The sequence below is a fragment of the Anabrus simplex genome, chromosome 6 (assembly GCF_040414725.1).
Source record: "Anabrus simplex isolate iqAnaSimp1 chromosome 6, ASM4041472v1, whole genome shotgun sequence".
Classification (NCBI taxonomy): domain Eukaryota; kingdom Metazoa; phylum Arthropoda; class Insecta; order Orthoptera; family Tettigoniidae; genus Anabrus; species Anabrus simplex.
This window is the reverse complement of record NC_090270.1, coordinates 194389275-194533453: the sequence shown is the minus strand read 5'-3', so window position 1 is coordinate 194533453 and position 144179 is coordinate 194389275. Positions and strand designations below refer to the sequence as shown.

The window sequence follows — 144179 nt, the reverse complement described above, 5'->3', positions numbered from 1 at the left end:
GCTAAATTACTGCGTCATATTAATTCTATCATTCCAGTGTATGTGTGCGCAGAAGTCCTTAAAATTAGCTAAATTACTGCATCATATTGGTTCTATCGTTCCAGTGTATATCGAGGAAGAGCTGCTTGTTTGTTGGCTTCCGCTTGATCTTCTGCGAATGTAATTTATTTTAAGGAATATCTGTGTATTATAATCAAGGAAATTTTAAAATATGTCGGACAATGTCCGATTGGAGCACAAACGCTAAGTCATCAGTTTCCCTATATTTGATTGATTGCCAGATGATCCACTCATCATTTATGAAATGCACAGATTTCCACACAACATAGCTGAAACAGATACGCACTTATAGCACGTCATGATGATGCTTAAATATGGAAACATCAGGCTCCCTGAACACTCCCTGAGGATAAACTGATTACAAGCTGATCTACCCATCATTGATGGGAAGGCACAGATATCCACACAACGTAGCTGAAACAGATACGCACTTAGAGCATACCATGATGATGCTGAAGTGCAGAAACATCAGGCTACCTGAAGACTCCCTGAGTATGGACTTCTAACGCCGGTCGGAATACTATCCATCATCCCCTGAGTGGTTAGTTGATGAATCCTCATGAATGCCGTTTTGAACATTGTTCGTCTTTCATGAGCCGGGCTCTCATGGGCCTAGATTTACAAAGGTGTCCTCTCTGCGAGCTATACCTGGCCTAGTATCAGCATCTTACTAAAACTGATGACATTGAAACTGGCCTCACGTTCAGAAGCCTTCTCAGACACCCTAGACCTGGACTGGTGTTGCTAAGCTTTGAACGATGATTTTCTAAGTGTGGCTCGTTTTCTAGTGGTCATAGTGAAAGGCACAAACTCTCAAAAGTGACACAACCTAACCATTGACTCTGAATAAGTTCCAATTAACGGTACGTTATGTGACTTAATCAGTGAAATCACAGACTGTGAAAGAAAAAATGCACGAAAGAAATAGTGCATATCACTCAAAAAACAAGAGTCCAGGTTTCCGGACTAACACTCCCATACGTATGGACAAAATAAGACGAGCAACTGGAAAGATGAAAATAATTGAAGATAGGATATTTCAGGACAGCCGGAAAGGACAAATATGTAAATACCATGTGCATGTATTGGCAAGATGAAATGTTCATCACTAAATTCTGATCATGTGAGTTACGGATTTTTGAAAGTGGTCACAGAGGAGGGGTTTAAGCGCAGGGTTTGTTAAGAATTCGGATAAGAAGGTGACTAATAGTGTTATTATTTAAGCCTGAAAAGGTTAGGCAGAGGCAAGAAATGAAAGCAGAAAACGGGAGTAGAGGAAAAATATAGTAACAATTGTAACAAATTCCATAAAACATCTTACTGGGTGAAATAATGGGCTACAACCACGCTTAGCACAATTCGAAGACGACTGTGACCTTCAGTGGTATTCAGCAAATATCCCACAAAATGACAGCTTGATTCCTCTCTCGCCTTCTACCCAACAAACAACCACGAGTTTACAGGAATTGTGACGAAAATGACACTACTCGTACGTTACCTCACTGCTGACAAGCAAAATGAGACTCGGTAGACTTGCTCTCGGTCTGAGAGTGTATCCGTCACTCGTGGCAGAAGATAGAACCCGAGGTAACAGTAATTTTCTCATTCATTTGAAGAGTAAGCGAAATTATGTACAGAGAAACAATTATTTAAAATGAAGGAACGTTTCACATATAGCCTACAGATCGTACAGAAAATCAGTAGTGTATGACAAAACATTAAGTAACTATTTCGGTCTTCCAATAAATCCCCAGTCTATTTCATGATTTTTAAATCATATGCACATTATAACCTGCTCCCGAACAAGTGTACTCTAAATATGAAGTTTGATCCAGATCTATCTAACAGTTCCCCCACGATGATGAAACAAATGAACAGACACGAAAGCTAAAAACCAATAATGCGTTCTAGAGTAGATAAATCAAAAAGTGGACCATCCGAGAACTTTATTTATATATATAAAATTTGCACTGTGGTCACAGATTACATGCATTGTATATTTTAAAAAGCTGGGCTGAGTGACTCAGACTGTCGAAGCGCTAGCCTTCTGACCCCAATCTGGCAGGTCCGATCCTGGTTCAGTCAGGTAGTAATTGAAGGTGCTTAAATACGTCAGCCTCGTGACAGTAGATTTACTGGTACGTAAAAGAACTCCTGCGGAGCTAAACTCCGGCATCTCGGCTTCTCCGTAAACCGAAAAAGTAGTCAGTGTGACGTAAAGCAAATTATATTATTATCTATTTTAAATCTAGTTTAACCTATTTTTAACCGGGAGAGTTGGCCGTGCGTTTAGGGACGCGCAGCTGTGACCTTGCATCCGGGAGATAGTGGGATCGAACCCCACTGTCGGCAGCCGTGCAGATGGATTTCCGTAGTTTCTCATTTTTCATAGCAGGCAGATGCTGGGGCCACGGCCGCTTCTTTCTCACTCCTAGGCCTTTTCTATCCCATTGTCGCCATAAGACCTATATGTGTCGGTGCGACGTAAAACAAATTGTAATAAAAAATCTATTTTAGGTAAGATTGTAAAATGTAAATGGCATACCACAAATAAAATTAATTATATATTCAAGGCTTGATTTATTGTCCTAGTGTCTTAACTACTCTTATTTCTAACAACGCAACCTATTTCACCTAACTGAAGCTGGGAATAAAGTTATGTCCTTACAAAATATTGAGTTTATGCCTAGCTGATTTCTCTCATATCACTACATTTTATGTTTTGTATTATATTCAAAAACTCGCACCCATTAAAAGAAAGAATTGTTTTCTTCAATCATTTAATCATTCTGTAAAAGATCTATTACAATACATTACTTTTAAATCTTATAATTAGCTTTGTAATGACTACACGTCAATATTTCTAATATCAAGGTATTCATGTTAAGTCTAGCGTAGAAGTTCAGTCCTCTGTGCGTTTTTCTGTGCAGAGTGGTCACTTGGTAAATCTGATGTTCGGTGCCAACGCTCCTCGACTTACCAGACTCATCAGTGAGGAACTGGCCAAAGAGACCGCCGCCCTAAAAGGAGAGCGGGAAAGAGATTCCGTAAGTTATATTACAAGTGTAAAAGCCTGTCAACTATCTCATCATTATCATGTAGTACATGTCTGTCAAAAACACAAAGTATAACACTTAGAACACTGTAACATACCTACTTTTTTACAGGTAGAGTATCTAGAGTAGATAAATCAAAAAGTGAACCATCCGAGAACTTTATTTATATATATAAAATTTGCACTGTGGTCACAAATTACATGCATTGTATATTTTAAAAAGCTGGGCTGAGTGACTCAGACTGTCGAAGCGCTAGCCTTCTGACCCCAATCTGGCAGGTGTGGTGTAGAGGTAGCGTGCCAGCCTCTTACCCGGAGGCCCCGGGTTCAGTTCCCGGCCAGGTCAGGTGCTTTTACCTGGACCTGAGGGCTGGTTCGAAGTCCATTCAGCCTACGTGATTAGAATGGAGGAGCTATCTGACGGTGAGATAGCGACCCCGGTCTCGAAAGCCAAGAATAACGGCCGAGAGGATTTGTCGTGCTGACCACACGACACTCGCAATCTTCAGGTCTTCGGGCTGAGCAGCGGTCGCTTGGTAGGTCAAGGCCCTTCAAGGGCTGTAGTGCTATGGTTTTTTTTTTGCTAGTTGTTTTACGTCGCACCGACACAGATAGGTCTTACGGCGATGATGGGACAGGAAAGGGCTAGGAGTGGGAAAGAAGCGGCCGTGGCCTTAATTAAGGTACAGCCCCAGCATTTGCCTGGTGTGAAAATGGGAAACCACGGAAAACCATTTCCAGAGCTGCCGACAGTGGGGTTCGAACCTACTATCTCCCGAATACTGGATACTGGCCGCACTTAAGCGACTGCAGCTATCGAGCTCGGTGCTATGGGGTTTGGTTTGGTTAGAGTATATTGTAGTGTTCTAAGTTGGAACACTTATAAATTATGTTAACTGATTCGATATTGAAAAAGATTGGTTTCCTGACAAAGAAACTCTTATCATAGAATTTTATATAAAATTATTATTATTATTATTATTATTATTATTATTATTATTATTATTATTATTATTATTATTATTATTGTGGTGGTGGTGGTGGTGGTGGTGGTGGTGGTTTCTCCACACCCTGATAAGGTCTTGATTAGAGTTTCACCCTTGATTTCTACCAGTTGGGTAGTTTTAGTAAAATAAAGAAGTGGGTTAGTACTGGTGGTAGCATTGGTAGTAATGGGTAGGAAAACGAACTTAAATGCATGTAGTGTAGGACACGAAGTAAGAACTAACTACATATTTTTCACATTTACACCTGCCCTTCGGTTCAGAATCAGTCTTATGTTACTGTAGATACTCTATTCCAACGATGTATATGTTGCTGGTGTTATATACTGGAGTTAACAAAATGTTGTCAACAGGACTTCACTTTCTACAAAGTATTTGCTGGTGAATGAAGTTCATTTAACATGCACACAAGGAAATTATTAATTTTTATATTTGTATAACTCAGTAATAATAAAATACTCCCATCCCCGAGTTAAGGATCGCCAGGAACTGCTGAGAGATTAATCATTTATTGCAATCCAAGTTATTTTGATACATGCATGATTTTGTTACAATGAATTTATCTATTAATATCTCAAATATTACAATCACGCCTACTCACTAATTGCACCCGATCTCTAAATTGTAGTTTCAAAGATTTTAATTTTTATCTTTGTCCTAGACGTATTATTATTATTATTATTATTATTATTATTATTATTAATGGTAAACATTAATATTTTCAACACAACTTTCGATTGTCACTGATCGAAATCAATCTCAGTTCATTTAATTGTTTGATTTTTATGTTACGAAACAACATTATTCACTGCTCGATTCTTTTACAAAAATCAAAGCACAATAACAGAAATGAATGGTAATGTTAAGACAGCATCCACTAGAAGGGGAGTGAGACAAAGTTTGCGCTATCCCCATTCTCGTTCAACATGTTCATTGACGAGGCCATAGCAAAACTTAAGCAAACAACCAAAGGAATTGAAATTAACGCACAAGAAATCCACTGTATAAGGTTTGCCGATGACATTGTATTAATTGCAGATTCAGAGGGAAATAAGTAAATTGCTACGAGTTTTAACATCAACACTACAAGAATCCAAATTGGAACTGAACACCTCGAAAAAAAAAAGTATTAGTTGTCAAGAAATCAACTGAGGAGATACCAAAAAACATTAAAATAGGTGATGAAACTGTACAACAAATAATTCAGTTTAGCTACTTGGGAAGCATTATCACTCAGGAAAACAGGTGCACCACAGAAATCAGGAGGAGGATTGCTCTAGCTAAACAAGCCTTCAGTAACAAGAAACATCTTCTGACAAGAAGGAACATTAACATTAAAATTAGGAAAGAATTTGCCAAAATGTTTGTGTGGAGCCTTTTGTTGTATAGTCTTAGCAAGACAGGATAAAAAAAAGCCTGGAAACAATTTAAATGTGGATATGGAAGAGCCTAAGAATAAATTGGACAGTGAAAAGTCAAACAATAGAGTCCTTAAGGAAATAGATGAAGTAAGGGAATTGATCAACAGTGTAGAAAAGAGGAAAACTAAATTCCTTGGTCACACGCTTCGACATAACACATTGCTCACAACTATGCTGGAAGGAAAAGAAGGGAAGAGGATGGTCGAGAAAGAAGTATCTGGATTCCGTGATGGACAGACAGAGTTATATTGACCTGAAACGCTCAGTACAGGAGAGACAAGTGTGGTTGCAACGACAAGGCCTTGCCTTTAGGATATGAATGATGAAAGAATGAATGAACAATTCTTTTTTGTGACTAGTCGTGTGGTAGACTCAATCGAGATTCACTGTGTTTATAAAGGCTTATCCTTCCTTCTGCGATTTTTGTTGTGTATTGTATTATGGAGAATATGGTTGTATGACAATATGCTTACAGTTTAAACTTTCAACGACGGAACAAATGGCATACGAGATGCGTTTCATGTTATAAAAATACGGCGTCGCAATTTTCGACACCCATCAAAATTTGACGCTTTATGTCTCGGCCTGTATCTTCCATACCCAAAAACGCCTCTCCTGCCCATATAATGTAAGTCCCAACGTATTGAAACTAAATTTTCTGGTGTTACAGCAGGAAGTTTGTTCCTGAGATCACTAGGGATCTTCTCACTTAAAGCTGTAGTGTTGATACATTCAGAGGCTTATAGACCACGGACGCTTCCATCCCAATTGTATCCCTATCACATCCTTATGTCCCAGAAAACCTCTCATCTCTTAGCGAGACGTTAAACCATTAGCAATAGCGGCCAAAAGTAAAATTTACATAGAGTTGAGATGTACATTTCAACTATATGAATCCATGAGAATTTAAGGTAGCTAAGTGCAACAGACAAGATTCTGACAAAAATGCAAAAGACAGTAAATACCTTTAACACAGCAATGTTTTTTTCTAAAGTGTTGGCATTATGTTTTGTTCAGGGAGAAATAAATCTCTAGCATTTAGATCATTTCAATTCTATATAGAAGTAATGAAGACACGTGTACCTATTGGTGTATTATATCACCATACAAGCAAAAGATCTAATACAACTCGTTTATAAATAAGTGTAGTTTCAAGAGTCGTTCCTCCAATAATCTCCATCTTGAGAGCCATTTGTTGTAGGCCACCTGAAGATTGCTTCACAAAATGGCACTGTATGATCATCGTCTGGGATGTATGTTCGCTATTTCTGTATCTTTGAGTTATTAATGGAAACATTTCTAGTTTTATAATACATTCCGATATTATGAAACAGATGTTCAGAAATCCATGGGGGCTTCGCGGTGAAGGTCATAATACCTGTTTCGGGCCTAATAGTGAATCAAATCATCAACGATATGCATTTAGGACTGTCGCCCAAGTGGCAGATTCCCTAGCAGTTGTTTACCTACCTTTTTCTTTATTTTCAAACAACTTGGCAATTTATCAAACATTTCCCTTGATAATTTATACCAACCCCTTACTCCTCGTCATATAAATGAATATTTGTCTCAATCTGTCCTCTTGAATTCCAGCTTTACCTTGGTATTATGATCTTTCCTACTTTTAAATGCTCCACTCAAGCGTATACTTCTACTTATGTCTTTCCAAGCCAACTACCCACCGACAGCTCGAAACATACCGTATAGTCGAGCATTTCTTCTCTTTACTCTAAAGTCTTCCCAGTTCAAAGTTTGCAACATTTTCGTAACACTACTCCTTTGTCGGAAATCACCCAGAACAAATCGTACTGCTTTACTTTGAATTTTTCCAGTTCTCGTATCAAGTAGTTCTGGACAGGGTCCCGTACACTGGAGCCATACCCTGCAGTCTTACCGGCGACTTATACGCCCTCTTCTGTACATCCTTGCTACAACCTCTAAATACTCTCATAACCACGTGAAGAGGTCTGTAACATTTCTTAACAACCTCGTTAATATGAAACGCTTGTTACGAGGCGCCGATATTGTTGATAACAATTATTGCTAGCTGGACAGGCATAAAACTGTTCTCCAGATAGAAAATGCAGATAAAGGGGAGTCATTCTCTTAGTGTCCGCTCACATCGTCGGCAGCTGTAAGCTACGTACTTAATCGGGTAGCTGAAATGATGTCTTGATTCCATCAAAGGCAGTGTTACAGTAGATTGAAGGGCTGGGCATCCTGATATGAAATTGTTTTCTTGTTATTGTAATATATCCAATTGTATATATGTAGATTTTATGTCATGCGCTAAATAAATAAATGTAATGGAAAATAAATTGTCTGGGAGATGAGTATTTCACTTGTTAAGGGATAAATTCTGTAACTGAAAAGTAACGCTTTCTCACGTAGTGAGTGAAGCCTAACAGTGGATGTACCAAGGGCTTCAGATACATACTCCGCAGTAGCATGGGTGGTCTACCTGGTCCGCTGAGGAAGCTTTCCCCGTGAAACACGTAACAACGTCAAGTCCGAGAAGTTGCCGGGTGTTGTACGGGCTGCAGACTAACTGGGAGTTCAATTTGCTAAAACAATACATGATGGCTCTGCTCACAGTACCAACAGCCCTAGCATATAGACATTCAGTCTAGTCACATGCATAGCACTCCAACGGCCATGTTATACCAATGAAAAACTTGTGAATGTGTTGCTTACATTTGGAGAGTCGCGATGAAAGATATGCAGTTGCACTTTGTGCACAGCATTATCCAGACAGAGGCTTCCAGACCGTAATGTGTTCCGGAATGTACGCCAGCTTATTACGCATGGCAACTCGTTCACTGACGACACGACAAACACACCTTGAGGAAGTGATGAGTGAAGCTGCTGCTGCAGAACATCGTACATGTACTAGAGCTATGGTGCAAACATTGGGAATACGTCATGTTGAAGAGCATAGAATTAAACGTAATTTGAACGGGAACCCATTCAACCGGCACACAGCTCAGAGTCGGCAGTCGGATGAACGTGGCCGTCAGGAAGCTTCTGCTAACTGACCTCTGAACGAGTGAGTGACGCACACCTGAGCATTAATTATACTGTTACTTGAATATCGTACATTTACGTATTTAGCGTCTCCTGTTATTTTGATTTACCTGGATACGCCTCACAGATCACCTGATTTAATCCCCATAGACCATCTATGGGGCTATTTGAGGTATGAAATTGTGCGTAACATTCCCTGTAAACAAGGATGACCACGTGCGTAACAGCAATGTGAGCATAATGAAAATTGTAACATTGTGTTTAGCACTGGAAAGGAACATTTGTTGTTGTAAATCATGCAACAATATTCATACATATTGTGATTCTTTCACTTTCATTTCCATATGAATGTGTTTGCCATTTGCAGCAACGCAATATACTGCGTAGCATGCTCTTGCCAGGTGCGGCAGCTCATCGTACTGCAGAGTATGAATCTGAAGCACTCAGTACAATTTATATTTGAAGTTATTTTTTCCTATGAGTCTTCTTGTTCATCCATTCCCTTTTCCAGATTCTCTCTGGGTAGGCTATTAGTATACTCCATTACCGGGCGAGTTGGCCGTGCGCGTAGAGGCGCGCGGCTGTGAGCTTGCATCCGGGAGATAGTAGGTTCGAATCCCACTGTCGGCAGCCCTGAAGATGGTTTTCCGTGGTTTCCCATTTTCACACCAGGCAAATGCTGGGGCTGTACCTTAATTAAGGCCACGGCCGCTTCCTTCCAACTCCTAGGCCTTTCCAATCCCATCGTCACCATAAGACTTATCTGTGTCGGTGCGACGTAAAGCCCATAGCAAAAAAGTATACTCCATTAATATTAAAAGTAAAGTCGTTCATTTTACATAACAGCGTCCTTTCTTTTCTACCCGAATGTAATACAGTATTTAGAACATAATGTCTTGCCATTTCCAACTTCCAACTTATTCCGCCTATTACTACTGTACGTTACATGTAACTGGGATGTGGTGGTGCTGGTGATTATTGCTTTAATAAGAAGTAACTGGGCAACCATCCTCCATTAACAGTAATCAGATGGAAGAATGCAAGGGATCCGATACTTCGAAAAATGAAGGTATCGGCTGAAGTAAGACAGGGGCCACCAAGGCCATGAAAATTAAAGACTCCCTAAGCCTCGAAAGCTCTAATATCATCGGGGTCGGAAAAGAACAAGAGTTGACCAAGGGAGGTCGGATAGTATAGATGGAAGTGTGGAATCTGGCACAAGTAAGTGCAAGTAACGCCAGGATTAAGGTAAGGGCCCCCATTGGTCGCCATCCCACGCTCCCAAGATAAGAGCCTCTGGAGCCCCTTTTAGTCGCATCATAAGACAGGCAAGGGATACCGTGCGTGTTATTCTACCACCCTCACCCACAGAGGCTCTATAACTGGGATATCAGAGTCCAGAGTACACTGCGTCTTCTGGTATGGGCTAGGAAAGTGTGTTAATATCATGTGTCTGTCTCCTCCATCTCATACTTCATTTGACAATAGGAAAGTGGCTGAAGTGTGAGCACCACATAACGCCATTCCCAACGCAGCCAGTCCTTGTGATGAATGGTGTGAAAGTGTTGCTAAGAGGGATGGGTGGTGTATGCATTTCGGTCGTCTTAGCAGACTGACTCGGTGAGGAAAGCAATGAGGAAACTATCTCACTCATTACTATCCTAGTACGCCACCTCAGTGACACATAAGCTATATATGCCACCTGATGGTGGACCTGTTGAGGATCAAACCAACCTTCAAACTGAATCTTCAACATACACAGTTGTGCTATTGTTTGATAGTAAATGATTTTTTATTCCGTTAGACCTTCATTTTCTCATAATCGTTCCTGATTCATATGTCTGTTTTTCTCATTTGTTTCGACAGCTACCATTCGATCAGCTGACGCCAGAGGAGCAAGTTCGTTTTGAAGCTGCCGAGAAGATACGCTTGGCCGAACTGGCAGAAAAGGAAGCAGCGATAGGTTAGTCTCAACACTGCAGCTATGTAATATTCACACACAAAATCAATAGAAAATCTCATTAGCTAACTTCATATTTAATAACAATTCTTAGATATGTTTTCACTATTCTTGGGTGTTCTCGACACAAGCATGAAAATGTTTGCATTGCCGAACACTTACCCAGTAAATTACCTCACACACAATGGGAATGCTCTACCATGCTAGTGTAGCCCGTGCATCAGATACATACAGCTCAGCAAATTGTTTGGCAGGTGCTTCAGTCCAAACTACCAATGTGTTTGCAACCTCTCAGCTTTACCCGTACAGCGGAACAGTCTACTCTTACTAAAGGTGAATGCTGTAAGCGAGTCCTCCTACGACTCACCGGACAGGAGTTAAGTGAAGTTATGACTTCACCCCTAGTAGCACCGGTTGCATAATGTGTGTTATTGAATGGAACAGGGGCAATATAGTATCGTATCGTAATCTGTTTACCCTCCAGGGTCGGTTTTTCCCTCGGACTCAGCGAGGGACTCTACCTCTACCGCCTCAAGGGCAGTGTCCTGGAACTTCAGACTCTGGGTCGGGGGATACAACTGGGGAGGGTGACCAGTACCTCGCCCAGGCGGCCTCACCTGCTATACTAAACAGGGGCCTTGTGGGGGGAAGGGAAGAGTGGAAGGGATAGACAAGGAAGTGGGAAGGAAGCGGCCGTGGCCTTAAGTTAGGTACCATCCCGGCATTTGCCTGGAGGAGAAGTGGGAAACCACGGAAAACCACTTCCAGGATGGCTGAGGTGGGAATCGAACCCACCTCTACTCAGTGACCTCCCGAGGCTGAGTGGACCCCGTTCCAGCCCTCGTACCACTTTTCAAATTTTCTTGGTAGAGCCGGGAATCGAACCCGGACCTCCGGGGGTGGCAGCTAATCACACTAACCACTACACCACAGAGGCTGCATGGCAATATAGTAACGGCGAGTTAAACTGTTAGTTTTTTTCATAGGGGGAGGGGTGCTACTTGCGTGACATAATTTACGCAACATTAGCTGATAACAGGAATTATCTTGTGGGAAGGATTAGGGCATCAAGAGGAAGTGTCACATGCTGGATACTTTGAACATATTTTATAAATAAATACTGCACACTGTTTGTTTGTTTGTTTGTTTGTTTGTTTGTTTGTTTGTTTGTTTGTTTGTTTGTTTGTTTGTTTGTTTGTTTGTTTGTTTGTTTGTTTGTTTGTTTGTTTGTTTGTCTCTTCTTTCCATTACTCGAGGATTTCTCCTTTAGAGTATATCGTCCCGCTGCACACACAAAGCACAGAGGTTATCGACAGATCGAGAATTTTGGTTCTGAAAATCTGCTTATCCGAAACATCTGTTACTTTAAGCAACTCAAATTTACTGAGTTCTATGTTGATGCAATCATAAAATGGAGGAATATCAGTTAATTTCCTTAAATAGAAATGGAATACAGCGTGAAATACGAAACGAAAATCAATGAAAATCAACGAAAATGGACATACTGACCGAAGAGGTGAAAGAGAAAGAACCCTGGACTATGTTATACGTAGTTTATCGTGCTGTGTTCTAAATCAAGGGAATCAATTGCAAACAAGCTGGAATGGAGAAGAAGGTCGTGAAGTTGAGCCGAAGCAAAATCGAGTAATTTGAAGTGGGTTCTTTTTTTTTTTTCTTTACGTCGCACTGACACAGATGGGTCTTACGGCGACGATGGGACAGGAAAAGGCTAGAGGTGGGAATGAAGCGGCCGTGGCCGTAATTAAGGTACAGCCCCAGCATTTGCCTGGTGTGAAAATGAAGAAACCACGGAAAACCATCCTCAGGGCTGCCGACAGTGGGGTTCGATCCTACTGTCTCCCGAATACTGGATACTGGCCGCACTTAAGCGACTGCAGCTATCGAGCTCGGTAATTTGAAGATTTCAAGACATGACAGGTTTCTGATAGAGCCAACCCTGACTGACATAAGTACGAATAACCTGGTTAATATTAATACAACAAGTATAATATGTTCATGTGTATCTGCGTTATGTCATCAAATATATGCCGTGAATAATCTGGGTGTTGATCTGCGAGATTCTTGGGACATGTTTTTAGCCGAGTGGTATTCTGTAGTCACAGGTTTCTTACCAATGCGGCCATTATTCGAACGCGTTGGCTGGGATTCGTACCGCAGCCGCTTTCTTGAGAAGCAGCTAACTCACACGTTATGTATGTATGTATGTATGTATGTATGTATGTATGTATGTATGTATGTATGTATGTATGTATGTATGTATGTATGTATTTATGTATGTATGTATGTATGTATGTATGCATGTATGTATGTATGTATGTATGTATGTATGTATGTATGTATGTATGTATGTATGTATGTATGTATGTATGTATGTATGTATGTATGTATGTATGTATGTATGTATGTATGTATGTATGCCAACGGTGTAGTCATGAAGAAACAGCAGATACCGTAAGATCATCCAAGTAATATTGGACGTCGTCATCTCTTGGATGGATAGCTACCTGTAATTGGCTATAGGAGTAGCGGAAAGGACCTGGCGACTCTACAACAAGTAAACTTCAGCTCAGTAGGTCTGATCAGAGGCCATTGGCCTAGCTGGGGGTGTTTACTACTGCGTGGATACATGAGATCAAACGTCAACCTTAATACTAGTTACATGCATTATAGCTTCATTCTTTCCTCGTTTAGAAGAGTCGAAAACGTCTTTCGTAAATATTCACGGCTTTCTTAACGATGTTAAGCACAATTTCGTCAGACTTTGCAGTGCTGAGAAGCCCATTCCACATTAAAAAGATAACATAACGCTAATTAATCAGGATAATAGTCTTTAATTGTGAAAAATTGTTTTAAAAAATTAGGGCTATAAAATATTACAATTGCTATGACTGAATAGGGTGTTGCTACTTTACGGCGTTTTAAATTCGAGGTTTGTTCATAGACGAGGAAGAAATAGGTTAATTTCCATCATTAAAATAGCTAAAGCAACGAAAATACCCAAGAATAGTATATTCTTTTCCCAAACGCAGATAATGTAGAAATATTTTGGTTTAGTTAGATTTATGTTCGTCCACTCATCCTTTTCTTTAACTAATATTTTAAACGTCCGGCCCCGCGGTATAGCGGGCAACACGTCCGTCTGTTACCCGGCGGGACCGGGTTCGATTCCCGGTCGGGTCAGGGGTTTTTGATAGTAAATGATTAATATCCCTGGCCTGGGGACTGGGTGTTTGTGTCGTCCTTAACGTTCCTTTCCTCACATTCAAAACTTGACACTTCCGCAATTTCCAAGTACACACAGGTTCATAACATATGGTGTTAGTAGGGGTAAAAGATCTTTCTAGGTCGACGCCCCGAACAAATAGCATTCTTATATTTTTAAAAAGGTTTTTAAACTCCAGTATCCATAACTTTTGAATGCGACTAGATACCAGCAGACATGGAAAAAGCACTTGGAAATTTTTCGATGTATATACAATAATACGTACGCATGCACTGTATGTATTTGTGTTTGTACTTATATTTCTATAGTACCTAATTGCAATTTCATAAGTGAAATGGTAAAATTGCTCTGGTAATTTATTTTCTGAGCAAACTTGTATTATTTACCGCAGCTGCGGCGAATGCCATCGCCCATCAGAAGTTGGTAGACAAACTGATACAGGAAGTTGGGGAGTTTACAGTGGTCGTCTACCTCCCGTTCACCTATAATGCACAGGAGAAAATGTGGATGTCCCATCTTAATGTAATGCAGGCGCTCATCCCGTTGGGAATTAACATCAAAGAGGAGACACTCCGAGAGATGGATTACCTCGCAGCTTGGAAGGTAAGTGTTCAGGTTTCAAAACCGTACGCAAAAATACTCATCATTCATCCACCTTTTTTTTTTTTTTTTTTTTTTTGCTTTACGTCGCACCGACACAGATATGTCTTATGGCGACGATGGGATAGGAAAGGCCTAGGAATTGGAAGGAAGCGGCCATGGCCTTAATTAAGGTACAGCCGCGGCATTTGCCTGGTGTGAAAATGGGAAACCACGGAAAACCATCTTCAGGGCTGCCGACAGTGGGGCTCGAACTCACTATCTCCCGAATACTGGATACTGGCCGCACTTAAGCGACTGCAGCTATCGAGCTCGGTCCACTTTTGTTTCGCATGACGATTAGCTTGCTTTCGATTTCCAGTTCTTCTAGCTGAGGAGCTTTCATGGAATGTGGTCAGCCTCTGATAATAGAATTTAGTAAAGAGGGTGAATTAAAATCTAGGTTTGAACACCTCAGTAATTGTTATTTATAGTTTCCCAAACCCCTCACTAATTCCAGGAAAATTTTCAGATAGTATAAAATGAATTAATTATTTAATTAATAATTAATTAATTGATTTTCTTTTTCTGTCGCTTTTCTCTCCGGTAGAGGCGTCGCGGGTATAAACTGTGTCACCTACATGGACCTGGCCCTGTTGTACGGCTGGATATACATGTAGATAAATGTTGAATGTAGATAACGAGAATTGTATTAAGAGGAACACAAGCACCCGGTCCCCTAGCCACAGGGATGAAATATACAAAGAAAATATCCCTGGTTCGGTTGGGAGTCGAACCCTGGGTCCTCTGAACCGAAGGCAATACGCTGAATATGCATCATTCTTGAGCCTGGCTTCAGTTAATTACAAAATGCACTGGCCGAATTGGCCGTACGATTAGGGCCACGCAGTTGTGAGCTTGCATCCGGGAGATAGTGGGTTCGAACCCCACTGTCTGCAGCCCTGCAGATGGTTTTCCGTGGTTTCTCATTTTCACACCAGGCAAATGCTGGGGCTGTGTCTTCATTAAAGCCACGGCCACTTCCTTTCCACTCCTAGACATTTCCTGTCCCATCACCGCCATAAGACCTCTCTGTGTCAGTGCTACGTAAAGCAAATTCTAAAAACATACAAAATACAGACACGCGGTACAGACACAACCTCAACACAGGTTACCGAACAAAGTTCCGTACCCAAGGCAAGTGGCGCTAATGGTGGAGATTTGAAGTAATAACGAAATGTATACGATAAATGTAGCTGTTCGAACTCATGGAAAGACTCTGTTTAATTAATGTTTCAGATTATGCACGGTGATAAACGAGAGGTTACTGACGAATGGAAGCAAACGTTAGAGAAAAGAACCTACAACTTGAAGCTGGTGGAACGCACCCCTCGTGATCCTGTAGGAGAGCCGGATCCTGAAGATGAAGGTGAGAGTGAGAAGCCTAGTGTGATCCATCAGACCGTGGTTGAACTGTACGGTTGTCCACCGGCAGAAGATGGTGCTCTTCAGGAGATTCTTCCCGATAGGTGAGCCTGTTCAGCAAACAGTATTTCCCAGAAGTCAGTATCTCTTTTCCCACCTTTCCTCTCTGACGCCAAGAGTATTTCTAATTCCAAACTTTAACACTCCTAACCCATGAATCTAACCCTACACATGGTGATCGTAACGTAACGTGCATCATTTTAAGAACAAATTCCTTCTTGAATTCTACATCGATGTAATTTAACATAGCTGAATACAAATTCCGGAGGGGGCACATAGCGCACAATTTTAAGGTATTACCCTCTCAAGTGGTCGAAGAGTGCACACGATTATTTTAAACATCGTGGTAGCATACGTTATATGGCGCACAAAGTCAATTTCAATCTCGTGTTTCATTTCCACCAGACCAATCACACTGCAATGTACTCTATACTCTGGTGGTATGACCATGTCTCACAGTCGTTAATCAGCAGCAGTAGTGAGTGGTGTCATTCGTCCTTCTGAAAATTGCTATGTTCTCACCGTCAGGTAAGAGAATTGGTTAAGATGGCCCAACTGAATCAAACATCCCTTTTTAGCTTCTGCCAATGCCATAAATGTTGTCTGACTTATTGGTTTGCGACGTTTTTAAATTTTGATACTAGATTTACTGGGAAACGAAAACAGTGCAAGTGTGTGACAAATATTAATAAACTCGTGTCCCCGTCCCAAGGTGGCGCAGCTCTTTGCAAGCACACCCCCGATAGAGGTGAGCTGCATGTACTGTTTTAATCACATAATAGGAAATCAAACCCGGGCCCCATAGGACGGCAGCTAATAGTACTAATCGTTACACTACAGAAGCGGGCATGGTGAAAAACTGTAGTGGACGCATTTTCACTCAAGAGCATGAGGAGATTTAGTATCTGTACCTACCATCTTCAGGGCTGCCGACAGTGGGGTTCGAACCCACTATCTCCCGGATGCGAGCTCACAGCTCCGCGCTCCTAACCGCACGGCCAACTCGCCCGGTATCTGTAGGAGTGTTGGCTACTGAATGCATGATTCGAAGCAGTGTATCGATTCATTCAAATGTCCGAGTGAATCGATTCACAGGAACGGCGAGCTCACGGCACACGATTCAGCTTACTCCCAGCGGATAGTGCTGAGTGGCGCACTCACTGGACGTTGACGGGGAGCCGAGCTTCCGCTGCAGCGAGACAGTGAATCATGGCACATCGAAAGAATCGTGAACGAGCGCGGCTCAGTGAGACACAAGATACACACGGCTCCTTATCGGCTCACTGGACACTGGCGGAGAGCCGAGCTTCCGCTGCAACGAGACATACAGTGAGCCATGGCACACCGAAAGAATCGTGAACGAATACGGCTCAGTGAGACACAAGATACACACGGCTCCTTATCGGCACACTGGACACTGGCGAAGAGCAGAGCTCCCGCTGCAGCGAGACATACAGTGAGCCATGGTACACTGAAAGAATCGTATGCTATAATGGGCTCTCGAGCTCAGCTCATTTGAAAATAATGCCCATTTGCATTCACTGTCTTCTTCTTACAGGGAGGTTTAAATAATAGATGGATTTATTTGAAGTGTTAAAAAGGTAGTCAAAACATAATTCTGAAGTAGCTAGTAAGTAGGTAGGCTATTAGGTTATACTATTTATTAGTTTAATGAATCTTACTATTATAACTTAGTTGACATTTAACAATTAAACTCGACTCTAGCCTGCCCTATGACTGAGTCATGCTCATGACCACTCAAAAGTACCTGTTTTATATTGGGAAGAACGGCTCAGTATTCTCTCAGTTCATATGTCACATCGTTGCACAATACTTCAATCATATGTGGACAGTAAGTGTGCAATAACTTAACCAACAGTATGTTGAATCAGAAAACCAGCGGGCTACTGTACATCTCAGGTAGCCTATACAAAATATGACGATTTAAAAAATTCTCAGCTGATATAAAAATACGTATGTAGCAATTATAGAGGGATCACACTGCTGTGTACAGTATATAAGCTGTTCACCTCCATTCTGAAGAAGAGATTAGAACCCCTGGTGGAAGAAATTCTAGGAGAATACCAGGCAGGGTTCCGGCAGGGAAGATCCACTATTGATCAGATAGTTACTGTGAAACAAGTGTTGAAGAAGTGTTGGGAACGGGGCATAGATGTGGTACAGATGTTTATCGACTTTCAACAAGCATACGACTCTATTGACAGGGATAAATTAATGGAGATATTAAGAGAGTTCAAGATACCAGAAAAGCTGGTGCGACTGGTGGAATTGACTATGAGAAATACGATGGTGGGAGTGAAAATTCAGACTGAAGTAGGCAGCTTCTTCGAAGTGAATCAGGGATTGAAGCAAGGAGATGGCTTAGCACCAATTCTATTTAACCTGGCACTTGAGTCAGTGATTAGAAAGTTAAGGGTGGACACCAGTGGAACACTTCTGTACAAAACAGCTCAACTAGTTGGATATGCTGATGACATAAATTTGAAGGGAAGAACAACAAGGACAGTTAAAGAAGCATTTGAAGACTTGAGTAGAGAAGGCAAAGAGATTGGACTTAAGATCAATGAACAAAAGACGAATGTAATTGTGCAGGCTCGGAGAAGGAAGTATACAGATGACCAACTTGTCCCTGAAGGATCCAAAGTGGAGGTGGTGGATGAATTTAAATATCTTGGTGTACATCTGAGCAACAAGAATGAGGAAATGGTGGAAATAAGGCAAGAATTCAAGCTGCCAACAGAGCATACTTTGCAGTACTACCACTTTTCAGAAGTAGAGATATAAACCAGAGCTTAAAAGTTATGCTATACAAAACCCTCATTCGCAGTATAGTGATGTATGGAAGTGATACGTGGACCCTCCCAAAGAAAGCCGTGGAGAAGATAGATTCCTTCGAAAGGAAAATCCTGAGGAGAATTTATGGACCCATATGCTACAAGGGGAATGGAGAATTAGATATAACAATGAACTATATTCCCTGTATGGGGAGGTACCCCTGTCGCATGCCATTCGAATGAAGAGACTTAAATGGGCAGGTCATCTAATTAGGATGGAAGAACACCGAATCCCAAAGAAGGTATTCTTAGGAGACTTTGGAGGAGGAAGGCTTGTGGGAAGGCCACGTAACAGATGGGAAGATGGTGTACATCAGGATGCAGCACATATCCTCAAGATCCGGAATTGGAGAGTAGCTGCACGAGATCGACAAGTTTGGCAGAGAGCAACTGGGGAGGCCATGACCCGAAAACGGGCCGTCGCGCCATAGATGAGGCGAGGTGAGGTGATATAAAAATACATATTTTCAAAAATGACTGAGCGAGTTGTCGTGCGGTTAGTATCGCGTAGCTATGCGCTTGCATTCGGGGGATGGTGGGTTATAATCCCACGGTCGGCAGCCGTTAAGATGGTTTTCCGTAATTCCCCATTTTCACACCAGGAAATGCTGGGACTGTACCTTAATTAAGGCCATGGCTGCTACCTTCCCATCCTGCGTCGCCGGAAACCTTCGATGTATTAGAGTAACTAGCATTTTTTGTAAGAAAGGAGTTCATAATATGAAGACCAGATGGCAGCTGCGAACACTGAATGCTGTTGCTGCTGTCTTACCAGCACATACTACACAGATGCAGTAGGAGCGATAACTAATGTGCCATGAATCGGATTACTATATCGATTCAGTAACGTGAACGGAATCAAATGAATCGATTCAGTAAAATGAATCGAATGTCCCATCACTAATCTGTAGCTGTAGCAATAATGATAATGTTATTGGCTTTACGTCCTGCTAACTATGTTTTACGGTTTTGGGAGACGCCGAGGTGTCAGTTTAGTCCCGCAGTAGTTCTTTTACGTGCCAGTAAATCTACCGACCGGAGGCTGACGTATTTGAGCATCCTTAAATACCACCGGACTGAGCCAGGTTCGAATCTGCCCAGTTGGGTTCAGAAGGCCAGCGCCTCAACCATCTGAGCCACTCAGCCGGGCCTATGTGGATAGCGTAATCATAAAAAATGAGAAATCTTGCCTAGACATCTTATATAAAATAGTGTTAAACACAGAGCCGTGGATGATACACCTGCAAGACAATCCAGAAATCATGACCACCTCAATATGACTCTCACCTTTTAACGATATTTTACCTTATCTTGACCTTGTGTGCAATATGGGCGTATCCACATATTCCAGAAGTTATCGAAGTTACCTAGCTCTACCAACTGAGACAAATAACGCGCTGTAATTCCTCTAAGTGGGGCTGCTTACCACTACAGTATACATTGATAATAATAAAACATATCATTGACGTAAAATTATGTATAATTCAAGTACTTTCAAGCAATGGTTTGAAGCCGCCGCGGAAGTAATGACGAAAAATATTAACAGTATAACTATTATGACACTACTTTGTTAGTCCCAAGCCTAGAAATCTGAAAGTGTGAAATAAATTTTGCATTTCGATATTGCATTGAACACGGGTATTAAAGTTATATATATGCGCAATTTTGACAGTGGACCTGTGTGCAATATGACTGACCTTGTAACGATCTTTTACCTTATCATGACCTTGTGATCCCCAATTTCTATTAATTTACGAGATAGAGAAGCCAAACGTTGGGAAATTCACACGACGATTTCTTTTATAGAAAATATTAGACTAAGTCATTGAAATTCAGACAACACATAACAACAACCCGTACTCTATTAGTGTTCACAGTGCACTATGTCTTTTAGTATGGGCTAGAGCAATTTTCTTACTTTCATTGATCTGTCTCTGTCTTATCCTTGGCTTTGACGATATGAAAGTGACTGTGGTTTGAGCGATGCTAGTAATGCCATTCCTTACGCAGCCAGTCCCTGCTATGAATGATGTGAAAATGTTGCTCATATGGTCGGTTAGTGTATGCATTTCAGTGGGCTTGACAGACTGATATGTAACAGCAAATTCTGGCTCAGTGAGGAAAGCAACAGGAAACTACCTCACTACTCATTTCCTTAGTACGCCTTTTCAGTGATGCCTAGACCATCTACGACAGCTAACGGTCGAGCTGCATACGCGTTCCTCCTCTCCTCTTCTACTTTTCGTTAACTTATTATTATTCCTCTTCTTAATGAAGATTGCAGAACAAGAAGAGAAAAGTACAAGAGGATCCTAAAATACTATTCCTGATAACTTTTCTGTGGAACTCTGTTACCTTATGTTGTCAATTCGGAACTCTATGGCATGTTGTTAAACTGGGCAAGTTTCTAAAAATCGTAATATTTAGCAAATCTAACATGACAAGAGAAACGGAAGACTAATATTTAAAATCTACGATAGCAAATGAATAGAAAACAAATGTAGCCGTCGGGCTGAGGACTGAAGACACATACACACGTGGATACGTAAAGTTAAGAAACGCAATGATATTGTATCACGGAAAATAACACTTGTAACGACAAGAAAATAATACCAAAAAATAAATATAATAAATATAATCTCTATATATAAAAGGCTAAGTCCAAAACACTATAATCAACGCCCAGTTAAAACTACTCGACATAAAGAAATGAAATTTTGTGGATACATCTATATTACAACGTAGGTGCTTACTAAGGGAGGATTTTTTATATTTTGTTGTTAGGAGGGTGAATTGTTTAAATGAGTTAAATGAGTTCATCTACAGGATGCACCAAACTCGACGACAAAAATCTAGGAATGGATTCCTCACATAGAGAGAAGAAAAAAAGTGTATGACAACATGGGTCCGGAGACGTATACTTACAGATTTATTCAAACTTGTGTACATTTACACCGTACGTCTGTAACGGCAGCTGAAACACTTTGAGCATATATCAGAGGAAATGTTCAATGTGACGACCTTCAGCTTGAATACAAGCCTCTGCTCGTCGTCGCATGGAGTTACGCACACGATCAAAAATGCCTGGTGTAGTGAGTACTTCTGCTTGAGATGTTGTCACAGTCCCATATAAAGTTGCTTCACCAGGAACAGGAGTCGCATACACGAGAGACTTAACGTATCCCTACAAGTAAAAGTCCAGGGGGTTCAAGTCAGGAGAGCGTGGTGGTGGCCAAGCAATCGGTCCTCCTCTACCTATCCAGCGTTCAGGAAAATGGGTGTTCAGGTACCTGCAGGCAGCAGACTGAAATGTGCACGAAAAATATTTGTCGACGGGATGCAAGTGGCATGTCTTCCAAGTAATCAGGCAATATGGTACGCAAGAAATTCGTGTAGTTCTCTCCAGTAAGCCTATTCGGAAGGACGTAGGGTCCCAAAAAAGGAATCATCAACAATGCCTGCCCAGATGTTAACGGCGAACCTCTGTTGATGAGACGAGTGGATGATTGCATGAGGACATGTAAATTATAACTAAAATTAATTTGTGTCACCAAGTTCGAATAAATCTGTAAGTATACGTTTCCGGACATGTTGCCATAATCTTTTCTTCTTCCGTCTATGTCAGGAATCCATTCCTAAATTTTTGCCGTCGAGTTTTGGTACATCCTGTATATCTAAAAAAAAACTTAACAGTTTACAGACGTAAAAATTTATATTTGGAATCTACTTTAAAAATAAAGAAACACGTTCTTTCTTGTTTTCAGAAAATTCACTTAACGGGAAATGAACAGGAAAAACAAAGAGGTCAATTTTTAAAATGAGTATATCAAGAGTATATTTTTAAAATGTAACATGTTACAGACGTGAAAACTGGTATTTTGAATCTCTTGTATAAGTAAAGAAACAAGCATAATTTGTTTTTGGAAAATCCATTTAAGGAGAAGTGAAAAAGGAGGTGAATTTTTAAAATGAATACATCTACTGTACATACAAAAACTGAACATTGGTATAATTAATCTCTTTCAAAAATAAAGAAACGCGATTTTTTGTTTCCAGAATAACCACTTACGGGGCGTGGGGTAAAAAGGACTGGAAAGGGGGTTGAATTATTTTTATCAGGATACTGGTATCTGAAAAATTGAAATATTTTACCAAACGTGAAAATTGGTATTTGGAATCTTCATTAAAAATAAATAAACACGTACTTCTTTGTTCTCGTAAAATCCACCTAAGGGGGTTGTAAAACGAGATGAAAAAGTGTTAGAATTCCTTTTATGAGGATACTTATATCTTAAAAACTGAAGATGTTGCAGACATGAAAATTTGTATTTAGAATCTTCTTTAAAAATAAATAAACGCGTACCTTTGTTTCCGGAAAATCTACTTAAGGGGAATGTAAAGAATTGATGAAAGAGTTGGGACTCTTTGTATGAGTATACTTATATCTCAAAAACTAAAGATGTTACAGACGTCAAAATTGATATCTGGAACTTCCTTTAAAAATAAAGAAACTTGGCGGGGAGAGGGCGCAAAAGAAGGAGATGAATTATTTTTATGAGGGTACTTTTGGCTGAAAGACTTAAGATGTACAGTCGTGAAAATTGGTATTTGAAAACTCCTTTACAAATAAAGAAACACGTATGTTTTCGTTTTCGGCAAAACCACTTAAGGGGGTAAAAAGTACTGAAAAAGGGGTTGAATTATTTTATTAGGATACTCATATCTCAAAAACTGAAGGTTACAGGCGTAAAAATTAGTATTTTGAATCTCCTTTAAAAATAAGGAAACACGTACTCTTTTGTTTTCTGAATATCCACTTCAAGAGGTGCGAGAAAAAAACTGAAAAATGATTTGAATTTCTTATGAGGATACTTATATCTCAAAAACTGAATATGTTACAGACGTGAAAAGTGGTATATGGAATCTCCTTTCAAAATAAAGAAACACTACTTTTCGTTTTCGCAAAACCCACCTAAGAGGGGCGGGAGGGGGGTTGGAAAGGACTGAAAAAGGTTGAATACCTTTTGTGAGGATACTTATATTTCAAAAACTGAAGATGTTACAGACATCAAAACTGGTATTTAGAATCTTCTTTTAAAATAAGAAACATGTATGCCGTAGGACTCTATAATAGATTAACAGTTCAATATTTAATACATGGAAACCTTCCCCGCGAGATCTTCTAAACAACAGAGAAAACGGGTTTTTCAAAATCTCCAGCGGTTCTCGAGTTATAGAATGCTCTCCTTGCACCTAGCACAGGATTTCTACCGTTAAGAAGCATAGCATCTGTAATTATTGTTTAAGCTTTAAATATAGTATGTGTTGCCTGAGACTCTTTTGTAAAACATTTTATGCTCTGCAGTCTTTATCTGTATAGTTTGTGGATAGATTAATGGCTTGGGCCGTGTAAGCTGATTAAAATTTTCGCCTGGCGTCATTTCCTGTACTAATGTGTAAAGGAAAATGAACCTTAAATACATTATACTGTAGGAGTGCGTAAATACGTCATGCAAACATACATCCCTACAGTGCGGTACAGTAAGGTTCATTGTTCTTTTGACATAATCATAGGAAAATGAACACAACGAAAATTGTTCTGATGGAGTGGATTGTGAGATAGGAGGCTTTGCTCGCGTAGCGACGACATTTATTCACGTTAGATGTCATTCTCTACAAAATATTTAAAATATTTGTAATCATACAGTAAATCCTTTGTATATATTAAATTAATGTAGATTTTCTTAAAGTATTTGCTATAGTTAAATTTACGTGTATTTTGTATTTATTTTATATTTTACAATTTGCTTTACGTCCTATCGACACAGGTGTTTTTTTTCTAGTGGCTTTACGTCACACCGACACAGATAGGTCTTATGGCGACGATGGGCCAGGAAAGGCCTATGAGCTGGAAGGAAGCGGCCGTGGCCTTAATTAAGGTACAGTCCCAGCATATGCCTGGTATGAAAAGGGGAAACCACGGAAAAACATCTTCAGGGATTCGAACCCACTATCTCCCGGATGCAAGCTCACAGCGACACAGGTCTTACCAAGGCGATGGGATAGGAAAGGCCTAAGAGTGGGAAGGAAGCGGCCGTGGCCTTAATTGAGGTACAATCCGGATCCAAGCTCACGGCTCGCGCCCCTAACCGCACGGCCAACTCGCCCGATTATACGATTTCTATGAGGAGGCCAAATTTTGTTTCCTGCATGCGGAGCGGTATTGTATTCGTCATGCCTCTGCTTTTAGCTTGAGCCCCGTACTTCGAGAAAGAAATATTTACAGCACCTTGTGATTCGGACACGAACGCAGAGAAAGAGAGCAACACTATCCACTTTGACTCGAGAAGGATTATGAGATTCTCGAGATGTCGGCTGCCTCGAGATTCTCGAGTAAGAAGAATTCCTGTCTCTATACATTAGTGATGTGTATGTATGTATGTATGTATGTATGTATGTATGTATGTATGTATGTATGTATGTATGTATGTATGTATGTATGTATGTATGTATGTATCTATGTATGTATGTATGTATGTATGTATGTATGTATGTATGTATGTATGTATGTATGTATGTATGTATGTATGTATGTATGTATGTATGTATGTATGTATGTATGTATGTTCGGTCCTCAGCCCTAAGGCTGGTTGGACCCTCAACAGCTCTGCCATGAACTATCAAATATGGCCTAGGCATCACTGAAGAGGCGTACTAAGGAAATGAGGAGCGAGGTAGTTTCCCGTTGCTTTCCTCACCGAGCTAGAAGTTGCTATTACATATCAGTCTGCCAACCCCCATTGAAATGCATGCATCAACCGACCCTATGAGCAACATTTTAAAACCATTCATACCTCAGTCAATTTGAAATTGTCAAAGACAAGTATTAGACAGATCAATGAAAGTAACGAAATTGCTCTAGCCCATACCATAAGACATAGTGCACTTTAAACACCAGGTCCCACCAGCAAAGGCATGCTTTAGTGATAAACTGCTCAAAATGAACATACCACTAAATGCGTACGGTAGCTGACAGACGCAGTCGATGTAGGACCCTTAAACTTTGATGGTTGTTTAATGTTCTTTAAGACATTTGAAAATTAATATCGTGTGTCACCGTAAACATCTTTCGTGTCTAAGAATCACAATTTTTTTTCTTGTTTTGCAGTGTTCCTATATCAAATGTATATTTCCAGAAATACAAAGTCAAGTTGTTAACTGAAAATTGAAATATCAAAAACTAAACTTTAAAATTCCTCATTTGTATTTGTGTTTATATTGCAGCATATCAATGCAAGACGCTGTGAATGGTATTCCTGGTCTGTGGACACCATCAACCTTACTGGACAAGGTAGAGGCCATAATAGCTCTGTTTCCTGACTTCGCTGAACAATTCGTGGAACCAGAACCGGAAGTCCTTCCTCCTCACTTAGCCCTCGTCTTCAGAGCAGCAGTTCTCGATGAAATGGAGGAACTACTCCCAGAGTATGAGAAAGAGGTCCTCAAACTGGGCGTGTACAACGTGGATGTTGAAGCCAACAAAGTCACTCTTATTGGAAGAACTCCCCAAGACTACTTCAGCATTAAGTATAAGACCGGGTGAGTCAATTCCTTCGACAAATGTTGTTGTCATTACTTTGAGATAAACGCCCCACTAGAGGATATAAAAAGTCGACGAGTAAACTAATGTAATTATAACACTCCCTTCGACTGGTTCAACCAAATGGTTAATAATTCACTCCCCTTTCTGATCACAAGCGTAAAAATGTAATAGAACCATAGGTTGGTCAGTATACAAGTTGAAAAACACTGGATAATCCGTAACAGAATTCAAGAATAACATATTTCTGTGTCTTTTGTTTTATTAATAATAACTTCCTTCGTTGGCAGTTTTATAATTCATCTACATACACAATCCTATAAGAATATACAGATTCAACTGATCATGCCTGAACTTCGCTTGCCGTTGTAAACCTAACGCGTTGATTTTTTTTTTTTTTTTTTTTTTTTTCTTGGAGCTGTTCAATGTCGCGTTAGCACGGGTAGACTTTGGTGATTCAGGGATAAGAAAGGAATAGAACTATGAAAGTAACAGTCACGGTCTAATTAAGGAACAACTCCGGTATATCCGTGATATGAAATGGGAAACCTGTTTGTAAAAATGTGGAATGTTCGCTTCCTTTTTAAAGATGAAGAAAAAATATACATTTTCCTCAGTTCTGTCGTTACCGTGAATGATAACGATATCATTGACATTTGCACCTCCGGCGTCTGCTTATCGAAGACTTTAAACCATTTAAATGGATATTTGGTACTGGTCATGAAGTTGTGAGCTTCCACTTGCCAGATGGTCAGATGGTGGGCTCGAACATCCCCGTCAGCTGTCCTGTCGACAATTCTACACGGCTCCCCACTTTCTTGTTAGGCTAATTAAGTAGGCTATGTTGCATACAATTGACATTGTCGAAATTGAACCATGAATGTACATAAATAAACTAAAAATAATACATAATATAAGTAGCAGGTTCGTGGCTTCCCACTTCTGACCCTTTCCCATCCCATCTTCACAATAAGACCTATCTGTGTCGATGTGACGTAATCAACTTCATTTTTCATTATTTTTTTAGAGAACAGAATGAGAAGTACAAATCAGGGCTGTGATGGTGGATGAATGCATAACGCATTAATTTTCCAACTGGAGCTTTGTCAGTTTGCATGATTAAATGTGTCTGCTCTATTGGTGGTGGTGGTGATTATTGTTTTAAGAGGAAGTACAACTAGGCAACCATCCTCTATATAACACTAATCAGAGAGAAAAATGGAAGGGAACCGACACTTCGAAAAATGAAGATATAGGACAAAGAAAGGCAAGGGCCACGAAGGGCGTGAAAATGAAAGACTCCCTAGCCCTCGCAAACCTAATAGCGTCGGGGTCGGAAAAGAACAAGAGTTGACCAAGGCAGGTCGGATAGGATAGATAAAAGTGAGGAGCCTGGCACAAGTAAGTGGAAGCAATGCCAGGACTCAGCTAAGGGCCCCGTGGTCGCCAATCCACGCTCCAAGGTTCAGAGCCCCTGAGGCCCCTTTTAGTCGCCTCTTACGACAGGCAGGGGATACCGTGGATGTTATTCTACCACCCCCACCCACAGGGGGATCTGCTCTATTGTCGTTCATCACTTTTTGACACGTCTAATGTTAGAAATACTCTAACACTTGCTACCTATCCCTAAAATACTTAGTCATATTTTACATTTTTAGGTCATGTATTAATTTTTAGGTCACATTTAGCTACTTTTAGGGCATATTTTCTTGCATATTTTGCACTTCTTTAGGTCATAAACTTCCGAACCCAACTCATAAGTACAATATAAGACCAGGTGAGTCATTTCCTTCGACAAATGTAGTTGTCATTACTTTGAGAAAAAAGCTACAACTAGTGGATATAAAAAGTTGACGAGTAAACTAACGTCAAACTAACAAAAATAAAACCAAAAAATGGCACATATAAAAATATAGTCCGACTCATTAGCTGAATGGTCAGCGTTGAGGACTTCAGTTCAGAGGGTCCCCGGTTCGATTCCCGGCCGATTCGGGGATTTTAATCACGTCCGATTAATTCTTCTGACCCGGGGACCGGCTGTTTGTGTTTGTCCCAACACTTTCCTTTTCATATTCAGATAAAATAATACACTACCAACCACCAAATAAACACGCAATAGTGATTACATCCCTCCATATACGGTTGTTGTCAGGAAGGGCATCCGGCCGTAAAACGGGGCCAAATTCACATTTGCTAAACAGTTCGCACCGCGACCCCACAGATGTGGGAAAAGAGGTAGAAAAGAAGAAAAATATAATTTCAATAGCCTAACAAATTATTTTCAAAATTTTCTTGCACTGAGTAAAAGGTATGCAAGCTTATTTCTGAACATATTAAATTATAGTCCTTTCAAATCTGATCGCAGTTTATTAAGCATATTTAACTGAACAATGAAATGGCTAGAATTTCGTGGTTGTAGCCTATAACGAGGTACTTCGACTTGGTTAACTGACTTGGTATTATATTTGTGGACATCACCTCTGGGCTTGATTTTATTGGTTTCCTCATGTATATATTTTAATAAGTGTTTAAAAATGTATATGTCAACAACAATCATGACAGAGAGTTTAATAAAAGGAGGCATTCAGTGGGTTATCATAGGTGATTTTGTTACAATACGCAATGTATTATTCTGGAGAAGTAGAACGTCAGAAATTCTTATACAGTAAAAGAAGCTGAGGCGAAAGTCTGACTCCTTATCCAGAGGTACTGATCATCTGTTCAGAAGGCTTCAGGTTTGATTGCCGACAGGGTCAGGGATTTTAACTGCGTACACTTAATTCCCCTGGTTCGGAGACAGGGTGTTTTCGTTTATCTCAATATACATCTTATCATTACACAATACATCACACTAAAAACCGCCACAGAAACACGTAATAGTGAACATTCCTCCAGATAGGGTGGGTATCAGGAAATACATTCCGCCGTAATACTGGGCTAAAACTATACAAAGTGCTGACTTTGGCAAGATGGGAAAAAACCAGGAAGAAGAAGAAGACCGGATACAGTGGCTAATTGGGCTATGTAAAACTGAGACAGTGTCTGTTCAAGAAGTTAGGAGAATAAGGTGGTATTCTACAAGATATATTTCATTTCTTTATACGTCGCATTGGCACAACGAAGGGCAATCGTCGCTTTGAACCCACTGTCCACTAAAACGGTGCCTCTAGCCGGCCGTCGCACTGTGTTGATCAATGTTGGCGAGACGTTTTCCACAGAGTGACGCATCTACAACAACGGAAGCAAGGAATATCATATCTTCAAGAAAGGCGGTCTGTACGACGTAACCTGAACGAAGTCCATGTATTTCAGGAAAAACCCCGGAAGAAAGGTACCCGCTGGATTGATGAGAGAAAGGTGTTACACCGGCAGAAGATACGCCAATACTGGACAAAGATCAAAGTCCAACAGTTGAACAAGCGTCATCCAAAGTAGGCCCATTCGAACAAAGAATAATAAAAAGAAGAAGATAGAGACCTCCATAACATGAACCGTAGAATAAAAGCGACATAATACACTTCCAATGTGCAACAGAGCTCATTCACTCAATACAAACACTCGATGATAGTGAGACACAGATCAATGTACCTAGTTGTGACACCAAGAAAAGATTTTTTCTTTTTTTTTTTTTTTGCAAGTTGCTTTACGTCGCACCAACACAGATAGGTCTTATGGGCGACGATGGGACAGGGAGGGGCTAGGAATGGGAAGGAAGCGGCCGTGGCCTTAATTAAGGTACAGCCCCAGGATTTGCCTGGTGTGAAAATGGGAAACCACGGAAAACCATCTTCATGGTTGCCGACAGTGGGGTTCGAACCCACTATCTACTGGATACTGGCCGCACTTAAGCGACTGCAGCTATCAAGCTCGGTACCAAGAAAAGAAACATAGCTAATAAAAATAATGTCACACGGGCAACAACATAACGAGCAAAATAAATGAATAGCTACGGAGAATAAAGAAATAGTAGACAAGCACATTGCCATATGGTGATATAAAACAAACATGGTCCGCGAGGCCAATCCCAAGAAAGGAAAAAAGAAATCGAAAAAACAAATTGCATTAATCATACCATTCATATAAGTGCAATAAAGCACGTGAGAAACCTCCGAAACCAATAGTGATCACACCATAAAACGTTTGAAATAACGTTTGTAAAAGCAAGCCTCGAGAAACATGGTGTCGCTCTCCATTACCCTTCACCAAGATAAAACCATAGAAGAAGAGCCATGGAAAAGTCAGACAGACAAGATCAGGAAATATAACGTCGTAAAATCGCAGGACGACACAAGCGATATCTGTGATTTCCTTGGGCTAAGTTTGCGTGTACAATTAGAAGTCAAAGTCGGCCATGATAGCCATGTCAATGATTGCACATATGTAGCCTATCAGAAAGCAAGAATCAATCAATCAATCAATACTGATCTGCATTTAGGCCAGTCGCCCAGGTGGCAGATTCCCTATCTGTTGCTTTCCTACCGTTTTCCGAAATGATTTCAAAGAAATTGGAAATTTATTGAACATCTCCCTTGGTAAATTATTCCAATCCCTAACTCCCCTTCCTATAAAATGAATATTTGCCCCAGTTTGTCCTCTTGAATTCCAACTTCATCTTCATATTGTGATCTTTCCTACTTTTATAAACGCCATTCAAACCTATTCGTCTACTAATGTCATTCCACGCCATCTCTCCGCTGACAGCTCGGAACATACCACTTAGTCGAGCAGCTCTTCTTCTTTCTCTCAATTTTCCCAACCCAAACATTGCAACATTTTTGTAACGCTACTCTTTTGTCGGAAATCACACAGAACAAATCGAGCTGCTTTTCTTTGGATTTTTCCAGTTCTTGAATCAGGTAATCCTGGTGAGAGTCCCATACACTGGAACCATACTCTAGTTGGGGTCTTACCAGAGACTTACATGCACTCTCCTATACATCCTTACTACAACCCCTAAACACCCTCATAACCATGTGCAGAGATCGGTACCCTTTATTTACAATCCCATTTATGTGATTACCCCAGTGAAGATCTTTCCTTATATTAACACCTAGATACTTACAATGATCCCCAAAAGGAACTTTCACCCCATCAACGCAGTAATTAAAACTGAGAGGACTTTTCCTATTTGTGAAACTCACAACCTGACTTTTAGCCCCGTTTATCAACATACCATTGCCTGCTGTCCATCTCACAACATTTTCGAGGTCACGTTGCAGTTGCTCACAATCTTGTAACTTATTTATCACTCTATAGAGAATAACATCATCCGCAAAAAGCCTTACCTCCGATTCCACTCCTTTAGTCATATCATTTATATATATAAGAAAGCATAAAGGTCCGATAACACTGCCCTGAGGAACACCCCTCTCAACTATTACAGGGTCAGACAAAGCTTCACCTACTCTAACTCTCTGAGATCTATTTTCTAGAAATATAGCAACCCATTCAGTCACTCTTTTGTCTAGTCCAATTGCACTCATTTTTGCCAGTAGTCTCCCATGATCCACCCTATCAAATGCTTTAGGCATGTCAATCGCGATACAGTCCATCTGACCTCCAGAATCCAGGATATCTGCTATATCTTGCTGGAATCCTACAAGTTGAGCTTCAGTGGAATAACCCTTCCTAAAACCTAATTGCCTTCTATCGAACCAGTTATTAATTTCACAAACATGTCTAATATAATCAGAAAGAATGCCTTCGTCAGAAAAGCGAACCAGATAAAGTTAAAGGAGGCCAGCTATTGCACAGGTTGCAACAGTCCATTTGAGGGAGCTGTGTACATTAAGCACTCTTTGTCATGAGAAAATAGTTTAGGCCTACCTGCCAGTAACGCATTCGATACGAAGTCTGGTTTCATGTTTCACCATTTAACCGGAGGCAAAATGTACCCAGGACGTATAATTACCTAGTACAGAAAATGCACTTACTGAATTTGGCATGGGCGCGTTAACTCTTCTCCTAGTGTCCTACGAACAATATAGTGTGATACACTAACGCCGGGTGCTAGAGTATATTACAAGTACCTACCGTAACCTGGATCTTCTTTCTTATCCAGGATTGCACGTAGCCATTCAAAGCCTCAATTTTCATCTCATGGTGTCACTCATCCATTATTATGAACACTCAGAGCTATTGAAAGAAACGTTGTTGGACTCAGCACAAGTCTAAAAATATTTTTGCTACGAATTTGCTGAGAATGACTTAAATTCCGTCGTGGCTTACCATAAGTTAACAGCATGTCAGTGTACGTGTGGTTTGAATACATTTCCATCATCCAGATACAATCACAAAAAGAGGAATATGCCGATGCAAACCTTCACACAATGTATCATATTCGTCACTGAACGAATGTTTCCTAGGTCAAGAATGCACGTTACAACTGATAAGGGGGTCGCGTTCTGAGGGAGAGGGTAGAAAGTTGTAGAATAAGAAAGCCTTCGCCACCCATACTACGTGCTTAAATCAGCAGTGCTCTGTTTACTTAACACCTTACTGTAGATTTTTCCTCCACTTGGACATGTGCGTGACACTCTCAGCGCATTCTTGACAAACAGCTTCCTATAAAAGATTTTCCGCAAAGTGGTTTCAATGACGCGAATTTTTGGGTGAACCATTCAGTAGAAATGACACAGAATTCGTTTCTCCGCTGTTCATGTTCTCCAGTATGGTGGGAACATAGAGCAGTTAAGAACAACCTACCTTGCTATACATGTCCTAGTATCATAATTTCCACTACTGAACCAAACTTTTACTAAACGTTTTATCGTCTTTTAGCTCGTATTAACTAAAGCATCATACATTTCTGGCCACATAGGAATACCCCTTTAGACTCTGTATAACCCAATGATGCGTCTTCAGAATTTTATACTCATATGATTTTTTATTGCGGTACTCTTTCCTTATGAACAAAACAAATATTTTATATACTTATGTTTATTTTTTCTCCATAGGAAGGAACGCCTAGTACTTCTTGTGGATAACACAGACCATGATGCACAGCTGACACTTTCACAGTTCGAACCAGTGTATGTGAGTCCAGATGAAGAGGTCGGTGAGGCCGATGGCAAACTCTTGTTCCAGGATCCAGTTATTGGAGAAGATGGTACAATTCAACCGTTTGAAGATATTCCTGAGGAAATGATAGTGAATTTGGAAGGTCCTCCACCAGAAATTGATGAAGATGAAGCAGCAGCAATGCAAGCAGCTGCCGCATCCCAGCAACAAGGCAATTGAAATGAATATTTATCTCCAACGTCATGGACCGACTAAGGAGGATTCTGTAGTTTCCAACCAGATATTGCTGACTTATAGCTGAATAAGACATCTACCGCATTAGTGAAACTGTGTCTCTATCATCACGGAGAAACTACGGAGGACTTCCTACAGCATTGAGGTTTTGAAATGTCACTCATACTCTAATAAATTGTAACAAATTCACTTACAATATATTAGCACCTAAGTGATATTCCAAGCTGTCATAAATCCCAATGCTGCCAACTGGAAAAAAGAGAAATGGAACCAATATCTTTAGTAATGCTGGTAAAAAAAGAGAATATGGATTCACAGGTATTCCAAGAGATCATAATATCTGGTGATGTCGTAATGTCAGAGCTAATTCTTTCTAATATCACTTGCGAAACGTCGGAGACACAGGAGATTGTAGTCTAGATAGATTCTACAACAATATGAATAGTGTCTTCGACATCCTCCTTCCAAAAGCATTAGGGTTTGCAGAGAACCACAGGAAATTTTAACGTCCTACAGTTCAAAAACAATTAAAATTATTCAATATCTCAATCATTACAAAACAAAAAGATATTTCTCTAGCAATATTTCATAATTAGAACCGGCCCTGAAAAAAATTCAATATACAGTACTCTGGAAACCAACATCTCCAGTATTAACTGGAAAAACGTTGAAGAATAATTAGTACACTTTTGAGTTCTAAAACGTATGGCGAAGGTCTTCAAAGCTGCAGCCGTTAATCGAGACCAATTATCTGAAAATAGTTGGTGTCTGGTGATATTCTTTTGAAGTATATTAATGCCCCAATTTCAAATAGATGATCACTGAGTTTGAAATTTGAATGAAGATTACACATTCATTTAATCAGTATTAATATATCCACGATCGGTGAGAGGACCATATTTCCGTTTTGCAACCCGACAAAGATAAAAACAGGAATGATAATAAAACCCCATAAATATAACCAAATGTGCACAAGAAGCAAAATACTTACCATCGAGCAGGAGCAGTATTAACAAAACCAGCGTGGAGGGCACAGAACATAAGGGAAAGGACTGGATCGAGCTAACTACTTGAGGGGTTGCCAGGTCAAGATTGCTAAATGAAAGCAAGATTAATGTTTAAATAACTTGAACTTTACTTAAAATTAGGAAAAATTTAAACAGAATTTAGGAATGAAAACTGCAGAGCAAAAAATAAATCTGTAAATAATGTCTTTAAATTATAGATAAAAATCAATTTTTAAAGCAAAATATACTATGAGTGCGCACTCGGATAACAACGTAAAATAATTTTTATGTAGTAATAAATAAGTAAATAGAAGAAAGATAACAATTGTATAATTCAACTCATTAAATTAGGAGACAAATGTCTATTTTTAGGATAAATAAAATCGTGAAAACACACTCAGATTACAAGCTACAGTTTGCCTTGGAATCAATGAATGACAAATGTTAAAACGGATCCGTGCATTAAATATTAATTACATAACTGGCCAGCTTTTCTTTGTGAGTAAGTATACTACAATTAATCACAATAAACTGGAATTTGCTTCCGGAACCAGTACACAAGGATTTCAATCATCCCGAAACACGGAAACACACTCAATATTTAAGGCAACGATAGCAGACCCAAAAAAAAGTTCCACACGTAAATAATTGAAAGGACACAAGAGAAAATCGCACGAACCCGAATAAAAATATGTCTCAAATAAACTACAAATTACGAAGGGAAACACTTAAAATTTCACAGACAACAAAACAATGGTACACACGAAGCATACAGCTTCCCAAAACCGAAGCCAACATCCGACTTAAAGAGACAATAGCAAAGCCCACACAAAATTAGCGTACCGGAGATCAGATAAAAACATGGCACGCAATAATGAAAGAAGAAGGAAAGAAAAACGGACGCGAATAATCTGAGGAGGGCAAAAGTATCATCAAGAAATAGGGAACAAATTCCAGTTTATTATAACCAGAATATTACAATAATTATGTATAGTCTTTTAAATTTAACATTTCTTCCAACCAAAATATTAATAAAGGATTTAAATGCCGGTTACACAATTTTAATTTTAGGAGGCCTTGGAAAACGGTAATGGCCGAATAAGACCGGAAATAAACCATCCCATTAAGTAATTAAACAATGAGCCATTACGAAAACAATACTAGTACATAACGTCTTTCAAAACGTTGTCAACAGTCCATCGGATGCCACAAATATGAACCAAGAAATGTAAAAAGTAATCCACCAACAAAATTAATAATAATAATAACTTTAAGAAACAGAAAAAGGCAGCACAACGATAATCTCAGTTAAATTAAAGTAATGGAATAATAGGTCTCTCACCCGCGCATATACCATGTTCCAGAATTACTCCATAAGAATAATTTGGATATAGAACATTACCAAAATCACGTTAAGTTACATTTTAATATTTAGCAGATACAATTTATATCATTAAAATGTCCGATGAAGAAGAAAGTCCAGCTTAATTTAATGAATAAACGGTGGTCGCCAGGTCCATAAACTATAGGCCTAATTTCAATTACAGTAGCGGAGTAGAGACGAAGTAATATTAACAGCGTTGCCAAAACATTTCTTCTAATATAATAGTTGTCGCAGATAGCTTGATACACACGTTCTTCTCCAAATAATCCGGCAGCAGAACAGTTTCGAAACAATTAAGTAGATACTTGTACTTACATTTTTGGGTGTCCAATTTAATATACTGTAATCCAATAGCTTACGTTCTAGCCCATTTTGTAATGAAGAACCCTCCTTGAGATAGTTCGGTCACACTAATATTAAAAAAACTGTAAATATGAAACACACAGCATTATTGCGCTACAATTAAGGCAATGCCTTAACTAACGAGGCAATTAGCCTGGTTTATCAAACTCCACTCCAACAACTTTCAATCGCATTTTGTACACAACTTCTCCAAACGCGTCCATCTTGGCGATCTGCCGGGAACAGACTGGCGTTCAGTCCAGTCAAGCCGCGGGTCGCTCAGTTGAAGATCGACACTGCGCACGCTCAAGTCAAAATTTTGGTTATTGAGCCAATCAGAATTTCGAAGCAACCGACGTAACAATGGCAAGAAGATACATTTTTAATCGCCACAGTTTCAGGCACATAATTTAACGGCAATGCAAACAATGGCCGAGACTTGCAGATAAAAGTCCCCACACACAAATGTATATGTCCAACAAATGAGGGTATGGTAAATTATTGTCTCACGTTTAATAATAAATTATTAATTTAGGATAATTATTTTCCTGTTGGATTTGATCTCGTTTTCCTCCCATCGTAAAGATAGAAATATCAAAGTATAATAAAATCACAAATGACACTGAAAAACGCAGAAAAACATTTCCTATAAAATATGTAACTATTGTACATCATGTATTTTGTAATTTATTGCTTAAATTTATTAAATAAACTTAATATTATTTCGAATTATTCACTTGCATTTCTTAATCTGGTTTCCCCGATTAATTTAGAGAAATGCAGAAGAGGTATTTGAGATGAAAGTAATACTTTCTTAACATCTGGACAGCTTTAAAAATCAACTCATACTGAAATTAATATTCTGAACTGTGCCTGAATTGATGGGAACTAGATGTTGATATCAGTCAGTTATCATGTTATCTTCTTGATATAGAAATACTACTGTTTAAAAGATCAGATTTCCTTGTTTGCAGCTAACAAATTGTATTCCCATTGGTCGATGAGTACGGAAGAAAAGGAAGAGTGACTTACCTAACCTGTGGCGGCCTCGAGTATTAATATATGTGTATAAACTCATATGTTTATAAACTCCTTGAACTTTGTCTATGTTTCGAAGACTTCTATATATTGATATTCTGTGCTTCTAATATTATCTATATTGTCTCTGATTATTATTCATGCTTTTACGTTCGTCCCCACGATACTTGGAGTGTTAATTAAACACATAAACACACCATCCCTTTTCTATTATTCATTTAAGTACATAACCATCATCAATAACTACAAACCGATAACCATAAAGACATAACCTCTTTTACTGTTTTGTAGTAATCTCAGTCCACACCGAACCCACAAACCATAAATAAAACATTAAATTTGACAGCCTGCCCATTCAAAGTAAATGGGTACGGTATGCTCAAAATCCACAGATTTATTTTCCTACCAGCACTTTCACGATGGCGTTTTACTGTGAGAGCTATCTAGCTGAACCTTTCCCTGCCAAATCACCCGAACTATGCACATAATCCATTCCCGCTGCTCTCTCACCATGTGTGAATTGTTCCTCAGTCAGCAATGTCGCAGACTACCAAATTTAGCCATCTATTCCATCAAGAAATCCATATCCTCCGTTCGTTCTGGTGAACTTCCTCACGATAACCTGCAGGTCTAGATGATCCTTGATATTTAATATATATACGGCACTGCCTACTCGATCTGCATCCGATGGCTGCTTATACTGCCTGCTCATTCCACATTCAAACGTGTAACATGACTTACAAACAATCTGCCACTAGATGGCAGCACTAGACGTACCCAGTTATTGCGTGAATACAACTAGATAAGCATACAGGCAAAATTTAAAATCTGAAAGTAACAGAAAAATTAAAGAATTTGACGTTTAAAGTGGTGCTCTAGAGGGTTATAGCTCCAGAACGTTTCGAGAAAGAGATTTCGACGATCAAGAAAACCTGGAAACTTTGTCTGTATGGTACTTCCCTACCTTAATAAGTAGAGCAATCCGCCAACAAATACAATGCCGTGTAGTTTTCTCAGACCAACATCTATATATATAGAGTCTGCGTCGGTATCTGTGGATGTCATTCGAGTCGTTTTCCAGAACTTCTAGAACATTCTCGACGCTTCGTGCTGTGGAAGCTTCTACTATGAGTCAAAAAGGTTCTCCGTCTCCTCCTCGTGAAATGGACGCTACAACGCTAAAACAGGCCAGGAAAATTTCTCCGGGACTTACAGGCGACAGGAAGAAACGATGTGCTGAAGACAAGCCTCATCAACATTCTCATCAGGCTCTACCTTCACGTCTCCAAACTCCATTATTTGCCAGGGTTCCATTTCTGACGCACCACCTTCCGATCTCGGCATATCTCCGCTGCTGAATCTGAACACAGCCAACGTCGTGGCGCCTTTCTATCTTCCGCCATGGTTGCCTCCGTCTAATAATGAATACATGCCTCGCAATGTAAGCAGTTATGCTGCGGTGGCGAAGAATCCAGCCTTACATCCTGCTTTTCGTCAACGCAGTGTCGTCAGTCCTGTACCACTGCCATCAGCACCATTCTACGTTATTAAACTTATGCCTGTGGACCCGGACAAGGCTAATACTCGTACTATATACACCATTCTGTCCAGATTCACTCCAGACTTCAGTTCCCATAACCTTGAACTGCAACGTTCTAGGGACGGCTATTTCCATATCAAGACTTGCAAACCTTATTATAATCATCTATCCACTACCGTCGGATTAGCACACTTTGGGAAACACGCTACTGCTGCCAACATAACGCAGCAAACACCGGCTCGCGCTCTGCTCCATCATCTCGTACAATGCCTCTTTTATCTGTGGTCGCCTATGGGGTGGACAGAAACTGGACGGAAGACGAAATTACGGCCCAACTCCAACTTCAGTGTCATACTTTCTACAAGGTGGTCCGCATTCGCAACTCTCAGGGCCCCACCTCCCTCGTCCGTGTGCTGTCGAGGGACGTAGCTACGCTGGATGCCCTGCTTCGTGACGGCGTCGTCATCTACGGTGAACGTCACCACGTCGAACCGTCCCGCTCTGCGCCACCCCAGCAGATCAGATGTGAGCGGTGTCACCGGTATAACCACGCTCCAGGTGCTCCCTGTGTGAATACGAGGTATGTGGTATCTGTAGTCAGGAGCATCCTACTTCCCAGTGTACCAACAAGGCTTCTCCCAAATGCGTGAATTGTGACCAACCTCATCCCTCCTTTTCCTACAAGTGTCGTGCTCGCCCTGTACCTGATCCCACTAAACCTGAGTATGTCATCCCTGTCATTTCACAGGATCTTTCTACCTCTGCCCCCTCCTCCTCCCTCCCCGCTACCAGTTCTGAGAACCTTATCAGGTTTCTCACCATGGTTCTCCAGAACGTTCTTCCATTTAACCGGCCTCATATCCTCTCCCAGGTCCAGTTAGCAGCGCGGCTGGTTCTAAATACTCATGTGGATGTCGCGTATTCGGGGAATAAGATGCACTTTGCACTTTTTCCCCTTAACGCGGTACCCCTTATGAGATAAAATATTGCAGGTATATTACGTTAACCTTCAATCTCTTCAAACCAGCCGTGCTCTCCTGGACTTCGCCCTAAATCTGTACCCCCCCCCCCCCCCGGACATTTTCATTCTTAACGAAACATTTTTGACCTATAAACAACAGCCCCATTTTCTGAAATATCGCCTCTATCGCGCTGATAGGCAATATGAATCTCGAGGTGGTGTAGATGTTGGAGTTAAACGCGGTATTACTGCTAAATGTCACTATTTCACTTTCCATAACAACTTCTCTGAATATCTCATCTTAGAAACCTTTCTCCAAAATAATACTTCTATTACTTTTGTTACTTTCTATCTCCCTCCTCGTACACCTCCTCCGATCGACTTCATTCGATATATCGCTACCACTTTCTCTCACTATATTTTGTCGCTGACATCAATATTACTTCATATACTGCAACTGAAGTTACTGCTTTTAATACGATGCTTACTCATATCCGGGGCGAGCAGATCCCGATCCCTTTCCCCACCCGTCCCATTTCCAACTCTACCCCTAATGCCCTCATAGTTTCCCCATCCCTTTCCACTCTCACCCTTGATAAGCTTCTCCCTATAAATTCCGACCATACACCAGCTCTAATTACTGTATCTAATTATTCCTATACCACTCGCTCTCTCCCCCCTCGCCCTCACCCTACCCGCCGGTTTTCCCAGGTAAACTAGACTAACTATCGTACGGCAATCACTGACTTACTTCAGGACTTTCCTCCCCCTATCTCCCTTCCTAACCTTAAAGCTTTAATCTCCCAAGTAGAACATGCCCTTTCTGTTGCTGATCAACGCCATATCCCTCGCCATTCTTACCACCTCTCCAAACCCCTATTCCCCCTAAAGCTCTCTCTTTACTTCAACTTCCTCATGGCTATTTCCGCTTTTACTTACGTACTCGTGATCCTGTGACTTTACGTGAACATCGACGTCACTTACGTCACGCTCGGTCTTACATCAAAGCACCTAAGAAACGACAATGGATGACTGCTTGTAATAACCTCAAAGATGTACATGAACCACATAAATTCTGGACAACTTTTCGACGCTTGACTAAGACGAATCAATCCCTCCTGACTTATCCTCTTCATTTTAGCCCTTCCCCACCTATTACTGACAAAGGTAAAGCCGACGTTTTTGCCGATCACTATTCACGTCTTTTTTCCCTCCTTCCCTCCCCCACTATTCCCACCCTGACGAACCGCTTATATCTCAACAGGCTAACCCTGATCAACCACATTTGCAAACATCTTTTTTACATTTTCGTGATACTGATTATTCCCATCCGCTCAATTCCCCTTTTACCCCTACTGAAATCCTGACCTTTTTTACGCCATAAACGTAACACCGCTCCTGGACACGCTCACCTTACCTATCGCCATATCCGCGAAGCCCCTCTACTCCTCATTCATATTCTTTGTTTTTTATATAATACCATGCTCTATACCGGTTTTTATCCCCCACATTGGGGCCATGCTATCATTCTCCTTTTTCTCAAACCACATAAACCTCCCTCCGATATCCACTCCTATCGCCCCATTTCTCTTCTCACTGTTCTCTCTAAAATGTTTGAAGGCATTCTTAGTAACCGCCTGTCCCATTATTTACATTCTCTTAACTTATTACCTTCTTCCCAAGCCGGTCCCCGTTCTCACTTCTCTACTCAAGATCACATATTTCATATCACTGCCTCTCTGTCCACCTATTTGAAGTCCCATAAACCCGCTGCCCTAATTTGCCTTGACGTAGATAAAGCTTTTGATTCTGTTTGGCATGCCGGCCTCTTATTTAAACTTAGTCATCTGCCTATTCCTACCACTTTCATTCGTTTCTTTTCCAACTATCTCCATTCTCGCAGAGCCACTATTAAAATTCATGGTTCGCTTTCCTATACTTTTCCTTAACACCTCCGGCCTTGCTCAAGGTTCACCCCTCTCTCCGCTTCTTTATGTTCTATTCACATATGATATTCCCCATCCTCAGTCTCCCCTCCGTCTCTATCAATATGCTGATGACCTAGCTATCCTTGCTTTCAGTCCTACTTACACTTCGCGTACTCGCCGCACACAACAATGTCTTAACACCCTTGAATCCTGGTTGAATAAATGACACCTTTCTGTAAATCCTACCAACACTCAGTTCGTCGTATTCCGTGCTAAATCCCGCATGTGTCCCTTACGCCATAAAATCCAACTAACAATGTATAACATCCCTTTCCCCGAAGCTCAAATACTAACCTACCTCGGCATTCAAATTCAAAATAATTTCCGTTGGAACCACCACTTCACGACCCTTTATAAAAAAGTCGCACAGCGTTTCAGTGCCCTTCGATCCCTTACCAGTTCTACGTGGGGTCTTTCCCCACCCCCCTCAGATACTCCATATTTATAAACCCTTTATTCGACCTCTCATCACCTATGCCTCCTTGACTTGGATCGACGCCCACCCAACCGAGTACTTACGTCTGACTCGACTAGACAGACATGCAATCCGTATAGCCTATCGCCTCCCTTACGACACCCCCTCCTCCCACTTCCGTCCCTATTACTCTTTTCCTGGCATATTTACACATCTTCATATTCTTCGATTCCAATACCTCACTCGCGCTATTTCCCATCATAATCCCATTGTCACTGAAGCCCTTACTTTATCCCCCCTAGCTACTGCCATCCTTACCGACAACCTCAATATTCTCATCTCTTTCCACCCCCCATTACTTAGCTTCCACTTTCTTCCAGACTTACCGCCCCTCACTACTACTGCTACTAATAATAATAATCATCATACTACTCATGTTTCGTTTTCAAGATGCTCCTGGTAGCGGTATTGCTCCTCTTGTCCACCACCGACGATCCGGCGCCACAAGCGCCCTCAATTAGTGTTTAACCGAGTCAGTAAAGTGTAATTCACGCGCGTTTCTTTCTCTCAGTGTTTGTTTCTATTCGTTACGTCGCTATAGTTTCTTTTCGTGTGATCTTATTCCCTTTATCGTATATCACTAAATATTACATGTTCTCATGTACTCAGTGAGTTTTTCTTTGATGTTCTTAACCGCACTCGCTGCTGAAGTATTCTGTAAGACAATTGAACAATCTCTTCCAATTTTACTCATATTTTTGGCGTTGTGTCGAGTTTATTTTCTATTTTTATTTTGTATGTGTCTCTGGTGTTAACATAGCAGCGCAAGAAGAGCTGCAGGACAATTTCTGTTGTTATTTTTTTTTTAGTTGCTCAGTGTAAGAAATGCTCAGGATTTTCACAATTTTAATGTATCCCCCTGCGCTGGGACATTCTACACTTTATTTTACGTATGTGCATAACACACTTGCCATTTCTTGTTAATCTCACTCTCCCTTTTTGATTTGCAAGGCCTAAGAGCCGCTAGTTCGGCTGATTGCCCGCCCGCCGCGCTCGCGGTGGGAATGAAATAACTTACGTTTTTTTGTTTGTTTTTTTAGACCATACTTGGCGCAGTTTCTGAAAGTTATTCACTTGATCTTGAAGATAAATGGCCTTTTCAACACCCTCACCATCAACAGTTCCTTTATAATGTTCAGTGGTTTGAGTTGAGTATTACAATTCAAGCTGTTTATTTGATCGGTGTAGTTTTTCTTGCAGATCTACTATTTTCTTCTTCATTCTGAATAGCGCAACACGAAGCGTTTTATTTGTTCTCTTTAGACTTTCCATGCTGCTGTCATCCATCAACTTGACAACCAACGTCACACGGTTCGTTGTTACTAATATTTAGGCCTGCCTCTGTATCCGCTGAAATTAGCGGTTGTTTATAAGCTGGATAATCAGGGAAAAGGCCGAGTACAGATCCTGTTTTTAATTTTCGCGTTTTGCTGGTCACTTTGAAATCGTCATTTACGAAATGTAGATTGCAAACCGCGGAATAATCAGAAAGGAATCCATTTACTTCCCCTGCTGTTTCCTTCCCTGGATATAACACTCAACCTCTTTCGACGCAATTCTGTACTTGAAGGTATTTTCACGGCATTCTGGTTTCCCTTTCTTTGATTTGCAGAAAGGCACGCAACAGTACACCATTTTCACTGAAAATAAGTACAGTACCGGTACTACCCTATTTCCCGCTATTTCATTCCGACAGGTCTGGAGGCGGTTGGTGCTGCCACCTGCTGTGAGTATTTGTAAACAGAGTGTTTCATTTATATATAATTTAATAGCACACAATTTGTGTATATGAAGCGATTACATGTCATTTAAACATAAGTCAATTATAGGCATATTTCTCTTAGAGCATTCCACAACACTGAATATAGAAGACTTAACTAACTACAGTCAGCTCAGAAGGAAATACAAAGAACTACTGAAGACTTCTAGAAACAAGTATATTGAACTTGAAGCAATGAAGATGGCTGACGAAGCCAAGAAGGACCCATTCATGACATTAAAACCACGTAAAGTTCCAACAACTGGCAAAATAGACATGAATACATGGGAAAAGCACTTCTCACTCATCCTAAACCAACAAAGATCCGTAACAGCCTATCCAAGAAAATACGTTGAAGCAGATAGGGGAGGCATCACCCTATTCTCACAAAAAGAAGTCTCTGACACTATACTCAAACTAAAAGATGGAAAAGCACCGGGCCCTGATGGCATTTTCAGTGAACACATTAAAGCTTCAACAAATGGATGGAAATCCATAACGAATCTCATGAACCTCTGCTTGTTACTAGGAGACATCCCCAAAGCATGGAAAACCTCCACATTGAAGGTCTTATACAAAGGAAAGGGTAACTTGCTTGATCCAAATTCCTATAGAGGGATTGCTCTGGAGCAACGAGCTAGAATAACATAGAGGGGCTGTACACCTGACATCAGCGCTCCCTGCTTGAAGCAAGTTGATAAGGGGCAGCCATGTTAACGGTTGTCAAAACAAAGCGAATTGGCGCGAGAGCATATGTTGAGGTGACAGGGAGATCGTGCATGCCAATTTAATTCCCAAGTTTTAAGGAGTGAAAAGATAGATTCTCGCTTTCAAGAATGCCAGCCGTAAGCTCAGCGTATGGTTGTACTAATCGGAGAAATAAAACCAAGGATATATCGTACTTTAAGTAAGTGTTACTGAATTATAGCCGAGATTCCTTTTTGTAATTTCTGTTTGTAATTAAATCCATTTTATTGTTTACTTAGCGAAAGTGCGGATAGCCACGGTAATTATTTGTCGAATTTTGTTTCAGATTTCGTTTAAAGAACAAGGAATTAACTGAACAATGCGTTGTGAGGGTGAAAAGAGATAAATGGTATCCCACTCAATTCAGTTGCTTATCCTCTGTACATTTCCAGCCCTATTTAATTTTCATTCACATTTACAAATAAAGGAAATGGAACGCCCACCACCAAGAAAACGTAACCACAAAAAATCACTCATTTCGTTCAAACGTACACCAAGTATGATAAATACAGCATTTTACTGCTATTTTTGAAATGTATACAGCCTTTATTGTAGATGTCTGTTGCCTTGGTTTTTAAAACTATGCCACACTTCATAATGGACAACTTTCAAGCTAGTAATCCCAGTATGATATGGTAATGGGAGAAACATGATATCCCCCCTATATTATAATAAATAATTACACTAAACGATTATTGTGGTAAAGTATTCATGGGCCGCCTCTGTGGTGCACTGGTTAGCGTGAGCAGTTGCCACCCCTGGAACCCCGGGTTCGATTCCCAGCTCCGCCACGAAATTTGAAAAGGGGCACGAGGGCTGTAACGCGATTCTATCACTGAGTAGAAGTGGGTTCGACTCCCACCTCAGCCATCCTCGAAGTGATTTTCCGTGGTTTCCCACTTCTCCTCCAGGCATGGTACCTAACTTAAGGCCACGGCCGCTTCCTTCTCCCCCCCCACAAGGCCCCTGTTCAGCATAGCAGGTGCAGCCCTCCCTCACAGTTGTATCCCCCGACCCAATGTATCACTCTCCAGAACACTGTCCTTGAGGTGGTAGAGGTGGGATCCGTCGCTGAGTCCGTGGGAAAAACCAACCCGGAAGGGTAAACAGATTTAAAAAGGAACACAGTACTCATGAGGATGCAATAATTTTAAAAATATTAACAGAATGAGGTTGTAACCTATTATAGGTCCCTATGATTTTAACGTTTCCTGTCATTAATATTTATGTCCATCGTTTTTATTCTAATTTACGCTTAACCACAACAGCCAAGCAGGGTAACGCTCTTGTTCCGATTTCGAGGCCTATTTGTATGTCAGTGTGCGATGATTTCGAACTACCCTACAATCAACTGGTCGTGATATTGGCCTCGTGCCCCAATAGATGAAGTGGCGATATTCGCTTTCATGCTTCAAGCTTTCGGCAACGGACTTTAATTCTCCCCCAGCGATTCTAAAATGCGTATTTTCTACACTTTTCGTCATTTAAAGGCCATGCCCCCTTGCTTGTGTGACAATAGGAAACATGGCAGACGTTCGTTCTATTAGGTTCACCCAGGCAGCGCTTCCGCCTCTCTATGTTATTCTAGCTCGTTGCTCTGGAGAATAATTTGATGAGTGTTTCATTTAGAGCCCTGTTAAAATGTTGTAATGAGCAGGCAGTATAAGCCAAAGCCAAAGAGGAGTGTAGTATGAGTATAGTATAGTATATTCTCTTTGGTATGAGCAGCCATCGGATGCAGATCGAGCAGGCAGTGATATACGGTATTCACTATTCATTTATTTTTTTAAGGGTAAGAGGTTATGTTCGTCGTGTTCACATGTGCAAAGTTTTATTCGTTCGTGGATGAATGATTCGTATGATTTAGGTTGGGCGATTGTGTGGTGTTCGGTGGTTGTCTAATTATGACATGTACGATATTTCTTTTTATAAGTAGGACGGACAAGTTTTAGTTATGTGGATTACGTTTATTCGCATGTCCAACGTGCCATGGAGAACAAACTCTAATAGAAAATGTATTTCTTATTCTGTAAGTGAAATATGAGGGTGTTTTGTTTACAATGTTTCGGTAGTGCTCATAATACAGCAAAGTTGTTTAATTTCTTAGCTCTCCCGATATATTAACAACATGAGTTGTGATTCAGAGGTTAAGAACACTGTGGTGTTAAATGCTGATTCTGGCTCGCAGCAGGCTGCTTTTATCAAAGAAGGCCAAGCTGAAATAGCGGTACCTTCTTCAAAGAATGTATTCTACAACCCTGTTCAGGAATTTAATCGCGATCTGAGGTAATGTATTAGCTACATATTTATTAGATGTTAAGAAATGTCTGCTTGTATGTTCAGTCCTCAGACCAAAGGCTAGTTAGGTCCTAAACAGCGGTATAACTTTACATCCCACAGCCCAACGTTTATAACATTATAAGGAAGTGAAAATAATGCAAATCTTACTTGGAATTCCTTTTAGAGGAGAGATGTGGTCATTGCCATGTGTAGGAACCCACCAGCCCGCCCCAAGAAGTATATTTACTTTTATAACCTAATAAAGAGCAGTAGCCGCCATCGTCCATGGCTAAAGTAGCTTCTTGCATTCTCATTGGTCATGGTGAACGGAATGTGACGTCATTGCCATCAATGCTGATAAATACATTGCGTTACCAATCCCGGCTGAATAAAAGCACAAACAGAAAACACCATGTAAAATAGTAATGCGGCTTTAACCGTCCGGACCAATGGTCTTGTCCAGATCCTATCCTAACCAACTGGTGAGCCCAGCCTAGCACACGAGGGCGAAACGCTGGCAACCAGGAATGAGTTAGCTGGAAAATTTATAATGTCCAATAACGGACCATTGGTATTACGGCAAGAACCAGTCAGACCAATGGTCTTGTCCAGGTCTTATGCTAACCGTCTGTACGGCAAGAACCAGTCCAGACCAATCGTGTTACCACATGAAACTAGAGGCCTAGGGCCGCTTCGCGACTTCTAACCGTCCAGACCAATGGTCTTGTCCACGGCAAGAATCCTAACCACCCAGACCAATCGTCTTGTCTAACGCAAGAATCCTAACCGTCCAGACCAATCGTGTAACAATAATCACCACCACCAGCTATCGAAGCACCTCACTCGTTAGTTCCTCAGTACAGAGGTTGGTAGCTATGAGCATAGCTTCACAACATCCTTCCCGAGAAGGCCGCGAGTGTGTAAACAAACGACAGTCGTTCCGCGCGCAGCTGAATGTAGCGAGTGCTGGGCTGCGAGAAGTAAAGTAACGATAAATTGCCATTACTAGCATCGCTCATAAGCCTACCTCAGTGACTTTCATATTGTCAAAGCCAAGGATAAAACTGAGACAGATCGATGAAAGTAACAAAATTGCTCTAGCCCAGACCAGAAGACATAGTTCATTGTAAACACTAGGTCTCCCCAGCAAAGGCATGAAATGTCTATTTAAACCCGGATAACTTTGAGACTAACCTGTAAATTGTACAACTTTCAACTTGATTAAACATTAGTGAGTTATATAAATTAGAATACATTTAGTATCTTGTTAAAATCTTCTATTTTATTAAATGTAGGCCTATGGTTATTGTCAACGTGTGGTTCATGTTTCACACATTCATGTACCCAATTGCTGTGGTGAGATGGTTCAGACGGCTGAGGTTCTAGTCCTAGTCAGTCTTGGGGTCGAATTCTCACCTGAAAAATCATGTGGCATTAGGAAGGGCATCTGGTTTTAAACCCCAGGGCAAAACAAAAACTTAGCTAGTTTTCTCCATTGATCCCTGAGACTGGGTTAAGCTGAAGAAATGTTAAATTTTTGACGTGCTGATCTACAGTTTGAGTATATTTCAATCTATGTATCGTTTCACGTAAGAAATAATTTTGTTGGAAAGTTAACTGAATGTAGGCCTATAAATGCTCAAAATATAATTCACTTTCCATGTAGATACATTTCCAGTCAGTCAGGATTTCTGACAAAAGAGTAGTGTTACTAAAATGTTGCAAACTTTGCGTTAGGAAGACTTGGGAGTAAGGAGATAAGATGCTAAACTACGGGTACGTGGCATGTGTCAAGCTGTCAGTGGTGAGTTGGCATGGAAGAACAAGCTTGTGTGGAGGTTTTAAAAGTAAAGATCATAATATGAAGATAAAGTTGGAATTCAGGAGGACAGATCGGGGCAAATATTCATTAATAGGATGAGGAGTAAGGGATTGGAATAAATTATCAAGGGAAATGTTCGATAAATTTCCAAGTTCGTAGTAACACGTTAACATGGCAAGAGAATCGTGCATATACAAAGGAAAGGTATAGCATTATGCATTATTTCCTAAATACATTTTTTGTTACATTTACATGGGGCACTTGTCACATTTATTGTATGAAAATACAGTTTGTTAGTTTGTTTGTTTATTCTTAAAAGGGAATGTATTTCAATATCCTTTGTTGTAGGCTACTGAACTATTTCCCATGTTGAATGAAAATTTTATATCTACTGGGCTTGAATGTGGTGTGGTATGAGAAATAACATGAATCACTGCTGAGCTTTGGTATGCATGATGTCAGGAACATTCTCCCTGTTGCTCACTGAGCTGCTTCTGCCTGTCCAGGGCACCGAGCAGGCTGGCTCTGAAAGTATTTTATCATAATTGACGGTACCTGGCTTAGGTGATTTTTTATGTGGTTTTCTCAGCTTTACCCACCCTCTTTTCCACTTTGACATTTTTCAAGAACTGTACTCCTACTGTGTAAAAGTATGCTTAATGCTTTTATTCTCTGATTCCAAGCTTTCCTGAAAATCTACAGTTCTGAGGCATCATGTGACCCATTACACCATTTACACACTCAGTGAACATCATCTTCCTACTGACCTTTTCCAAATTTCCTGGTTTTTGGCACTTTGAATGAATTTAGCCTAGTTTCTTGGCCAAATGTCTCCTGACACTAACCCTATGTAGAGGGATGCTTTCACTATTGTGCTTTTCTGTGGAGTGGTTTTATTATGATGTGATATATATAGTTGATGTGTTTTAAAACAAACAGAATTGCTTTGCCCCTGAGCTACAGGAATTAACTAAATGGAATTAAGATCCCCCAGCCTGGCTGAGAATCGAACCTAGAGCCCTCAGAATCTAAGATCAGTACAATGACCGTTCGGCCAAAGCACCGGACCCATACGCATAATGAACATGCTGTATCCTCCAACATTGTGAAAGTTACAAGCATGTAATTGTAACTTCATGAACGTGTATGTTACAAAAATTATTACAGTGCCACAGAGATTTTTTTATTTAGATACTATAGGCCTAAATAAGTTGTAGATAGTGACAAAGTCTGTCAAAGAATGTATGTAAATTGACTGTAAATACTATAAGAGGTTGGTTTTGTGGTTTCCTAGTATGGACTATACTCTTTATTAATGCTCCTTGGGTTTTCACCGTAGATAACAGCCACTTTAAGAGGGAAGCTGTCTTTTAAGATTAGTTTTAAGATTCTACAAGGCTATTTAGGTTCTGACAAGTTGACTGGAAGTGTAAAGCACTGTCAAGCAATATCAAGGTATTTCAGTCTTTGTATAGCTGATTGCTTCTTGGACAGCTATTTAAAATCAATAAATCCTTTATTGATCTCTCTGTGGATAAATGATTGTGCATTGATGACAGTATTTTTACCCTTTGCCATTGATGAAATCTATTTATTTATTTATTTATTTCGTGTCAGAGTGTTGAGAAACTTAAAAATATAAATAAGGTATTATATACAAATAAAACAGAATACATTTTATGTCACAAAACATGTTTCACACAATGTCTGCCCAGAAATGGGCAACAGAAATTCCCTCTTCAGTGGCTTGAATCAAGTCTTGAAGTGTACAACGAACAGGGCAGGACTGACAGTCATACAGGTGTTGGGTAGTTTGTTGCTCCCCACAATCGCAGAAGTCTGACTGATCTTTCAGATAACCCCATTTTTTAAGGTTATCCTTGGATTTACCTACTCCACTCCTCAAACGATTAAGTGCCTTTCAGGTTGTCCATTCCAAATGATGACCAGGGGGTGGAGATTCAGAAGGCACCATCCAATCAGAAAGATGCTCCATTTTTGCTTGCCACATATCACAACGTGCTGTTCTTGCTGGTTTATCCAGAGCCTTGGAGACATTGAGAAACTTTTCCTGGACTTCAGTCTTCTGGGTGGAGGTCGATGTACAAATAACGGGTGGTTGCTTGTGAGATCCACCTTCAACCTCTCTTGCCTTGCAAACACTTCTCGCCGAATGTCTGGAGGAGAAATACCAGCCAAGCAGTAGAGTTTGTCAGTGGGAGTAGGTTTCAGACACCCAGTTACTATTCTACATGTTTCATTAAGGGCTGCATCCACCCGCTTCGTATGGGCTGACCTAAACCATACATGACATGCATACTCAGCTGCAGAAAAACTCAGAGCAAGAGCTGAGGTTCTTAACAAAGTTGGATGGGCTCCCCATTTGCTTGAGCCAAGTTTACGGAGGATATTATTTCGGGCTGAGACTTTCTGTCCAGAATTAACACAGTGTTTCTTGTATGTTAAGGTCCGGTCTAAAGTGACACCCAGGTACCTAGGTGTAAAACAATGCTCCAGTTGCTTACCCTCCCACGTCACGCACAGCTGTCTAGTAGCTTCTCGATTTCGAAGATGAAATGCACACACCTGGGTCTTAGTCGGGTTTTGCAGTAGCCGGTTCTTCTGATAGTACACTGAAAGTTCCTTAAGTGCATTTGAGAGCTGCATTTCAGTGGTTTGAAAGTCGTCGCACTGGACAGCTAAAGCCAGGTCATCGGCATAAATGAAGCTTCTTGTATAGGAAGGCCTTGGCTGGTCATTTTGTGTAGATGTTAAAGAGGATTGGCGAGAGGACACTGCCCTGAGAAAGTCCGTTCCGTTGGTCCCTCCACCTACTGCACTTTCCTTGAAACTCAACAAAGAACCGGCGATTCTTCCGGAAGAGTTTCAACAATCTTCGTGAAACCATAGTCTCTGGTGAAGTTATAGAGCTTGGTGATCAAAGTTCTATGGTGCACTGTGTCGTATGCTGCTGTAAGGTCCACAAATACCACACCTTTGATTTTACGTCTTTCAAACCCATCCTCTATGTGCTGAGTTAAATTGAGCACCTGTGAAGTACAATTCCTTCCAGATCTAAAGCCCGCCTGTTCTGGAATAAGAAGGTGATCTACTTTAGATGTGAGGCGCTCAAGTAGGATCCTCTCAAATATCTTATATAGGTGACAAAGTAATGATATTTGCCTGTAGCTCTTAGGATCTAATGGATCCTTACCTGGCTTCAGCTATCACTATAGACTTCCTCCATACCTTAGGTATCTGTTTACTCTGCAGGCAATTGTTTTGAAAATCAACAACCCACTTCCTTGCTCTGGAACCAAAATGTTTTATTTGTTCCACTCTCATATCATCCAGACCTGTAGCCTTGCCATTTTTGGATTTGTTTATGGCTTTCTCTAATTCCTCTAGGGTGATATTATTAGTGAGGTCGCTAGACTCCTTATCTATTTGGCGTTCTATTTTAACTCTATTCATATAACCCCCTATTTTTCCATTGAGCAAAAGTTGATGAGCAATGGCATCTGGGGACAAATTGACGTGTACAGGGGCTTTTGTGAAGTCATTATTAAGCCTCTTTAAAAGTCGCCAGGCTTTCTGACTACTTTTAGACATGTCCAGCTCTTCAAGGGTAGATATCCAACGATTTTGTTTATCTTCCGCTAACATTGTTGTCAACTCTAGACCTTTCTGCACAGTCTCTTCGCCAAAGGGATTCGTCTCAAATAGATCAATGTATTCAGCCATCAGAGCTGAGGAATGTTGACTGAGTCCAGGAACATAATTCATTCAACAACCTCTGGGAATTGACTGTCTGGAGCTCTTGTTCACTGCATCTACAAACAGATCGTAGTCAGTCATAGAAATACCTATATCAGATACAGCATCTTCCAGATATGCAGTAAACTTGTTCCAGTCTGCTTTCTTAAAATTATATCGCCTGCGGAAAGGTACGCTCATAGGACGTACCGCAGCAAATACCTGACACATGATGGGTCTATGCTGTGTGTGTGGTATTGGGGTGCCGATGTTCTTTATACACTGCTGAGCAATTCCTTCGCTAACAAAGATTAGATCAGGGTTATAACCTCGTTGCCAACGCCCGCTGTTAAAAGAAGGAGGAAGTTTAACATCGTGTAACAGTAGCATCTGGTGGGTCTCAGCCCATTCCAGCACAGCCTCTCCATCTTCATTCTCATGTTCATATCCCCAGACGTTGCTTTGGCTGTTAAAGTGACCAGTTACAATGTGGACGGCTTGATTGTCAAAATTCCTTGGTTTCTGGAAATGGAATGCAGAATTTGGTGGTTTATATATAGAGGAAACAGTGCAATGATTTAACTCAAATGTAAGGAGTTCTACGTCAGCACAGTCAGATATATCAGTGGATAGGACTGCTATACCAAGTTTGACAAATATTGCACTTCCATGCTGTTGACTTGATCTCTCTACCACTAAACGCATGCCAGAAATTCTTGGCCTGCTCTGATTATTGTCTCGATGGGTTTCTTGTACACAAAGGACATCACAGCCATGTTCCTTACATAAATACTGCAAGAGTTCTTCTTTTACAAGGGACATTCCTTCGATGTTTATAGACATAATCGACAACTGTGGTCCTGAAAAGGACCTTTTTAAAATCATCTTTCAACACTTCTGGAATGGAAGAATTAGCCGGTAGATATGTGCACTCTCTACCGTTTCCAGGGAGCACCGTCAGTCACAGTCTGTTTAATCAAAATTAACTGCACACGTGGAGGTTTCTTCCGCGCTCCCCGATTTCAATTTAATGTAAAATTATGCATACGTTAATGCAAAAAAATTGCAGCACTAGAAAAAAAAACATACCAGATATGTTTCTTCAACTATAACATTTAATATTACCTGTTAGAAACTATACTTTATTATTGCCTGTTAGAAACATTGGTGGCAAACATTTTCTTAGTAACCTATCATTGTTTGAATGTTTTTGAAAGTGATTGAATTCATATTACCTATCAGGAAAAGAATCTGAAAACATAATGCCATGATTAATTTCATTTGAGAGCTAATATAACAATATTTGATGTCTGAAGTTTGATTCATTAAATCATATTTTCAGTGTTGCTGTACTTACTTTGTTTGCTGAAGATAATTTCAAGAAGAATTGTGACAATCATCAGTGTCAGAATGAGGTTGATGGTGAAGCTGATGCAGACTATATACTTAAACAACCCAAAGAGGGAACAAAATATGAGGTATGTGAAAGCTCTTCTGTTCCGTCTGTTTTTTTTAATTACTATACATAATATATTAAACTCACTCATGTGTAATGAATTGGTCAAAGTTTGAATATTGGGATATTTGAAATGGGAAGTCACGCCTTGTGGATTGGGTTCAGTGTAAAACTGGAGGTCTCATGGAAGTGATGATGGTAAATCCCATAGAACTACAAGCTTGTTTGCTTTTCGATGTGTAAGTTTGCAAAATAACATATCTCCTTTATAACCTTCTTCATATATCTCTGTTACAGGATGGTCTGGTTATTCTGGAAGCACTTTCTGCTACAGGACTCCGTAGTATACGATATGCTAAAGAAATACCTGGCATCAAGCAGGTAGTGGCAAATGATATTTCACAAACTGCTGTGAACAGTATTCAGGAAAACATTGTTCATAATGGTGTTCAAGATTTGGTGACTACCAGTCATGACGATGCTGTGTAAGTAGAAGGTACAGCATTTTGCCTTTAATATAGTACCTTTATTATTATTATTATTATTATTATTATTATTATTATTATTATTATGAAATGAAATGCCATATGGCTTTTAGTGCTGGGATATCCCAGGACGGGTTTGGCTTGCCAGGTGCAGGTCTTTCTGTTCAACACCCATATGCGACCTGCGCATCGTGATGAGGATGAAATGATGATGAAGTCAACACATACACCCAGCCCTCGTGCCAGTGGAATTAACCAATCAAGGTTAAATCCCCGACCTGGCCGGGAATCGAACCCGGGATCCTCTGAACCGAAGGCCAGTACGTTGACTGTTCAGCCAACGATTTTATGTACTTCATTGGACCACATTAGTCAGTTTTATAAAAAGGGTTTTAAAATTTTCTGTCAGCCCAGTACTTTGTCATTCTCTTTGATTTTCTAGTAATTGAACATTACTTTTAAGGTTCTACAAGGTTATTTAGGTTCTGACTTAGGTTGACTGGAAGTACCAGGTGTATGCATAAGTCTTTTCCGGTTTCACTAAGAGATGGTGCCAGCAAACAGTACACAGCGTTTGAATTTGACATAAACATCAATTTGTTCGTTTGACATTAACCTATCAACACACACATGTTGAGTCCGCCAAACACTAGCGTCTGTGTTGTATTGTTCACTGATCATGTCGACATTTGTGCCTGAAAAAGAACATTTGTGACACGCATTGCTTTTCTTATTTAATCAAAAGAAAAAGGCTGTGGAAATTTGTTTGCTGGTAGAAACATATGGTGAACACGCTCCATCGATTAGAACATGTAAGACATGGTTTCAATGATTTAAACGTGGTGATTTCAATGTGAAAGACAGTGTGCACTCTGGTACACCACAAAAGTGCGAAGACGAGCAGTTGTGGCAAAACCGTTAATTCACAACGCTTTCACCAACAAATGATTAATTTTAATCACACATTGATCGAAAGACGACCGGAATGGGCCAGAAGTTCTGGCAAAGTGATTTTGTTACACGACAGTGCACCATCTCACGCAGCAAAACCAGTGAAAGACACCTTGAAATCGCTTGGATGGGACATCCTTCCGCACCCGCCGTAGTGCCCCGACCTGGCGCCATCTGACTCACCTCTTTGCATCAATGGGGCACACACTTGCAGAGCAGCACTTCAGCAATTTCGAGAAGTTGGAAAATGGCTCGACGAATGGTTTGCCGCAAAAGATAGTTTTTCTGTCGTGGTATTCATAACTTACCTGAAAGATGGGTGAAGTGTATAGAAGCCGATGTCCCAATTTTTTGAATAAACAAACAACAAATTTCCCTTGAAAATGACGTGTTTTCTTTACTACAGAAACCAGCAAAAACTTATGCATACGCCTGGTACAAAGTACTGTCAAGCAACAATCAAAATACGTATGTCAGTCATTATATAGCTGATATTTAAAATCAAGGAGTCCTGCCTGTCTGTTGATCTTTGTTTGTAGTTCGGTTTGTTTGTCTGTGAGTTTCTTGATTTTGTATGGTTTTTTTTTTTTTTTTTTTTTAATCTTCTATTTTAATTTGTAGTTCCTTCATATCTTCCTTGATTTCTGTAATCCATCAAATATTGCTCTTACTGTTCTATAATTTTTCAGTAATTCTCCAGACGATTCTGTTTTCTGGTATCCTGAGTAGATGTCCAAAGAATGAAATTCGTTTCGTCCCTATTGTGTTCATTATTGGTTCCATTTTCTTGTAGACTGTTTCATTAGAAATGTCCAATGTCCATTTTCTTGGTAGCATTTGTTTATGCACAGTCTGATTGTTATTCTTTCACTCTTGAGTAATCTGTCTATTTCTGCAGTGTTAGTTGTTTTGAAAATGATTTCACTTGCATGTTATTTCTGTTTGTGTAACTGTTTTATAGTGTTTTAATTTTGTGGCTAAAATGAGAGACCTTTTTTATTGTATGTGTTCGTGGTGATATGTTGTGCTCTATTCCGTTTATTTATTCTGTTATGTCATGCCTGTTTTTCATTGAGTTTATATGTTATTGTTTCTCCTAAATATTTAAATTTGTCAAGATTTTCCTTTCCTATTCATCTATTATGGGTTTATTTATAAGTAGTGGATCGAAGGATATTCTGGGGCCAATTTTCTGCTCTATTTCCTGTAATTATTTAACTTGTTGTCAGTCTTTCTGAATGTTGTTGGACAGGAGCACAAGGTTATCAGCGAATCCCAGTCATTTTAAACATAAGTTGTTTTCTTGACATGGCCAAAGCCCAAAAGCTTATCACTTCTACAATTACGGGCTGTGGAAGCATCAGTCTAAACATTGTTGCCTTTGGATCTTCCAATCGTCTGAGGAATATGATTGTTCCATACACCATTGCAGTCTAGCATGTTTATGAACATTAGTCAAAGGTAGGCAGAGAAGTAGACGATGCGCCGTTAACCCAGACCGCAATAAACGGTGATGGACTGTCACTCCTGATAGTGTACGATGTGTTACACTGTTGCGCCAGAGCCGAGGAGGACGCAGATCTGTATTGCAATGTTGAATGAGGTGTCGATCATCTTGGGCGGGTGGTCTGGTGGGGTGTGACCAGACCCATTTCGAAGTGTTCTGTGGCCTTCTGTGAACCATTCTGTACACACCCGTTGCACTGCCGACACACTTCATCCCACTCGAGCAGCAATTTCCCAGATGGATGCATCACGTTCTCTCATGCCAATAATGCGCCCTCTTTCAAACTTGCTCATTTGACGGTCCTCGCATACATATGTGAGGCATCCTGCACATCTGCTCAAGTCACATCGATCCATTACCTTCGGTTTATAGCAATAACGAGAACCACAGGCGCATTTAACCAGTCTGTGGTGGTGCACCGAGATATTGATGTGGACCTTGAATCTGAGGGCCAATATTGTTCAATGCTAATCATTTCTTCAGAACCTACTAGTGCACATGTCCTGTGAATATAAACTTCCTTTCTCTAGACTTTCAAGGTGTTTTGGTTTTTATGAACATGAGTGTATATGTAACTTGTTCAAAATCAGGTAAAGTGGACAATATTCTTGAACAGCGAGGGGATAGTAGTTGGCTCTCTCCCTATGTTGGAACAAAATGTCATCTGGTTCTAGGTTCATTTTTACACCATTAACAAAATGTATTCATAATTCTGGATAGATACACAAAGGTAACGAACATTCCAGCTGGCGCAACTTCCCTTGTTCAACATTTCAATGTATATTTTTTTCACCAGTGGAAGATCTTCACCAAACATTTCTGTGAGTGAGGTTTACTTGACAACTTTGATATTGACTTCCAGAGTCATAATGCTATCCACGAACCTTCTACGCTGGCGTAGCGGGGGGAGAGGTGATACTCGCACGCGGCACGTCCCAGGTGGCGGATAGGGGGGGTCCTAACTGGCTTGCCGGCGGACTTGAGGGAAATAAAATACTTCTTGCGGACCAAATACACTCCCCCTGTGGGTGGGAGAGGCAGACGAAGAATTCACTCACGGTGTCCCCTGCCTGTCATAAGAGGCTACTAAAAGGGGCGACCAAGGGATGATCAAATTAGAACCATAAAACTACTTGTGATTAGTACCACCACGTGGGGAATGCCATGGGTCGCTTTTACTTACGCATAGTACCACTATGTTGGGTAATAAATAGGTTTGTAATTAGTAGCAAACGAGGGCTCAGCGGCTTTTACAGTACCTGTGATTAGTTGCACTATATGAGCGACACCCTGGGATGAGGGAACCCATGGTTCTGGCTTGCTTATGATTAGTACCCACTATATGAGGAACACCACGGGATAGTACGAGTCCCTGTGGTTAGTACCCTTATGTGATGAACACCATAGGTTTGCGTTGCCTGTAAATGGCGCCGCAATGTGCGAAACAGCGTAGGTCTGTAATACACGTGCGAATTTCATTACCTGTGAGTAATACCATAATATGTGGAATACCGCGAGTCTACGCTACTCTTGATTACTACCGCAACATGACAAATACCATGGTTCTACTTTCCTAGCGATAAGTACCATTGTGAGGGGCCGCTGACTTGGATTTTGGACTCCTTTTGACTACAAGTAAACCATCATTTCAGTATTGTGCTCTAGAAGCAGTCCCTTGGTCAGTACTACTATTGTTCTACGCCAGCTTCTGTGCATGTGAGGCACTGTGGGTCGGTTCCACTGATCGTTTTAAATTCATATCCATCCATTCATTCTTCGCCCTCACGATTCGAATTGTGGTCAGTGGATGTTTTGGGGCTTTTAATTTGTCATTTCATTTCATCGCCTTTCGTACCATTAGGGGCTGATGACCTCGATGGTTTTTTTTTTTTTTTTTTTTTTTTTGCTAGGGGCTTTACGTCGCACCGACACAGATAGGTCTTATGGCGACGTTGGGATAGGAAAGGCCTAGGAACTGGAAGGAAGCGGCCGTGGCCTTAATTAAGGTACAGCCCCAGCATTTGCCTGGTCTGAAAATGGGAAACCACGGAAAACCATCTTCAGGGCTGCCGATGTTGGGATTCGAACCTACTATCTCCCGGATGCAAGCTCACAGCCGCGCGCCTCTATGCGCACGGCCAACTCGCCCGGTGACCTCGGTGTTAGGCCCCTTTAAACAACAAGCAACATCATCATAATGCTATCATCAGTCTTCATGTACTTATCACCATAACCAGTTCAGTAACCCCAGATTCAAGAACATGATTAACCGTGCCTGAAAGAAAGCTAATTTCCAGTTGAATATGTTGACTTTGATGCTCCAGACAATGTTATCTGGGAGACTGAAGATACGCATTGCTCAACTCCCAGCTACGCAGATCCATTATTCATCGACTGTGCTTATTGAGGTTCACATTTGTGCTTTACAGATTTCTACATCAAGACCCATGACCATGTATATATAAGGACAGCTGTAGTAGAATAATATTTATAGCTGAGTTTCCTGTCATATTCATTATTATAACAGTATCTATCTAGGTCCGTAAACATATAAGTATAATTACTGTTCTGGGCAGCTGAAATTGGTATTATAAACTGATTACAGCTGAACTTTCAATCATATTTGATTTTGTACAATTGTCAGTCAGGCACTTTGTGAATGTTCCTTGTAAAACAAAATTGGAGGAATTGATATCACAAACCAGTAAACAACAAGTAAATTTTTACATTTATCATCATAGTGTTTTGCCTTTCCCATTATAAAATACATTTCCTTTATTTGTTTCAGCATGGTGATGTATCGCCATAGGCAGCCAGCTCTTCGCTTTCATGCAATAGATCTAGACCCATATGGTTGTCCGTCAGTATTTTTGGATGCAGCTGTTCAGAGTGTCAGTGATGGAGGCCTTCTACTCGTCACTTGTACAGATATGGCTGTGTTGGCAGGTAATAGCCCGGAGACCTGCTACACTAAGTATGGAGCTGTTTCTTTGCGGACCAAGTCTTGTCACGAGATGGTGAGCATCTCTTGCTCATGGAGGTTACATTGACCTTTGTTATGCGCATTTTTTTTTTTTTCTATTACTTCCTTGGAAAAAGAGTAGGCATCAGGATTTCCCTTATCCAGGAGGAGCCAAATTGGTTCCTCTGCATTGTTAATCAGATCCATCGTATTCTGAGTCTTCATCCATCAATCCATTTTTTGCTTTGACATTCTTTCATTGCAGTGTATTCAGGACTTTAAGAAGCTGAAAATTCACATCTGAGCAGTTTAAATGTCAGGTTACTTGCTTTGCTTGCCTCTTCATTCGTCTATTTAACATGTCTGGCTCCGTTTTATCGTACAACTTTTCTACCTTCATTTCTTTCCTTGTATGTTCATTTCCTATTTCATCTTTCGGGTGTAACATGCAGTACTTCTTTGGAATTTATTGTGTACTGCCTGTATGACTTTTGATTCTGGCCAGGTGGTAAGGCAAAATAGTAACAGTAGCACTCAAAAATATTTTGTCTTGTCAGTAGATTTACGGACACATAAAAGAACTCCTATGAGACAACATTCCGGCACCTGGGCATCTCCGAAAACTGTAAAAGATAGTTGGTGGGACGTAAATCCAATTATTTTTAATTATTAAAAAATATTTTGTAGCTAGGTATTGTCTGTTGTCAGCACTTTGTTTACATGTAGGCACAGCAAGGTAGAGCCCTCATTCGAGTCATGCAGTGTATAGTGGTATGTTACCATGATCACATGCATAAGATATGTTTTACTACGGTAATATCCGTAGGAACACATTTTACTTTTGTGAAATGTTCCAAATAGTATATTGTACGATTAAATGGGATTGTGTTACATTTATGTATTTTTTTTTGTGAAGGTTGTTGTCAGCTTGCCAAAACAGGAGTAGTATTCTGTAGATTTAAGAGAGACTCCCCTAAATGTCTTATCAGAACCAAAATCCCAATCTAGTGTGTTTTTAGGGTGTTTGGGATATCCCAACAGTTGGTAAGTGTGTGGAATTGACATCAACAAGAAGAAGGGAAATTCACATAACAAACCCAGGTCAGATCAGCCTCAGAAAACAACCATACAGGAGGATAGAATAATTTGGAAGCATTCAGTTGATTCCAAGGAATTTTTCAGGGGAAATCAAGGATCGTTTACAAGAGCACTATGGATTGGATCTTCATGTTTCCACTGTAAAACACTGTTTAGCAGCTGCAGATTGAAGTGGTAGATGCCCTGCAAGAAAACTTCTGATCAGTCCAAAGAGGAGAAAGACCAGGTTAGAGTTTGCAAAGAAGTATGACACATGGAGGACTAAAGCTTTGTTGAAGGTCCTTATGGAGCAAAGAAAGGAAGTTTAACCTTGTCTCGTCTGACAGTTTCAGGTATATTCAACAACCAACAAACTGGAGAAACAATGTACAGTTCCAAGTACCAACCATTAATCGTGAGAGTGGTAGCATCATGTTGTGGGGTTGTTTCTCTAAGCATGGATTTGGTTCTCTTAAATAGAGGTATACTGGATCATTTTATGTATCATGAAATTCTATAATGTCATATGAAAAGGAATAATAGAATATGCTTCAAAATTGGATATTTCAACAAGACAGTGATCCAAAGCATTCCTCCAGCCGTGTGAGGAATATGTTTTCTGAGAAGGAAGTTAGTTTTGGATTGGCCAAGCCAAAGCCCACACCTGAACCCCATTAAACACATCTGGGAGAAATTAGACTGATGTGTATGTTAAAGGAATTACTCAAGGATCAGTTCTTTGCTGCTTTACTTTTGCATGAGCTTCTGGATTATACGCACGAAGATGTGGGGTTATCAGTGCTCACGGATATGCAAGTAAGTACTAAATTTGTGCCTCGGCATCTGACAGTGATTTTGTGTATTGTTCTGTTGTATTAAATACTTCTGGTCCACAAAATACTAAGTTTATTTTTTTATTTTCTAAATGAGAAAGGTGTTGATACTAAATCGATCAAAATATACATACATTTGCTTGTGTTGGTAACTGATGTTTTGTAATTTAAACTGCTTTCTTCAAGAGAATTTCAAACAAATGCTACCTACAAAATACTTTTGAACACAGATTATTGCCTTGTACATTATTTCTTTTGACCTTCATTGATATACTTTTTGACATAGACATAGAATAACATCTATCCTTTTGTTCCAGTACCGGATCTGTCAGTAAAAATCTGTCTCCCCCCCCTCCAAAAAACTTAGCCTATAGGAATGTGTATTGTCCTCTTTTTCCGGGGTCGCTCAATCGGCAAAGCGAGAGTCCCATGGATGGAACGTTTGCAAGGCCACCTTCACTATATCGGGACAGACCTTTTAAAATTTATAGTTTGCAGGGCTGAAGGTGATTGGACAGGTGACATGGCATACTGAAAATCATAACCAAATAACAACAAACATTTATTAAAGCAACAATCTGGACATTTAAAATAATAAAACAAATACAAGTACACCTGGACTCGTTTCAATGAATATAAAACTAATTTACATAATTTGCTTTTGTTTTCTTTTAAAATAACTATCAAAATATTTCTTGAATTCCTTATCCACAAGTACTTCTCCCAGTCTCAATGTTTATTTAATGTCACTGTAACATCGAACAAATCAAATTGATATTAGTGAAAATGTTCGTTATAATTGAATAACATGGTTTCCATATATACTTGTTTGGATTTAACATATCACTTTAAAGTTAAGCGTTTTACTCTTAATTTAAGCAACTCACTTCGCTAAGAATATTTCAGTCATCTTGCTGCTCATTAATTCTTTAGTAATTTCAAAATTTTACTTAATTATTATCTTAAATTTATCAAATTATTCTCATAATTCCTTTAAAGTTTGCCTCTAGGAAATACTCTTGTCTTCCTTATTTCATTCATGAATTAATAATTCTATTCAAATATTTCCTTTACAAAGAAATTCCACTCAAATTCTATGATATGACTGTATTTTACAAATAAAATTTTTACTCACAATTTCTTGGACACGATTTTTCTTTTTACAAATATACATTTTTACTCAAATTCTTTGGCTGATTCCCTTCCTTCTCATATTCTGTTTGATTGTATTCCTTCATCTAGTCATGAATAATCATTCATTAACTAAGTTAATTATTAACAGAGAAATAGAGCACAATCACAGACAAATATTCCAAATCCAGCTATATCAAAAATTATCACAATCGGAGTATGCGAAAAACTCACCAAAAGAAATCCTAAATCAAAAGTACACTGGTGCAAAATATCATATGGCCATACAATTCCCTCAATCATTTGTGAAAAATAGATTTTATCACTGTGTAAATTTTATTATCATTATTATTATTATCTCGACCCTTCTGGTTTTATTGAAGACCCTATAGTAATAACGTCCATAACTCATAGCAATGAATAACAATATAATACGAAGACAAATGACCTCAACCAGGTGAACTTCACCACCATATATCATTTTGAATGCTTCGTAGAATACATCTACTTGAATTCATGGAATACTTTCTAAATTATTGTATTATATAAAATTTGTTGTTGAGTTTCAAATTATTATTATTCCCTAAATACAATAACTATGGCTATATCCATAACCATGAATATCATCAAGACTAACGTGTACCCGAGCGATCACTACACCGTCAATTATCCTCATTATAGTATCATTGTACAACTATCACTCACACAAACTTATATATCTCAACCTTATTATACTTCGTCATAACCATTATTTTTATTTCCATGTCTATTACTTTCAAATACACTATCTCGAAGAAACGCACGGTGGCTGATAAATAAACGGGATCCATTTAAGGTCAGATTTATATTCAAGATATCTCAATCTCTATCAATTCTTTAGTTGGATCATTGCTTTATGGTCGGATAATGGATTCTCCGGGAAGAAATTGGAGTGGAAAAAATGAATGATAGAATAGAGAAGAGCCGACTATGATGGTTTGGGCACATAGGCCTAAAGCGAATGAGCGACGAAAGAATGCCAAAAAAGGTGATGGAAATGCAAATCCAAGGAATAAGAGGCCGTGGACGACCACGATTGAGATGGAAGGATACCATCCAACGCAGCATTATAGAAAGAAACCTGGATTGGGACACAGTGTTGGAGGAGGAGTGGTGGAAAGACCGAAGCAAGTGGAGAGGAACCATATTTGCCCCTACCCGGCTACAGCTGGATAAAGGGAAACGATGATGATGATGATGAATGGATTCTTATCATCTTGATTTTTAACAAGACCTTTCATTATTATTATTATTATTATTACGGCCTCCAATATACCAGTGATCCATCTTCGAAGATCTTGACTAACTCATATATACCATCAGAGAATTAATAAATCAGTGAATCAATAAAATACATGCTCTACTCTACCAGCACCAAAATGAAATAATTACTTCTCTAACTAGTAGCAAAATTTTTACTTTACACAAGAATACAATCTTACAGATAATCTACAGAAAGAAAGGATAATACTTAAAGAATACTCATGGTTTCGATGTAGATCCCTGCATCAGGAACTTAGATGCCGTTGAAGGTCCTCTCTGAATTATGGAAGATTGTAGACATACAGGTTCATTGTGCTGGCTCCCACACCTTCGGCTTAGTAGTTCATGACTTCAGTGTAGCCAGATACTATGGATTCACACTGATAATCTCTTGAAGTTTCCTTGGAAATTCTGCTTTGTCGATCCATGGTGAAATATCGGCTCTTGTAGTTGGCTGAAACTAAAACTTATATTAAAAATGTGCTCCACCTGTTGTATTTCACTAATTTGTACACTAAAATACTTAACTGGTGCAACGCTGTACAATGTAGCTCAACACTTTGTTAAAGACTTGAATTGTTACCCTGTTATAATTTCTATGGCACTTCATAAAATCTCCAGAAATTGGAAAATCAAATACGAACTCATTAAAAACATCTCAAATAAAGTTCACCATTGAGGTAGAAAACGCTCGGAGTTTCCAGATCCATTTCTCCGATTATGTTGCCTCTTGACGCTTTTATAGAACACTAGAATCTGCAACAGTCAAAATCTAGAAAAATACTGTGTTCTCACAGAAAATACTGTCTTATCGCCTCAATGTTTTCACTGAAGATGAATGTCATGTACTTCTTGTAGTGCGATGTACCATAATTCAATCTATACTGTTCTAGAATGTAATCCGTACTGTTCCGTAGTTTGTACTATAATGTAATACACTATAATAGTTTTCTTCCCTCGCCAAACATACGAGTGAAAAGGTGACGTAACCTTTGGTTTCATATTGGATGAAAGTAATACTTTAACATGATTCGTCCTTCCATATAAGGTGGAGATGATTCTAGAATTCTCTCGCCCCCTTCTTCAACTCTTACTGCATGACGTGTTCTCCAATGTGACGTAGCCCAGGTCTTTGACCGCTTGACCCAGTTCCGCTCAGCCCGCAATGCAGAGACCTGTCAACCAGCTGATGCCCTGTCCGTGCATACTCGTGTATAATTGTACGTGAAATAAATCAAACCTTAATATATGCTTACAGGGCACCATTTGGATGGGAACAGTATATTGTAGGAATCATTCAGATAAGGATCAGTTCTTTGCTGCTTTACGAGAGGAATGGACCAACCTTGGAAAAAGTAAGGTCCAAAGAGTTTTCCCAAATAACTTTCAAGGTCAGATTGCACAACAGTAACTGTAAGGTTTTGTTCATTTTGTCTGCACAAGATCAATCGATATATGTAATAAAATTTTGTGAGGGAACTTGATTAGGTAAGTTAAAAAAATTGTGAACTTCATGAAAATTTCCAAAATGTTTCAATATCTTAATTTAAAGAAGGTTAAAGCCTACTGCAGACAGAAGGAAGAATGAATCAAAAGGAATTGAATAAGCCTAAAATGTCTGAACTAAGGTCAAGAGAGCCTCAATCGAGTACTTCTGCTACATCCATTTAGTTTGCGAATGTAGATGTGCACAAAGACATTCGTGCTGTGGTCGAATCAATGTAGATTGGAGGCAGAGTAATTTGCAAAAGGAGAGCCCAGGCAAAAAGAAATCTTTGTAAATCTAAAATCTGCAAATTCACTTATTTCTAATACCCTCATAACGTATTCTACACCCAAAAGACCTGCGGCCACTGCCCACTTTTTTTCCATTATACATAAAAACTCTGTGATAGAAAACACTCCCCAAGTTTTATGTTCTATATTCTGTCATGAATATGTGTTTCTTGCATGGAAATCACCCATTGACATTATCCTACCCTTGCTGTTGACAAAGGCTAGTACTTCTCTCGGTGCTTAGTCAGCCTTCTCCATCCTTATCTGCTCCTTCATATGGTGAATACACCAAGATTGTTCTTATCCTAAATCCTGCAAATTACAAGTTATCCACATCATACATTAATTTATGTGCCTAACCCAAAACTGTGTTGTATGCTGTGATTTTCCTAATGAACAGCTCCACCCCTCACTCTGCCGTTTCCCTTTTAACACTGTTAGAACACCTAGTTATCTCCTATACTTTTCTTATCTCCCCTTACCCAAACATCATTAACACCTAACACATCCGCATGCATTATTTTACTGACTCAAGTCTTCCGTAAACCTCATTGATGTTGATAGCACTCAATTGAATTCCAGTTTGTTCACTGAGTTGTTCACTCCTGTAGGTTTGAAGATCGCTAAAAACATTCTGGGCTAGCTCAGTAAATTTCTGTGAGTGGGATGATCCTGGCTTTATGCATAGACTCACTGAGAATTTTCACTCTTAACAGTTTATGAGTAGTCCTAGCTACTGGAGCACAAAAAGGACCACAACTCTTACGTGTTTGAGGTGCCAACTTCTACTCCATAGCAGCTGGTGTCCCAATTCTCAGGACCACCTATTTAGCCACTCGGCTGTTGTTAGCAAAAGATTCATTGTTCAGAAAATGGAATGAACAGATGACAACTTCCGGCATGTTTTGAAATGTAATCCAACTGAGACATAGAATTTTACTCTCACTTTCACCATTTTGCAGTAGAGATTGTGAGGGTAGGAAAAGCAGTTCTGCTGTTGATACCATTATATGAGGAGCAAGTCCATGAGCAGCTTTATGCGTAAAATCTCATAAGTCGTTCGTGGCTAAACCAAAGATCCACATTATTGCAGAGGCAGGGCAAATTGGTAATTGCACTGCGGAAAGTACGTACCTTGTGGCCAAAAGCTATGGTATATGATTGGAAAAAAAAATATAGCTCCTCTAGAACATACAAACTGTAATTGGAGGGCGTTTTGTGGACAAAAAGTAAAGTTTCCAGAAATTGAAAACAGGATACTCGAATACTGTAGAAGTCATTACAGCAAGAATTCATAACGGCAAAAATATTTACTTGCTGTACCAGTTTGTCGTAATGTCAGATTCTTTTTGTAAAAGTCGGAAAAAGCCCTACACACATTAATATCTGTATTTTATGCCAATCAGTTTTTCAAAATTCCGTTTTCGGAGATTTCCATAGTATGGCTTACTCGTTATTTTTCTAATTACAAGACAACTGACTAGTGTTGCCAACTTATATTTACAAGATCCCGCTTGTCCGAAATATAAGGCTTCAGGAAAGTGTGGTCTTCAATAATACGCTGATAATTTTATGGACCCCTTGCAAATGTTTTTATATTTGTTTTCTGGTATTTTTCACACCTTTTAATACATGTTTGTTATTTAATAAGCCCCAGTGGAAAAGGTTTTCTTATATGTTCTCTCATCTTTTTTTCATGCCTTTTAATACTCTCATCTCATATTTAGAAATGGTAGGTAGCCTATATCTTTCACTGTACCCATGCATATACGAAGGTAAATTGGACGCATGTTGGAAAAAACATATCAAGTGTTTACATATACATGTACTAACAAGGTTTGATTGAATAAACTAACCTCCGAAACCAGTTATCCACTCTGCACTGTATTTTGAGTTGTATCACATTCTTACTTAACCTAGAACTATTGCAGGTTTATCTGTCAAATGCTGCAGTTACAGTAAAACTTCTATATAACGGACACCTTCGGGACTGAAAAAAATGTCCGTTATGAAGGGGTGACCATCCAAGAGAGGTTATGAAACCGGTGCCATTAAATATAAGTTGGAACACAATAACCCATGGTATTGCATGTGTTAACAATTCTTGCAGATGTACCTTTAGTTGTATACAGTATTGTACAATATACTGCTTTCTGAATATTTCTAGCCAGCCATTCGAAGCTTTGAAATCTCCAATACCTAATTCTGCTGTGAATTCTAACACTTATGCTTGTATCATTGGTCCTGACACAGGGACATTCTGACTTCTTATTTTAGCGAACCACTCTAGCATTGCTTTGTCAATGAGAGCTTCACTACCACTTTGAATCAGTTTAATGCGCTGTTCGTTGCTATTTAAATGCCATTCTTTCACTAGTTCCTCTTGCTTTTTTCACAATTTCAGCTGCCTATTTCTTTCCAATCTTGAACACTTCGGACAGTTTACGCACACCACACTTCTCATGTTTATGATAGTCTATTATGCCTACCCTTTCTTTTAGAGTTAAAAACTTCCTCGGAGCCATCCTTACACCAACTTACTAACGTAAAACTGAACACATCAAAAGCCGACGCGTCAAAGAAAAGTAACCTGACAGAGAAGGTACGAATTCCAGCGCTGTCGAGCGTGTCAGATCACACAACTTCTGGAAGTGATAGCGTAGCTTAGTGTTGCCTTCCAAGAATGTGTACAGCCTGGACCAAAAGTTACGTGTCTGCGATTCTTGGAAGTACCGCCTGTGCAAAAAGTAAGCACATACATACTGTACAGGACACAAATACAGTATTTTTTTTAAAAGAAAGTGTCCATTAGGAGAGGTTTAATTGGAGTTTTTCGTGTCTATGATGTTTCCACGTCCGTAATAAAGGGTGTCCTTGTAAGAGGGGTAAGTTTACTCATAAACAACGTGGTATTTAATTACGGACCTAGAAAATCGTCCGCCACAGAGTGTCTGTTAAGCCAGGTTTTACTGTATTTTCTTCAGTATACACCATGAAAATTAAACCATGCCTGTAATCACATATTAATCATAATTGATCCATATTATACACCAATAGAAACTTGAAAGACTGATCCTATGTGAAGATCACAGAAATAACAACAAATATTGTCACAATTTCTATCAAAAAGTACGATTATAAAATTTTTTGAACAAAAGAATTTTTTTACATATTTTGTTTTAACAAAAGAATTTCCGATAGATAATTTATTTCTGAAACATTGTATTCTTTAACATAGAAGTTTTTTTTTTACATATTACCCCACAGCTCTCCACTTTTGATTTTGAATGTTAAGTAAACGCAATTTTTAAACAAAACTGATTTTGAGTTCCATTCACATAATGGCAGCTGCATTGTGGGGAGGAAAGTTCATAGGCCAGGGGTGATGAACGGCAAATGGTACATCTTGACCTGGATAATTATTTTCTTGTGGTTCTATGTCAGTCCAGTTCACACTTATCCCTTCACTGATTTCTTCAAATATTGACATACTGCCAATAATATCACCTGCACCAACTTGAACATCATTCTGGTTATTGGAATTTCCCATTACTTTTGAGACACCGTGTACTTTGCTGTCACTTTCACCACTTTCAGGAATATTATTTCCTCCCTGGAAATAACACAACCACTGTCACTAAGATCTTCAAAAATCAAGTGCTGGATTTCAGAATTGTCATCAAAGCAGATGGACCATTACTACATTAATTTAATAATTAAATTGTAATTACAATTCAATACGGATCATAACCATGAAGTTTATAACCCATGGTAATAGAATGCAAGTAAAACTTCATTATATAATATGTTCTTTCATTTCAGTAAGGAGAATTTTTTTTTCTAAATTGAATATTTCAGTTCGGATTAACGGGACTCTAGAGTATCTATCTCTACGAGGTTTGATACTCTTATCCATCATATCCTTTGCTATCCAAAGAGCTATGTGTTGCTTATAGGAGATTCTCCAGCAATTCCCTGAGCACGATATTGCTGTAATTTTCTTAATAGACTATTATGATGGTGAGATTGCCGATTATAACGGTATCGTATACTGTATCTGTATATTCCAAAATGAATCGAAACAACACATACCCAGAACTGAGGTGGAGAGTGTGGAGGCGGAATGGGACATGTTCAAGAAAGCGTTTGTATGGTGCAGAGAGTGTTTGTAGCAGAAACCTGAAAGAGTGAAAGATAAAGACCCCAGGGTGGAATGAAAGGATAAAGTAAGCAGTGAAATATAAGAAAGCTTGGCAATTGGGAACATGCATCATTTTCAAAAATATTTTTTTTGAAAAGTACACCAATGAAATAGTACGTAAACGTATTACTTTGTGGTATGTTGCCTTGTTTTCTACCATTAAAAAAATATTTAATAGTGCCTTTCCGCAAGGCGAGTGAAACGGCCTCTGACGTAAGCGGCGCGCTGTGACGTCACGATCCAGTACCGCATGGAGCTCTACCAGCCGTTGTGCATCAGCCGTTGCTAAAAGCCGATTGTTTATTATTCATGATCGCGAATAACTTCAAAATGACAGAAGAAAGGTTCAAAACAGCACATTCAGACAATCTATCATGTGTAAATGTCATCATTCTTGAAAAATAGTGACTTTTGTGGCCGCAGAAATTCGCGGATAACAAGCAAGTTTGTAAGTGGCATCTTTTATATACGTGCAATGTACTGTAACCCATAGTATTAGGATAACAACGAACCTGGATAGATATCACATCACTTTCTAGACTGATTCCCCTATTAAAGAATAACATTACATTTTCGGGCTTTCAGCATTAGTAAAGTAAGAAATCGGATTTCAGCACTAACATAAACATATAGGTAGCATTATAGTGCTAGTCCGCTTCTGTGGTGTAGTGGTTCATGTGTGCCACTCGCGGAGGCCCGGTTTCGATTCTCGGCTCTGCCATGAAAGTTAAAAACAAATAGTACGAGGGCTGGAACGGGGTCTACTCAGCCTCGGGAGGTCAACTGAGTAGAAGGGTTTCGAATCTCACCTCAGCCATCCTCGAAGTGGTTTTTCGTATTTTCCTACTTCTCCTCCAGGCACCTAAGGCCACGGCCGTTTCCTTCCCTCTTCCTTGTCTATCCCTTCCGATCCTCCCATCCTCCAACAAGGCCCCTGTTGAGCATAACAGGTGAGGCCGCCTGGGCGAGGTAATGGTCCTCCTCACCAGTTTCATCACCGTACTCAAAGTCTCACGTTCCAGGACACTGCCCTTGAAGTGGTAGAGGTGAAATCCCTCGCTGAGTCCGAGAGAAAACCAACCCTGAAGGATAAACTGATTAAGAAAGAAAGAAAGAAGGAAAGAAAGAAAGATCATAGTACTATAGGGCTATAATCTATCATTCCCCCAAAAATATATATTTATGGTTGGGACAACTGGCCTACCCACTTCCGGGGCCCATGAAAGAGAATTAAATATCTTTGTAGAGGGAAAAAGTTAAACATGATAAAGATAAATATAACTTCATCTAGTTTTCACAAGTCGGGCTGAGTGGTTCAGACTGTTGAGGTGCTGGCCTTCTGATCCCAACTTGGCAGGTTCGATCCTGGTTCAGTCCGGTGGTAGTTGAAGGTGCTCAAATACGTCAGCCTCGTGTCGGTAGATTTACTGGCACGTAAAATAACTCCTGCAGGACTAAATTCCTGCACATCGGCGTCTCCGAAAATCGTAGAAGTAGTTAGCGGGGCGTGAAGCCAGTAACATTAATTACATTTGGCTTTTAACAAGCTGAGCATATCAGGAAAGAAAAGTGTCCTGGTGACATTTTAGTCGCTCAATACAGGAATGTCTTTGGGTGCTGTGACTTTTACTTTTTTTTTGTTTTGTTTTGTTGTTTGCTTTACGTCACACCGTCACATATAGGTCTTATGGCGACGTTGGGACAGGAAAGGCCTAGGAATGGGAACAAAGCGGCCGTGGCCTTAGGAACTGCCTCAGCATTTGCCTGGTGTGAAAATGGGAAACCACGGTAAACCATCTTCAGGGTTGCCGGCAGTGGGGTTCAAAACCCACTATCTCCCGGATGCGAGCTCACAGCTGCGCGCTCCTAACCGCACGGCCAACTCGCGCGGTATTTTTACCCTTCGGTTTATTGACTTGGCTTGTATAACCTAAAACTTAGGCTAAGTTGGATAATATTTTAAACACCTACACCACTATTTTCACCTTTGTGCAATTATGTTATTTATATCATTAATATTATGATAATTATTATAACTGAGCATTGTTAACTTATAAGACCCCAACAGACAATCATTGGTTTTGTGTAGAGTTATACATTTGTTAAATTCACGTTGTTTCCTTTCATGATGTACACGCCTATTCTTTGTTACATTATAGAGTATTTAGATATAGCCTAAATTTCTTTACCAATTAAGCTCTTCAATAAAGACATACATAACTGTCCCATGCCAAGATATATTGGTAGAATTAGAGCTGTCAAAATGGTTCATAATCCCTTTGATTTATTATCTTGACATGGATCACCCAAAACATAGGTTAGGTTTGGAGAATACTTTAATAATCAGCATTATTTAATGCACTGTTTATTACTTTCATATTCCAAGATGTAATTGAAGCATTTAAATAAAGCATCATTCATTAAAATTTAAAGTTTTACCACTAGAACAGCTGACATGGAAAAGTGATTTGAAAATTCAAACAAATTCATCTTACGTTAAAATCTTCAAAAAAATAAACTGTAGACTTTTCCGATATATCGCCAGCATTTCTCCAGCTCGCCAAAATCCATTTCTCCCTAGTTTTAGCGTCTTTGGAACGTTTATAAACAATTTGCTTGGTATGGTATGCGATGTGCTATTGCACATCGGAACTCTACACCATTTATAAGTTTTCTGCCTCACTGTCTGCGCAGGATTCATTTTAAGTCTAAAATATACCACTCAGATTATTATCCAATGTATAGACCTCGAATTTAACCATACTAGACACTAACGTAAAGTAGAAATACGCGAAGTGTATCCTGCTTCTCACAGCACACTATGTGTTATTTCGTCAGCTAATTCAGTCAACCTGTACGATGACGTCAGGCCAGTGAGATCGCGTACTTGCGTGACGTGACATTTTCGTAGATTTTTATCATGTTTGGAGTTATTATTTGTACATTCTGATCACATTTTTGAATTCTGCATGCAATTTTGAATCAGATTAGCATATTTTTAAATAAAACCCCGGATCATGCATGTTCCCTATTGTGGAATAGGGATATAGAAGAAAGTATCAGGAAATGAAAAGAAGATGCAAGAAAGTAGTAAGTGAAGAAAAGAAGAAATGGTGGGAAGGATTTACACGGGAGTTGTGTGTAATGGAAAAAGATGCTACATAGACTTTTTTTTTTTTTTGCTGTACGTTGCACCGACAGGTCTTATGGCGACGATGGGACACAGGAAAGACCTTGGAATGGGAAGGAAGCAGCCATGGCCTTAATTAAGGTATAGCCCCAGCATTTGCCTCGTGTGAAAATGGGAAACCACGGAAAACCCTCTTCAGGGCTGCCAACAGTGGGGTTTGAACCCACTATCTCCCAGATGCGAGCTCACAGCTGCGCCCTCCTCACCACACAGCTAACCCGCCGGGTACATGGATTTGTAAGAAGGAAGAAAAAGTAATGCAGACGTGCCAAGTCTCCCGATTTGAGCAGGAGACTCCCGCTTTTCATCGTTCCTCCCGATCGCCGGGTCCGATCTCCCGATTTTCAGAGCAATATCTGTAATTTTCGTAATATTTTAAACTCCCGCGGATTTCCTCGTTCTGTCGATATATGGTTGAGTATGGCTGGTCGATAGTAGTTCTAATAATGATACCAGATGGCAGTATGGGGCACAGTGGCCAGTCATGTGCTCCTCTTTGGTCTTTAATACAGTCTTTCTCTTTGCAAGCGAGTCAAGCGAGTAACATTCTCTTTGGAGTAACCTAACCTCAGAATTAGCACACCATAGTCGTTCTACCTGGGGCAAGACCTGCAGAAGTGCTTGTGTTGTGCCTTAATATTTGTTTTGGCCAAAATGCCAAAATAGAAATATGATGCAGTGTTTAAAAGTGCTTATAGGGAAGAGTTTCCGTGTTTGAATGAATCCAGAAAGGGACCAACGTTCACATTCCGTACTATATGTAGGTGTGATTTTTCAGTTGCACATGGCAGGAAATGTGATATACTTAAGCATATGCAAACGATAAAACATAAGGAGAGTGTCCAGTGTGTAGAAAGAAACCAGAAACTGAACTTTTCATGTAAAAACCAAGATGTAAATCCTGTGATGAATGCCGAGGGCGTTATTTACGTCATTTGTTGTAGAACATAACCTGCTTGTAAATTGTGCCGATTATGCGGGACCTTTGTTGCGCAAAATGTTTCCTGATTCGGAAATTGCTAAACAATATGAGTGTGCTAGAACGAAAACAGCGGCTATCATTATAGAAATGAGCATGGAAAAAGGGCGAAAATTGTATCACATTTGCAGGTGAATGCATTTTCTGTTGCTACTGATGGTAGCAATAAAAGCGACATGAAAATATATCGCATTGTTCTAACATTTTTTAGGCCTGAACTCAGTGAAATTCAGAGTTGTCTACTCTCTGTGCCTAATTTAGAAAGGGATGCTACTGGAGCTAACATTGCCAATTTTTGCTCTCAACTTTTCGGGAATTCTGCATTCCATTAAAAAACTGCCTAGCTCTTGGTGCTAATAATGCTCCAGTAATGGTAGGATTAAAGAATGGTGTGGCAGGATGTTTGAAGCGGAAAAATACTAACATAATCATCGTTGGCTGCTCTTGTAACCTAATTAATATTGCTGCTGAGAAGGGTGCGGCGTGCTTGCCCGTAAATGTAGATGAAAGTATAATTGATATTATTTTATAATCTGGAAAGGAGTGCAAAGAGGAAAGAAAAGTTCAGAGAATTTCATACTTTACACAACACAGAGATCAGGAAAATTCTGAAGCATGTGTCTACTCAATGGTTATCACTATGAAGGTGTTTAGATAGGATCTTGCTTCAATGGGACCCGTTGGTTACATTATTCAGGAGCGAAATTGTGAGTAATGATTCTCAGATGGGAACTTGAAGACTTACAAAATTTCTAAGCACATTTTAAGTGAAGATGTGTCTTGTTTGTCTGAAAAGGTTAAGGATAGTCATTACATTTCACCTCACTCCTCAGTTAAAAGGAAAACCCAGTCATCAGTTTCACTAAAAAATGAAACTACTGATGACACCAGCAGCCATGCATTGTCACATGAAGAACGGCTTTTCATGTTCCTTTCATCAAATTTACATAAATCTTTTTGCCTTTTTCTCTCAAGTTTTATGGATATCTTTCAGAATCCAAACGTAGCTCTTCAGTCAAGTATGCCGCACATCCTCTTATTGAGGTCAGTTTTGGAGGAACTATTGAAGAATGTGATGGCAAAGTTTTTGAAACCATACGTTATTAAAAGCTCCTCCTGTCTCCTTAATGTAGATTATCATACTCCAGCAAATCAAAAGGATGATTGTGATCTGATGATAGGGAACTCTGCATTTGTTTTAGTGAACACCTTGAAGTCTGAGGAAGAGTGCATATTCTTTAAGTCTGTGAGAAAGTGTTTCTCTTCATCGTGTGACTAGATGGTACACAAATTTCCATTCAAAGATGAAGTTTTAATTAATGCAGAAGTTGCAAATATTTCTGCTGTAAGTAAGGCATCATTTTCTAGCCTTAGATTTTTCATTAAAAAGTATCCGAACATTTTGACTAGTGAAATGGAACATTTGGATAAATAAACTGATATTCTGCACTCCCAGTTCTGTAACTTTCAGCTCGAAGAAACAGACCTGGCATAATGAAGAATTGATATTCAATGGGCATTTGTAGGTCAGATGAAATCAGCTGATGGTGTGCTTAAATATGACAGACTCTCTAAGGTGATGCTTGCTATTTTATCAATTCCACATAGCAATGCAAAATGTGAAATGCTTTTTAGCAGTCACAAAGACAAAAACACAGTTCAGATCCTTGCTGTCTGAACAAACTTTGGAGAAACTTTAAACCTTGAAATCAGTTCAGCAAAGCAAGTGCTTTGAGCAAAAATTTAGTTCCGAGTTTCTGAAGAGGGCTAAGTCAGCTACTGGTGTGTTGAACAACAATTAGTTGTAATGTGATCACCATGTTAAAGGATGAGAAGTCACATGTTCCTACAGTTCAGGTATGTCCAGTATTTAGTATCCACATGTAAATGATGAAAAAAATACATATGTAGGCCAAATAGAATTGTTAATGTATTGAATTATAATGAATTTGTACATGTTCTGCCATCAGTAATGCGTCATAATACATCGCGATTCGCTGCCAAATTTCTCCTGATTTTTCACTTTTGAAAGTTGGCATGTCTGGTAATGAGTGTACACAAAGCAAGTGAAAGGAAAAGAATAAAAGATAACACAACCAGAGGAGATACACAGAAGACAAAAGGATTACTTTGATGAACTCCTGTATGTGAGAAGAGGTGTGGACGAGATGGTAGAGGTAGGGTGTGAGGAGGCAGAATCCGAAAGTGAAATCACAATAGAAGAGGTGGAAACTGCTGTCAAACAAATGAAAGTGGGAAAATCAGCAGGATTGGATGAATAGTGTCTGGAAATTATAAAAGCAGCAGGCCGTGTTGGTCTACTGTGGCTAAATAGCCTATTTCAGTGTATTTGGAAAGAAAACTTAGTTCCATACTCCTGGAGTAAAGGAGTAATAATACCTATATTTAAGAAAGGGGACTAGAAGGTATGTGATGAGTATCGAGGAATCACGTATCTTAGATAGCAAAAATATTCGGAGGGTACTAGAAAAGAGAATGAGAAGAAAGGTGGAAGTTAGTTATAAGAGCAATATGGCTTTCGAAATGGGAGATCAGCAATAGACCCCATCTTCGGTATGAGGCAGTTAATGCAAAAACAATGGGATTATGGAAAAGATATAGTGATGAAATTCCTTGATTTAGTGTACCCAGAGCAAATTTATGGAAAGTAATGCAGTGGAAACTATTTGGAAAACCAGTGATGTACAAAAATTGTTGCAACAGTGTCCAGACACATGTGGGCAGAACAAAGATCTTTGGGAATGAAACTGGACTACGACAATGAAGTGTGCTGCCACCACTGTTACTCATAATGATTATGGATTAAATTGTGAAAGAGACAAAGGTAAAATTTGGCGGCAGGGAGCTGAAATTAGTTCTGTTTACAGACAATAAAAAATAATAATAATCGTATGGCCTCAACTACCAGCTGCAGACATTTCATTTTGACGCCATCTAACTGTCTGCTCGTCAATTTTGACATTAAGTTTTACTCTAGACCCACTAAATGGCAGACCGAGTAAACGGAAAACTCTCTTGGACATCTATGGCTGAGATTTAATTAATTTTGCCGGGTAAGCACCAAATGTGTCACCAGAGATCTTTTACATGCCAACATCGTACGACATGGAGTGTCAAATAGACTTTTTTCCGTCCTTCAAAAATCCGACTACCTCTGCCGGGGTTGAACCTGTTATCTTGGGATCCGGAGGCCGACACTCTACCACTGATCCACAGAGGCAGCTTGTTTACAGATGATATCGTAATGTGGGGAGCAGGGAGGAAGTATAAGGGTAACTTTACATATTGAGTGAGATTATTGAAAATTATGGAATGAAAGTCAGCATGGAAAAGAGCAAGACAATAGTGTTGAGTAGGGAAGAAAAGGAAGGGAATTATAAAAATAAAGGGAAAAGAAAACCATGAAATTGTGGAGAGCTTCAATTTTTTTTTCATCCAATTATGCTCAGTCACTACTGATCTGCATTTAGGGCAGTCGCCTAGGTGGCAGATCCCTGTCTGTTATTTTCCTAGCCTTTTCTTAAATGATTGCAAAGAAATTGGAAATTTATTGAACATCTCCCGTGGTAAATTATTCCAATCCCTAACTCCCCTTCCTATAAATGAATATTTGCCCCAATTTGTCACCTTGAATTCCAAATTTATCTTCATATTGTGATTTTTTAAGACAACACTCAATCTTATTCGTCTACTAATGTCATTCCACACCATCTCTCCAATGACAGATTAGAACATGTCACTTAATCGAGCAGCTCGTCTCTGTTCTCCGAAGTCTTCCCAGCCCAAACTTTGCAACTAACGCTACTCTTTTGTCGGAAATCATCCAGAACAAATTGAGATGCTTTTCTTTGGATTTTTTTCCAGTTCCTGAATCAAGTAATCCTGGTGAGGGTCCCATACACTGGAAACATATTTGCCCTATCCTATCCTTACATCCTTACTACAACCCCTAAATACTCACATAACCATGTGCAGATATCTGTACCCTTTATTTACAGTCCCATTTATGTGATTACCCCAATGAAGATCTTTCCTTATTTTAACACCTAGGTACTTACAATGATCCCCATAAGGAATTTTAACCTCATTTATCATCGTACTACCATTGCCTACTGTCCATCTCACAACATTATTGAGGTCATTTTGCAGTTGCTCACAGTCTTGTAACTCATTTGTTACTCTATACAGAATAACATCATCCACAAAAAGCCTTATCTCTGATACCACTTCTTTACTCATATTTATATATATATAAGAAAATATAAAGGTCCAACAATATTGCCTTGAACAATTCCCCTCTTAATTATTACAGGGTCAGATAAAGCTTTGCTTACTCTAAATCTCTGAGTTCTGTTTTCTAGAAATATAGCCACCCATTCAGTCACCTGTTTGTCTAGTCCAATTGCACTCATTTTTGCCAGTAGTCTCCCACAATCTACCCTATCAGATGCCGCAGATAGGTCGGTAGCGATTCAGTACTTGGGAAGCAAACTTATGCAGGATGGAGGGTTGGACATTGAGATCAGTAAAAGGATTCAACAGGGAAACGTGAGAAACCTGGTGTGAAAGAAGGAAGTACCAATGAAGTGTAGAAATGTGATGTATAAGTTGTAACTACTTCCCATTACTGACTTATGCAGCAGAGATCTGGACACTGACAGAAAGACAGAAGAATAAAATCCAGGCCTGTGAAATGCAATTTTTAAGAATTATGATAGCCAAGTCAAAAAAGGGCAGAGTAAGAAATGAGGACATCATGAAGGAAATCAGAGTGGAAAAGCTTTTCAAGAGAATGGAGAGGGTTAAACTTAAATGGTGTGCAAAGATGAAGAGGATTAATAAGGGAAGAATGCTGAAGCGGATAATGGAAACCGGATAGTAGGAAGGAGGGCAAATGGAAGACCCAGACTAAGTTGGTTGAAAATTGTTAAGAATAGTATAATTGGAAGACACTTGGATTGGAACACAATTAAGGAGGAACAGTGGTGCCTCTTGATGTATTCCTGCGATGAGTATGTGGATATAATACCAATATAAATGGTCCGTTATTGGACATTATAATTTTTCCAGCTAACTCATTCCTGGTTGCCAGCGTTTCGCCCCCGTGTGCTAGGCTGGGCTCATCAGTTGGTACCCAGAACACCTACCAAGATGCTGGCTAGTGCATACCGTGGAGGCCACTGCATAGGCTAATTGTAGCCACCGGCAGTGCCAATGCACTATGAGAGACTCTGTCTCATTATTAAAAATTCATGCCTGCTTGGCCATCAGATGATATAGATGTTGATTCCCATAGGGAATCTGAAATATTTGTTCCGAATGAGTAAATTTATATTTAAATTGAATTATCTAAATTATTTAAATTTATATATATATTTAAATTTGTATTATAAATTTACTCATTCGGAACAAATATTTCAGATTTCCTATGGGAATCAACATCTATATCAGTATGTGGATATGTTGCTCATCTATGGAGAAACTAGACAGAATGCATATCAGGCACAACGCCTGTATCAAGAACGTTATCCGGATAGACGATAAAAGAGAGGCATGACAGTTTTAAGTGTGGAAAGGCGGCTGCGTGCTATCACGTCCCTGAGAAGGACACAATATGTTCAGGATCATCCCATGACGTCTACTCGCAATGAAGAGGTTGTGTATTGTGTTGGACGCTGTCCAGCGTAACCCTCACACTAACACACGGGCCGTAGCACAGGAGATGAACATCAGCCGGGCATCTGTTATGCGGATATCGCATACCCATCATTTACACCCGTACCATCTGCACTTTCATCAGGAGCTCCATGACCATGATATCAAAGCATGGATGGCGTTCTGTTAGTGGACCCTACAGCATGTGGACACTGATCCTGTCTTTTTAGCGACCATCTTATTTACAGACAAAGCGCGGTTCCACTGTTGTGGAACCGTTAATCGACATGATATGTATCCTAACCCAGTGGGAGCTGGACGAAGGAAATGTATGATGATGACAATTATGATGTAGTAGTATGTTGTTGTTTGAGTCATCAGTCCATAGACTTGTTTGATGCAGCTCTCCATGCCACCCTATCATTTGCTAACCTTTTCATTTCTACGTAACTATTGCATCCTACATCTGCTCTAATCTGCTTGTCATATTCATACCTTGGTCTACCCCTACTGTTCTTACCACCCACACTTCCTTCAAAAACCCAACTGAACAAGTCCTGGGTGTCTTAAGATGTGTCCTATCAATGTAGTAGTATATCTGCTGGTAAGTTATGTCCTCACATGTTGATAGACTCTCTTTTCAGTGTCCGCCACCTAGAAAACGGACACTGCATGATGTCTGGCAATAAATATTTCTGTTTATATTATTAGTGTATGTTTATTTAAGTATTTGAGTTTCTTTCATGTTTGTGTTTTATTGGTAAAATACTTCTTTAATTTTCAGGCTTTGCGAATAACATTGAAGTGCATTGAGTCTCATGCAAATCGGTATGGAAGATACATCGTCCCACTTCTCTCACTCAGTGCAGATTTCTATGTTCGAGTATTTGTTAGGATACATACTAGTCCAGTTACATGTAAGCAGACTACAAGGTGAGTAATGTAAATCAAATATTTTTTTAAATAATTTCATTCAATACATTGTGTTCTTATGAATTCTCGGTGGTCGCAGGCAGTGGCTGCTAATTTTTAAATATTTTTTTAATTAGTTTGTTTTCTACATACACAGGGGCTAAGTTGTAAGTCAGGATAAGTAATGTTTATTTACTCGTCCGGTGGAGAATTATTTAGAAGAATTATAATAATGCACATACATGTAAACAAGGAACTACTGAATATAGTACAGATGTATGCTGCACAGACAGGATGTAGCGTGGAAAAAAAAGAAGAGTTCCTCAATGAACTGGAAATGCATATTGTTGGAGATGGGATCATGATAATGTAAGCTCTGAATGCTTATGTGCGAACTGATAGAATGGGATATTAGAATGTTCTGGGCCCACATGGGTATGGCGATACAAATGAAGATGGAGAGAAACTGTTGGATATTTGTATCAGAAATAACCTAATAATAAAGAACACATGGTGTATGAAGAGGAATAGAAATAGGATCAGCCGATATAGTTGGGATGGACAGTATGGAACACTCATCGATTTTATAATAACAGACCAAACATGGGGAAGATACGTCATGAATACAAAGATAGTCCCCAGTGAAAGTATGGAGGGTGATCATAGGTTATTAACTGTGGAATTAAAACAAGGTAAAAAAATCCCTAAAATTGTATTGAAGAAGAAACCAAAGATCAGGATTTGGGAATTGGAGGAAGAGGATAAAAGAATGGCATTCCAAGATTTTATACAATTCCATTTTATACAAAGGAAATTGCCTAACACGGAAATACTAAGTTGAGAAGAAAAGTGGGACAATTTAAGAGATACATTTGTGGAAGCAGCGTGCAATTGAGTTATGCGGAAAAACAAAAGCAAAGGTTAAGGGAAACAAGACACAGTGGTGGACAGACAGAATAAAAAAAGAAATAAAAGGAAGGAACAAGGTGAAGAAAGAAATGGATAAAGAAAAGCGAAAGACATATAAGAGGGATGAGAATAAGATAGAAAGGTTATATGTGGAATACAAAAGATTGAAACTACAAGTAAAGGGGAGTATCAAGGAAGAAAAGGAGAAATGTTGGGGAGAGTTTACCAAAAAAAAATTGAGCAAGATAGTCGAGGAAATCAGAAACTATTATACAGAGTAATAAAATAGAAAAGAATAAATCAAGGAAAAATCAAAGCATTGTACATGACGAAAAGGGTCTTCAGAAGGTGATGGCAAAGTATTTTGAAAAACTTTATAATGAGGATGACTGCTCGGAGGAAAGAAGAGATAAGAAAATGGAAGTAATAGATGGAGAAAAGAAGAGAACCTGATAACATGGTTGGAACTTGAAGGGGCAGTGAAAGCAATGACCAAAAGTAAAGCAAATGGAAAAGACTAATTAAATGCAGATATGATTAAGGCAGCAGGAAGCATTGGACAACGGTGGCTATACCGAGCCCTCCATGCCATATGAAAGGATGAAAGGATACCTGAAGTTTGGCAACAAGGAAGCATTGTACCATTGTTCGAAAAAGGAAATAGGAAGAAATATGAAAATTATAGAGGTATAACCCTATTATCACATGGGCTAAAAATAATGGAGAAAGTCATAGAAAAAAGACTGAGGGATATAATAGAAACACAGTTAGAGGAAGAGCTATATGGTTTTAGACCGAATAGATCAACAGTAGACTTGATATTTACAGTGCGAACGATAATAGAAAAACATCTGGAAGGTACAAGGAAATCATCTTCATATTTTTGGACTTATCAAAATCATTAATTAACAAGATAAAATGTATCTTGAGAGCAAAAGCAGTGTACAAGTGGGGAGTGGTGACTCTGAAACATTTTATACAAAAAGAACACAGGTCTTAAGTAAGGAAGTGCACTGTCACCATTATTATTTAGTGTATTGATGGATGAAATCATAAAACTTGTAAAACAGAGTATCAGTAGTGATGAAGTGAATGCTTTGGTATTTGCAGATGATATGGTGATTTGGGGAAAGGGAGAAAAGGAAGTACAAAGGAGACTGGACATTTAGAATGATAATCTGGAGTTTGGAATGGTAATTAGTAAAAAGAAAACTGTAGTCATACACTGTGAAAAAGAGAAGCCAAGTGAACATAGACGGAGAATGGTTAGAGAATGTAGAACAGTTTACATATTATATCTGGGTAGCATTATTAATGGAAGTAAAGAAATCAGCCCTGAAATTAATAACAAACTAAGTAAAGGTACAACATTTTATCATCAAGTCAGAGAGCTTTTATGGGATGACAAAAGTTCCCAAGAGAACGAAATTAACATTATATAAACAGTATTTCATACCAATTGTAGCATACAGACTAGAAACGCTTATAAATAATAACATAGCAAGAAAAGTTGGATTGCAAATTTCATGTGAAAAAACAGAAATAATGCCAACCTTCCCTATTACAGCACGAACTAGTACCTTAGCCAATACCAAACAAATTAAAATTGTGAATAAGTTTAAATATCTTGGTGAAATTATAACTTGGAACACCAATGAAAAATCAGCAATAGAAAGCAGAACATTTAAGGTAAAAAAAAAGCACAACGAATTACATGGCCAACATACAAGAAAAAATCTCTTTCAATAAATGCTAAACTTCAACATTACTGTTCCGTCATTAAACCTGAAGCGACTTATGCTTGTGAAACACTATTTAAATTGAACACCAAAGCAACAACTGATACACTGCAAAAGGTTGACAGAAGGATACTCGGAACAATCGTTAATTAAAAACATCAGGTGGATGGACAATGGAGATTATTGCCTAATGCAGTGGTTTATAGGGAAAGTGAATCTATAATAGATACGATGAGAAAAAGAAGAATTGCCTTTTTCTGTCGTCTTTCTAGATTAAATGATAGTAGGATAAGAAAACAACTGTTTAATTACTTTTAGAAAAGTAAAACAAAAAATAGTTGGTTTAAAGAAGTTCAGAATGATTTAGAAGAGCTGAATATTACAATGAAGCAAATTGAAAATAGAGAAGAAAAAAGGATTCTCAAGAACAAACAGATAAGATTGTCATTAAAAACTGTACAACACAAACAATATGTCATATCTGATGATGAAAGGGCAGCCAGGTCAGCCAGAATGAAGAGGTTTTGGAAAAGGTAGATGATGATGCAAGCTAAATCTTCAGTTAATTCTTTGTTAACGTAAATGTATTTGGATTTGATTTAAGTGCTCCAATGTGGGCATAAACTATGTAAATAAATAATAAGAGACAAGATGATAAGATCCAAGCTGTAGAAGTGAAGTTTTTAAGAACATTGGTTACAAAGACAAGAAGAGATAGAATTCAAAACATTAAAATCGAGAAGAGCTAAATATAGAACTGTTAGTACAGAAGATACAGAAAGCAAGACTGAGATGGTTCGGACATGTAAAAAGAATGGGAAAGGAACGGGTAGCAAGAAGGGAATTGGAAAGAGAAGTTAAGGGAAAGAGACCAGTTGGAAGACCGAGAAGAAGGTGGATGGATCAGATTTGGAAGGACATTAGAGAAGCTGGATTGGATGTGGCGGAAGTAATGGAGCAGGAGAAGTGGAAGGTCAGAAAGGAGTGGAGGAGGCTTGTTAATACCACACCCGGGCGACCCGAGTGGGACATTGATGATGACGATGATGATTGGTTATAGTAACAGTGGCAGATCCGAGAAAAGTAACAGCGAATCAGAAAATTATGATGGCGATAATGATGTCTTTAATGTTGAAGTGCCGGGTGCTAGAAGTGCTAAAGTTATGAAAATTGAAAAATTCTGAAATGCCAAAATATCCAAGTATAAGATTTATGATTTTTTTACATTTCGTAAATTTAAGTCTGCGTGCCTCTGTGGCTTAAGCAGCAGCGCACCGGCCTCTCGCCACAGGGTTCCGTGGTTCAAATCTTGGTCACTCCATGTCAGATTTGCGCTTGACAAAGTGGAGGTAGAACAGGTTTTCCTCTGGGTACTCTGGTATTCCCTGTCCTCTTTCATTCTAGCAACATTCACCGGTATCATTTCATCTGTCTGTCATTAATCATTGCCCCAGAGGAGTGCGACATACTTCATCAGCCAGCACAATTCCTATCCTCGCAGCTAGATGGGGGCTTCATTTATTCCGTTCCTGACCGGTCATATGACTGGAAACAGAGTGTGGATTTTCTTTTTTCCAAATTAAAATTTGCATATGAAAACTGTAATAAGTAATACATTAAAAGTTCTCATGAACAGTGGTTTACGTAAATTAAATACTAACCATGGGCATGCGAAGGGCTAGAAAATCAATATGGCAAGGGGTTAATATCAGAAGTAAAGAAGAATATTAGGAGTTTGTTGAAACGTTAAATAAGTGAGATTGTGATCAAGATATGTTGTTATGAGAATTTATTGATATTGGTGGTGATATTTCTTCAAGATGACATTTTATGGACGTATTATTTTGAATAACTTAAGGGAATGTTTTAAATCGTCATGATCATTTACTTGATTAGTATATCTGACATCATTATTTCTTGAAGGTTGTGCCCATTCGCACGTCCACGACAGATTACAAAATGGCGCCGACCGAAGGTATGGGCCATGTAATCTATTGCAATCAAGGAATAGTCACCTGTTGTGATGTTATAGAGGGCCATATACGTCATGGAATGGTCATGTATTCGAGTAAAATGGACAGTGGACGGTCTACAGTATTGTTTTCAAAAAAATAGAAAAAACATTACTGTATTATTTAAAAAATCTTCATCTTGAATTTTCACGACGAGAGCGGACGCAATCACCGTCAGCGGAATAATTCTTGAGCAGAAGCAAAGGATCGCGCATAAGAAAAGAAATATCTCAACGATTGAATAAGAATAAAGTATAAGTTTTCGTCAAGATTCAAAAGCAGTTCAGACGAAAATAGACGTACTGAAGTCGTTACATACGAAATTGCGGATACGTCGAAGAGCTACGAAGAAAAATAAAAATAAATAAAATTAAGGATTAAAGACGTCAGAGAAGAATAGCATAAATGGCTGTATACTGCAATATAATCTTCAACTTTGAGACTGACAAGAAGATGATCAAGATGATGTGCTAAATTCACATAATGGACCGACCTGGGAACAATTCATCTTACCATACGACCAGGCAATGACGAGGAAGGCGACGGGTAACCATCCGACCGAGCCATGACGAAGGAAGGCAACGGGAATCCAGATAGTACTTTCAGAACAAAGGAGCGGATGATGAACCAGACGTCTAACCCGTGACCGAACCGAAGACCCAACTACATCCATTTGGGAATGGAACAGCTGGACCAGGGACAACCATGAGCGAGCTAAGTCATTCACGATATTTTATTGCATAATTTTTGGTTTGCCTACACATGTACCTTTGGTATGCGCCGATGGGCTAATTGTAGACCGATATATATGGCAATGCAAGTGAGGATTACCAACGATGTGTGAGATAATTAAGTTCGTAGTTACGATTTAGTAATATAGCAATAGTTTATGCTATATCGACCAGAATACTTGTAGGAAGCGTGAGGTTTGAAGAGAAATGTGAAACAGCTGATTTTAATGACATGCTGGGAGATTATAGAGATTTCATTGAAGTAATGTTTAAAGTTGACGTCACGAGTGGTTGTGCGCGGTGTAGAAAGAAACAAATGGAACTACGCATTGTTTGGTTCACAGAAAGGGCATTGAACTCGTCCGTAGGTTATGAGAAGCTGTGACTTGTAAATATTATTAAGAAACTGTGTGGTATTTTAACGTAGTCGTGAAGTTGGGAACGCGATATATTATTATGGAGGCTACGGTGTTAATATTAAATGGATGTTGTAATAAGAATATGATTATGGTAATTGGATGAAAGTTTCGAGTTATATATATATATAGATATATATATATGAGATGGTTTTACGCGATGCAGGACCATCGTGTACCTGCAAGTTAAGTCATGCCACACTACAAGTTTATTTTATGATTTATTTGCGTAAGAGTGCCCATACCGCTGGAGCAACACAAGCCAAGGTACGAAATGGATTTACTAGTATAGATGTGTACTCGTGACGTAATCGTATGTCAGTGTAGATGATTTATAATGAACATCAGAATACTACGATACTTTGAATAGTTGTAGTTAACCAGATGCATTTCGACACACCAATGTATATGAGATAATGTTTTCTAAACCTCGCGGCATAGCGCTTCATAGTAACTGCATAAGAGAAAAGTAGCTTGCATTGTAGTTGAATGTTATTGGAATATAACTAAAGAAAGGGACATTGAACCTAAAAGGACATGTGTAAGACAGCCAAAGATTATGTTGAAATTAGATAGATAGCTAGATCGATTAATATCCTCCGTTAGAACGTAATTTCTGTAACGAACTTCAGCTAGGGAAAGGCTAGAGTAGGAGCCGCATTTACCAGGCACTAGGAAAGAATGCCTTAGTTCGTAAGTAGTTATCCACGCACAACGAGATCGTTGCAACAAAATCATGACTTTGGATTTTACTCAAAAATTATCTTGATTCCTTAGAACTATTTTCGATTTCCTTTGATTTATTCAGGCTTAATTTACATGTATGTTAATTTAGTCAGACTTAACTTATTAGTGTATTCGAGATGCATTTCGGCTGGATATTGTATCCAAGTGACACTGGTATAATCAGACTAAAGAAAGTGAACTATCGGAACTAGTTAATTGTGTCGATGTTATACTTACATTCCAATTCCGAGGTGGACCTCAGATGTGTCCAGTGATCTATTGTAAGTGTGTAATATTTAATTTCTACTTCACAAAGGAACTGATCATCTTAATAATTTAAAATACTGAATATTAATCTTCGTTTTATTATATGAGCCAGCGCTGACTCATTCTCCATACGTATTTTCAGGCAATTTTAAATAATGCGTTGCATAATATGGAAATTTAGTAACTTAATATTTTATTAATAAATATCTTGTTATTTTTCTATAATTGCTGGTGTCATGAATTCTTTAATTACTGTCTAGTTTGTAAGTTAATTAATGGCTAAGAAATGTACCGTGTAATTAAGTGTTCATTTAACCATGGTATGTTCTCTCGAAGTCAATACTCTGATAAGGTTGTCGACGATGATTATTATTATGTCGTGAGTATCGATAGGTGTTACCCGTGAGTTGGGATTCTCTTGAACTCACGTTAAGCGAATTCTACAGTAAGATTACATGTCTTACTTGCCACAAGAAAACCCTGAGGTATCCGCTGAGCGACTCCATTTCGTCAAACTAGGCTGCCCAACGACGAGTAAGAAAATGGAGGTATCGGGTAAAGAATGTGATCCGTCTTTGCGGTAACATTTAATTGTCGCACCAACGTGGGCCAGAAGAGAAAGACACCGCGGGAGTGTAATACATTTAATTGCCGTATCAACGTTGACCAGAAGAGAAAGACACCGTGGGAATGTAATACATTTAATTACCACACCAACATTGACCAGAAGAGAAAGACACCGCGGGACCATTACATTAATTATCGTTCCAACGTGGATGGTTAAAGAGGAATACCCGAGAAAGGAAAATAAAGGAGCGCCAATAAGTGCTTACATTTAATTGATCTCCAGTTTGGCGCAGAAGCGAAAGACACCGCGGGATTGTCAAGAAAGAGATTGAATATCAGTATATTTTAGCTAGCTCCCATATTGCAGGCGAGAAGAGAAGACACCGTGGGAACATGTTATAATGAAAACAATAAGTACAGATAATAGGGCTCAATATAAACAGTAATGTAGAGGTATTGTATGGAAAGGATTTATTAGGATTGTAACATTTGCAAGACATATGACGAGAGTTAGTGAAGGAGAAGTAGGTGTAATATATATGAGTATACAGTTATATCAGATGAAATGGTCAATGTTGAGGATTAAATGAGGATTGTCAAATGTTTTTTTTTTTTTTTTTGGTCAAGTTAATAATAAGTTAATTTTAAGTTATTTTTTTATAAATGCTGTACATGTTAAAGACTATGTAGGCTTGTGAATATTGAATGTAGGTTAGATGCCACATAGTAATAATTTATTTTCTTCTATGAGATCAGTTCCGGAGTGAACTTAAAATGACAAAATCCGAACTCATGGTCTAGTTGTTCATGGTCTACCTGGTAAGATGATGCTGTTCTCCAGCAAGGTCCATCCATATCATAAGTGATTGGAAACAAGAAACTTTAAGCTAGCGCACAATAGTGACATAAGAGACTATTTTACTATAAGTAGATTAAGGAATTGTGGATTGTGTTATATATATATATGTGTGTTTATATCCTGTGAACTTAGAGAATTGCTAGGAAACTTAGAGAACCTTAGGAAAATAGAGAAATTGTTAGGAATTTAGAGATAGCATACTAAATAGAATTACATTTAACGGTAAATGGCGATGCAAGGAAGAGTACAGACCAGAAGGGGGACAGGAAGAAGAAATGAGAGAAATACAGGAAAGACATGAGGGAACCCCGATATGGTTCTTAGAGTATTTGAAAAAGCAAGAAGAGAAGGAGAAAAGGCAGGAAGAAGAAAAACAGAGAGAGAAACAAGAACGTGAGAATGAAAGGAAAGGGCAGGAAGAAGAAAAACAGAAGGAGAAAAAGGAACGCGAAGGAGAAAAAGGAACGCGAAGAAGAAAAACAGAAGGAGAAAAAGGAATGCGAAGATGAAAGAAAAAGGCAGGAAGAGGAGAAGGAAAGAAGACGAGTAGAAAAGGAACGAAGATTAGAAGAATGGCAACAAAAACAAGTTGAGGATAGAGAAAAGGAGATACAGGAATTATATGAGAAGCAAGTTGAAGAAAGGAGAAAAGAACGCCACGAACTAATACAGGAGTTGGACAAGAAACAGGAAGAGTGGCAACTGAAGCAAAAGGGGACTATGAAGGAAATCGTTAGCAGAATAGAAAGCGAACATAAAGGGATGATCCAAGAATTAAAAGGGAAACAGGAAAAGATGACTGAAGAATTTTTTGGAGTCAGAAATGAAATACAAGGTTTGCGTGCCTAGTTGACCGAAACCATGGAAGATAAAAACAAAGAAATGCGAGAGGAGATAAACAGAATGAGAACAGAAGTTGCACAGAATCCCAATATCATCACAGCACAGGTGGATGAAGAAATTGCCAAACTGACTAACAAGCTGGAGGAAATCAAAGGCAGTAATGAGAAGAAATGGGAAGAAGTAAATGAAATAAAGAAAAAGATAACAGAAGGTCAGGAAACTATGAAGAGGTTAGAAGAAGAGAAGATAAATGAAATAGCGAAGGGCATGGAAGGACTAAGCCTGAAACAACAAGACTTAGTAGGAAAATTTAACCGAGCTTCAGATCAGGTAGCTGACAAAATAAACGAACTGAAGGAGAAAATAGAAAATGATAAGGCTGATTCAGAGCGGAAGATGGAGAAGACCGATGAGGAAATGAAGCAAATAAGGAAAGAACTTCAAGAGATGAGGGTAGAAAACCAATCGGCGAAATCCGTGTTTTTGAACTCAAGCGAACGGCAAAGAGTTATGGAAACGCAAGTACAGGAAAGAGAAAACACACCTTCAGTAATAATCGACTCGAGTAGGCGAGATATGGAAATGATGAACGGAAGCAACCAGAGTGATAGCACTCCCATTATTAATATCATTAAGAATTATGATGATCGACCCAAACACTTCGACGGCTCAGCGAAGATCTCTCCCAAACAATTCCTTAGAGATATCGAGGAATACTTTAGGGAAGGGAGAATACAGGAGGATACGAAATTACGCATAATCGAGAAGCACTTAGATGGGAACCCGAATATATGGTTTCGAGCATTTAAATACAGCTTTCACACTTACGATGAATTCAAAGCTGCTTTTCTGAGAAAATTCTGGGACTCAGAGATACAACAGCAGTTGAGATTGGAGCTCTACTCTAGGAAATTTTCTAATGCAGGGCAAACACGCTACTCCGATTTCTTTTCTTACCAGTTTCACCGTTTCCAAGACCTAGATTGCGCACCGAGTGAATTAGAGGCGATCAAGACTATAGAGACAACTACCGTTAGAGGTGCAGAGGTTGTTAGCCGCCACGGATATACAGACTGCTATAGACATGGAAAAACGGCTGAGGCAGATTGATATGACATCATCATGCCTGGTAGAAAGAAATCCCAGAAATATTAGGCAAGTAGAGGCGATCAACACCATGAGCCATGAAAGCACAAGTGGTAGAGTGAGCAGATCTGATCAAGACAGGACGGAGAATCATTTTAACACTCAAGATAAAACACGAAAAAGACATTGTTGTCGATGCAGCGGAGAGCAACCTGCGAGATGGGAACCAAGAGATAACAGAAGTAACCCACAATACAGGAACAACATTCGTTATAATAGAAATAGGAGCCAACCGTATCCTAGAAACAGAAGATGGTATAATGAAAAACGATGGCCTAATGAATATAACAGAAATGAAGAAAACAGAAGATATATACAAGAGCTGAGAGAGCAAAGGCAAAATAAGACCCGGTGGGAGGATGCCATTAGAGACAAAGATATCAATGGAGACCTCGAAGGAGCAGAGAGTCTCGAGCTCCAAGATTACAAGAGGAAAAGAGAAGAGGAGAGATGGAGAGAAAACAATACGCAGAGGGGTACGACCGATTCCGAGCCATCGGAAAGAAAAAAAAACGCCGATGGAACAGTAACTCAGCAGGAAGATGTAAATAGTCAGGAAAACAGAAACTTTATCAAAATTCGCAGTTGGATAATAACACAATTTGATCACTGGGACATCCGACCAGAAGACTTGGTTCGAGATGAGACATGCGACACCAAGGAACCAGTATTTAAATTGCCAGTAATACTAGTTAGGGTAGCAGATATCAAGATATATTGTTTGGTTGATTCCGGAGCCAGCATCAGTGTCATGTCAAATACATTATTTCAAGAATTGTCAAAGAGAATGGAAATACCAATAATACCCGTATCTGGAGTTAAGATCAGGGGTGTCATACCAGATAAATCGGTAGAATGCAAGACTCAAGCATATCTAACAATAAGAATAGGCAGACACGAGTTCGAACACCCATTTCTGGTAATGAAGAAGATAAAATACAGTATAATATTTGGAATAGACTTCATGATGGCTTCTCAAATGACTATAGATATGGAACGTTATGAAATTCGATTCCCTATCAGAGAGAATGATGGGAATAAAATAATAGAAACGATCCAACTTAAAGACACGTTACAACCTGAGGAATATTTGAAGATTGAGGGAAAGGAAGTCGACTTATTAAGTAAAGAGGATCCAGCCTTGGTGGAGAAAGACGATGAGCAGCAATTAGACATCGAAATGGCAAAAAGGATCCAAGAAATCATAACCATGGAGGAAGAAAATAATGAAAAACAGAGATCTGGGAGGCCCTTGCTCAAGCCGACGTACCATCAGAAGGAAAGCGAGTACTGTACGGGATTATCAACAAATACATCGACATTTTCGATGATAAACGAGGGCAAATACCAAACTTCAAGTACAAGATAATAGTGAATGACTGGACTCCATACAAGGGCAAAGTATATGACGTACCAGAGAAGTACTTCAGCGAAGTGAAGACGATTATCCAGCAAATGTTAGACGATGGAATAATCATGAAGACCACCACACCCTACGTGAATCCGATCGTAATTGTAAGGAAAAACAACGGGAATATAATAGGGCTCTTAAGATCAAGGAGGTAGTAAAGAAATTTCGAGGTCAGAGGTACTTTACGACCATGGACTGCACGGCCTCTTTCCATCACATTGTCCTCGAGGAAAGGTCACGGTTGTTAACCGGGTTTATGTTCAACAACCAAACATATGCCTACTGTCATCTTCCATTCGGATTGAAGAATAGTTCTGCCGTTCTGGTAAGAGCATTGGATAGAAGCCTTACTAGCGAAGTGAAGGAATTTATTAACTGTTATATCGACGACATAGTTTTTGGAAGTTCCACTTTTGAAGAGCATTGCATTAACCTAGAAAAATTGCTCAAAACTCTGCAGAAAACTGGCTTCAAAATAAATATCTCGAAGTCAAGATTTTGCCAAAGCCAAGTACTTTTTGTCGGACACATAATCGATGGCGAGGGAATAAGACCTAACCCTGTCAAGATTAAAGCTATTTGCGAGTTTCCTCGACCGACAAAGGTCAAGCACGTCAGACAATTCCTAGGAATGACGGGATTTTTCTCAGACCACTGTGAGGGATATACTGAGACAACCGCACCACTACACAATTTATTAAGAGCTAATAACAAGTGGAAGTGGAATGACGAGGTTGAGCAGGCTTTCAATAAGATGAAAGAATTGATGAAACAGAGCATAAAACTGGGATATCCAGACTATGAGAAAAGATTTATAATTCAGGCAGATGCATCGAGTATCGGTGTAGGCGCATGCTTGTATCAGGAAAACGAAGAAGACCAGAAAAGAACATATCTGGCATTCACCAGCAGGAAATTAAGGAAACATGAAATGCACTACACTACCACCGAACTTGAACTTCTAGCGATAATCCACGCGTTACAACAGTGGAGAAGGATCATTTATGGATACCCAGTGACCATAAGAACTGACCATAAAGCGTTGATTTTTGGATTAAAGGCAGTCATGGTAAGCGAGAGGATAACGCGCTGGATGCTGTACACGCAGCAATTTGACTTGAAGATAGAGCATTGCAGTGGTAAGCAAAACATTTTAGCTGACGCATTGAGTAGGAACCCTCCAGAACAAGAAGAATATATCTTAGAGATCGAGTTAGATATTCGAGAGCAAGAACTACTGAGAAAGCTCGAAAAACTAAGGGAATTCCAAGAGTCTGACAAGGAATTAAAACATATCATCGACAGGTTAACAGAGAAGGAACCGGAATCTGAATGGCAGAACAATTATGAGATTGTAGATGGAATACTGATCAAAATAATGGGCAGAAGTGACCGAAAGAGAAGGATTATAATACCACAAGTATTGCAAAAAGAACTGATTTTGCATACCCATAACATTACGGGACATGCAGGCATAGACAAAGTGATCAGTACGTTAAAAGAAAAATTCACTTGGGAAGGGACTACAAAAATCTGTCAGGAACCTAGTTAAAACTTGTGACATATGCCAGCGTGTTAAACACAACAACTATGTATGCGGACATAAACCAGTGCCAATCATTCCATCAAAATCGCATGAGATATATGCGGTAGATATCTTTGGCAAGCTACCGACCGCAAAAAGAGGAAAAAGATACATACTAGTGGTTATTGACATATTTTCCAAGTACATATCACTTCAAGCTATACAGAGAGCCAATGCTAAACAAGTCATACGGGCCCTAGTTTTCCTGAGATGGGTAAGCCAGAAAAAATACTCACAGATAGGGGAACACAGTTTACGTCTGAAATATTCCGTGAGCGAATGAAAAATGAAGGTATCAGACATACGATGTGTTCGGTACGACACCCAGAAGCGAACCCTGTAGAAAGATACATGAGGGAAATCGCCAAGTTCGGCAGAATATACTGCAACCAACAGCATTGGAAATGGGTGGATATATTAAGTATCATAGAAAGGAGCTTGAATAATACCATTAATCAATCCATCGGACAGATTCCCAGCGTAGCTCACAAGAATATACATCCTGAAAGGAGTTGGGACAGAATATTTACTATGCCCTTGGAAAGGAAGCCAGATCCACAACAAATAGAGACTATGATAAAGGAAAAACTACGGAAACGATTAAAGAGGATGCAAAATAAGAAATTCCATGCACCATACAAACGAGGTGATCTTGTATTAATTAAAACAGTACCAATGTCTAATGCACCGAATAGAGTTTGTGCGAAGTTCCTACCATTATACAATGGCCCATATAAAGTTGAGCGTGTGCTAGGAAACAATGCATACGAATTAGCAAGCATGAATGGAAAGTACCGAAATGTACACAATGCTTGTAACATCAAGCCTTATTACCAAGAAAATGAGACTAATGAAACAACAGAAGTAGAAGAACAAAAGGGCCAAGAATGTATAAGCTACATACCAATATCAAATTCGCATCCGCAAGTCATTTGAAACTTTGATTTATTATGTTTATTGAAGGAAAGAATCAGCTGATTATATAAGCACAGTCGAGCATAGCAAAGAACATCTCTAAATCAGGAGCGATAATAAACAGTCGATATCTTAAAATCGATTAGCCAGTCGCTATAAGACAATGAATCTGTATAAGAAGCGAAGGCACATTTATGATTCGAGTTTAAGAAAGGAAAATATATTGTGACCAATATATTTTGTCCGTGACGGGGGGCAATAAATGTGCCCGTTCGCACGTCCACGACAGATTAAAAAATGACGCCGACCGAAGGTATGGGCCATGTAATCTATTGCAATCAAGGAATAGTCACCTGTTGTGATGTTATAGAGGGCCATATACGTCATGGAATGGTCATGTATTCGAGTAAAACGGACAGTGGACGGTCTACAGTATTGTTTTCAAAAAAATAGAAAAAACATTACTGTATTATTTAAAAAATCTTCATCTTGAATTTTCACGACAACGAGAGCGGACGCAATCACCGTCAGCGGAATAATTCTTGAGCAGAAGCAAAGGATCGCGCATAAGAAAAGAAATATCTCAACGATTGAATAAGAATAAAGTATAAGTTTTCGTCAAGATTCAAAAGCAGTTCAGACGAAAATAGACGTACTGAAGTCGTTACATACGAAATTGCGGATACGTCGAAGAGCTACGAAGAAAAATAAAAATAAATAAAATTAAGGATTAAAGACGTCAGAGAAGAATAGCATAAATGGCTGTATACTGCAATATAATCTTCAACTTTGAGACTGACAAGAAGATGATCAAGATGATGTGCTAAATTCACATGATGGACCGACCTGGGAACAATTCATCTTACCATACGACCAGGCAATGACGAGGAAGGCGACGGGTAACCATCCGACAGAGCCATGACGAAGGAAGGCAACGGGAATCCAGATAGTACTTTCAGAACAAAGGAGCGGATGATGAACCAGATGTCTAACCCGTGACCGAACCGAAGACCCAACTACATCCATTTGGGAATGGAACAGCTGGACCAGGGACAACCATGAGCGAGCTAAGTCATTCACGATATTTTATTGCATAATTTTTGGTTTGCCTACACATGTACCTTTGGTATGTGCCGATGGGCTAATTGTAGACCGATATATATGGCAATGCAAGTGAGGATTACCAACGATGTGTGAGATAATTAAGTTCGTAGTTACGATTTAGTAATATAGCAATAGTTTATGCTATATCGACCAGAATACTTGTAGGAAGCGTGAGGTTTGAAGAGAAATGTGAAACAGCTGATTTTAATGACATGCTGGGAGATTATAGAGATTTCATTGAAGTAATGTTTAAAGTTGACGTCACGAGTGGTTGTGCGCGGTGTAGAAAGAAACAAATGGAACTACGCATTGTTTGGTTCACAGAAAGGGCATTGAACTCGTCCGTAGGTTATGAGAAGCTGTGACTTGTAAATATTATTAAGAAACTGTGTGGTATTTTAACGTAGTCGTGAAGTTGGGAACGCGATATATTATTATGGAGGCTACGGTGTTAATATAAAATGGATGTTGTAATAAGAATATGATTATGGTAATTGGATGAAAGTTTCGAGTTATATATATATATATATATATATATATATATGAGATGGTTTTACGCGATGCAGGACCATCGTGTACCTGCAAGTTAAGTCATGCCACACTACAAGTTTATTTTATGATTTATTTGCGTAAGAGTGCCCATACCGCTGGAGCAACACAAGCCAAGGTACGAAATGGATTTACTAGTATAGATGTGTACTCGTGACGTAATCGTATGTCAGTGTAGATGATTTATAATGAACATCAGAATACTACGATACTTTGAATAGTTGTAGTTAACCAGATGCATTTCGACACACCAATGTATATGAGATAATGTTTTCTAAACCTCGCGGCATAGCGCTTCATAGTAACTGCATAAGAGAAAAGTAGCTTGCATTGTAGTTGAATGTTATTGGAATATAACTAAAGAAAGGGACATTGAACCTAAAAGGACATGTGTAAGACAGCCAAAGATTATGTTGAAATTAGATAGATAGCTAGATCGATTAATATCCTCCGTTAGAACGTAATTTCTGTAACGAACTTCAGCTAGGGAAAGGCTAGAGTAGGAGCCGCATTTACCAGGCACTAGGAAAGAATGCCTTAGTTCGTAAGTAGTTATCCCGCACAACGAGATCGTTGCAACAAAATCATGACTTTGGATTTTACTCAAAAATTATCTTGATTCCTTAGAACTATTTTCGATTTCCTTTGATTTATTCAGGCTTAATTTACATGTATGTTAATTTAGTCAGACTTAACTTATTAGTGTATTCGAGATGCATTTCGGCTGGATATTGTATCCAAGTGACACTGGTATAATCAGACTAAAGAAAGTGAACTATCGGAACTAGTTAATTGTGTCGATGTTATACTTACATTCCAATTCCGAGGTGGACCTCAGATGTGTCCAGTGATCTATTGTAAGTGTGTAATATTTAATTTCTACTTCACAAAGGAACTGATCATCTTAATAATTTAAAATACTGAATATTAATCTTCGTTTTATTATATGAGCCAGCGCTGACTCATTCTCCATACGTATTTTCAGGCAATTTTAAATAATGCGTTGCATAATATGGAAATTTAGTAACTTAATATTTTATTAATAAATATCTTGTTATTTTTCTATAATTGCTGGTGTCATGAATTCTTTAATTACTGTCTAGTTTGTAAGTTAATTAATGGCTAAGAAATGTACCGTGTAATTAAGTGTTCATTTAACCATGGTATGTTCTCTCGAAGTCAATACTCTGATAAGGTTGTCGACGATGATTATTATTATGTCGTGAGTATCGATAGGTGTTACCCGTGAGTTGGGATTCTCTTGAACTCACGTTAAGCGAATTCTACAGTAAGATTACATGTCTTACTTGCCACAAGAAAACCCTGAGGTATCCGCTGAGCGACTCCATTTCGTCAAACTAGGCTGCCCAACGACGAGTAAGAAAATGGAGGTATCGGGTAAAGAATGTGATCCGTCTTTGCGGTAACAAGGTTATCAACATTTTTGTAGGTATCCAATGAAGAAATAATTCTGTATTTCATATAATTAGATAACGTATTTCAGTATATATTTCCTATAAAGCTGACATATGTAGGTAATGGTCACCATATTGAATTTATGGCAGGAATAAAGGCACAAAATGACATCAGAATTGTCATAATGGTTTTCAGATGAATTTGAAAGATAATATGGGAGCGTTCAACCAAAATTAGGGTCATCTAAATGAATTACGTGTCAAGTAGTAGATTTGGCAACAATAGTTAGCTATATTTGATAATGATTCTTGTTTAAATTGGCTACATCTAAGGTCATCGACCCCTAGCTATATTTGAAGTAGTTACATGCTGTATATGATATAACAGTCTTCCTTTTCAGCCAACTTTGACATGTTTACTCTGATTAATGATGAATGTTTTCTTGAACAGTTTCTTTCCATGAAATTCATAATTTCAACTGTATTAGTTTTTATAAAGTGATTTTTTTACTTCATTATTAGTATCATTTGCCTTTTGAAACATCGTGTTACCACTTTATTTAACTCATGTAATCATTAGTTGCTTTCAGTTGAAAGAGATAAGTTTAAGGATGGGAATGTATGAAGTTAGAAAGTTAAGTATTGCATGGAGAAAATGACAGGTTAATTGTGTTGTGAGAAAAATACGAACTGAAGTGTAAAAAGTACAAACACATAATAGAATTATTCTACATAATTTTTAAGCACATATTTCTTTTCAAATACAGCTACATGATATTTAACCCTTAATCGGGCGCGTAGCGGTCTAAATGACCGACCTCTAAAAGTTTTGGTCAGGGAATCCGTCGGAAGGTCAGCTATGCCCCCCTTCCTCCAGACTATCTCCCCCAAGGGATCGTCTAGCCACCTGATAGGGTGGCCCCTCGTCAGACACCCTGTAGACAGAAAGGTAGATGTTCAAGTCAGTCTGCGGTCTTTTACACCGATGTGCCCGTTAGAGTAACTTGTGTTTCGGTCATTGTGACCAGTACGCGCCCGGCTGTGTTTTACTAGATTCGTTTAGTTTCGTGTGAATATACATCTCAATATGGATCCTGCTGAAGAGGAAAGGATCCGATTATTGATAGAGAGTGTTGAAAAGGAAGAAAGTGAAAGAATAACTGCATTTGTGAAAGACAGAGACAAAGCAATAGGATGCCTATTGGAAGAAGGTGATGAGGCAGCAGAAGATACTTCCAGACAGCAGCCACAAAGTGATGATGAAGGTGAAACTGACAATCTTCAGGTTACTGACCATGATACAAATAGTGAGCTATCTGGTGATGATGGATGCGGTGCTGGTGTTTCTGAAGTGAATTTGACAGGCAAAGACGGTAAGACATAACGGCATGCGCACACAACATTCGCAAGGACTGGTCGTGGACCAGGTCATAATATTGTAACATACCTTATAGGGCCTAAAGTTTTAGCCAGGAATGTTAAAACTCCAATTGGAACCTGGGAGCTATTTTTTCCAGGTAGTCGGATTTTTGAAGGGCGGAAAAAAGTCCATTCGACACTCCATGTCGTACGATGTCGGCATGTAAAAGATCTCTGGTGACACATTTGGTGTTTACCCGACAAAATTCATTAAAAATCTCAGCCATAGACGCCCAAGAGAGTTTCGGTTTACTCGGTCTGCCATCTAGTGGTGGCCTAGAGTAAAACGGAACGTCGAAATTGACGAGCAGACAGCCAGATGGCGTCAAATTGAAATGTCTGCACACGGTAGCTGAGGCCATACGATTATTTATTTATTTTATTCTTCAGTGTGTTCACATAAAGAAAATAGTGCGAAATTGAACTTGAATATGAACTCAAATATACGTAAAATATTGTATAATTCTCTCATATACATATTTTTCACAAAGGTGGCAGTTATGCTGTAAGATTAGAAGTTTATATCATTTGAAATAAAAATATTTCTGAAAAAACGGTGTTTTAATTTATGATTACTTGTGCCAGAAATATTACAGTGACAATGGATGAAGGGGAGGATAAATATATATCTAGTTCAAACAGCTTCCATTTTATAAACCAGAAAAAAATAAGTAGAACGGAAAGTTATTTTTCAAAGCTTTCAAAATTTATTTGTAAATCAACTCACTTTCAACAAGTTTTTATTTTTCTAATGCGGTCATTGAGTACGTAAAATGTTTTAACTATTATTTAAATACTAGTTAACTTACTTGCAACAGTATTAAACATCAACATTTTTATTAGATTCCAAGGCCGTACAATAAATTATGAAAATAATCGCTGCAGTCTAAAAGACCGTGCGCGCCCGAGAGTGTTCGTCGGAAGAGCGCGCCCGATTGAGGGTTAATTAACGAAATAATATCATTATTGGAATTTGAATACATGATATCATATAATATAACCTCGATTTATAGTTTTGGAGATCTCGTAATGTTTTTTAAATATACTGTCTACATAATTCAGGTAATTAATATAATGGTTTCCATTACTTTCATAAAATGATTGATTCGATTTTGCATGCATTTTTAGATGCTGAACATGAAAGATAAGTTCATCTTTTCATTGTTTTCTCCCAGATGTTAACCCTTTTTCTGATTTAATTATCATTCATGAATTATTCAGATATTTTTATTCCAAATAATAATTGTTTCCATTTGATGTAGCTTGGATACACGCCTTTCATATCTATTATCAATACTGAATTCCATGAAAGTTGATCAAGGATAGATTAAGGCAGATATGCAATGGAATGCGAATCAGCGATTATTTCCTGGGTCCATACTGATCCACTACAGCGTTTGGGAAGAATCTTATGTCAACTCCGGCGGGAGTTAGCTGAGGTGTACGAACTGGCACAATGTGTAATATATTTTATGCCTACTTTAAATTATAGCTTTGTTATATATCAACACATGAGAATGACCTTGTATGTCAGATTTAACTAATTTTACAGGAGAAGCAACGGCATTTTGCATTAAAATGTTTACCAGCAGAATCATTAGTTTAATAACTTTAGCTCAGAATTAGTGCAGCACCAAATTTTCATTCAACACATTCAGTTTACATGCAATATTTTTGTGTGACTTAAAAAATCTTGAATATCATTTCGTTTTTGAGATCGTTGTTGTTTGGCATAAAAGCTATTTCTGATGATATGTAAATCAATAAGTTCAGTGGCATTATAATTAGTATTACACTCAGCAAAAGTGATGAATTTATTTAGGGACTCTCGGCTTCTGCCCAGCTGATTCTCCCCTTCTCTTTGGTTTCCTCATCTGAGTCACTCTCTTTAAGATTGTGTATAGGTTGGGGGTTTAATACACTTTGGATTATGTCCTCATCAGTTAGCTCCTGCTCGGTAGGTTCATTGTTATCCATTTGAATCCACTCTGCGAGTTCCTCTTCAAATACATTATCCAAAGGATTGTTGTTGTTTACACTTCTTACAACATCCAAAACTTCAGACACTGATTCGGGATGCTGTTCCTCCCCAAGACTCCGTGGTGTTGAATGAAATGTAGGATCCACAGTTCAACAAAGTTTTCCCCAGCACCTCTGTAAAGTAACTTTTTTTTTTTTTTACTTGAGCCCAGGACAGTTTTTTGCTAGTTGCTTTACGTCGCACCGACACAGACAGGTCTTATTGCGACGATGGGAGAGGGAAGGACTAGGAGTGGGAGGGAAGCGGCTGTGGCCTTAATTAAGGTACAGCCCCAGCATTTGCCTGGTGTGAAAATGGGAAACCACGGAAAACCATTTTCAGGGCTGCCGACAGTGGGGTTCGAACCTACTATCTCCCGAATACTGGACACTGGCCGCACTTAAGCGACTGCAGCTATCGAGCTCGGCTTGAAATTCAGTTACATCACACTCAGCGTTTAACAGGCTACGAACAAAAGAACTCCTGTAAAAAACATTTAAATTTCTGGCTTACCCCTTGATCCATTGGTTGAATCAGTGACGTAACATTAGGCGGCAGAAGTGTAGCAAATATATTTCCAGAAACTAACTCAGCTACTGGTGGATGTGCTTTACATTTGTTCAAAAAGAAGACTGGCTGAGCTGTCTTCTGGTAGACCAAGGATTTTTGAAGCTTTCTTTGACTTGTGGCACAAAATGATGAAAGAACCAGTTTGAATAGGGTGGCGGTCATCCATGCATTTGATTGAGCGTCACAATGAACAGGCAAGTACGTAACATTTTTAAGTGCCCCAGGTTTTCTAGATTTACCAATTACAAAAGGAGTTATTCGATGGCTTCCAGACGCATTAGCGCATAGAAAAACTGTCAATCTGTCTTTGATGATTAAACCCTTCAGCCACCTTTTCAACTTCCACAGCTAGAGTAGATATTGGTAAGCACCGCCATGGTAGGCCTGTTTCATCAGCATTGTAAATCTGATCAGCTGCTAGATTATTAACTGCAATTATTTCTTCAATCTCATCTTTGTATTTTTCTGCTGAATCTTGGTTTGCTGTAAATGTCTCTCCGGTTACATCAAGTCTTCGAATTCCATGCCGAAACTTTAAGTTTCTGAGCCAACCATCAGAAAAATGCATTCATTTTCTGCAACACCTAAGTCTTGTCCAAATTTCTTTGCCTTTTCAATAACCATTGGCCCCATTACCGGCTTTCCTTCGGAGCGTATTGCACTGAACTATTTATACAATAAGTTATCTAATTGTTCCAGTTTTTTTTTTTTTTTTTTTTTTTTAATGATTGTCTGGAAGCCAATTTTTCAGTTGTTACCAATTGAAAAGCAAATTTCATTAGTTCATGTTTTTATTTTTTATGTAGTAAATGGTTGACGAGCTAATATTAAATTCATTCAACAAAATATTTATATTCTTACCTTTCTCCAAGCGTTTGACGATTTCCAGTTTCTGGTTGATGGTCAGAGTTACGTGCTTACGTTTCTCTCCTGATTTGGAACTTGAAGAAGGTTTCGGTTTCCAGAACATTGTCATTGCTTAAATACCAAGAAAACTTCCACAGGGCACTTTGATTTGCATGTTCACTACACTACTGTAATACGGATCCTAGATCGCAAGAAAAAATACTGTAGTGTAAAATGCTCGGACTCAAAACAATGAACTGAACCTGTGTGTGGTGAGAGCCAACAATGTCGATTGTGTCTAACAATAGCAGACGCGCAGTGGACACTTCTGGGTGGTTTCAAACCGCGCCATGCACTTTAACTGTCACAAACGTTTTTAAAAAAAAAGAAAAATCCTGGAATGGTGCCAGACCATCGAGCGTTCCGGACGGTTGGATGCCGGACTAATGGAATTCTACTGTATATACATGCATTATAATTCAGTTTCTCTGTTTTTTTAGTCATTGTGCAGCATGACATTCTGAGTTTTCAATCTTTGGTCCAAATACCTCAGTTTCAGAAAAAAATCCAACTTACGATGTTTTTTTTATATAGCAGTTGAGGCTTTCACAGATGGAGTTATATAAATCATAACTGTATTTTCTGAGCTTGTAGGCTGTGTGGTCAGGGAGCATATGAGCTACGCAGCCATCGAAGTCAGTCAGAACTCTTGAAAGTGCCAAACACAGTTTTGAGTGAAACATGAAGACCATCCTATGCTCCTGGACCACGCCTACAAGACTGGAAAATACAGACATGATGTACAATTCTTTCATTTTTAAGTGTCGATATGAGACTTACAGAATGTCAGGTACCTACCCAGGCACAAAGTTAAAATTAAAAAAGACATGAGTGAAGGAGGATTTGAACCCTGACTGATGTAAGAAACCAGGTACCTACCTGAAATAATTCCATGCAGGTGTTTGAAGTGTTCAGCTCTGCAGATTAGAACTCTGCATTCACTAGTAGAGTGAAGTTTTCTCTTCAAAAATTTGCTTGTGTTTTGAAGTCTTATGGCTTGCTTTTGAGCCTTTATTGAAGCTTTAAAAATAGTAATTACATGGCATAAGCTATCATATCTGTTGTATGCCATTTATACTTGCCATAGTTCATGTCATAATTTGAAAAAAGCTTTTTGTATAAATTTTGTTGTGATGGTGCTGTATGAAATCATGGTGAGTCTGTAATTGGTCCTAACCTGTCACATCTTCTGGGATATCATGTCTGCCTTTTTATCTCAAAAGAAAATGGCCTTTTGAACCAGTTACGCAATTCTCCAGCAACGGCTGCAGGGGTAGATATAGTTTGTTCAGTACAGTAACAATTTATAAAATAATTAAAGAATTGGATTCTACGCTGCACAAAAGATTGCTTTGTTTTTAAAATGGGCCTGACTTTCTGCTTCTTGTACAGCTTCTTGCATTGTAGGCCTGCAGGAAGCCTATATCAGGGTGTGTGTACATAAAATTGCTGTAAAATACGACTGAGACATTTCATTCCTAGAAGGTTGCATATATTTAAGAAAAAATACGTGCAGCTGATTCACATGGTATATAGATAAGTACTGACTTTCCTCTTTCTTTTCAGGTTTTGACCTGGAAATTGTGTTTTTATTGATGTGTATGTCTGTTCAATAAGTACATCTGCTTTTTTTTTCCCCTCCAGTAAATTGTCACATGTGTTTCGATGTGTGGGCTGTGATACTACTTACCTGCAGCCACTTGGTGTATGTAATCAAGTGAAAGACAAACCCAAACAACTGAAATTTTCTCTTCCTCATGGACCTCCTGTTGGAACATTGTGTGAAAATTGTGGCCAAAAGTTTCAAGTGAGTATTATAGATTTACAGTTATGAGAAGTATGTGTAAACATGCCAGGTTATTTAGCTTGCCTCTGAAATTCCATCTCTACATAAGAATATGCTTGGTGGTTGATGATGCTTGGTGTTTTAAGGGGCCTAATATCGAAGGTCATCGGCCCACTTAAAGAATAATTTAACCCTGTACATGAATAGAAATTCATGGGATTTGATGCAGATGCAACTTGCACAAGCTTAGTAGTCCACACAATTTGCTTTTCATCACACCAACACAGATAGGTCTTATGGCGACGATGGGATAGGAAAGACGTAGTAGTGGGAAGGAAGCAGCTGTGGCCTTCATTAAGGTACAGCCCCAGCATTTGCCTGGTGTGAAAATGGGAAACCACGGAAAACCATCTTCAGGGCTGCCGATAGCTGGTCTCGAACCCACTATCTCCCAGATACAATCTCACAGCTGCGCACTCCTATCCACGCGGCTAACTCGTCCGGTAAGATTAGTAGTTGCTTGGAATGGTTGTTCATGATCGAATAATCCCTGGCGTGTTTTGTTTGTTTGGTATATCCTCCATTGCCTCTTAATGTAAGATTGTAGTGCATTTTCTTTAGAGATCCACATACAGTAGAGTCTCGTTAATCCAAACTAATTGGGACCGGAGCCTGTTCGGATTACGAAATTTTCAGATTAACCGGAAAATATTTTCTAATAATAATGTTATTGCTTTTACGTCCCGCTAACTACTTCTACGGTTTCCAGAGACGCCTAGGTGCCGGGATTTTCTCCCGCAGGAGTTTTTATGTGCCAGTAAATCTACTTACATGAAGCTGACGTATTTGAGCACCTTCAGATACCACCGGACTGAGCCAGGATCGAACCTGCCAAGTTGGGGTCAGAAGGCCAGCGCCTCAACCATCTGCGGAAAATAGTTTCTACAGTACATACTGTAATTTGAAATGTCCATTCTTTAGCAGTTACATTAACAAAATACAAAATTACAGTAGGGTATTTAAGAACCCGTAGACGAGGAAACGACAGTGAAAATGACATAGCAAGTGGATGGAAGCTGACTGTCATCAATTACAAACAAACCAAGGAATTGTAGCTACGGTGGAGAAAGAATCTGGAGTTGATAAGGAACAGAGTGACGACAAAGAAGACCACAATGAACAACTAGTGTCACATTCAGATCCCGCGGCCGCCTTAGAACTTGCCGTGCGCTACGTCGAGCAACACTCCACTGCTACGCCCACTGATCTGATCTTTATGAGACGCTGGTTTAACACTGCATCTTCGAGTAGGTTCCAATCACTACGGCAAAAGAAACTAACAGACTTTGTAAAGATAAACGGTGATTGATGGTTTATGATGTGTAATTATGTTTACATTAAGTTATTCTAGTAAATTATGACTAGTAAAATCCAAGGAAATCTTCATTCTATAATATGTTCTTTAATTTCAATAAGGAGAATTTTTTAAAAAAATTGAATACTTCAGTTCGGATTAACAGGACTTTCGGATTAACGGGACTCTAGTGTATACTTAGAGGTAAGACAATGCATTAGATATGCCTCTACAGGGATAGGCATTAAGTCTGGCAACAAGAAGTCCACAGGCATCTCCAGCATTATAGCACTGCTTAAATTAAGCCATAAGTTTTACGATGAAAGCACGTACTCTAACTGGCAGCAGTAAATGAAAACGTAACATTCGGATATGTAACTGCTAACTGTCACCTTCAGGCAACATATAGACATCGTTTTGTTGCTCCCAGTAATTGCTCTTATGATTCTATTTTATTTGTTTATTTGTACATAAGCAGACCAACTGTGGTAACAGAAGCGATTTGTACCGTTCGTAGGAATCATTTTCATTAATTTTTGTCCTGTTTGTTGAATTGTTCTTGTCGTTCTCAGGTCTTTGGAGAATTAAAACTAAGGAATGAGAATTTCAAATCCTTGCAATTTCATATGGAAACAAAAAACCTGTATTGTTCTTCACAGCAATTGGCATTTCATCTGCAGTATATTTTATCATTCAACCTTTAATTACTACTCCAATCACTGGGCTCAAATTATAGCTTACATAGCAAGTTCCTATGCGTGTTTTCCTCTTTCTGGCCTCCTCTTGTTTTAGCCCCATTTCAATAATTCCTTAGAGCTCAATTTTGTGTACAGCAACTCACATTATTTTCCTGTCTTTCTCACCCATTTTTAACTTCAAGAAATGAGGGAGAGAAAATATGGAAATTAATTTTGGATCTAAAATACCAATAGAAATCCACAACTGGCCAGATGTGTACTCCAAAAACATCAGGTTGCCCATTATCTTTAGAAATAAGAATTTCATGTTTCTCATCCTTAGCTTCTTCATAGCTTACAAATTCTTCTTTCACCAGCACGAATTATCCCCCTCCTATCTTTTCTAACCTGTCTCTACGATACACACTCCAGTTCCGTGAGATAATTTATGCATTATGTCACTTCTCAGCCACGATTCAGTTCCTATTACAATATCTGGTAAATATATACTGTGAAAGAATACTGAATTTTCACGACCGCATTGTAATCGAAACCGACCTTCGGCCTATTAGGTCATGTTACGTACATTTAGTACGTGTTGAGATGTTAACTACAGAACAAAAATGGCCAACCGGACACCAGTGGGATCCGAACCCACAACCTCCCGATTTTGCATCGGTTGCTCTATGAATTGAGCTATGGTGGCTTAGACCATCTTTGTTCTGTTGGAAAGGATCTAAGCTACACCAGAGCTCAATTGGTAGAGCAACCGACGCAAAATCGGGGAGGTTATGGGTTCGGATCTGACTGGTGTCCGGTTGGCCATTCTTGTTCTGTACTTAACATCTCTTCAACACGTAGTAAATGTACGTAACACGACCTAATAGGCTGAAAGTCAGTTTCGATTACAATTTGATGATGAAAATTCAATATTCATTGACTTGGCCCTCAACGGGCGACTTAAACGCACTCTACAGTGTGTTGGCAGTAGACCTGTAGCTTAGATCCTTTCCAACAGAACAAAGATGGCCTAGGCCACCATAGCTCAATTGGTAGAGCAACCGACGCGAAATCGGGAGGTTGTGGGTTCGGATCCCACTGGTGTCCGCTTGGCCATTTTTGTTCTGTACTTAACATCTCTTCAACACGTACCAAATGTACTTAACACGACCTAATAGGTTGAACGTCTGTTTTGATATACTGTGAAACCTCAGTGTGAAACCTCATTAGTGCATTCCTCATGAACACGTTTTCCCGTTTAGCACATCATAAATTCTAAGTCCCAAATTTCATCGTATTATATCTATATAAAAATACCTCACTTATCGCGTTACGAATTTTCACTATTACTGCTTAATACTGCCCCCATTATTGCCTAGCTAAGCCCAGCCAGTGAGCGAGAGATCCCAAGGGGGACTGTTCGTTCATTGGCTATTGTTTTCTAGAGGCATTTAAGGGAAAGAAGGGTCGATGACCAAGCCATAAAATAAATTTTAAAACAACACTCCGACATTTATTAACACAAGCAAATTCACCAATAAAAATATTCTTATGATATTACTTTCTTTTACATTGAACTTTCATAACATCCATTTCTTCCTCAGTCTTTGAGAAGCACGTATTTCTTAATAGACAGCCTTACTATTCTGTAACGAAAATCAAAGAAAAATTAGGCCTACCGCCTTTTAAAAATCAAAATATTCAACTGAAAGAAATTCAAAAAAACTTAACAAAGAGGTTCACAAAATAACTCGATAACTGTCTTGCTGATATTTTACAATAAGTAGTTAAAGGCTTAATGACTTTAAAGTAGCCTCAACTCGTGGTTTAAGTTGAATTCTACTAAGTTTTATCCTTTAATGTATTTACCATTGGTCAATAACACCAGTATAAGCTTTAATAGAAAATCGAAATTAATTTCAAAAACTTCAAAATTAATTAATTATTATTATTCTTCTTCTTATTATTATTATCAATCTCTCTCCTTATTTAATTAACACGTCCTTCACCATCACACGATCGTGTTTCTAATTAAATTCTTACTGCATCATTCACTTAGCAATTGTCATTAACATTCCAAATAATTATTTTTCAATTAATTATTGTGACTCATTATCAACAAAATTCAAAGTAATTATGCAGCTAATGAACGGCTACTTCTGATCTTTGCATGGCATTTATGTTTCAAATTAATTTCAAAAGACTTCAAAATTCAAATATAAATGTGTTAGAAAAACTTTGTTACCCACATGTAATCTGCATCGTCACAAACACATGACCAGATCAAGTTAAATAGAATAAACATGATACAAGAAAAATACACATATTTACACACACACACTCATTCATACTGGGAAACACATATTTTATATACATTATTTACATCGAATCCTGTTCCTGCAAGTTTACTTTTGATTTTTAGGAATGGTCGGGTCACGTCATATCCAGTAGGAGATAATCTGTGTACAGAAATTATTTTTATCATTAATAGTGACTAGTGATCGAAATTAGGGATATCACTTGGGTAAGAATATCCTTCTCATACAGATGGAAATCATCTAACTTTGAAATTATAATCGAAGATTTCAATAAAATCCGTAATCACTACCAGCACATGGGTTGCCAGTTGAAATTATTGCGTCCGTGAGCCTCAATCGCCTTATTATTCCCTGTCCGTGAAATACACACGCAACACGTGCTCCAATAATCATAATTTATCTTGCGCTCCCAATAACACAAGAACAAGTCAATCATCATAAATAACTCATCCAATAACTCAATTACATAACAAATATCCCGCAGGATTGGTCATATTCCAGACACTTCATAAACAGAGCACATTCAATCTCACATATAAGGAATCTACTGTAAAGTTATGGCTCACGAGCGTTTAATTCTCTTTTACCTGATCTTTAGTCATTTTTATTATTAGTCATGTGATTATTACATCTACTGATCCTCGTGAAATATCATAAAATCAGATGACTCGATCCTAAGGAATGCAAGTGATCTTGAAAAGACTCTAGGTTCGACCCTATCTCACATAATGTACACGTAAATTCAAGTCCGATAAAATTCAACATTACACAAAAGTAGATTTATCGCGTGGTCAGTGATTTTTAGATATTTAGCTCATAAGCACGGGAAATCATCCAAAGACAAACTACATGTCTACTCTAATAGGTTCAAAATTTCATTCACACATGTGACTCGTCTACGACACCTTAAGAATTGGAAAAATGAAATGCTTCTAACTACAACAAAACTAATAGCTCTACAATTTAAAGAAGACAGACCTCTAGTTTTATAAAAGATGAGACAGAAATTAAATGAAAATGGTACTCAAGTTTAGATGAAGTTCGATACCAGGCAGCAGTCAATCATTCCAGCATTTCCCCGGTCAGTCTCCTTCCCATGACCAGAGACGCCTCACATTTTAGAGATCCATGGAAACTTGGTCGTCGATATCCCTCGATGAAGTTGAGTTGCAGATGATTGTAGAATCATCCATGTTGGTGTACTGCAGCTTTCAAGACGACTTCTATTAAGTTCCGGACGTAAGCTGTAACTGAGATGGCAAGAATAAATATGGGCACAAACACACGCAGAATTTTGATTATTCTTCTAGATAGTCACACAACTTGGATTTTAAGGTGATTTTTACTCCGTAGGAGTTAGCTAATTAGTTCACTAAATTGTTGGCAGAACGGGCGTCTGCTTGTGCTGAAAATTACTCCTCCACGTGGTCGTAGGAAGTACAGAGAATGCAGAATCTCCAGAATGCAGCGTAGAATAGAACATTCAAAGCAGAGTAGAACAGAGTAGAACAGTCAAAGAGTGATTTACTCGGAACGAGGCTTTTTATATTCTCGGCTTGGGAGGCGTGTATTTCAACGAGAACTGTAATTGGTCATCAGGTCTCCTTTAATTGGCTCAGACTATTTTGGAACCAAGCTGTCTGTCGTTCGCGCGTGGCAGGCAGTGAATAGACACGTCACGTGATTTGCTTTGGCCTTGGTCGAAGCTCGATCAATACGTCGCCCCTCTGAATGACGAAAAAACTTGTTTTCAGCTCGCCACACTACTTCCCAAATGACAAGTTACAGCTCCAGGCGGAAAATAAAATTTTTAATATCCGCTTGTTGGAAATATATTAAATATCCCCAAATTTGACGGGTACAATACGATCACATTTTCCTAACCCTGAAAGTGTTATTTGTCATCCTTTGTGAAAGAAGTGTGATTTCCAACTCGTGTAAGAGCCGTCGCCACATTTGCATGATTATACGAAGGTCTATCAAATATAAGGGGGTTTTTTGTTCCTGAACATCAGCAGTTGGTAGGACTGGCCCCACGCTTTTGTTATACTTAGGCGGGACCGTTAGGAGTGGGAAGAGCATGCTGTTGGATATTTCCCGTCGTTTCGTCAGTAACACTCATGATGTCGGAGCAACAGGTGCACCCCTCAACTGCACAACGCATCATTATAAAATATTTTGCTCGTAAAGGAGTTACAGCAGCAGAAATTTGCCAGAGATTGACTGCACAGTTCAGTGATCAAACATTTCAAAGACGCATGTGTTTGCCTGCCATAAAAAGTTCAAGGAAGGACGAGAATGTGTGGAAAATCAGCAACACGATCGCCAACCTCGGTCCAGCATTACAAACGAAAACATTCATGCGGTTAAAGACATTATTGTCAACGATTGACGGGAGGGAGTATCAGAAATTGCAGAACAAGTCGGAATCAGTTATGGGAGCTATCAAGCAATCAATCGTCACAAATGACCTACAGTTCTGTAAAGTGTGTTCCAGATGGGTCCCTTGCCTTTTGACCAAAAATTTGAAGTTGAGACATTTGGAGGTCTGTCATGGGCTTACAACAAGGTTTACAGAAGAAGGTGATGCATTTTTGAGTCGGATTGTCACCTGCGATGAAACATGGGTCCACCACTACCCTTCCGAATCCAAACAAGCCAGTAAGGAGTGGTGGAGGAAACGGGAGGCAGCACTAGTGAAAGTCAAGATTCAACTGCCAGCTGGCAAGGTTCTTGCAACAGTTTTTTTGACCGGCGAGGCATTTTGCTAATTGATTTTTTGCATGAGCGACGCACAATCAGTGCTGCTTACTACTGCGAGCTGTTGAACAAGGCGAGGGTTGCATATCACTGTAAACGACGAGACCAACCAATTCGACAGGTCATCCTCCTCCACGACAATGCGCGGCCTCATACTGCAGCTCTAACTTCCTCCAAGCTACAGGAATTGCACTGGACTACACTTAATCATCCTTCTTACAGCCTGGACTTATCGCCCTGCTATTTTGATTTGATCGGACCGCTTAAAGAAGCTCTAGGAGGGCAACGATGTGAAGATAACTGTAGTGTGGAAGACTTCATCCCCAACTGGCTGGTGACAAGACCCTGTTCTATTTATGATGAGGGCATCAAAAAGCTGCCCATACGCTGGGACAAGTGCATTTCCAAAGCAGGAAATTGTGTTGAAAAATAAACTGATATTGCCTTGTGTTTTTCAATAAATGAATTAAATAAAAAGTAAAAAATCCTGTTTATATTTGATCCCCCCCTTGTAGGAAAGGTCCTTGAATTACTGAACTTCTCAGATAAGTTGCACCTTTAGGGAGCAAGCCATTAGTCTCAGGAATGTTCAGTTTTGCTTGCCGGTTAGCAGCGAGATTGCTGTGTAACACAGTGAGGCTATTTGTGCTTGTATTTTGCATTACATTCAGGTTAGAAATTTATTTTGTGTTGAGTGGTACAGCAAAGTGTAGCGAATATTTGTCACATGATACAGTGGCCTATATCTGGATTAGGAACATAATCGTGTGAAATTGACTTGCATGGTGTATATTTGTCATGAGATAGCCTAGCTGTGGATACAGAAAAAGTCGTGAAATTCCATATTAATGGAGAAAAATTAAAATCTGTCAGGAAGTGGACTGGCGTCCGTTACAGAGGTCGTGAATGTTGAACTCGGACTTTTGACTCTGTCATTCTATTTGGTCGAAGTTTCTTCAAAATGGCGGCCATACACATTCCTCCCAGTCGCCCATGGTCGAGTGTAACATCTAATTCATTGTCTAAGAGTGTGACCAGAAAATAATGTTTAATAACCCACTGCTCCGAAATAATAGGCTTCTACCAACCAACATTTGTTTTTGAAAGTCTATTTTTATTGCCTCTCCCGTGCACATGTTTTCATATTTGTTGGTTGCTATTTTTCATACCATTCAATGTACTTGTTATTTTATAAGCCCCAGCAGAATAGGTTTTCATATTTGTTCTCTCATGTTTTTCACCCCTTTTAGTACTTTCCTATCATCTTTAGAAATGGTAGATAAAGTTTTCACTGTGCCTGCGGATACATGACATGAAATGTCCTCATGTCGAAAAAAAAATCGTATCTAGTGTTCCCATATCCCTGTTGTAAATTTATTAGTATATTCAATAGTATGCTTTAACGCTGAACACATTCTGTTTTGTTGTCTCCTGCAGAAATTTCCTAACGAGGTTTTACTGTATCTATTAAATTACTAAATTATTTTCTATTCTATTCTTTTCTTTACAATATTTCTACAATTTAACTCTAACAATTTTGACTTCCTGCTTCCTATACTATCATCACTGCTCCCTATTCCACCCAGTTTCCCTGAATGTTCCTCTCTCTAACCTTGTAGCTATGAGAGTAGAAGATTTCAGCATCCTAACCTGTTTCCTTTCTCATTTACCCTCCAAGAAAATATGCAAAACGTAGAAATATTTTTTGTGCAACATTTTCAATTTATTTATATAATTGAGTAACCTAAGAGTAGGTCTTTTACTCATGTAATATGCAAAAGCATTGCTATAGGCAAAATTCCTCTTTTGTTTTGGGTATCATATGCTTCAAATTCTCCAAAGTTATATTTACTCTATGTAAAACATATTTCTCCCATTAAGTTTGACTGCCATTACTCGGAGCCTTCAGATCCATGTTATCTATACCAAAAGTTGTTGAATCTTTCTGTACCTCAGGTTTGTACTCATTTTTCCTTTTGAGATATATTGTGTGTTAAATTTATATATATATATTGTATACATGGCCGTATACCTTTTTAGATGGGTGGTCCAATATGGAGCGGACCATTGCATGATCCAGCATTTGTATCCCGACTACAGCAATTGGCTGCAACCGGGAACTTCGGCACTAGTCGTCGAATGCAAGGAATGTTGGCTGTAATTCAAGAAGAATTGAATGATGTTCCTCTTTACTACATGTTGGACAAACTCTGTGCAACAATCCGGTCTGAGACCATGTCTATGCTGCAGTTTAGGTAAAAAAAAAATTAGTCCTTAATGTATTCTCTTTTTTTTCTTGTGTTCTTGTGTGCTTGTTCTTGATTTGTGATAGATGCTAAACACATTCTCGCCCACCCTTTGAGCTGGCTATTTAAATGGCTGGCCCAGCTATTCCAGTTTGTTAATGACACAGCAAACAACAATGAATTCTTTTCATAATAAGTTCTAAACTAAACAAGATATGGAAACAAAATTTTGTACATACTTGTAGCATCTCTGGAGATTGTGGTAGCTAATGTCACACTTTCCTGGATGAATGGGAACACTACAATTCCCACAAAAATGTGTTTCACTAATAATTTTGTTTTTGAAGCACACTTTGTACCTTCCTGAGAGAACTTTACTTTATTTGATGGTGGAAACTTCAAGAGAATATGCTCTTTTCTCTTCCCATCTAATCTGAAAGATGGATCCATGGCCAGTGCCCTTTTTGGTGGCAAAATTGCAGGAGCTTGGAACTGATGAAGTGGATGGTGCTGAAATGTTGAAGGGAGGTCAGATATTGGGTTCACTTTTTGCTGGAGCACTGTCCTAAACTACTGTTTACATGGAATTCAGAAATGTTATTGTTTTTTGAGGATTTGAGTTCTGAAAGAGCCTAAATGCATTAAAAAGTGAGCAATACAGTAAATAAAAGAGAACCGTTTTAGGCCACTTCACAGTTTTCGTCATGAAAGGATAAAGTGCCAAATACTGGTCTGTAGTATCAAAGCCATCATGTTTTGGCTCTAACCAGTCACAAACTATGGTTTCAGTTCTTTTCTAGCAGATTTGCGGGTTTCAATCATTTCTGCCAAGTGTAGGGATGCCATATCTCCAACCTAAAGAAAGAGGACCACCAACCTGAGAAAAAAAAAAAAAGAGAACACAGTCTACTGATGGAATCACTGCACCTTAATCACTTTCATCACAGACCATTGGCGTATCACCTTTGTCATTAATGGGATTTTTTCTGTGCTATTTGTACTTTTCTGAAGATGAAATCTTCTCGAAAAGTATTTTGTTCTCCAACAAATAGTGGTGAAACTGGATGCAACTGAAATGTTTGAAGTCATACTGCAGACACACTACACCTTTCACATTCTCAGCTGTGAACCTGTTTCTATCGTTTGTCCACTGTGAATTAAGCAATGAAAATATTCGCCGTGTGTTTGCATTACGATTTGGAATACAAAAGAATAATTCGTATTTATGGCAAAATAATACTTAATAAAACTTTCAGAACTTAATTTATACACAATTTATGCACAGACACAACCTCCGAACAACGCTGAGTTAGAAAGAAAACTGAAGCAAACAATAGGTGTAAACAAAAAGTGCTGCCTGTTTAAATGCAGTGGTAAAGTTGATGACTGAAGACCGTGTGAAGTTTAAATAATTTTTTTAAACCCCCAAAAATAGGAAATTTGTCAAATTGTTTGAAAATATGCCCGGACACTTTTAGTGCTGTTAAAAGGAGGACGTGCGGGGAAAAAGAGCACATGTGGCATCCCTAGCCAACTTGATGGTAGTTACCATAGAAAAAAGCAATACAGCCTTGTTCCTCCCCCATTTGAGAATTGTCTGGTATTGCGAGTCCAATGTTGTTATTGTAATAATTGTCCATATAGGTACTATATATCCCTGACCGAGATAATTTTCAAGCAGCTGAAAAACTGTGTTTGTAAATTCGCATCACTTGCATCATATATCATGAGTTTACAGATATACCCCATGTTAGACTTGCAAACCATACTTACTAAAATCTCATTCTTTATTATTTTACCAGGGTTGCATGCACAGAATCTTAGGCCCCCTCCCCAGGTTAGCATTCCCTCATCCAGAGCAATTTTCTGTAAAATAGGTTTGATTTTATATAATCTGTCATTGCTGTGCTTGTATCTGCTGCTGCCACTAAAGTGGAGAAATGAGAGGATACTTTCAAAGCAATTTCGTGACATGGTTTTTGAGAAAGTTGATCTTCTGTCCAGTACATTGAGAAATGGTTTGCTAATGATGCCAGTAGTGAGCATCAAACCCAGGAACTGACTCATTTCTGAAACAGTCACCGGACTCCACATAGCCATGTTTTTATGTAGGCCTTATACGTGACTGTGAACGAATTCTGTATGAATAATTAAAACTGTTACCTGTCACAATTTTTAATAAAAGTTTTACTCCACAACATGTTTCAGAGACTTACCTCCATCGCCAGGTGGTAAAATGGTAAATTTAATTGTTGCTCTACTTGATACAAATTTTCAAAGAATATTATACTTAGATGAATTAATAGGGGCAATGTGCATTATGAATTGATTACATCTATGTTGGGTCAGCTATGTGTGTGTTGCATCTCAGAAATATACAGTTGCTGCTAAAGCTTAATATTGTTTTTAAATTTTCATTTTTATCGTCAAGCACGTGTTGAGGATCTATTAACAGCCAGAACCCTCAAGAAACAAAATATACTTATCAGCTTCTCAACTATAAACTACGTAGGTCAAATTTTACCACACTCAGTCAGTACACCAGATAAATTCAAACAGATGGGTGTATACAAAATCACCTCTAAAAACTAAAAACATTCATTTTTACATTGGACAAACTTGAAGAGGATTTGACATCAGATTTCAAGAACACCTGGCAGCAGTTACTGTACACAAAGTATCAAATATACAGAATTCCCTCACCATTTTATACACACATCCAAAAAGGGATAAAACTGAATATTTTAGAGACTCTAGAAATAGAGTGAAACCTCATTAGTGCTTTCCTCATCAACAAATTTTCCTGCTTAGCACGTCACAAATTCAAAGTTGCAATTCTCATCATATTAAATCTATATGAAAATACCTTGCGTATCGTGTCGCGAATTTTCGCTATTACCACTTAGTACCGTCACATTTTTCTTAGGCATGGAAATGTTATTTTTCACCCCTTATGAAAGAAACTTGATTTCCAACTTGGGTTAGAGCCGTTGCTACAGTTGCGTGGTTACAGAAAACGGCCTTAAATTCCTGTACTTCACAGGATAAGTTGCACCTTCGGAGAGCAAGCCGTTAGCCTCAGTGAATAACATAGTGCGCCTATATGTGCTTGTATTTCGCATTCCGTTCATTTTGTGTTGAGAGGTACAGTGAAGTCTAGCGAATATTTTTTGCATGATACGGTAGCCTATATCTGGGTTCGGAACATATAAACATGATATAGATGTTGATTCCCATAGGGAATCTGAAATATTTGTTCCGAATGAGTAAATTTATAATACCAATATAAATGGTCCGTTATTGGACATTATAAATTTTCCAGCTAACTCATTCCTGGTTGCCAGCGTTTCGCCCTCGTGTGCTAGGCTGGGCTCATCAGTTGGTACCTAGCACACCTACCAAGACGCTGGCTAGTGCATACCGTGGAGGCCACTGCGTAGGCTAATTGTAGCCACCGGCAGTGCCAATGCACTATGAGACACTTTGTCCCATTATCAAAAATTGATGCCTGCCTGGCCATCAGATGATATAGATGTTGATTCCCATAGGGAATCTGAAATATTTGTTCCGAATGAGTAAATTTATAATACCAATATAAATGGTCCGTTATTGGACATTATAAATTTTCCAGCTAACTCATTCCTGGTTGCCAGCGTTTCGCCCTCGTGTGCTAGGCTGGGCTCATCAGTTGGTACCTAGCACACCTACCAAGACGCTGGCTAGTGCATACCGTGGAGGCCACTGCGTAGGCTAATTGTAGCCACCGGCAGTGCCAATGCACTATGAGACACTTTGTCCCATTATCAAAAATTGATGCCTGCCTGGCCATCAGATGATATAGATGTTGATTCCCATAGGGACATATTGGTATTATAAATTTACTCATTCGGAACAAATATTTCAGATTCCCTATGGGAATCAACATCTATATCATCTGATGGCCAGGCAGGCATCAATTTTTGATAATGGGACAAAGTGTCTCATAGTGCATTGGCACTGCCGGTGGCTACAACTAGCCTACGCAGTGGCCTCCACGGTATGCACTAGCCAGCGTCTTGGTAGGTGTGCTAGGTACCAACTGATGAGCCCAGCCTAGCACACGAGGGCGAAACGCTGGCAACCAGGAATGAGTTAGCTAAAAAAAAAAAAAAAAAAAAAAAAAATTTATAATGTCCAATAACGGACCATTTATATTGGTATTATAAATTTACTCATTCGGAACAAATATTTCAGATTCCCTATGGGAATCAACATCTATATCATCTGATGGCCAGGCAGGCATCAATTTTTGATAATGGGACAAAGTGTCTCATAGTGCATTGGCACTGCCGGTGGCTACAATTAGCCTACGCAGTGGCCTCCACGGTATGCACTAGCCAGCGTCTTGGTAGGTGTGCTAGGTACCAACTGATGAGCCCAGCCTAGCACACGAGGGCGAAACGCTGGCAACCAGGAATGAGTTAGCTGAAAATTTATAATGTCCAATAACGGACCATTTATATTGGTATTACATATAAACATAGCTATTGCATCACAAATTTTCGCTATTACCACTTAGTATGAGTACGATCATATTTTTCCTAGCCTTGAAAATGATGTTTGTCATCCCTTGTGAAAGAAATGTGATTTCCAACTCGGGTAAGAGCCGTCACCACAGTTGCGTGATTACAGTAAAAAGCCTTGAAATCTTGAATTTCACAGAGTAAGATACACCTTTGTGAGCAAGTCATTAGCATCAGGAATGTTCAGTTTTGCATGCCTGTTAGTAGCAAGATTGCTGAATAACACAGAGAAATTTATTTTGTGTTGAGTGGTACAGTGAAGTGTAGCAAATATTTGTTGCATGATACGGTACTGGTATCCTATATCTGGATTAGGAACATAATCGTGTGAAATTGACTAGCGTGGTGCATATTTGTCTTGTGATAGCCTAGTTGTGGATATGGAAAAATTTGTGAAATTCCATACTAATGAAGGCAAAATTAAAATCTGTCAGAAAGTGGAGTGGCATTCACATTTTAAACGCACAGAGGTCACAAAAGTTAAACTCGCACCTGCAAGTTTCGACTCGGGGATCACTTCAGTTGGTCGAAGCTTATTCAAAATGGCGGCCAAAGTCATTCCTCCCGGTCGCACATGGTTGAGTGTAACATCAAATTCATTTTCTAAGAGTGTGACCAGAAAATAATGTTTAATAACCCACTGCTCCAAAATAAAAGGCTTCTACTAACATTTGTTTTAGAAAGTGCGTGCTCTGCAGTAATACTCTGATATTTTTATTGCCCCCCGTGCACATGTTTTCACATTTGTTGTTTGGTGTTTTTCACACCTTTCAGTGCACTTGTTATAAGCCCCAACAGAAAAAGTTTCCATATTTGTTCTCTCCTGTTTTCCTCCCTTTTTAATACTTTCCTCTCATCTTTAGAAATGGTAGATATAGTTTTCACTGTACTTGTGGGTACACAACATACAATGTCTTCATGTCGGAAAAAATTGTATCTAGTGTTTCCATATCCCTGTTGGATAGTTTTTATTCATATATTCAGTAGTATGTTTTCTCGTTTAATACATTATTTGTTTGTCCTCTGCAGAAAGGTCTTAACGAGGTTATACTGTATATAGACGTCAACTCCTGGCTCTTTAGCACGTGCTCAATGATAAAATTGACATGGGAATATATAACTTCCCTTGATATTGTTCTCTTGCGTGGTGCATCCATTATTCACTAGGCAGTGAACTACAATTTGGTAAAACTACTTACCTAATACTGATTAAAGCACAATGAGTTGTCTCCAGAGGTACTCTAGATTGTACACGTCTTCGGAGAGATTGTATATTTCTATCTAGAACACTTAAATTGCTCAAGGAAGTCAGAGCGCTGTACAGACAAAGCCTAGCTACATCATATAGCAGTCCACATTCGCCTTAACCCACACTTCCCACTTCCAAGACTGAAGATCTGTTGAAGCCTCCCCTCATGAAAAAGCTGATAAATGGATCTAGAAGAACTGGGATTGTTGAGGGTAGAGCCTGAAGATAGAAAGAAACACAGCACACGCCTTACTATTTGAAGTTGACACAGTATGTGGGAAGAAAATGAAACTGAAGTACAGGAACAAATTAATGTAAAATGTACTGGGTCAGGTTATAGAAGAGAAAAGAGTGTAAGTGTAGGGAAGATTAACACTGTTGTGATGACAAGTTGTAGTAAGAGACGAGAAAGTAAGGAAGGGGGAAGATAACGCTAAAGGGAAAACCAATGGAAGTTGTCACCATTGGGTAATCACAGAAGCTGGGAAGATTATTGGGGAGATTGGAAACAAAGTACAACAAGCAGATGGCTTCTACCAGAGTGTGATACTATGCACCCAAGAAGTTCTGTATTCAACATATTATGTACGCGAAATTAGCATATGTAACAAGTACGTGGATAAGGTGACCAGATGAAAATAGATTAAAAAAGTGGACACAAAAATCCTCCACTGAGAGTCTGAATTTAAACATATTCTAATTTTCACATGTATAAACAAAACGTATCCATTTCCGTATTATACAAGAAATTCTTACAAAATTTAAACAATGAAACTAATCTACACACCTTGCTGGTACTTTTCTGAAGATTCAGTTGCCTTCAGGACATTTGGCGTGTATAATATATAGGGGCCGTATTTTTTGGTAATAGTGATAAGCACGAAATTTTTCATATCTTCTTTCTAGCCTTTATATGATCTTGTAGGTACCGTAACGTATTTTTGCGAAACGAACTCGCGAAATATCGCGAAATCTGTTTATTACGCGAATCGCGCAAATGATCACGAAATATACCCCACTTGGTAAGAAAAATGCGAAATCGTATCAGTAAAGATCTTCAGTAAACGTTTAAATGCTCTTGAGAAATTGACTATAGTAGTTTCCTTCTCAGTTGATTGATAGCGCTGTATATTCTCTACACAAATGCACACAAAGCGATGAGCCCTGTGTATCGGAAGTACGTGTATTCAGTTCCGCGATCTCTAAGGCAATCATTAAAAATCGATATCTGTTATCGATTACAGCAAATGGCGTTGTGGTCGTAGCAAGATCGGTTGTAGATACAGCAGTGCGCATTATTTATTCTCTTTGCGCATTATACTCTTTTGCATTGAAAGTTCGCCACTTATGAACCTTTATCAGCAAATGTCCAGCATTTAAGTACAAAAATGCTGAAAATTAACGTCACAACAGTTTTTCCGAGGGCTGAGGAATACAACAGTGAGGCGTTCCATGTATTTGATGCTGCAAGAAAGATTCTAATGTGTAAGTACTGTAATGTTCGCATTACGTGAAAACGAAGAGATGCGTGTGATAAATACTGTAGAGAATCAGAAATACACAAAAAGAAGAAGAATGAAGCAAATGAACATTATTTTAAGCGGCAAATAACAATCGGCGATACTTTACACATCGCAAAGGAGTTGAAAAGTGATAGAGAGCAATTTGTAATAGACACAACAAAAGCATTCATGCAAGCAAGCATTTCTATAGAAAAATTGGATAATCCTGGCATGAGGACATGGATGAATATAAAAGGGAAGATAAATAATACCGACTTTATTATTAAATATGACGATATTAGTAGGCCTATTCTAAGTAAATCGCACCGAGCTCGATAGCTGCAGTGGAGGCAGTATCCAGTAATCGGGAGATAGTGGGTTCGAGCCCCACTATCGACAGCCCTGAAGATGGTTTTCCGTAGTTTCCCATTTTCACACCAGGCAAATGCTGGGGTTTTAAGGCCACGGCCGCTTCCTTCCAACTTCACTAACAAAGTCTTCTTTCTTCTCTTCTATTAGACGTGCTTTCACCGTCTGAGTTACTCATCCCCGGCCGGGCAGCACCAGCATATCCATGAATATCTTCCGTTTAGGTCGGATAATCAAGACTCTACTGTATATTGAATAGTCACCAACAAGACAAGTTACACAAGTATACATATATACAATTATGTACAGCTATGAGATTGAAATTCTTCTCTTCTTATTAGGAACTTCCTATCCTACATACATTCAAGCTACTTGAGAAGTCCTTGGTTCCCTACTTTCCTTCAGAGGTATTTCTAGTCAATACTTATCTTCCGAGATGAGCGAGCTTACTCGCAAGGCTCCATCTCATCACACATTTCAACCACCAAGAGAATGCAGTTGTAACGACTCTTTCTCGTCAGCAACCCGTCGTTTAAAATGACATACTCTTTGTATTTAATGTCCCTAAGTCTGTAGGCCTGGAATTGTCCTTACATTGGAATCAGTTCCTACGTTAATTTACTTCTTCTGTGGTTTCCTCTACCCCTCTCTGCAGTCGGTAAGTTCAAGCTCCCGTGCTCGAGTCTGCGAACTTAAAGTTCAACCTCTACTACCATGGGCTCTCCCTTGAACTTTTCCCGTAAAGTCTTTTAAAATAATCTGTGGTCTCCTCCTTGGACCATCGTCCGATTAACTGGTGCGAACAACTGGAGTTATTTTGCACTCCTTTGACTAATTCCTCCGAGATTGTCGGTATACCGCGGCTGTGTGATTGTGATGATCAACTCCCTGCTTAATTACTTTGCAGTTGTCTGATCACTAGCTATTGCCCGCGTAGCTTCCCTTTTCTGATTTTTCAGACTTTGACCCAATTAAGTGCTACACCAATCCTTTAACTTCCTAGCCTCACTTTACGCGATTTCCCAGCAAACTGCCTGTTGGCAGACTCCTGACGGTCGCCTCCTGACTACCGCTCGCTGACTGCCTGGTCCTCACTCCAATCCCTCACTCACTTCACTCATTCACTGTCTCACATCCTCTTCCCCCTTCCTTAAGTCACCTCTTGTTTTTCTCAAACATACGGTTCGGCATCGACTTTGCCCTACTTGTGATTCTGCGTTGGTTTTTTCCTATTGGTCGGTGTCTTCCCTTTCCCAATAAGATTGCTGTCATCAGTTCTTTCTAGAAGCTTGGGGAACATCTAATTTTCCATAACCTACGTGCGTCCCTCGAGTTCTCATCTACTGCCCTTTGCAAATGTACATACTATGATAAGAATGGTACAAACATCCTGTGTGTGTTCTAATATTTCGTCATGCCCTGGCTAGTTTCAAGCTTTTCAAGAACTGCATTGTCTTCTGGTTTCTCATATATGTATTAAACTTAGTATCAGATATTTTATTACACTGAATACTGAACGCTTTCATTCCTTGATTAGGTATTTCACTATGACGTTGTTATGGATCTTGGAATTGAGTTTTCACTTTTCTTAAATTTATGACTCCTACTTTACATTACTTGTCGTACTGAGAGGTTGCGGTTCGACCCTTGTTCGAACCGTTCGCCCTTGGTGCGCGGGTGGTGGGGTGCGCCATGTCAGCGATACGACAGGTAAATAGATATTGTCACAATACAAGTCCTGCATAGAATAATGACATTTCTATATATTGATACCCTATTGATGATGCTGTCGTGTAATGAAGAATACTTGTAAAACAGATTACCCCAAAATAAAGCAGATTCACTAAAAAATGGAGGACATTTCCTTTTTTTAATAATCCACTCAGACACCAGAAAATGGTTATAAAAGGAGGACACGTCCTCACAAAAGGGAACATCTGGTCACCCTGTACTTGGAGAGCAACAAAATGAGATGGGAGAGAGTAAAGAAGTAAGTATAAATAACATCGATACGGTCATGAAATGGACAACTTGTAATATGGGAGAGAGTGGCGTAACATTAGGACCTGCAATGCAGGCAGGCCTGGGGCTTAAGAGGCCTGCAGACTTTCCCCAGAAAAGGGTAAATAAACTTTACCCAAGTGACATTCTGCATGGGAAGAGAGGTGACATTGCAATGTGTTTACAGAATGAGCGTATACGGTGCGTATGTAGAGTAATTAATATTGGCTGGTTTCATCTCTGCGAATTATTGCTATTATGTCGAGTCTAAGACAGCTGTCTCTCGTAACACAAATGGCACGCTCTCTCACAAATAAATATCTGTGCCAAGTTGATATTAAAGAAACAGTGAAAATTTGTACCAAAAATTTTAGACCTAATTATTCCTGTTGCTGATTTTTTTACAAAACAGAAACTTGAATTTATAAAGTACTACCTACCTACAAAATTTTATGACTCAAGACACACTCTGTGAACTCGGCCTCCTCAGCAATCAATGCCAATCATGGATATAGTAATTGAAATCAATGCCTTTCCATCCCAGGATGTACTGTTTCTTTAGAATCAAATTTTAGTACAATAAAGTGTTTAAATGTAAAGACGAAATATATTTGTATGTGTTGTATTGCAAACCATACAAAATATTTCAAAATTTGCTGGCAAGATGTAGTGTTTACAGTGCACTATGTCTTCTGGTATGGGCTAGAATAAAATTGTTACTTTCATTGACCTGTCTCAGCCTTATACTTGGCTTTGACAGTATGAAAGTGGCTGAGGTATGAGTGACGCTAGTAATGCCATTCCTTATGTAGCCAGTCCCTGCTATGAATGGTGTGAAAATGTCACTCATAGGGTCGGTTGGTGCATGCATTTCGGTGGGCTTGGCAGACTGATGTGCAATGGCAACTTCTGACTCAGTGATGAAAGCAACGGGAAACTACCTCACTCCCTATTTCCCTAGTACGCCTCTTCAGTGTCACCTAGGCCATCTATGACAGCTAATGGTGAACCTGTTGAGGATCCAACCAGCCTTCGGGCTGAATACCGAACATACATACACATAGTAAGTCCTTTGTACAGTAAAACCTCATTAATTCAAAATCGTTGGGACGCAGAAATCAGGCTTCGAATTATGTGATTTTCAATTAACCGCCAGCTGGTAATTCAGAAATGCCAACCTCTGCCATGTCACAAAATATCCTAAGACCCATTACCCTGTACTTAATTCACAGTTTAAACCTTCCGAATGCCATGGAAAAAAGCTACTATATTTGCTTGCATATAACTCTCACTTTTTGACAAAAAATAAGAAATTTTCAGCGCGTGATATATGCAGGGATTTGTATGCAAAACATCGTATTACCGAAGAAAATGTAAAATTTGCATTAGGCTATTGAAACAAGACAACTGGCTTACTTGCCCTATTCATTGTCACTGCCTTCAGTCTCCGAGCTATTCTCGCATGCATCATTCTGGTCTCTATCTCATACTGCATCATCCTGACTTCCGTCCTACGCATTTGCGATGCCCATCTTCAAGAAACTCCTCACAATAACGTCTGTCGACACCATAACCCATGCCTGCATAACCCCGTCACACATTAGTTCAACTGACAGCCTCTTTATTTTGCCTGCTGGTGTCAGCTCATGCTCCCCTCCTGCCATCCATTTGGCTTACTATTTACGGATATTGTCCTTAAGGGCTTGTGAGTCCACCAGGAATTACGAGGTCAGTTTTCATTTTCCGAAGACATTTCTTCACTGAGCTCAGCAGTCGCTTAAGTGCGGCCAGTATCCAGCAATCGGGAGATAGTGGGTTCAAGCCCCACTGTCGGCAGCCCTGAAGATGGTTTTCCGTGGTTTCCCATTTTCACACCAGGCAAATGCTGGGGCTGTACCTTAATTAAGGCCACGGCTGCTTCCTTCCACTTTCTAGGCCTTTCCTATCCCATCGTCGCCTTAAGACCTATTGGTGTCGGTGCGACATAAAGCAAAGAAAAAAAGACATTTCTTCATGTCTTCCACCAAGTTGTGATATTTGGGACATTACTGCATGTTTTCAATTATTGAACTATATATTTAATTGATAAGATGAATATATTTAATCACTGATAGGTCATTTTTAAATTAATATATATATATATAGGGTTTTTATCATCCATTTCAATCATCATTTCATTTCTTTGTATTGTGGCTATAACGTATTCTGAACGAACAAATTTTTGGGTAAAGTATTTCAACATCATTCATATTTATAACTTGCAGTAAATTTTCCAATAGCTGTTGTGAGGTGACCAGAGTCAGCAGGCTAATTTCAGCCCATTTCCAGGAAAAATACGTCATCTAGGTTACAAGAGACCTCACCCTCTCTACCTCATGAAGAGACAGTTGATTCATTATAAACGCCCACTTTTCGAACTTGGCTACCTGACGCTTTATTTCAGCGGGAAAGTTCAGCCTATGTGAATGAATGTAATGAAGCAACGTGATGGATTCGCAGCAACACATAGGTGAAGGGATGAGACCTCAAATCTTACTGGACCATGTCATATGGCTGATGGAAGGAGACTTTTGAACCGATATACTCCGAAGACAAGAGCTGGGTAGGGCATTCCGATTCTGATTCTCACTCTTGGAAGACACTCTTACTACGATTCTACGTCTGCACATCGGAGAAGATTTTAACTTAGTTCACTTCGCATCTGAGTATATAGTACTCAAAAGTTACTCTCATTGGGACTTGTTATCTCATTGACGAGAGGTAGTCAACGGCAGACCAGTTTTGGCTAGTATAGGGAAGGAGAGCTTTTATTATGAATTTAGCTAAGCTACTGTTCCATAATACGGAAGAATACAAGTCTATTCTCTCCATAAACATAACCCATGGTGGTTTTGCATTTTAAATTAGGACTCATTACGACTTTATGTAACACAGTAGGAAGTGTTAAAGACAGGAAATGTAGAAGTAGGGCTGGAATCCAACAACAGATGAGGCAGCCAGTATGAGATATCCACACATCAGCTTCAAGACAACAGTCTACATATGGTGAGCTTATGGCATAAGTTACTGCAAGTCTTCGCGCAACAGTTCATTTTCTTACAGTTAATTTCATTCAATTTTTCTTTTGCTTCCATAAGTTCAGATTTCGTTAATACGCCGCCACGTCACGTTTTTCATCCTAATAAATAGCTGTTTTAATTTGTATTTCATGAAATTATTATTAATGATCCTTAAATTCCAAGTTAGTGTACTTAATGAATTTGTGTCCCGTCACCCCACCCCTGGGAGTTTTTTGAGTCTCATTACGTATTATTATTATTATTATTATTATTATTATTATTATTATTATTATTATTATTATTATTATTATTAATTATCAACTTTCGTTTCCAAGCCATAAGCTTGATGGCTGGCGCCCAGGGGATATTGTTTATGGAGAAACAATGAGATATCATTTATTTATTTTAATATTAAAGTGACCCACCACGTTATAATTTTGTCAAACATCTTTGGGCAGAGTGGGTACGTCACAAAGTGTCCGCGGAAACTGTACCACATTAGCATTGCTGGGCGGCGAAGCAGTGCCCCTGGACATGCTCTCCACACCGTACGGACCCAGTCCTGGACAAGAGCTGTATCCATCCTTTCTCTTGAATCCATACATGAATGCCTTTGGGAAACTTCGCTTTAGGCACTGTTTTTCATATGAAAATAACGTATGTCTGCAGTTATTGCTAGCATGACAGTGCAGCGCTGTTTTTCACACCCAGTTGTACGTACACTAGTTTCTAGTTTCTTCCTTTTGTTGATGGTGGTGTTGCATGGCATGTCGAAGTTTTATTACATGTTATAAATCTCATTTTTGGTCCATCAATACGGTTGACTCCGCCCCTTTGTCAGCCTCATCACAGTTGACTCCACCCATCCTCTCCTCCCTTCCACACTCCCCTATTCCTTACACTCCGAGTTCACTGCCGCCTCTGCAGCACAGTTACAACACGAGACTCAGAGCCAACAGAAGGGGAGCAACCAACACAACAGTAGATAACAAATAACAACTTTCAACTAACATGTGAGTCCTCATCTGTTCCAATTATGTAATCCGAATTCTCTCCTTACGTTTAACTTCTTAATTCATCTTTTCCTTCTCTTACAGAAAACATTATTTCAGTATCTACTGACATTTCCTGACAAGGTTTCAGCCAACCTATTGGTGCTAAGGGCCACTTCTTCAATTTTTCAACTGATGCTTCTGTCTCACTTTATGCTCACGAATTTCATCAGTGGCCTTGGACATATTGTATTTATGACAACCATGTTTATGCTTGTGTTCACACCCTCATGTCGTTGGCTTTATATTATTTCCACTTTGGTATTCCACTAACATTTTAAATGAACTGTTTTAATTAGAATTTTAATGGAAGAAGTTTTAGTCTCCGACCAGATTATAGTTTAATCATTAACAGTGTTTCCATTAGCATCTTTATATATTGTATCATTTTTCACATTTTTATGTCCCAAATTTTAATAACTGGCTAAACTTTTAGCTTCCACATTTAATATTAGTTGTTGTCTTGATGATTGTTTTTAGGCTGAAGATGCCCTTAATTGAGGGCAAAACATGTCCCATTTAACCGATAGTCTGTTTATGTAACCACTATAAGTGAAAAAAAAATTACTGAATAGGTGGATTAAATTAAAACACCTTTATTGTTGTTGAAATGTCGAAGTTTATCGAGATTTGATCTGCATTGCCAATTTGAGATAAGTGTAATTGTTTTTCTTCCACATTGCTATTAAAATCTATGATTTTGCCGCTGAAATCGCTTGGCATTCTCTGGCAGAGAGATGTTTGCCTTCGCCAACATGATCCCTTTCGTGTCATGAATCTATGGATCCAACCCCAGCTCACTTTCAGACCCAAACTGCTAATTCCTCCCTTAATCGCTAGTTCATGCTACTAAAGACATCATTTTGCAACTCTGTAACCTAATGAAGCAACTCATCTTTCAGGTCAGGAAACTTGCCAGTTTTCGGCCCTCTGAATTCCTTATGTGGTCGGTTCGTGGTTTCTAGCGCAGCTTTGTGTTTACGCCAGTAGCTAACATTAAACTCAGTCACACTGAATTCTTGACCGGCAGCTCTGTTACTATGTTCTTCAGCGTATTTCATCACTTTGAGTTTAAACCCAGCCGTATAACTTGCATGTTTCTCCATAACTTAGAGATCAACCTACACAAGAAAACTTAACTGAGAACAATGAAACGTGAAGATAGAATACAGGTACGCCGGGCTGAGTGGCTCAGATGGTTAAGGCGCTGGCCTTCTAACCTCAACTTGCAGGTTCGATCCTCGCTCAGTCCGGTGGTATTTGAAGGTGCTCAAATACGACAGCCTCGTCTCGGTAGATTTACTGGCACATAAAAGAACTCCTGCAGGACTAAATTCCGGCACCTCAGCGTCTCCGAAAACCATGAAAGTAGTTAGTGGGCGTAAAGCAAATAACATTATTATTATTATTATTATTATTATTATTATTATTATTATTATTATTATTATTATTATTATTATTATTATTATTATTATTATACTGGTACTTGTCAACAACACAACAGGTGGATGATAACTAATACTGTGATCACTTGACTGCCTGGACAGGGAAACACACTCAGTTCACGTGATCAGCTCTGCCTGACAGGTAGCGACACTTCTAACCACCTTTGTTCACTAGATTAAAATACATGATCATTTCCTTGTCACTATCCGCAAACAGTACATTTTCATACTGCAACATTTTAATGCAGACATCAGACTTTTTACATCATATTTGAATCACTTGCAAACTGGTGTAGCTGGCAATGGAGACCAAAATCTGCAGTGCTTCAGGGGGAACTGTGATGTGAACTACTTCTAATGCAGGCACTAACGCATCTAAATTTTCGATAATTCCATCATGGCTATTGTTATAGACATTATGGGCAAAGTCTTCCAAAGAAAATTCACCAAGTTTCGCAGACCTCATCTTCAACACACCTAACAATTTGAGCTTTCTTCCAGATTCAATAATTTGTTCCACAGAAACATTATAAGTGTAACCGCTCAGTCTTCTGTAGGCACTTCCCTGTAAACTGTCTGCAGTTTGGCAGTAAGCACATAAGACCAGTGGTACTTACTGAAAATATATTTACACATTTCTACCATATGGTGAGAGAGAGAGAGAGTGTGTTTTTTTTTTCTTCACTTGTCAATTTTCCTTCTGTTTGTGACTTGCCACATGTCTGTGTATGTTTTTAAACATGTAAGGAATGAAAGTTTTGTATCATCAGGCTCAGTAATTATTTGACTAGAATCTTCATTTTTTATATATTTACCTTTCATGGGATTACAGACTGACCACCACTTTTGAATTAATTTTAGAAGCTGGATTTTGCCATCAGAAACATCCACACCTTGATTTTTAGGCTACTCCAAACCAGCAACATTCTTAGGATTGAAGATTTTTACTGGTAATGATACATTCTGCATCTATTGGTGTTGGATACACACCCTTCCTAGATAAATTTGTCAACAATCTCATCTCTGAATGAAACAACTCTTTAAGGTCTGAAAATTTGGCCTCAGTAGTTGTAAATTTACAGACTGACTCTCTACCAACGTCAACATTGACCACTTCACTTAAGGCGACAAATTTATGGCTGAAATTGAAAGGATTGAGTTTCTTCTTCCTTGTCACGAAGTTATTTCACCGAATCAAATAATTTATCACTGTAAAAATGCTTTGTTTACCAATTGTAATTTTCCATTTAAATCCCATTTTCTCCCATAATATTCTGCCAAATGTAACAAAATTTGTATGGTATGTGTGTCACAGCTATATTAAAAAACCTGTATGTGGAATTTTTTATTGCAAAATTTTTTCAAGTAGTAGGGATTTTTAAGTGGAAATGAAAACCTACAACCTGTTTTCCAGTCATTGACCGGGTCAGGGATGGAATGAATGAAGCAGATATAGGCTATTAGTATGATGGGGTCGCCACTCCCAAAGTGATTTATTAATGACTGATAGATGCTATGAAATGAGAATGGAAGAGTGTTGCTGGAATGAAAGATGACAGGGAAAACCGGAGTACCCGGAGAAATACCTGTCCCGCCTCCGCTTTGTCCAGCACAAATCTCACATGGAGTGACCGGAATTTGAACCACAGTATCCAGCGGTGAGAGGCCGATGCGCTGCCGTCTGAGCCACGGAGGCTCCTTGGGATTTTTAAGTAAAAGCGTAAAAATTACACAACCTTTAATACGATGTATCTCCATGTATAAATTATGTACAGAAAACCGATACTAGTGCTTTTAAAAGAAGTATTATCTACCTAATTACAAATTTACATTAACATGTTAATTAAATTTCATGAAAAAAATGAATTAAAAATTTCAAAAACAAAAATTTATTTTGGAAAAGCTATTACTTGTATATGAAAGAAATGTTTGATATCTCTACTTTTATTTAGGTGACATTCCCACAAAGTTTCGTGAAAATCCATGCATTAGGTAAAAATATATTTTTATCTCCGGAGTGTCACCTTAAAACAGCAAATGTCTTATCAATGTTTGATGGGTATAATAAGAGAATGTCACAGCCCATATCAGTAGTTCTGGTGAGTATCTTATTTAATTAGTTATAGAGAGCTCTAACAGTTCCAGGACAAATTTTATGTTACTAGTTGTCTCTGCATTAAACTCACTCTAACTCAAGTGCATTTTTTCAAAACGTTCATCGAAAGAGAAAGTTTATCAGTGAGACCAATATTATCATTAAAATAACTTGTCAGATGACTTACCAAATTGTCAAACTTCATCCATCCGTCACATTTCAGGTCTTCACAACCATCAGATTCCAATAGAAACCTAAAATGCTCTCTAGGCAAACACACATTTTTGTGGAAATACTTCAACTGAAAATGAACTTGAAAACCTTAAAACTCACTGAAACGGATGGAACATAGTAACTGACTGACTCATCACCCACCCTCTCAAACAACACGTACCGGTAACCTTCCTTCACTATTACAGTGAATGGTTTAATGCATTTCTTCTGAATTTCACAGATGAATGAGGTAAAATCTGTAATTTTGTCAGTTTCACACCACTTACTGAAATAACCTCTAAATACTAAGAACATCACTAACACATTAAAAATAACTAGATAACCAATGAAAGATCAATAAAAGGACACTGGAACACTATTTAACACACACACATATTCGTTGGATAATTAAATCGCCAATTCCAGTAGCAAGATAACCTCAATGAACCACACACGTGCTTGTCGTAAACCAAACTGAATGTAAACATGGCCCACACACCGGCTACACATGGGCCAGTGTGGTGGCCATTTTGTCACACATCGATATGTGCATTCAGGACTGATAATATTGTAGTTGATCTTGCTTCATCCTTGTATGATTTCCCGCCATGGCACTTCTCTGCCACAAAGTAATCTAAGACCCATTAATGCATGCAATCATCTTGATCATAGTTTAAACCTTTCAAATGCCATGGAAAAACTATTTCCAAAATGTATTCAACAAGGTGTATTTACATCATTCAAATAAATCACTGGCAAACATAACCTCATGCAACGAAAGAGGGAGAAAAACATGATTCAAAGACGAGGACACATTATGCCGGTTCCCCTGTGCAGATGCTTTATTTTTGGGGTTACTGTTGTACTGTTTGCCTTTTTAGATGCCTTGTACTTGCACGGAAAGTACCTGTCGCCCTTAAAACATCGTGGCCTATCAAACTTTCCTAAGACAAGGGGAGGAAGTCTCGCTTCTGTTTGCATTGCAACACAGTACAGTGACGCGCACCCTTGCATGATTTCCCGGCTGGCACTTCTCTCCTTTAAACCCCTAAGTCCGTTTGGGCTCAGCATTTTTTTTAAAAATGCAATGCATTTTCATAGGCATTGACAATATTGTTCGGTGCGTACAAATTTATTATATCAGCCACGCTTTTTCGCCAGTTGTATCACACTGTACACACACCGAAGTGAGTGAAGGTGTGGAAAGCTACCTCTGCACATTCCGTGGGCTCATTTTATCATGATGCAGAGAAATTTTTAACTTAAATTACTCTGTAAAATACTATCTTTTTTTTTAATCTAAAGGCAGTTTTGAATTAAAAGTCTGAATTTATTTTTGGGGTTACTGTACTGTTTGAATTTTTAGACGCCTTGTACTTGCACAGAAAGTACCCGTCGCCATTAAAACATCGTGGCATATCGACCTTTCCTAAGACGAGTGGAGGAAGTCTCGGACATTGTTCTTCAAATTACGAATTATTCATATTTTGAATTAAACAATTTAAATATCATACAAAACCGTACCTCATGTTTCTGGGAATGAGAGCTTCTTCGAAAGAGGCAGGATTTTTAATTAACCAGTTTCGAATTGAGGTCCTACTGTACATATTAAATGAATATAGATTGCAAAGTATCTGCTGTAGTTAAACTTACATGTATTCATTATATTCATCATATTCATCATATTCATTATGCCTCTGATGATATTTCAGTTCAGGTGGATAAGATGAAATTCTTCAGTGGTATCATAGGGAAGGCAAGAAAGGATTGAATCAGATGTGAAAAGATTAGAAAGAGGATTGAAGTTACAAAGCTACAGGACAGGATAGAAGCAAACAAATTGAAATGGTATGTACACATAATGCAAGTGAGAGAAGATGTGAGTTCCAAAGAAAGTATTGACTAAGAAATCATCAGGAAAGAGGCTATAAGGGAGGCCTTAAAAGAGGTGGATTGATACAATGGAAGAGAATATAGGGAAGAAAGAAGGATACAAGAAATATTAGAAGCAGAAAAAAAAGTAGTAGAGACAGGAGATAATGGAAGTTCTTGATTCGACCTAGAAGAAAAATGGAAATGGGAACTGAAGAAGAAGAAGAGGGAGGGAGCCGCCTATCTCTTTGAAGACAGTCTTGTATGAAGATATGGAGATTGTCCTTGTCCTTTTGTGTTTTATCGGTCCTTGTCTCCTTTTTTATTGCTCCCTCTTCTGATGCTGAACCTTCATTGTGTTTATCCTATTAGGCTGTGTGTTCCGATTTAAAGTTTCTATCTTTCTGTATATGACTTACCAAATGGATTGTTATTTTGGTTTTGGTGTGTGATAGTTGAATGACATCATCCCTAGCTTCTCACAAAATTGGCTATGATTCAAATTCCACTTAAAACTAGAGGTCCTATGATTAGGATTGCAATATCAACTCTCATATAAAGCTTTAAGTTTGCTTGTTTTATTTTGTTTGTTTTTGTTTCATAATGACAGTTCTTATACTGTACTGTAGATCAGTTGATATCATCCTGAATTCTTCCAGCCTGTGAACAGGATTTTCCAGAAACTCGGTAACAACAAGCATCATCATCAGCATCAGTTTTTCTGAGATTTTACTGTACAGTATAAATAAGATTTCAAAATTGTTGTTTTTCTGTTTCATTTTTATAGGTCAGCATTAATGAATGCTGGTTATCGAGTGTCACTCTCTCATGCAAATCGGTCATCTATCAAAACCGACGCTCCTCCCAATGTCGTTTGGGACATAATGAGGGTCTGGGAACTTGAGCATCCAGTTAAGAGAGATCGCTTGTCAGATGCAGGGCGTACAATACTATCGAAGGAGCCTGTTACTAAGGTATCCTTCAATATCCATCCTGAAGCTAATCCTGAATCAAGACAGAGAGGACTGGTTCGTTTTCAGGAAAATCCAAAGCCCTTTTGGGGTCCAGGCACACGTGCAAAGACTAAGTGAGTATTTCTTTTAATCTCTTTCATATTAATTTTTTAATGAACCTTGTGAATTAAAGTGTATTGGGGCTTGCTGTTACCATATATGTATTTGCCATGGCCCATGTGTGTAATAGGAGCATTGTTGATTTCTGTAATAAAGGTCAAGAAGTATTAATGTTGTAAAGATTGCACATAGTATGACACACAATATATTTTCAAGAGATGATAAAACTTGGTTTAGGGACTTGATAGCTGAGTGACATGCAAGGGCACTGCATATAGGAATTTTTAAATGAAAAGTACCCCTGTGGTTGAGATCAACGTAGTGCTGTAGATTCCAGAAGCTAACTCAAGATTGACAGTTATGTAAAATTGCTAGCTTTGTTTACCTCATTGGCATATACTAACTGCTCCCAGCCAATTGATACCATACTGGACACGATTTATATCCACCACTCTGTCCTATGAAGTTGATCAGATTTGAACATGTGTTGTATTGCATTTCTTCTACCAAAAGATTTTACCATGTTTTGTTAAGTAATTCATGTACTTTTTCTGACAAAATTATACTTCAGAGATTTCTAACACATGAAAAAGCCATGCAGTTAGGGTCGCACAGCTGTGAGCTTGCATCCGGGAGATAGTGGGTTTCGAACCCCACTGTTGACAGCCCTGAAGATGGTTTTCCGTGGTTTTCCATTTTCACACCAGGCAAATGCTGGGGCTGTACCTTAATGAAGGCCACAGTCGCTTCCCTCCCACTCCTAGGCCTTTCCTGTCCCATCGTCGCCATAAGACCTATCCGTGTCAGTGCGACATAAAGCAAATAGCAAAAACAAAACAAATAACCACATGAAAAATTTATTAAAAACAAAAATTAGAAACTAACATACATAACATCAATTAGTCACCATCACATCAGTCCTTTAGAGCTGTCACCCAGGTGGCACGTTCCCTTACCTAGTCTGTTCTTTAATTATTTCAATCCCTAATCCCTCTTCTACTAAGCAAGTGGCCGCGCAGGTATCAGCTTGCATTCGGGAGATAGTGGGTTCGAACCCCACTGTCGGCAGCCCTGAAGATTGTTTTCCTCATTTCCCATTTTCACGCCTGGCAAATGCTGGAGCTGTACCTTGATTAATGCCACGGTCGCTTCCTTCCCGCTCCCAGCCCTTCCCTATCCCATCATCGCCATGAGACCTATCTTGTGTCGGTGCATTGTAAAACAAGTTGTAAAAAAAAATTCCTCTTCCTGTAAACAAACATTTGCCCCAATTTGTCCTTTTGAATTCCAATTTTATCTTCATTTTATGATCTTTCCTACTCAAGTTTATTCATCTACTGATGTCATTCCAAGCCATCTCACCACTGACAGCTCGAAACATTTTGTTTATTATTATTGTAGATAAATGAGGTAATTGTATTGATTAGTTGGATTACCTCATTCATCTGCAATGATTATATTGTCATCAATACGGAACATGAAAATTATAAACTTTGACATTCCTCTTAGTCTCGCAGCTTGTCTCCTGACTTCCAAGTCTTCCCAGCCCAAAGTTTGCAACATTTTCATTACACTACTTTTGTCAGAAAATCGTGCTGCTTCCCTTTGGATCTTTTGTTGTTCCCATATCCAGTAATTCTGGTGAATTTCCCATACGTTAGAGAACCATACTCTAATTGGGATCTGCCAGGCTGATTGGCTCGGATGGTAGAGGTGCTGGCCTACTGACCCGAGCATGGTAGCAGATAACTATTATTATTATTATTATTATTATTATTATTATTATTATTATTATTACTACTTGAACTACAAATCTCAGAATATATGAGTTGACTAATTAAGGTTTACTCGACCATGTGCCAACAGTGGTGTATTTGACTCTGTAGAGCAGCAGTTATCTCCAAGAATGCAAATACTGTTATCTATCTTGCCAGTAAAATACCAAATATTCTCTTGAACTCGCTTTCTTAACAAGATTTACAAGGCCATTGTATTATTTATGTTAAATCATGATCACCTACGTGTTAGGTGCAGTGGGTCTTAAAGTGCTCTACGAAATACCCTGTCCAGTACCTAGTCGTAGGTCTGTCTGTTAGTTCATCAGTTCAAAGGCTGGTTGGATCCTCAAATGTTACCATCGAAGGTTATGCAGTTACCGTGTAGCAAAACTATAAAAACTGATGGCAGCGCCAAAAATAAGTATAGTAGACAGGACGAGGAGTGGGGTAGTTTTACATTGCTTTACTCTGTGGGTCAGAAAGTGCTATTGCAGCACAACCAGCCCTATGAATAACACCTTTCAAAACACACACAGCAGTCATCCTCCAATCTCCTTACTCAGCACCACCCATACCTCAGTAGCTGCCATACTGTCACAGCCATGAATGAGAGAGACAGGTGATATAGATGTTGAATCCCATAGGGAATCCAACTGATGAGCCCAACTTAGCACACTAGGGCGAAACGCTAGCAACCAAGAATAAATTAGCTGGCAAATTTATAATGTCCTGTATGAGAGAGACAGCACACAGCATTTGAATGAAATCGCGACTAGATTCATTTTGTTAGTTGTAAACTGAAATATGTTATATAATGCCGGTAATTTAGAAATTAAAAAATTTCAGAAATATTTATATGGAAAAGTATTTATTAATACACACAGTAATAGTGTTTTAGATTTGTCTGAGTTATATACATTATCATATGTAACCCTTGTTGTCATATGTGGTATTGATGTACAGTAAAACCTCGTTAAGACGTTTCTGCAGGGGACAACAAAAGTGAACAGGTTAAGCGAGAAAACGTACTACTGAATATACGAATAAAAACTATCCAACAGGGATATGGAAACGCTAGATACAATTTTTTCCTACACTAAGGCATTTTACGTCGTGTATCCGCGGGTACAGTGCAAACTATATCTACCATTTCTCACGATGAGAGGAAAGCATTAAAAGGTGTGAAAAACACGAGAGAACAAATATAAAAACCTTTTCTGCTGGGGCCTATAAAATAACAAGTGCACTGAATGGTATGAAAAACACCAGACAACAAGTATGAAAACATATGCACAGGGACCAATAAAAATATCCAAGTATTATTCCAGATCACACTCCTAAAACAAAAGTTAGTAAAAAACCTTTCATTTCAGAGCAGTGGGTTATAAAACATTATTTTCTGGTCTCGCTCTTAGACAATGAATTGGAAGTTTCATTCGGCTATGTGCGACTGCGACAGAACAGAATGACTTTGGCCGCCATTTTGAAAAACTTTGACTAAGTCAGATAGTATGCTTACAGTATTGTGATTTTTTATTCCACCTTTTCAATACAATTGGTTTTATGTTGTTAGATCATAATGCTACAACATTATTTTATAGGGACATGTTTCGCTTGAATTTCAAGCAGCCTCAGCGTATATAATCATCTCAAGGTTAAGACCTGTCATATTTGATTTGTTTTGACAAATTTGTGCTTAATTTAATTCTAAAATTAAGCAATAAAATATATAAACATAGGAATTTATGAACACATTAATAGTTTAACAATATGAATGACTTTACTAAAATTGGAATAACCGTTAATTCTAAAGATATTGACGTCCAAAACACAGTCTCTTCAAATGTTGAAAATTTGGCTAAAATTTCCTCTTATCTTGAGAAATGGTAGATGTAGTTTGCACTGTACCCGCGGATACATTTTGTTAGTTTTAAACTGATATGTTGTACAATTCCAGTAATTTAGAAATAATTTTTTTTTTTTTATTGGTCCCTGTGCATATGTTTTCATACTTGTTGTTTGGTGTTTTTCACACCATTCATTGCACTTGTTGTTTTATAAGCCCCAGCAGAAAAGGTTTTCATATTTGTTCTCTCATGTTTTTCACACCTTTTAATACTTTCCTCTCATCTTGAGAAATGGTAGATATAGTTTGTACTGTACCCGCGGATACACGACATAAAATGCCTTCATGTCGGAAAAACTTGTATCTAGTGTTTCCATATCCCCTACCCGCCCTTCACAACAGCTTTTCCATACGTATAACACGAAGAGTAGAACCACAACAGATAATGGTCACCGTAATGTAACAAAGTCCACAAGGTTTTGTAGTAGCAGTCAAAGGGGTAAGTGAATACATACCATCAGATCACTGTAAAAGCACAATAACACACAACATTATTCACGTAAATTTCCTTTGTTACAGACACACCATCATTCAAATATTATGAAAGAAACAAATCGACTCCTCAAGATTTTGGATTGGCGTCCCTTTTGACTAAAACCCTCATAAATACAAACTACTACCAACGGAAAATCTGATCATAAAAACAAGACTAGTTCGATGCAACTAATTAATTCAACATTTTACTGTTCAAAACTATTAAATTACAGTAGCAAGCCTCAAAATTAAAACTTGAAGCTGAATTCCAGCGTATCCAAAATTTTAATCTTCAGACACCAGTAAGTTTTAACTATAATTACGACTCAAATTTTAACATAGAAGTCAAATTACAATTATTTTTAATAAACTAGAACTTTGAGAAAACAATTTTAGCCAAATTTTCAACATTTGAAGATACTGTGTTTTGGACGTCAATATCTTTAGAATTAATGGTTATTCCAATTTTAGTATAGTCATTCATATTGTTAAACTATTAATGTGTTCATAAATTCCTATGTTTATATATTTTATTACTTAATTTTAGAAGTATAATTAAGCACAAATTTGTCAAAGCAAATCAAATATGACAGGTCTTAACCTTGAGACGATTATATAGGCTGAGGCTGCTTGAAATTCAAGCGAAACATGTCCCTATAAAATAATGTTGTAGCATTATGATCTAACAACATAAAACCAATTGTATTGAAAAGGTGGAATAAAAAATCACAATATTGTAAGCATATTATAGCAAATTCAATACAGGTCTAATCATGAGATTAGTTACATGTAATAAGTCAAATAGATCGAGACGAAACTTGAAGGTACGAGTTCAACGTTCGTGACCTCTGCACGCTTTTAAAGATGCGGATGCCAGTCCGCTTTCTGAAAGATCTTAATATTGTCTTCATTAGAAAGAAATTTCACTTCTTCCGTATCCATACCCAGGCTAATCACCATACAAATATGCACCACACTAGTCAATTTCACACAATTATGTTCCTAAGCCAGATATAGGCTACAGTGTCACACGAAAAAGCTTCACTCTACCACTTAACACAAAATAAATTTCTAACTTCTGAATGGAATGAAAATACAAGCACAAATATACTCACTGTGTTGTTTAGCAATCTTGCTGCTAACTGATAAGAAAAATTTAACATTCCTGAGGCCAACAGCTTGCTCCCCGAACGTGCAACTTATCCTGTGAAGTTCAGGAATTTAAGGCCTTTTTCCGTAATCACGCAACTGTTGTGACGGATCTTACCCAAGTTGGAAATCATGTTTGTTTCACAAGGGATGACAAAATTTTCAGGGTTAGGAGAAATGTGATTGTACAAAGCGGTGATAGTGAAAATTCGTGACGCGATAAGTGAGGTATTTTTATATAGATTTAATGTTATGAGAATTAGGACATTGAATTTACGACATGCTAAGCGGGAAAACGTGTTAATGAGGAACACATTAACGAGGTTTCACTATATACGATCCATATTGTTAACCTGATTTTTGGTATGATATACCATATTTTCTCGTGTAAATAACACACTTTTTTGACGAAAAATACAGGCGAAAACTTTGGATGCGTAAATTATTCAAGGAATTCAGATATTTAAAAAATGATGTACAATTCATTTACATTTAAAAGATACATCAAATATAATACACACACAATTGTTTCAACTCATGTGCGGTTATCGTCATTTGGTGTAAAATTCCAGCATGAGATTTTTTCTGAAAAGTGAAATAGGGTACATCAGGTGAGTTGGACATGTTGGTTTGAAGTACCGACACTGAAAATATTCTTCCCGTTACGAGCTGACAATACAACCTGAAGTGAAATAAAAATGAACTAATAAAAGTACAATTCATATACAGTAAGTACATAATAATGACATACCGGCAAAAAAGAAAACTGTCCAGCACGAGAAGGGCCTGGCATCGAAGGAGGGACCCTGCTAAATTTCCCCAAATCGTTCATATCCAATCTTGTATGAATGACATGCCCATCCACCCTTTATCTTGGATACGAATGTGGATCCCTCGCGGAAATTTTACTTTAGGCATTGTTTCTCGTTTTAGAACAACGTAAGTTGGAAGGTTTCTGCCATCACCTGTTACAGCAAGCATTGCAGTACATCATTTTCGTTGTTTTTCACTTCCGTACGATGACACTCGATGTCCCTTTCTTATCAACTGTTCAGCTTTGTGGCATATGGAAACGATTGGCGTCTGCTCTGACCTGTGGTTTGGTAGAGCAAATATCCCTTCACTTTACACCTCTCAATCAAAAAGCTATGAAAATCAATTACATTTTGGCTGAAATAATTTGGGGTTTTTTTTGGTATAATGTTCTTCATTGAAGAGAAAGTCCATTTCTCTTCATAAAATTAATCATCCAGCCTTGGTTAACTTTCAAATCCGAGACACTGATTCCATATGCAGCAGCTGCTTCTCGTCCTTTAAAGTACAGCATTTCACGAGGAATAGCATATTCAACATTGCATAACGAAATAATATATTTAAGCAAATCCTCCTCTACTTCCAGAAACTTGCCACTGTTTGGTCCGCAAAATGCTTTTGGAGACTTGTTGGTCGCTTGAAGTGCACTGCTCTGTTACCGCGGTAGTGTACGTTGCATTCGGACACTGAATACTTGCGGACCGCTGCCTTCTTCCAGTATGTTTCAGCATTAATTGATCACCGCGTGTTTATATGATGCAGTATTACCCAAATACTTGCTCCCTGTAGACTAAAAAACAATTTTGAGATCACAGCAAACACATTTTTCATACCCGAAACACTTGTAAAATATGTTTGTACTAGACTGGATTAGAGTGTCACTAGTCACTTCAGCGCTGATTCTCTCACTGAACTAGTACAGTGGTTCATACCGGCTAATAACAGCACATTGTCCAGTATTGGAGTGCCCGGTTTTGCAATAGGAAGGCTGCCTTAGTAGTTGACATCTTTACTTCAAAACTCATCCAGAGCTGCGTGATGGATGTTCGAAGAAGTTGGTGCGTCAAATACGTGAACATTTATTTTTCTCAGCTTTGGACTCAAAAATATTGGGATGCGTAAATTATGCAAGGGTGTTAATTATGCGAGAAAATATGGTAACAATAATTCTTCACACCAGAATTACTAAAATTCATTGCAATTGTAATTCTAAAACCAACTAATTCATATTGGGAAAACAAGTTACCTTCTCTGCTTACCTTCTCATCTTTCTTACTAGATATCTAAATTTTGCAGATCACCAGTCACAGCCACTTGAAGCTCTTAACAATTGAATCTGCAAGAGCTGTATTTCATGTGCTCACGATCCATAAACACATCAATGTTGTGCTTTGTTGCAATTTTGAAAGCTGAAAATCATTCTGATTTATTTTTTCTTGCTGGTTTAGCTTGTGGAACTTGCCACATTATTAAAATAAAATACAGTTATTTTCTTTCAAGTTCAGTAGATGCAAGTTTTCGGTTATTCCCAGTTGCTGAAATTCGCTTGCTGCATTGGCTTTTCTGAACATACGAAAATAATTGGCCCTGTGGCCTCTTCTTCATTTGCTATAATATTTTGCCCTTGTTCAATTGTTATTGTGTCAAACTCTCCTGTAAAACAAATTAACTGCATGAATAATTTTTGTTTGTGGACTTTCATGACATTTTTTTTTGCAGTTTTGACCACGAGAATACGATGGAGAAGAGCAAGAAAAACCAGGGAAAAAGAAGCCGATCTGATTCAAGAAGTCCAGGATCTGCTGGCAGTAAAAAAGTGCTCTCAGATGCATGTGTAACAGAAGAGACCTAATAAACATAATGTTTTTTATAAATATATCATTTTAATCATCCTCAAGTCATCAAAAATCTTCCCTGAATCCATATATATTTATGTTTATGTTCCTCCAACAAGAATGTATTTTAAAATGCTGTTTTAACATGGCAACACCGCTGCCACTCACCCGTCAGCTGGCAGATAGATAGATAATGCCTTTATTTGTGGCAAAGTTAGGACCCGAGGCCCTCTCTTACACTTAGGCACTAGAACAGTATACATCTACACTGCTGTGCAAAACTTAAGGACGAGATAGGTAAAGCAACATAACATATCAACTACTTGGTGGAAATGAATGAAAGTGCGTCAACATGTTGTCAGAGGTCTCCCACACATGCATAGAAACTTGGTGTGAGGTCAGCTCAACTATAGCGCCAAATTGATCTAACCCCACAAAACGAGGCAGTTGAAGGAACGGGACAAGACAATGTGAGTCAATCAGCAAGCTGTTACGGTGCACTGTGGTGGTGGTGGTATTCATTACACCATGGCCCAGACACAACATATGGATGACTTTACACAGGGAAGAATCATCAGGAAACTGGAAGAAGGACAAAGTGTGGTGAGTGTAGCCCAGGAGTTTGGTATTGCTCACAGCATTGTTTCATGTGCATGGAGAGCATTCTGAAGTACAGGCACTGCTGCTCGAAGGAGAGGAGAGGGGTCAACTACAGCAGCAGATGACCGCTACATTGTGCAGCAGGCTAGAAGAGAGTCACGTCAAAAAGCAGGTGCAGTTGCAACCACATTTAACAGGACTCCACAGTGGCACGGCGACTGTATGGGGGTGGTCTTGCTTGCCCGATGACCATTATGTCGTGTTTCATTGACACGTGCACATTGGTGGCACCGTTTGCGATCGTGATCTGGACCAGCGAGGAGTGGGGTCGTGTGCTCTTCGCAGATGAGAGCAGATTCAGTCTGAGTAGTGATTCTAGACATACCCTCATCTGGCGAGAGGTGGAAATACGTAATGCATCCAGGAACATTGTCGAACATGAACAGTTTGGTGGTCCAAGTGTTATGATGTGGGGCGGCATAATGTTGCATTGGCATACCGACCTCCAAATCTTTGAACAGGGTACACTCACTGGTGAGCATTATTGTGACAATGTATGCCTTTCCCATGTGTGTCTTTTCGGCACATTCGGTCCTGACTTCATTTTTGTGGATGATAATGCACGACCGCATCGAACAGCACAGGTGGAGGAGCTCTTGGAACGAGAGGATATTCGGCGAATGGACTGGCCTGCCTGTTCCGCTGACTTAAATCCCATCAAACACATGTGGGACATGTTGAGCAGACATATTGCAGCACATCCAAATGCACCAATGACCATCCAGCAGTTTTCAACCGCGCTGG

At 39.0% G+C, this 144179-nt stretch overlaps 1 protein-coding gene across 2 annotated transcripts; it reads left to right on the top strand.

Annotated features, from left to right (window-relative positions):
* Positions 1-46559: 46559 nt before the first annotated feature.
* LOC136876300 (tRNA (guanine(26)-N(2))-dimethyltransferase) lies at positions 46560-142798 on the top strand. 2 transcript variants are annotated; one of them, XM_067150132.2, is made up of 10 exons: positions 46560-46811; positions 46890-47068; positions 53983-54118; positions 54394-54581; positions 59828-60056; positions 80951-81099; positions 104832-104994; positions 114123-114337; positions 134535-134834; positions 142660-142798. In XM_067150132.2, exons 1-10 carry the CDS (start codon positions 46737-46739, stop codon positions 142790-142792), a joined length of 1767 nt encoding a protein of 588 aa, XP_067006233.2. In that variant the 5' UTR covers positions 46560-46736; the 3' UTR covers positions 142793-142798. The 2 variants fall into 2 exon arrangements, with proteins under 2 accessions (XP_067006233.2, XP_067006234.1); XM_067150133.2 differs by lacking the exon at positions 46890-47068 and having other exon boundaries at positions 46561-46811; positions 54012-54118.
* Positions 142799-144179: the final 1381 nt, after the last annotated feature.

What these genes read in the sequence shown, in the direction of transcription:
- LOC136876300 (XM_067150132.2), top strand. Translation starts at nt 46,737, where the DNA reads ATGTGGATTACGTTTATTCGCATGTCCAACGTGCCATGGAGAACAAAC. An exon ending in ACCAGTCATGACGATGCTGT is followed by an intron (nt 54,582 to 59,827) that starts GTAAGTAGAAGG and finishes TATTTGTTTCAG; the next exon opens with CATGGTGATGTATCGCCATA. An exon ending in ATTGTGGCCAAAAGTTTCAA is followed by an intron (nt 104,995 to 114,122) that starts GTGAGTATTATA and finishes ATACCTTTTTAG; the next exon opens with ATGGGTGGTCCAATATGGAG.